Source organism: Scyliorhinus torazame, chromosome 1, assembly GCF_047496885.1.
Source record: "Scyliorhinus torazame isolate Kashiwa2021f chromosome 1, sScyTor2.1, whole genome shotgun sequence".
NCBI lineage: Eukaryota > Metazoa > Chordata > Chondrichthyes > Carcharhiniformes > Scyliorhinidae > Scyliorhinus > Scyliorhinus torazame.
This window is the reverse complement of record NC_092707.1, coordinates 203,736,141-203,880,319: the sequence shown is the minus strand read 5'-3', so window position 1 is coordinate 203,880,319 and position 144,179 is coordinate 203,736,141. Positions and strand designations below refer to the sequence as shown.

Genomic DNA, 144,179 nt, shown 5'->3' with positions numbered 1-144,179 from the left:
CCTTTTCACCTCGGTTTCCTGAGTTACCATCCTGTCGCTCTGGTCCGAGGCAGCCCTCTCCAACTCCTGAATAGTTTTCTCCTGCACCTCCACCTTCCTTTCCAGGCCGTTGATGGTTCGCTGCATTTTTTCTGTTGTCTCCGCCAGCATCTCCTTCATCATTGTGTGGAGCTCCGTCCTAAGTGCCTCCCTCATGGCGTTTATCTCCGTTTTTATCTTCTCCTTTATGGCGTTTATTTCAGTTTTCAGCACGCTTCTCCATTCCTCCCCCTGTGCGGGTGGGGGGGGGGGGGGGGGGGGGGGGGCGGGGATGGTCGCCGCGTCCTGTTCCTGCTCCGCTGCTTAGCTCGCCAGCTTTTCTGCTTCCTGATTCGCCTGAACCTCCGACTCGCCCCGTGGGGTTGTCTGCCTGCGCGGCCGCAGCTCCTGCTTTTTTCCTTCGCCTTCGCTGCTGTTCCTTCTGACATCTCACCGTCCCCCCAATTTATTATTTGGAGGCATATTTCTGTCTGTGCCTTTCTCTTTTTTTCCTTGGTTTTGGTGCGAAAAAGAAATTCTTTTTGGTTCTTTTTTAAATCCTTTAAAAAAAAAGTTTTTTTGTCCCTTTAAAAGTTTTTCTTCTTAAAAAAAAATTTGCAGGAGAGGAACAAGGATGGTTGAATTAAAAAATTCTTAGTTTGTCCTTGTGATCCTCTCCGTGCTCCGACTTTCAGGACGTTTCTGAGCGATCACCACTCCTCCTCCACGTGCAGCTCACCGGGACCAGTCTCTCCTTTTTTTTTCTCTCCCTCTCCAGCTCCGTGGATCGGAGCTTTGGCGCCTGGGCAAGGCCGAATTCGCGGGGCCTAAAGAATTTTTGTTGTTGTTGAAAATTCCCTGGGAAACCACCCCAAAAAAGCCGTGATTTTGTGGCTCTTGCTGCGGCAGCTCCATTCGCGATCGCCACCGTAAGTCGACCGGGACCTTGGATTCATGTCGCATTACATTCATCCACCACCATCTGGCCTGCGAAATCCTACCAACTGTCCTGGCTTGACACAATTCACACCTCTTTAACCTGGGGTTACCCCATCTCTGGATCTGTAGACTTAATTACCTGCAAATGCTCGCATTCAAGGCATTGTCTTGCATCTTTGACTTTGTCTATATAAATGTTTCTGGAACATACCACTTCATTCACCTGAGGAAGGAGCAATGCTCCGAAAGCTAGTGATTTGAAACAAACCTGTTGGATTTTAACCTAGTGTTGTAAGATTTCTTACTGTGCCCTTAAGAAGGTGGTGCTGAGTTGCCTTCTTGAATCACTGTACTCCATGTGGTGTAGGTACAGCCCCAGTGCGTTGAGTTCCAGGATTTTGACAGTGAAAGAATGGTGATATAATTCCAAGTCAGGATCATGTGTTGCTTGGAGGGAAACTTGCAGGTGGTAGTTTTCCCATGTGGCAGTCGCCCTTATTTTCCAGATGCGAGTGGTGTGGGTTTGGAGGGTGCTGTCAAAAGAGGCTTGGCAAGTTCCTACATTGCATCTGTCACTGTGCGTCAGTAGTGTAGGGAGTGAATGTTTGTGCTTGGGGTGCCAATCAGGCAGGTTGCTTTGTTCTGGATGGAGCTGAGCTTCTTGAATGTTGTTGGAGCTGCACTCATCCAGGCAAGTGAAGAGTATTCCAGCACACTCCTGACTTGTGCCTTGTAGATGGTGGGCAGGCTTTAAGGAGATGAGTTACTCACTACAGGATTGTGAATCTCTGACCTGTTCTTGTAGCCACAGTATTTACGTGGCTAGTTTGGTTCAGTTTCTGGTCAATGGTAACGCCCAGGATGATGATAGTGGGGAATTCAGCAAAGGCAATGCCTTTAAATGTTATGGGGCAATGGTTTGATTCTCTCTTGTTGGAGATAATCATTGCCTGGCACTTTTGTGGCATGACTGTTACATGCCACTTCTCATTCTGAGCGTGGATATTGGCCAGGATTGCTGCATTTGGACAGGGACTGCTTCAGTATCTGAAAAGTCGCAGATGGTGCTGAACATTGTGCAGTCACGAGTTAACATCCCCACCTATACCATCCACAAGATGGTACACAGAGATGCAATGTAGGAACTTGTCAAGCCTCTTTTGACAGCACCCTCCAAACCCACACCACTCGCTTCTGGAAAATAAGGGCGACTGCCACATGGGAAAACCACCACATGCAAGTTTCCCTCCAAGCCACACATAGACCATATGATGGAAGACACACACAACCCTAATAGTTTGATAGTGCTGATGATGACTCCTTCTGTCATTTTAGTGATTGAGAGTAGATTGATGGGGCGGTAACTGGCCTGGTTAGATTTGTCCTGCTTTTCATGCACAGGACACATCCGGGCAGTTTTCCACATTGCCGTGTAGATGCCAGTGTTGCAGCTGTACTGGAACAGCTTGGCATGTAGTGCGGCAAGTTCTGGAGCACAAGTCTTCAATACTATTGAACATAGAGTGCAGGAGGAAACATAGAGTGCAGAAGGAGGCAATTCGGCCCAAGTCTGCACCGACCCACTTAAGCCCTCACTTCCACCCTATCCCCGTAACCCAATAACTCCTAACCTTTTTCGACACTAAGGGCAATTTAGCATGGCCAATCCACTTAACCACGTCTTTGGACTGTGGGAGGAAACCAGAGCACCCGGAGGAAACCCACGCAGACACGGGGAAAATGTGCAGACTCCACACAGACAGTAACCCAGCGGGGAATCGAACCTCGGACCCTGGAGCTGAGAAGCAACAGTGCTATCCACTTGTGCTACCCCTATTGCCGAAATGTTATCAAGGCCCATAGCCTTTGGAGTATGCAGTGCTTTCAGCTGTTTCTTGATATCAGCTGGAGTGGATCAAAATGGCTGAAGACTAATGCTGGGTACATCCACAAAAATTGGTGTTGTAAATAGTGAGGAGGAAAGCCTTAGATGACAGGACGATATAGGTTAGGAGGCTGGTTAGGAGGACCGAACAATGGCAAACAGAATTTGCCCCTGAAAAGCTTGAGGTGATGCATTTTGCGAGCACTAACAAGGCAAGGGAATGTTCAATGAATGGTAGGACCTTAGAAGTACAGAGGGACCTCGGGGTGCATGTCCAAAGATCCCTGAAGGTAGCAAGACAGGTAGGTAAGGTGGTTAAGATGGCATATGGGATATTTGCCAAGGCATGGAATATAAAAGGGAGGTTATAATGGAGCTCTACAAAACACTGGTTAGGCCACAACTAGAGTACTCATCAACCCCCAATTCTAATCCCATGTTCCAGCACTTGGCCTGTAGCTTTGCATGCTATGGCATTTCAAGTGCTTATCTAAATACTTAAATGTTGTGAAGGCTACTGCCTCTACCACTCTTTCGGCCAGTGAGTTACATATTCCCAACACCCTCTGGGTTACAACATTTTCCTCATAACTCCTCTAAATCTCCTGCCCCTTAAATCAATGCCCCCTGGTTATTGACCCCTCTACTAAGGGGACATGCCCCTCAATTTTATACACCTCAGCCTTATCTGCTCCAAGGAAACCAATCCAAGTCTAAGCCCCCAGAGGTGACCGGGCCATAGGTCCTTGAGGCAGAAGCTGAGAGCAGGGGAGCCGCTGCGGGCAGTGATTGTGCAGATGCACAGGTTTCTAAACAAAGATCCTGAGGTGGGCCAGGGAAAAACGGGTCTATGAATGGGAGGGGAATTGAAGCTGGATATATCACGACATTGGAGCGGATATGGCCCAGGATGCGAGCGGGTTCAACAAGGCCAAGGCAGTGCTGTACCGGCGACAGATTCGATTCGGGGGGTGTACCCAGATCGACTTAGGGTAACCCGTGATGGCCAGGAATACTACTTTGTGATGCTGGCGGTGGTGAGTGGCTTTATCAAAGACCATAAGCTGGGGGAGAGCTGAATGGTAATTTTGGATGGAGGAGTTACGTATGCGAAAGTTGGGAGTAGTTATTGTTCTTGTTTACCGATATGGGGGGGAAATGTAAGAGGTTGTAAACATGTAAGGGGATGGAGCAATCTCCTGTTTTTTTCACGTCTTTTGTGCTTGTGATTTTCTTTGCGATGGTTGTACGTTTGGGACTTTTTTGGGATGTGTTGATGTCTTTGACACTTTTTATGGTAATCAGCTGCCACTTGAGCAAGTTAGGGTGGGTTGTGCGGGGGAAGGGATGGTGAGCATTTGATGGGGCCTTCGGGCAGGGGTTGCCACACTAGCGAGCAAAGCTAATAAACAGGGGTGCAGTGAGGAGGGGAGACAGACTGTGACGTCAAGCCAGTGGGGTTTGGGGAGGGAGGAATGCGATGTGGCAGGTATGAAGGATGTGTGGTCAGGGGCAGAGGGCCACCTTGGATGGGCCCTGTTTAGAGTGGGAATGGGTGTGGCGGAGCCTAAGGTTGGTGAAGGCAGACACGAGAGGGGGGTGGAGGCGTAAGCCTCCGGTGAGAATCGTGACATGGAATATCCGCGGGCTGAATGGGCCGGTCAAGAGGTCGCGGGTTTTCGCGCACCAGAAGAGCTGGAGAGTGGAGGCGGTATGTGATAGTGAGTGGGATGTTAAGGTGGTTTTGATAAATGTGTACACACCTGGGAGCAATTCTGGTGGGAGCAATTCTGGAACTAGACTCTCACCATTGATTAAGGATGCGGGATTTTAATTGTGTAATGGAACCGAGGGTGGATCGGTCGAGCCCAAAGTCGATGGGAAGTCAAGAATGGCGAAAGAGCTGGGAGGCTACATGGAAAGGATGGGGATAGTGAATCAGTGGAAGTTCGGGAACTCGGGAGGGAGTATTCCTTCTTCTCGCATGTGTATAGGATGTTTCCCAGGATTTTATTTGTGGTGAACCAGGCGGTGCTGATGGGGATGGTAGGGGTAGAATATGCAGCGATTGTGATCTCAGACCATGCGCTGCACTGGTTAGATGTGGTGTTTTGTTCGGGACAGGTGCACAGTGGGGCTGGAGGTTGGACTTGGGACTTTTGGCTGGTAAGGAGTTTTGTGGGAAGGTGAGAGTTTAATCAGAAGGGTGATGTATCAGCAGCTACCTTTTGCAAGACCTTGAAGGCGATGGTCCGAGGCAAAATTATTTTGTTCAAGGCCCATAGGGCTAGGAGGAGGGAGGAGCACCGGCGGTTATTGGATGAGATAGTTGAGGTGGGCAGGAGATACTCAAAGGCCCCCATGAGGGAGCTGTTTGCAAAGGAAGTTGTTGCAGGGGCAGTTTGACCAGTTGGCAACGGATAAGGCTACAGTTGCAGCTGCTGAAGGTGAGGGGAGCGGGGAGGGTGCAGTGAGTATGGGGAGAAGGCGAGTCGTATGTTGGCCCACCAGTTGCGGTGTCAGGCAGCGTCCAGGGAAATTTTGCAGGCGAGGGCAGTGAAGGGGGAGGTGAAATGAAATGAGGTGGAGTCGGAGAGGATAAATGAGGTGTTTAAGGCTAAGAGGGGTTGTATAGTGCTGAGCAGGTGGGGGAGGCGTTGATATGTGGCAGTTTCTGGGTGGTTTGGAGTTCCCTCCATACCCAGGACCATCCTAGTAAAGCTCCTCTGTACTGTTTCCAATAATAATATATCTTTCCTTAAATAAGGGGACCAACACTGGACAAAGTTTTCTAAATATGGCCTTTTACAGTTGCAGCAACACCCCTTTACTTTTATACTCCAGCCCCTTGAAATAAAAGTCAGCATTGCATTTATCTCGCCTATTACCTTCTACGCCTTTATGCTAGCTTCTGGGTTTCATGAATAAGGACCCCCCTAGTCTCTTTGTGCTGTAGCTTTCTGCAGTTTCTCTCCATTTTAATAATCCGCCTTTTCATTTTCTTCCAAAATGAGCACTCTCACATTTTCCCATGTTGAATTCCATATTCCAATTCTCTGCCCATTCTTAACCTGTCAATATCTTTGGAAACGATTTATATCCTCCTTACAACCTGCCTTCTCTTCCCCCTTTGTATCATTTGCAAATCCAGCCACCGCGCACACTATTCCTTTCTCCAAATCAGGAATACATATTGTGAAGAGCTGAGGTTCCCGCACTGATCCCTGTGGCCCTCCAACCTGAGGAAGGCCACCTTATCGCTACTTCCTGTTAGTTAGCCAATCCTATATCCATATTACTGCCAACACAGTGAGCTCCTGTCTTGTGTAGTAGTTGTGGCACCTTATATGTCTTTTGAAATTCCAAATATACCGCATCCACTGGTTCTCTTCTATCTACTCTGGCTGATACCTCCTCATAGAACTCTAGTAAATTTGTCAGACATGATTTTTCCTTCATGAAACCCTTCGTGAAACGATAAACTTTAAAAGAATTCAATACAAATCAGCTTTCTTCTGCCATTCATTCTAATTACCAAGGCCTGATTGGATAGCAGCCAGAGACTGTACTCACTATTCCTATCTGCTATTGTCAGTGGTCAGTGTTTGATTCTCACAGGATCCCGGCAGATAGAAACCAGGTGTATGACAGTGCTGACTAACGTTTAGATGCTTTAGGAAATTAACTCACTTATTAGGAGGCAGCAAAGATATACACGGTAAATGTGAGAGATAGAACTTCATTTATATATCACATTGTCCCACTTCAGATACCCCAAAATGTTTCTGTAGTGGAACGCAGCACTTGCTACCCACACAGCAAGACCCCAAGATGAAAACATGTTGATGCTGCTGATAGAACCACTACTTTGTGTCCTTCCGATATTGCCAAGAGGGCTACCTGTCCACACAAACCAGATAGTACTGTAGTTTAGTTTTTCCAAGGACAGCACCTGTAACAATGCAGTTCTCTCTGGTCTGGAATACAAGCTGACATACTGTCAGTGACACTCTTGCTTTCCAATTGTGAGGTAAGGATTCGGCCAAGTGAGCCAATGTGGTGGTGCAGCTTGTTATGATCAGTGGTCATGCACACCAAGTCACCTGGATTCCACGTTGACTGACCAGGCCTCACGTTCCCCTGCCCAAATACCCCCCTCCCCAAATACTACCCGGACCCAAATTCACCATCCCAACCCCATCCACTTGTGATACTTCCACCAACCTCCAACCCATACCCCGGCCTGATACACCCCTTCTCCATCCAGAATCCCCCCACCCCCATCCGGTTACCTCCCCACCACCCATCCAGTTCAGATACCTCCCCAACACCACCCAATCCTGATATATTCTTCTCCATTCCCCAAATCCAGCACCCAGTTCTAATGCTATGTCTCTAGGATCATCCCATTGCTATTTTCTGGAGGGAAATTCTCTCCTCCCTCGGTCTTTTCCCCCAAAGTTGCGTACTCGGTGGATTTTCTGCAGTTGACTCTGGATGGTTTCAATGATATCGATCTCGTCTGGGATGTGAACATAACGTACGTTTCTGCCAGTCACAAAGAAGTTATCCAGCTGCGACACTCTGCCCCACCTGTCAGTGTACGTCACCTCGGATAGTCGGATATTCATGAAGGCATCAACGTTAACAAAGCATCCCATCACAGAGCTCTCATCCCGGAGGTCCACAGTGGTGACGTGGCCATGCACCCCCTGGAGAAGGATGATGAGGCTGTTCTCTGCAATTGTCCGCTCTTTAATAGAGTGACTCAACGACATGATGCTCACTCGCAGCCTCTGTGCAAACAACTGGTAGGAGGATGAGAATCAATAACAACTCAAACTCGTCAGCTGATAGAACTGCAACAGCATCTGAAAGGAGAAAGAAATAGATTATGTGGAGAGTGTTCGCCTGATTGCCTGGGCTCCTTGATGTTATACTCGGCCAAATTCTGTCTTAAAGTTGAATGCAGGTACTCTGTCCACAGCTCGTGAATTCAGCTCTATCATCCATGTTCGGAATGACGCTGTAAAGGAGACAGGAGCCTGATGGTGCTGGTGGAGCCAAAACTGAATTTTGTAGATGGTCAGAGTCAAGTCACATGCTGCCTGTACGATGTGCAGTGACCGGTCACACCCTGTGTATGATATAGTGAGCGGATCAAACGTCTTCCCCTGAGAAGAACAGTGAGTGGACAGTGTCTTGTGTCTCCCCTTGGGGTGGACAGTGAGTGGACAGAGTGTCTCCCCACCCCCCCGAGGATGAGGGCAGTGTTTCCACCTACTCCCCCCCCCCCAGGATGTGGACAGAGTGTCTCCCCCACCCCCCTCAGGGATAAGGACAGTGTCCAGAGGATGTGGACAGAGTGTCTCCCCCCACTCGGATTTGTGGACAGAGTCCCTCTCTCCCCACCCACCCGGACTTGTGGAGTCTCTCCCCCCCGACCCAGGGTTGAGGACAGAGTGACTCCCCCCACCGCCCCCCCCGGTTTTGGGGACAGAGTCTCTCTTCCCCCCCCCTGGTTTTGTGGACAGAGTGTCTCTCCCTCCCCCCCCGGATTTGTGGATAATGGCTCTCCCCCCCCACCCGGGGTTGTGGGCCGTGTCCCTCCCCACGCCCCCCACCCCCCCCGGGGTTGTGGGCAGAGTCCCTCCCGTCCCACCCCGGGGTTGTGGGCAGTGTCACCCTCCCCCGGGGTTGTGGGAATTCCCCCCCCCCCCCCCCCGGTACACGGGCAGCGTCACCCCCCCCCCCCCCCGGGGTTGTGGGCAGTGTCACCCACCCCCCAGGGTTGTGGGCAGTGTCCCCCCATCCTCCCGGGAGTTATGGGCAGTGTCCTTCCCCCCCCCCCCCGGGGTTGTGGGAATTTTCTCCCCCGCCCGACCACCCCCCCCCCCCCCCCCCCCCGGGTTTGTGGGCAGTGTCACCACCCCCCCCCCCCCCCCGGAGTTGTGGGCAGTGTCACCCACCCCCCGGGGTTGTGGGCAGTGTCCCTCCACCCCCCGGGGTTGTGGGCAGTGTCGTGTCCTCCCTCGGGGTTGTGGGCAGTGCCCCACTGGGGTGGTGGGCAGTGTCCCCCCCTCCCTGGGTTGTGGGTAGTGTCCCGTCCCGTTCCACCCGGGGTTGTGGGCATTGATCCCCACGCCCTGCCGCCCCCCCCCACTGTGGTTGTGGGCAGTGATCCACCCCCACCCCCCCCCCGGGGTTGTGGGCAGTGTCTCCGCCCCCCCCCTCCCCGGGGGTTGTGGGCAGTGTCGTCACCCCCCCCCCTGTGGTTGTGGGCAGTGCTCCCCCCCCCCCCCCCCGGGTTTGTGGGCAGTGTCGTCGTCCCCCAGGGGCTTTGGGCAGTGTCCCCTCTCCCCCCCGGGGTTGTGAGTAGTGTCCCGTCACATTCCCCCCGGGTTTGTGGACATTGATCCCCACCCACCCCCGTCCCCCCCTGTGGTTGTGGGCAGTGATCCCCCCTCCCCCCGAAGTCGTGGGCAGTGACCCCCCCCCCCCCCGTGGTTGTGGGCAGTGTCTCCCACGCCCGCCCCCGGGGTTGTGGGCAGTGTCCCCCCCAGGATTGTGGACAGTGTCCTCCCCCCCCCCCCCCCCCCTGGGGTTGTGGGCAGTGTGCCTCGCCCCGGGGTTGTGAGCAGTGTGCCTCCCCCCGGGGTTGTGGGCAGTGTCTCCCCCGTCCCCCCAAGTGGTTGTGGGCAGTGCCCCCCCCCGGGGTTGTGGGCAGTGTCGTCCCCCCCCCCGGGGTTGTGGGCATTGATCTCCACCCACCCCCGTCCCCCCCTGTGGTTGTGGGCAGTGATCCCCCCCCCCCCCCCCCCGGGGTTGTGGGCAATGACCCCCCCCCCCCCCCCCCCCGGGGTTGTGGGCAATGACCCCCCCCCCCCCTGTGGTTGTGGGCAGCATCTCCCCCCCCCCCCGGGGTTGTGGGCAGTGTCGTCAACCCCCCCCCCCCCCCTCCCCGGGGTTTTGGGCAGTGCCCCCCTCCCCGTTCGGTTGTGGGCAGTGTCGTCGTCGTCCCCCCCCCCGGGATTGTGGGCAGTGTCCCGCCACCCCCCTCTCGGGTTGTGGGAAGCGTCCTGCGCCCCCCCCGGGGTTGTGGGCAGTGATCCCCTCCCCCCCCCGGGGTTGTGGGCAGAGTGTCTCCCTCCGCTCCCGGGGATGAACAGAGTGGTTCCCCCGGGCCTAGCTCACTTACCGCCGATTAATACAGTTCCCGCCAGTCAGCCAGTTGGAGGAGGCCCTATCACCATGGTGACGGCCACTTCCACCTGCGCCGCAAACAACGTGTCTCCGGTCAGCCCCGCCCCTCCGGGTGACGCAATACGTTTCCCACCCGGAAGTGAGTTCAGCACGAGGTTCTGAGCATCAGTCACTCACTGAGGCTGCTGGGCTCAGTTTGGGAACTGAATGTCATCACCCTGAGTGAGAGAGGGAAGACAACCTCACTCTGGTCCCTTACTGATGGATGAATAATCTTCATCTGTGCTCTCCTGCCTCTGTGACATTCTTCACTGGTTCAATGTGAAATTTCACCTCCCTGAATTAATGAGAAATAAATGATTTTGTTTTGATCATTGGCCCACATCCAGCAGGAATTGGCTTCAGACTGTTTTGTTACCAAATAAACTTTACCATTCTATTAGTGCTGGTAAATGGGATAAGTACAGATTGGTATTTGATGGTCAGCATAGACATAATGGGCTGAAGGGCCTGCTTCTGCGCTTCATGAGTCAATGACTGTAAAACCATACAGGTGCAGAGAAAATAGTCTGCGCTCAATTCAAATGGGCATGAGTCAATGACTGTAAAACCATACAGGTGCAGAGAAAATAGTCTGCGCTCAATTCAAATGGGCAAAGGAATGGTAATAGGCTTCAAACCCTCTGCTCCTGCTGCAGGTTGATGTCTCTTGAGAGTGCATGCTGATTTATTTTCCTTCTTTGTTACTTGGCATCCAGCCAATTACAAAATAGTTTTCAATGTTGTTATCAGAGTAATTATTGATCAAGTGAGTGAGCAAAGAGCTGGCAAATGGAGTAAATGTGGAGAAAATATGAAATTGTCCATTTCGGCAAGAGGAATAAAAAATAAGATCTATTAATGGTGAGAGATTGTTGAGCTCTGAGATTCAGAGGGATCTGAGCGTCCTAGTGCATGAATCAGAGAAGGTTTGTATGCAGATACAGCGAGCGATTAGGAAAGCTAATAGAATATTTAGTTTGGGTGGCACAGTGGTTAGTGTCATGATATTCAAACACACATCACAACACACACATCATGATAGACAGACCAACAGACCAATCAGCACACATAACACGACAGCCAATCACAGACAAAAGCAGACACAGTATAAGACAAGAAACACGACACCTGCTGGCCAGTCCATCTGGAGAGAGGACAAGGCCAGGACCTCATTAACAAGACACTTACACAGTCACCACGTGCTGAGTACCAAGTCAGATGTGTAAATAACTAGTTGGAATAAAACTGCATTGTACCAATCGCAACCGTGTTGGTTCGGCTGTACCTCAGAGCACCCAACACCACAGCTAGCACTGCTCCCTACGGCGCTGAGGACCCAGGTTCTATCCCGGCCCTGCGTCACTGTCCGTATGGAGTTTACACATTCTCCCCATGTCTGCATGGGTTTCACTCCCACAACCCAAAGATGTGCAGGCTATGTAGAATGGCCACGCTAAATTGCCCCTTAATTGGAAAAAAATTATTTTAACTCTAAATTTATAAAAGAAAAGATTATAGTTCATTGGGAGGGGAAGTGAACACAAAAGTAGGGAAGTTATGCTTCAGTTATACAGAGGCAAGTGTGGTGAAGTATGGCGAAACCATATTTGGAGTACTGTGTTCGAATTTAAGGAAAGATGCAAATGCATTGTAAATGTTCAGAAAAGGTTTACAAGAGAATTCTTTTCTCTGAGGGTCATGACCCTTTGGAGCTCTCTTCCTCAAAAGACAGTTGAAGCAGATTCTTTGCTTAATTTGAAGGCAGAGGTAGATTGATTCTTGATAAGCAAGGGGGTGATAGGTTATCGGGGTTCGGCAGGAATATGGGGTTGAGGTTACAATCAGATCAGAAATGATCTTATTGAATGGCGGAGCAGGTTCGAGGGGCCGAGTAGCCGACTCCTACTCTCAGTTCATATGATCTTAATGACAATAACCTCATAATCCCATATCCGTTCCATCACAAAGACTTCTTACAATCGCTCTCCATCCCTGCCTTAGCTCATCGACTGCTGAAATCCTCATCTGTTCTATCGTTTTCTCCAAATTTGACTATTCCAATGTTTTCGCTATGTAATCTTTTGCCAATGCGTGACCATGCTGCCCATGTGCCAGCTCACCCATGGCACAAGTCCTTATTGACTTACATTGGCTCCCAAACCCCTGACTTTAAACTTCTCATTCTAAAAGGTTTCTCCTGTTGCAATCCTGAAAGCGATCCAGCAGAGGGCAGTAGAGCGGAGATGCTGATTGGCTGTTGCCGGGGAAATTTGCATACGTCCGTGTGCTCACCCTAACTTGAAGATGTACTTCAGCAAGAGACCCTAGCTGTTCAAGTGAAGACAAGCATCCAGCAGAGGGCAGTAGAGCGGAGCTGCTGATTGGCTGTTGCCAGGGAAATTGCATACGTCCGTGTGCTCACCCTAACTTGAAGGTGTACTTCAGCAAGAGACCCTAGCTGTTCAAGTGAAGACAAGCATCCAGCAGAGGGCAGTAGAGCGGAGCTGCTGATTGGCTGTTGCCAGGGAAATTTGCATAAGTCCGTGTGCTCACCCTAACTTGAAGGTGGTTTGTGGAGGAGCTGTTGTCAAGTGCCACTTAAACCTGAAACACTTCTTCAGTGTTTCCCTCCCTACCCCCTCCTCTAACCAAAAAAAACCCCAACCCCTGTAAGGATCCCAGACGAGAGGAAGGCTCGAGGGCCGGTAGAAGTCGAAAGACGTTGAACCGTGACGTCACAACCTGCAGATAAGGGACTGGCTGGTGATGAGTAAGTTGTTTTTCTTTTATTTTCTCTCAGGTGTTATCGTGCGGGGCGCAGAGGTTGCTGCGTGAGTGCTTGCTGAGAAGGTGAGTGAATAACAGGTAAGCTCTTTCTTTCTTTTTCTTTTTTATCTAGAGGGAATGGCAGGGAAGGTAGTGCAATGTTCCTCCTGCAGAATGTTTGAGGTGAGGGACGCCGTCAGTGTCCCTGCTGATTTCATCTGTGGGAAGTGCACCCATCTCCAGCTCCGCAGAAACTGCGTTGGGGAGCTGGAGCTGGATGAACTTCGGATCATTCGGGAGGCAGAGGTGGTCATAGATAGAAGCTTCAGGGATGTAGTTACTCCGAAGAATCAAGATAGATGGGTGACGGTGAGAGGGTCTGGGAGGAAGCAGTAAGTACAGGGATCCCCCTTAGTAACAAGTATACCGCTTTGGATACTGTTGGGGGGCGGGGGGAGGGACTTACCATGGGTAAGCCATGGGGTACAGGTCTCTAGCACAGATAGGAGATTCTGTGGGAACGAGAGAGACTCGCGGTTGGTGTGTTGCCTCCCAGGTGCCAGGGTGCGTGATGTCTCGGATCGTGTTTTCGTGATCCTTAAGGGGGAGGGGGAGCAGCCCCAAGTCGTGGTCCACATAGGTACCAACGACATAGGTAGGAAAAGGGATAGGGATGTAAGGCAGGAATTCAGGGAGCTCGGGTGGAAACTTAGATCTAGGACAAACAGAGTTATCATCTCTGGGTTGTTACCCGTGCCATGTGATAGCGAGACGAGGAATAGGGAGAGAGAGTTGAGCACGTGGCTACAGGGATGGTGCAGGAGGGAGGGTTTCAGATTTCTTGATAATTGGGGCTCATTCTGGGGTCGGTGGGACCTCTGCAAATGGGATGGTCTACACCTGGACCAGAGGGGTACCAATATCCTGGGGGGGGGGGGGGGGGGGGATTTGCTAATGCTCTTCGGAAGGGATTAAACTAGTTCAGCAGGGGCTTGGGAACCTGAATTGTAGCTCCAATATACAGGAGGTTGAGAGTAGTGAGGTCATGAGTAAGGTTTCAAAGTTGCAGGAGTGTACCTGCAGGCAGGAAGGTGGTTTAAAGTGTGTCTTCTTCAATGCCAGGAGCATCCAGAATAAGATGGCCATTTCGGAGACATGGATAGAGCAGGGACAGGAATGGTTGTTGCAGGTGCTGGGGTTTAGATATTTCAGTAAGCTCAGGGAAGGTGGTAAAAGAGGGGGAGGGGTGGCATTGTTAGTCAAGGACAGTATTACGGTGGCAGAAAGGACGTTTGATGAGGACTCGTCTACTGAGGTAGTATGGGCTGAGGTTAGAAACAAGAAAGGAGAGGTCACCCTGTTAGGGGTTTTCTATAGGCCTCTGAATAGTTCCAGAGATGTAGAGGAAAGGATTGCAAAGATGATTCTGGATAGGAGCGAAAGCAACAGGGTAGTTGTTATGGGGGACTTTAACTTTCCAAATATTGACTGGAAACGCTATAGTTTGAGTACTTTAGATGGGTCTGTTTTTGTCCAATGTGTGCAGGAGCGTTTCCTGACACAGTATGTAGATAGGCCAACAAGAGGCAAGGCCATATTGGATTTGGTACTGGGTAATGAACCAGGACAGGTGTTAGATTTGGAGGTAGGTCAGCACTTTGGTGATAGTGACCACAATTCGATTAAGTTTACTTTAGTGATGGAAAGGGATAGGTATATACCGCACGGCAAGAGCTATATCTGGGGGGAAAGGCAATTATGATGCAATGAGGCAAGACTTAGGATGCATCGGATGGAGAGGAAAACTGCAGGGGATGGGCACAATGGAAATGTGGAGCTTGTTCAAGGAACATCTACTGCGTGTCCTTGATAAGTATGTACCTGTCAGGCAGGGAGGAAGTGGTCGAGCAAGGGAACCGTGGTTTACTAAAGCAGTCGAAACACTTGTGAAATGAAATGAAATGAAAATCGCTTATTGTCACAAGTAGGCTTCAAATGAAGTTACTGTGAAAAGCCCCTAGTCGCCACATTCCGGCGCCTGTTCGGGGAGGCTGGTACGGGAACTTGTGAAGAGGAAGAAGGAGGCTTATGTAAAGATGAGACATGAAGGTTCAGTTAGGGCGCTCGAGAGTTACAAGTTAGCTATGAAGGACCTAAAGAGAGAGCTAAGAAGAGCCAGGAGGGGACATGAGAAGTCTTTGGCAGGTAGGATCAACGATAACCCTAAAGCTTTCTATAGATATGTCAGGAATAGACGAATGACTAGGGTAAGAGTAGGGCCAGTCAAGGACAGTAGTGGGAAGTTGTGCTTGGAGTCCGAGGAGATTGGAGAGGTGCTAAATGAATATTTTTCGTCAGTATTCACACAGGAAAAAGACAATGTTGTTGAGGAGAATACTGAGATTCAGGCTACTAGACTAGAAGGGCTTGAGGTTCATGAGGAGGAGGTGTAGGAATTCTGGAAAGTGTGAAAATAGATAAGTCCCCTGGGCCGGATGGGATTTATCCTTTGATTCTCTGGGAAGCTAGGGAGGAGATTGCAGAGCCTTTGGCTTTGATCTTTAAGTCATCTTTGTCTACAGGAATAGTGCCAGAAGACTGGAGGATAGCAAATGTTGTCCCCTTGTTCAAGAGGGGAGTAGAGACAACCCCGGTAACTATAGACCAGTGAGCCTTACTTCTGTTGTGGGCAAAATCTTGGAAAGGTTTATAAGAGATAGGATATATAATCATCTGGAAAGGAATAATTTGATTAGAGATAGTCAACACGGTTTTGTGAAGGGTAGGTCGTGCCTCACAAACCTTATTGAGTTCCTTGAGAAGGTGACCAAACAGGTGGATGAGGGTAAAGCAGTTGATGTGGTGTATATGGATTTCAGTGAAGCGTTTGATAAGGTTCCCCATGGTAGGCTACTGCAGAAAATACGGATGCATGGGATTCAGGGTGATTTAGCAGTTTGGATCAGAAATTGGCTAGCTGGAAGAAGACAAAGGGTGGTGGTTGATGGGAAATGTTCAGACTGGAGTCCAGTTATTAGTGGTGTACCACAAGGATCTGTTTTGAGGCCACTGCTGTTTGTCATTTTTATAAATGACCTGGCGGAGGGCGTAGAAGGATGGGTGAGTAAATTTGCAGATGACACTAAAGTCGGTGGAGTTGTGGACAGTGCGGACGGATGTTACAAGTTACAGAGGGACATAGATAAGCTGTAGAGCTGGGCTGAGAAGTGGCAAATGGAGTTTAATGCAGAAAAGTGTGAGGTGATTCATTTTGGAAGGAATAACAGGAAGACAGAGTACTGGGCTAATGGTAAGATTCTTGGCAGTGTGGATGAGCAGAGAGATCTCGGTGTCCATGTACATAGATCCCTGAAGGTTGCCACCCAGGTTGAGAGGGTTGTTAAGAAGGTGTACGGTGTGTTAGCTTTTATTGGTAGAGGGATTGAGTTTCGGAGACATGAGGTCATGTTGCAGCTGTACAAAACTCTGGTGCGGCCGCATTTGGAGTATTGCGTGCAATTCTGGTCGCCGCATTATAGGAAGAATGTGGAAGCATTGGAAAGGGTGCAGAGGAGATTTACCAGAACCGTACGCCTGGTATGGAGGGAAGATCTTATGAGGAAAGGCTGAGGGACTTGAGGCTGTTTTTGTTAGAGAGAAGGTTAAGAGGTGACTTAATTGAGGCATACAAGATGATCGGAGGATTGGATAGGGTGGACATTGAGAGCCTTTTTCCTCGGATAGTGATGTCTAGCACGAGAGGACATAGCTTTAAATTGAGGGGCGATAGATATAGGACAGATGTCAGAGGTAGGTTCTTTACTCACGAGAGTAGTAAGGGCGTGGAATGCCCTGCCTGCAACAGTAGTGGACTCGCCAACAATAAGCGCATTCAAATGGTCATTGGATAGACGTATGGACGATAAGGGAATAGTGTAGATGGGCTTTAGAGTGGTTTCACAGGTCGGCGCAACATCGAGGGCCAAAGGGCCTGTACTGCGCTGTAATGTTCTATATTCTACTGTACGTGTGGAGTAGAACGCATTGACGACGTTGTCGAGGCACTGGAGCATGGCATTCTGCCGTGCACCTGGCGCCGGCCACGATTTTAGTGTCACCACCATTTCTTTGCCCAATCACGTTTTGCGATTTCAGCGTCGGGCGAAGAAGAATCCCACCAATGGTTTGCGTCTCCCAGTTCCGAGACAGAAGAGATTTCTGCCCAAGTCAGCATTTCCTTAAAGTGGTCCATGAGCTAAGGATTTGTGTGTGTGTGGTGTAAGCGTGTGTAGCCACCTTTTAGTTTATGAGTGGTTCAATTTAAAGATAACCCACCAAACAAGCTTTAAACTTAACCAAAATAGATTAGTTTATTAAAGTAAAACAAAAGTGATAATTATTTACCAAAAAAGCATTTAGAAAGATTAACACCCAAAATTTAAAAAAGAGATATTTAAAGATGAGTGGCTGGATTCTCCGTTCCTGAGACTAAATGTTGACGCCAGGCAGGATTCGTGGATTTCTGTGACAGCAAACCTGGCGCTGCTCCTGGACCAATTCAGCGACTGGAGGGGCTAGCACCGGCGCCACATGGAACACAATCAATTCCAATGAGAAACTGCGGGATTTGCTGGGTCCATGATTGACACTGAGGACGCTGACAAGCTGCAGCCATATATACACACTTTACTCCCCACACACTCTCATCCCAACTAACAAGTTGGCACTCGTTGAGCTGGAGCATGCCCATCCCGCTGATGGGTTGGCTGGGGCCAGAGGGCATCTAGAGGGGTCGCCCAGGGGGGACACCTATACGACCTGTGGCCCTAAGTTCACAGTGGCCAGTCAGCGGAGTGTGCAGCTGCATGGCTGCCTTGCAGGATGCAGCAATGGTGCTCCATGCCCGACTACCCCGACCCCACAGCCCACCTCTTGGCCACCACCCGCTACTCCCCCCGGCCAGCGGCATGACTGTCAGCAAACAATGGCGATGTTGGACATTTTCCGTATCCCCTCTCTCTCCCTCAGCAGCCACAACGACGGTTTCATGATTTTTAAAAGCACAGGTGAGCCTTGGCGTCGGGAACTCATCCCATTGGAGGCGGAGCATCGTTGAGGTCCCGGAGAATACCGGTCGGGCCGCTGATGCTGTGCCAACCGTGTTTACTGTACTTGCGTTCTGGAACGCATTGACGCCATTGTCGAGGTGACAGAGAATTGCGATTCGGCGTGAAACCGGTGCCTGCATCAGAACCTATTCTTCGCCCAATCGCATTTCGCGATTCTGCCGTCAATTGACGGGGAATCCCGCCTGAGATTTCAAATCAATCTCTGTGATATATCATTACTGGCCTGTTGCTCGAATTCCTCCTTTCCAAAGTGAAGAGGTTTAAACTTGAGGTTTCATTCAGCAACCGCGATGCCTTCTATACTTGAAGAGTTGGAGTTTACCTTTGTAAGGACTCAACACGTAGGCCCTGAGAATGAGTAAAGGCTCCTGTTTTCACTTTTGCAGGACTGCAAATGCTGGCTGCTCCTGGAAACCTTGCTGTTCTGGGAGGTGGCCTTCTACCTTGGACTTCAGGCAACCTGTAACCTGAACAAGTAGACCTGTTCAGTAGACAGACTGTAGACATACTCTGGTATCTGCTTCACACTTGTTTATTAGTACTCCATCTAAACAGGTTACAGATTAGGAATGTGCTCTGGGGCTTTATTCTGACCTCTTCCTTTCTATCTCGAATCTAGCACATAATTAATTAATGTCAGTATTACACCATCATCTGTAGCCATCTGGGATGGCCACTTCCAGAATACAAAATGTACGCTCACAAAGAATGTAGGGAAATGTGGACAATGCTAGACAACAAGCAGGCACAGAGCCTGAATGTATATTTGGGAAGCAGTTACCAGACGGAATCAAAACTTTGGGTCGATCAGCATATTGATGGCCCATCTCCGAGGAACAAAGGATTAACACTCAGGTAGTTGATACTGTTACAGACATCCCGGCACCAGAAAGACACAAACAAAGCAAGTCCAACGGCCACCGAAGACACGCCCAGCCATCAGGGCACCCACCCCTTTTATTGGTTGAGATCGATAACAATGATCGAGAAGCTGCCCAATTAATTGGGACCAAGTTTAAGGCCCGCCTAAAAGCGCGCGAAGCCCCTCCAAGTAGAAGAAGGAACTGCCACGAGAGATTCGCTCTCTTGGATTTGGCTCTCAGGCGGAGAGACCCATCCACCAGCGTCACCAGAAGCAAGTGAGTTCAAGGTCAACGCTCGCCACCAGGCGGACGACCTTAGCTGTTCAATGTATCTCTTCGAACCCAACAGCCTCAGATCCGAACAACGGCCATTGTTCCTCTAAGTGGGCACCCGAAGTTAAGTATAGGCGTTAGCGTTAGAGATAGTTTAGTTTGTAGTCCTGTTGTGTAAATAAATAGTATTGACTTTGAACTAACTAACTGGTGTATTGGCTCTTTAATCGGTATTCAGGTTGAATCTTGTGGCGGTATCCATAAGACATAGGAGCGGAAGGCCATTCGGCCCATCGAGTCCACTCCAACTTTCAATCATGGCTGATTTCAACTCCGTTTACCCGCTCTCTCTCCATAGTTAGAGATAGTTTAGTTTGTAGTCCTGTTGTGTAAATAAATAGTATTGACTTTGAACTAACTAACTGGTGTATTGGCTCTTTAATCGGTATTCAGGTTGAATCTTGTGGCGGTATCCATAAGACATAGGAGCGGAAGGCCATTCGGCCCATCGAGTCCACTCCAACTTTCAATCATGGCTGATTTCAACTCCATTTACCCGCTCTCTCTCCATAGCCCTTAATTCCTCAAGAAATCAAGAATTCATCAACTTCTGTCTTAAAGACACTCAAAGTCCCGGCCTCCACCACCCTCTGTGGCAATGAATTCCATAGACCCACCACTCTCTGGCTGAAGAAATTTCTCCTCATCTCTGTTCTAAAGTGACTTCCTTATTCTAAGGCTGTGCCCCCGGGACCTAGTCTCCCCTGCTAATGGAAACAACTTCCCTACGTCCACCCTATCTAAGCCATTCATTATCTTGTAAGTTTCTATTAGATCTCCCCTCAACCTCCTAAACTCCAGTGAATATAATCCCAGGATCCTCAGACATTCATCGTATGTTAGGCCTACCATTCCTGGGATCATCCGTGTGAATCTCCGCTGGACCCGCTCCAGTGCCAGTATGTCCTTCCTGAGGTGTGGGGCCCAGAATTGCTCACAGTATTCTAAATGGGGCCTAACTAGTGCTTTATAAAGCTTCAGAAGTACATCCCTGCTTTTATATTCCAAGCCTCTTGAGATAAATGACAACATTGCATTTGCTTTCTTAATTACGGACTCAACCTGCAAGTTTACCTTTAGAGAATCCTGGACTAGGACTCCCAAGTCCCTTTGCACTTCAGCATTATGAATTTTGTCACCGTTTAGAAAATAGTCCATGCCTCTATTCTTTTTTCCAAAGTGCAAGACCTCGCACTTGCCCACGTTAAATTTCATCAGCCATTTCTTGGACCACTCTCCTAAACTGTCTAAATCTTTCTGCAGCCTCCCCACCTCCTCAATACTACCTGTCCCATCACCTATCTTTGTATCATTGGCAAACTTAGCCAGAATGCCCCCAGTCCCGTCATCTAGATCGTTAATATATCAAGAGAACAGCTGTGGCCCCAACACTGAACCCTGCGGGACACCACTCGTCACCGGTTGCCATTCCGAAAAAGAACCTTTTATCCCAACTCTCTGCCTTCTGCCTGACAGTCAATCGTCAATCCATGTTAGTACCTTGCCTCGAATACCATGGGCCCTTATTTTACTCAGCAGTCTCCCGTGAGGCACCTTATCAAAGGCCTTTTGGAAGTCAAGATAGATAACATCCATTGGCTCTCCTTGGTCTAACCTATTTGTTATCTCTTCAAAGAACTCGAACAGGTTTGTCAGGCACGACCTCCCCTTACTAAATCCATGCTGACTTGTCCTAATCCAACCCTGCACTTCCAAGAATTTAGAAATCTCATCCTTAACGATGGATTCCAGGATCTTGCCAACAACCGAGGTTAGGCTAATTGGCCTATAATTTTCCATCTTTTTTCTTGTTCCCTTCTTGAACAGGGGGGGTTACAACAGCGATTTTCCAATCCTCTGCGACTTTCCCTGACTCCAGTGACTTTTGAAAGATCATAACTAACGCCTCCACTATTTCTTCAGCTATCTCCTTTAGAACTCTAGGATGTAGCCCATCTGGGCCCGGAGATTTATCAATTTTGAGACCCCTCAGTTTCTCTAGCACTTTCTCCTTTGTGATGGCTACCATATTCAACTCTGCCCCCTGACTCACCTGAATTGTTGGGATATTACTCATGTCTTCTACTGTGAAGACTGACGCAAAGTACTTATTTAGTTCCTCAGCTATTCCCTTGTTTCCCATCACTAGATTACCAGCGTCCTTTTGGAGCGGCCCAATGTCTACTTTTGCCTTCTGTTTGTTTTTAATGTATTTAAAGAAACTTTTACTATCATTCCTAATGTTACCGGCTAGCCTACCTTCATATTTGATCCTCTCCTTCCTTATTTCTCTCTTTGTTAATATAAACAGAATTAAATAGACCTTGGAAAGTACGTAAGATGAAATACGTCGTACGTATGTTCTTGCCCTTGGCTAAAAACAACTCGAGTATACATTTTGTTATCTTTCGGAGGACAATGTGTTTTCATAATAAGGCTGAAACTAGAATATTAAGCAGTATTTCATTTATGTTACCTGACCTACTCATTTTCATTCAAAAGCAGTGTTGAACTATAGTCAAGCATTTCCCAGCATGCTTCGAAGTTGGTTTATGTTAATTTCCCTCCACACCTTTGTTCGGTGGGTGCCATTGCCCTTGATGCATAGGCAACCAGTGCCCAGGATAAGGTGTCCTCGCGTAGCAGCAGGACCGCACCGATGCCATCCTGGCTCACATCTGTCGAGATTTTCGTTTCCCTGTCTGGGTCGAATAATGCCAATACGGGTGCAGTGGTGAGCTTGGCTTTCAGTTCCAATCACTCTGCCTGATGGGCCGCCTTCCACTTGAAGGCAGTGGACCTCTTCACTAGGTTTCGTAGGACCGTGGTGTGTGAGGCCATGTTTGGGATGAACTTGTCCAGAAAATTGACCATGCCCAGGAAGCGCAATACTGCCTTCTGGTCTTCCGGGACCTTCATGGCTGCGATGGCCTTGACCTTGTCTGTGTCAGAGCACACGCCCTGCTGAGAGAGCTGGTCTCCTAGGAACTTGAGTGTCGTCATGCCAAAGCAACATTTGGCCCTGTTCAGCTTCAGGCCATTGGCGTGGACACGGCGGAATACCTGCTGGAGATGGGAAACATGCTCCTCAGGGGTCATGGACCATATGATGACGTCGTCCATGTACACACGAACCCTTTCGATGCCCTCCATCATCTGCAGCATGATGTGATGAAATATCTCCGATGCCGAGATGATGCCGTACGGCATACGGTTATAGCAGTACCTGCCAAACGGTGTGTTGAAGGTGCAGAGCCTTCTGCTGGACTCATCCAGCTGGATTTGCCAGAATCCATGTGACGCATCTAACTTCGTGAAAATCCTTGCATGTGCCATCTCACTGGTGAGTTCCTCCCGCTTCGGGATGGGGTAGTGTTCACGCATTATATTCTGGTTGAGATCCTTGGGATCAATGCAGATGCGCAGGTCTCCAGACGGATTTTTAACCACCACCATCGAGCTGACCCAGTCAGTCAATTCGGTTACCCTGGAAATGATCGCCTGCTGCTGCAGCTCCTTGAGCTGTTCCTTCAGGCGCTCCTTAAGCGGAGCCGGGACCCGGGTGCATGGATCACTGGCTTGGCATCAGGTCGCAGTAGGATCTTGTACCGATATGGCAAAGTGCCCATCCCATCAAACATCTGGATACTGAGCGAGGATGTTGTCAATGCCAGCTTGAAGATCCACGTTGGAGGATGTTGTTGAATAAACCTGCTGTATCAGGTTTAGCTTTTTGCAGGCATGCACACCCAGTAGGGATGCCCTGTCCGGCTTGGCAATTTCAAACCTTAGCCGTGCATGTGTACTCCGGTTGGAGATGAGTAGATGGCAGGACCCCAGTGCCGTGATAGCATTACCGTTATATTCCAGGAGCTGGCAGGCTGCTGGAAGGACCTTGGGGGGCTTCTTGATGTGTTTGAAGTCTGCCTGTGAGAGGAAGTTGGCAGAAGCACCTGTGTCCAGCTTGAACTGGATGGAGCAGCGGATGACCTGCATCACCGCACGCCATTCGTCCTCCGAATCCACAGCGAGGGTGGACTGAATGCGAGATGAGTTAGGTGTGGCATGTTCACGTATGGTAATGATGCCCACTCGGTAGGCGGACTCCGGGCACTCGTCCTCTGGATCAGTTGTACTGCCAGGATCAGAATCCTGTAATCGTCGTTGCACATTCTGTACGCGTCGTCATCGGAATTGGGAGCACTGGCCTCTGACTGGTGGTGCAGACCTGCACAAGGCTGCATAGTGTCTAGGCTTTGCGCAGTTTAAACATCGCCTGCCTCTTGCAGGGCAGTGCCCCTTTAAGTGGGCGTTGCCACAGTTTGGGCACGTCATGACGTCAGCGTCGTGATGTGGTGTACGACGTCGCACATGCGCAATGCGGTCGTCAGACGTCTGCACCTGCGCAGTGTGGGTGTCGGCCGCTTCGTTATCCCGTTCGCATCGCGCATGTGTGGGGCTCCGGGAAAAGCGCGGGCGATGTCCGCTGTCTTCAATGCTGAGGCACTGCATCCGGGAGATGGCCTGCACACTCACTGCCTCGTGGGAGGCAAGTTTCTCATTTTCAGCCAATTTGTATTGGGAATACCGATTTTTTGCGTGCTCATGCACTGTACATGTTTCAATCGCGACTGGCAGGGTCATATGCTTGATTTTTAAGAGCTGCTCTCTCAGAGGATCAGAGTGAACTCCAAACACGATTTGGTCTCTCATCATGGAGTCAGCAATATCACCAAAGTTGCAGGACAGCGCTAGCAGGCGAAGGCTAGTTAAGAAGGCATTGAAAGATTCATCTTTACCTTGAAGACGTTGTTTGAATATGTAGCGCTCGAAGATTTCATTGGTGTCCACTTCACAGTGACTATCGAACTTGTCCAGGATGGTCTGAAACTTTATCTTGTGCTGGCCTTCGGTGAAGTTAAACGAGTTGAAGAGTTTGGTGGCTTGATCACCCGCTGTCGAGAGGAGAAGCGCGATCTTTCATGCATCAGACACACCCTCGAGGTCCGAGGCTTCGATGTACAGCAGAAACCTTTGGCTTGAATATCCGCCTGTTGGCACTGAGATTGCCGGAGGTCCTGAGCTGGTGAGGAGCCTGAATCTTTTCCATAGTGCCGGGATACATTTGCTGGTCGTCACGCAACGGACTGAGGTAAGCCACCTTAAATTAGTAGTATCCTGGTATCATGTCATGTTAGGTACACTGGTCTAACACTGGCTGCAACTGGATGCAGCTTAGATCAGAAAGATATTCCAGACCTTGAAGTTAGTTCAATCAGGTTTATTGAACTAATAGCACAGTTAGTACAGTTCTCTGTGAGTTCGACTCTCTGTTAACTTAAGTGTGGTTACTCTGTCTGACTGAACCAGACTAGCTCTTAGCCATGTGGTGGAGGTGTGAGATCGTAACAACACCCTTGACTGACTCTCGAGATGTTCATCAGTGGAAAGAGGCAGAGTGTGTGTGCCTTGTGTCTTTTATAGTCAGATCCCACCCCTGAGTGTCCTGCCTGCTTATTGGTGATGTCCTGTTCTCTGTGTCCATTAGCTGCTTGCCTGTATATCATTATGTGTGTGTGTGTGTGCCTGCATATCATGACAGCAGGGTGTCAACAACCTTGAAGAAGTGGTATGCTGAGACTTCATTTATTCACTCAAATTTAAGGTTTTGTGCGCCAGTAATATATTTTTATGTTTATAAGGTCTCTCTATGTCATCACACCCCAACCCCCTCCACCTCCCATAGCCCCCATCTCTTTCCAACCTCCACAACTCTCCCAGTCCACACACAAATAGCACCCAATTGGTTCTGAAACTGCAGGGATTTCACCTACCATCTTTCAACCAAAGCGCTCTCCTGACAGCTGCCATATCATTTGGCTTTCTTGCGGGCTTTTCAAAGAAAATTGGAGTCGTGCTGCTACCTGGAGGTCGGATGCTGATGCTGCAGTGCAGCAACTTGGTGAAAATGACACTGACAAACTGGCTTTAAAAAGATCATCGGCAGGATTTTCCATTTCAGAGACGCAAGTGTTGATGCCGGGACAGAATCGGTGGACTTCTATGACAGAAAAATTGGCACTGTTCCCAGACCAACTCATCGACTGCGAATGGGCTAACACCGGCACCACTTGGAGCACGACCGACTCCAATGAAAAATGATGTCCGATTCGCCGAAGTCGGGATTGACACTCATGAGGCTGACAAGTTGCAGCCGCATATTATTACTCCAACCCCACACGCACCATCGCAAGATGGCAGCACGGAGAGCGGCACCCCAGTTTCATTGATGCGGATTTGGCGACAGTACTGGATGCAGTGGAGAGGCAGGCCACCCTGTATTCTGGGGTGGAGAGGCAGTTGCAACCTGTTGTGCACCGGGCCTGGGCGCAGGTGGGAGAGATTGTGAGCGCCATGGACAATACTGCCAGGACCGGCCAACAGTGCAAGAAGAAATTGCACAACCTCCTCAGGGCAGCCAGGGTGAGTAGCAGCACTCTGCCCCTGGCACTAGCCCCCAACCAACACTACGGGCACTAACCCCCGTAATCATCGCTTCCCGGAGGGCGAACGAATCCCCGCCCTGCACCACCTGCTAGCACCCATATCGGCCACGATGGTTGGGTGCTCTGGCTTCAAAGGCCACCAGCTACCCACCCTCGCTGCTCCATGCGTCCGACTGTCTACCACTGTGCAGTTTCTGTCTCTCCGCCCCCCCCCCACACACACACAGATGTCAGCCCACAGCTGCTAGGAGAGGGAAAAGACCGGAAGGGGACCGCCGGACCTGTGGCCCCTCACCGCAGCAGAGTAGCTTGCACTGGACCTGATCGGTGGGCCCGGGGAGAGGGCAGTCACTGAGGCAGAGGTGAGCATCAGGCGAGCAAGTAAGACCCCGCTGAGTTGCGGTTCCCCATGGCATGTGTGTCACCACCCACAGCCACAACACACCCCCACACACCATACCCTCCACCACTACCCAGCCTCCACCCCTACCCCCACGACCCTCCACCACTAACCACCCCCACACCCCCTCCCCACTACCCACCCCCACACACCCTCCCCACTACCCAGCCTTCACCCCCCCACACCCTCCCCCACTACACAGCCTTCACCCCCACTACCACCCCAACCTCACCCCCATAAACCCCCTCCACCCCCACCCCCTCTACCCAGCCTTCACCCCCACCCCCTCTACCCAGCCTTCACCCCCACCCCCTCTACCCAGCCTTCGCCCCCACATCCACCCCCACTACCATCCCAACCTCACCCCCATAACCCCCTCCACCCCCACCACTACCCAGCCTTCACCCCCACCCACCCCCTCACCCCCATAAAGCCCCTCCACCCCCACTACCCAGCCTTCACCCCCACCCCCTCTACCCAGCCTTCACCCCCACCCCCTCTACCCAGCCTTCGCCCCCACATCCACCCCCACTACCATCCCAACCTCACCCCCATAAACCCCCTCCACCCCCACCACCACCCAGCCTTCACCCCCTCCACCCCCACCCCTCCCCACTACACAGCCTTCAGCCCCACCACCACCCCAACCTCACCCCCATAAACCCCCTCTACCCCCACACCCTCCACCACTACCCAGCCTCCACCCCCACACCGTCCCTCACTACCCAGCCTTCACCCCCACCCCCACTACCACCCACCTCACCCCCACTACCACCCCAACCTCACCCCCATAAACCCCCTCCACCACTACCCAGCCTTCACCCCCACCCCCACTACCACCCCACCTCACCCCCACTACCACCCCAACCTCACCCCCATAAACCCCCTCCACCACTACCCAGCCTTCGCCCCCACCCCCACTACCACCCTTCACCCCACCCCCACTACCACCCAACCTCACCCCCATAAACCCCCTCCACCACTACCCAGCCGCCACCCCCACACCCTCCACCACTACCCAGCCGCCACCCCCACACCCTCCACCACTACCCAGCCTCCACCCCACACCCTCCCCCACTACCCAGCCTTCACCCCACCTCACCCCCATAAACCCCCTCCACCCCCACACCCTCACCCCCATAAACCCCCTACACCCCCACACCCTCCACCACTACCCAGCCTCCATCCCCACACCCTCCCCCACTACCCAGCCTCCACCCCCACCACCCAGCCTCCACCCCCACCCCCACTACCCAGCCTCCACCTTCACCCCCACCACCCAGCCTTCATCCCCACCCACACCACCACTACCCAGCCTCCACCCCCACACCCTCCCCCACTACCCAGCCTCCACCCCCACAACCCAGCCTCCACCCCCACCACCCAGCCTCCACCTTCACCCCCACCCCCACTACCCAGCCTTCATCCCCACCCCCACCACCACCCCAACCTCACCCCCATAAACCCCCTCCACCACTACCCAGCCTCCACCCCCACCCCACCCCCCACTACCCAGCCTCCACCCCCACACCCTCCCCCACTACCCAGCCTCCACCCCCACCCCCTCCCCCACTACCCAGCCTCCACCCCCACCCCATCCCCCACTACCCAGCCTCCACCCCCACACCCTCCCCCACTACCCAGCCTCCACCCCCACCCCATCCCCCACTACCCAGCCTCCACCCCCACCCCATCCCCCACTACCCAGCCTCCACCCCCACACCCTCCCCCACTACCCAGCCTCCACCCCCACACCCTCCCCCACTACCCAGCCTCCACCCCCACACCCTCCCCCACTACCCAGCCTCCACCCCTACACCCTCCCCCACTACCCAGCCTCCACCCCCACACCCTCCCCCACTACCCAGCCTCCACCCCCACACCCTCCCCCACTACCCAGCCTCCACCCCCACACCCTCCCCCACTACCCAGCCTCCACCCCCACACCCTCCCCCACTACCCAGCCTCCACCCCCACACCCTCCCCCACTACCCAGCCTCCACCCCCACACCCTCCCCCACTACCCAGCCTCCACCCCCACACCCTCCCCCACTACCCAGCCTCCACCCCCACACCCTCCCCCACTACCCAGCCTCCACCCCCACACCCTCCCCCACTACCCAGCCTCCACCCCCACACCCTCCCCCACTACCCAGCCTCCACCCCCACACCCTCCCCCACTACCCAGCCTCCACCCCCACACCCTCCCCCACTACCCAGCCTCCACCCCCACTACCCAGCCTCCACCCCCACACCCTCCCCCACTACCCAGCCTCCACCCCCACACCCTCCCCCACTACCCAGCCTCCACCCCCACACCCTCCCCCACTACCCAGCCTCCACCCCCACACCCTCCCCACTACCCAGCCTTCACCCCACCCCAACCCCACCCCCACCCCCATAAACCCCCTCCCCAACCCAACCCCCACCCCCATAAACCCCCTCCCCAACCCAACCTCACCCCCATAAACCCCCTCCACCCCCACAAACCCCTCCACCCCCACACCCTCCACCACCCCAACCTCACCCCCATAAACTTCCCCAACACCCCCTCACCCCATAAACCCCCCTGAAGCCCCCCCACACTGCCCCCTCCTCAACCACATAAACCCTCTCCACCCCCACACCCTCCACCACCACCACTACCACCCCAACCTCGCCCCCATAAACCCCCCTCCAGCCTCCCCCAGCCCTCCCCCCACACTGCCCCCTCCTCCTCAACCCATGTACCCATGTTCCACCCCTATCGCTCTCTCTCCCTCCCTCCTTCCCCCCCACCCCAGGACACCAACCCCACCTCTGCCACTCCAAGGATTCGGTGGGGCCACGTGATGGAATGGGCAGCTCGCATGCGGATGGTTGAAAGTGCTACTGTGGGCAGAAGTCAAACATTGTCAAGCGATGCACCAGAGCACATTGCAGAGCGGGTTGTCATCATACTCCATCCCATGGACCAGACCCACTGTTATTGCCAACCTCAGGCCTGTGTCACATAGTGAGGCAGGTAGGAATCAGGGAGGGGGTTTCAGGGGGTGAGGAGGTTGGGTTGAGCAGGGAGGGGGATCATGGGAGGGGGCAGTCGACTGGTGGGCGGAGGTTGGAATGGGATGTCTGTGCCACTGGCCAGGCGCCTTAGTCAGTGAACCTGGAGATGATCATAGGATCACGTGCCTGCCGACGCTGGCGCAGACGTTGTGCGGCCTCCCCGTCCCCCCCGGGCCTGGAGGAGGCCTCCTCCCAGCACCAGGACCAGCAGCCCATGGGGTGGGGGTGCCTGACCGGGTCCATGCCATGCCCATCCTCGCCCTTCTCTACATCCTCCTCATCAGATGAGGCCTGACGACCATTCTCCATCTCCAGCACATTGGCCCTCTGCAGACCACCACTATGTGGGATACCCTTCGAGAGCTTATTGGAGGGCCCCTGCAGAACGGGCGAGGCACCTGAACCGGATCTTCAGGATGCTGAAGCAACGCTCGATCACGTCCGTGGTTGCTACATGGGTGTGATCGTGGAGCAGCTCCACACACAGCTCGTACAGCCTCAGTGCATTCCTCAGGGCTGCGGCGACTAGGATGAAGGCCACCATTCCTTGTTGAATTCCAAAGTCCACTTTCTGTACGAGGTGAAAGTCAGACATGGGTTAGCTTGGTGCATATTCCTGTGACGAACCAGGTCCAATGGGCTACACGGTAGCCCAGGTCTGCACAGCAGATGCTGCCCCTCACCCCCCCCCTCATCCTCACACCCACTCCCGGCTGTTTGCCTGCCACCTTGTCCACTGCACCACTGGCACTGGCAGAGCCCGGCACTGTGGGGGTCTCTGGCTGCCAGGGGAACCGGTAGCTGGCGCTACCCAAACCAGTGGTGTGCTCCGCAGCCTATCCTCCTGCAGGGGCTATGGTGGATGTTGCCCTTGGGTGGGCTGCGTGCTGCCTCGCTGGCGGCAAGTCGTGGTACGTATGGGGAGTTGGTGGGGTGGGGGCTGGGGTTCGGGGAGTGGTGGCATCCATATGGCTGGTGGCACTCTGCACAACCATGGTCCATGGTTTGTGGTCAGTGGGGTGCACAACAAGGCGGCTGCCTTGCAGGCCGTGGCAATGGCGGCCTGACCCCACGGCCCATCCTCAGGTCACCACCTGCTCCACCGTCCCCGTCCCCCCCGGGCCTGGAGGAGGCCTCCTCCCAGCACCAGGACCAGCAGCCCATGGTCGTGCCTCTGCATGTCCTACCTCCTCTCTCTTCCTCGTCAGCCATGGCGCCTGTTTTCGATTTTTAAAACCAGAAGTGAAATTTGCCATCCGTAATTCCCCCTGTCCGAGGAGGAGCATCGGGAGGCTCCAGAGAATATCGTGTCAGACCCGCTGATATGCTATGGCGTTTACTGTACATGTGGTGTAGAACATATTGACACTGCTGTTGTGGCACCGGAGCATGGCATTCTGGCACACTTCTGGCGCCCACCATGATTTTGGAATCATGACCGAATCTCCGCCCAATTGCGTTTGAGATTTTGGCACGGGCGATGGAGAATCCCGCCCTATGTCTCTCCCATCCTGCGGCTCTGGCTGCTCAGAGTGGATGATCATCTCGCGTGCCACTGAATATCATCTGACGTGCTACCTTTGGCACATGTGCCGTAGGTTCCTGACCCCCTCCTCTATAGTTTCAATAAAACAATGGTTAACGCTTCAAACATAGAATTTAATTTTCAATGGATTATAAAATACATTTGTTGAGTACACCCATTCCCGTTTTATGAGCTCCTCTTCTTCATTTCCCGATCCTTTGGAGCAGGAACAATGGTTTACTTCTATCTGTGGGTCAATTACACATCCAAGCAATGCGCACTCTTCGGCGTTCGCTGATCTTCAAACATGATGGAATTTCTGCTGCTGTTCAAAGTGATTTATTAAGTTTCAAATGTCCTGACAACTTGTTTGAGTGCATTGTATCAAGCAAAAAAATCCCTGGAAATGCAACTTCCCTCTGCCCAACCTTTTAAAAAAATGTTGTTTTGGGGCAATGAGCACTGACAAAGCAGTATTTATTGAGCATTCTTCATTGCCCTTACAATACTAAAAGTCAATTATGTAGTGTGTAATTGGAGTCACATATATGCCAGACTCGATATAGTCTCTCACTGAAGGATATTTGTAAACCAGTTGTTTGTTTAAAAAAACATCAAGGAGCTTTTCATTATTGTTTTCGTTCATCGTAGAATTAAGTTTCATAGTTGAACTCACGACCTCTTAGGTTGTTGATTCAGTACTATACTTGAATACTGTGCCCACATTATTAAAATCACTGGACGAACCCAAAATAAACTTCAAATGCTTGGCCTAATATTCTATAAAAAATTGAGCAATGGGCTGGGAGCAGTGGAACAGTTGCATTTATCAGCCTCAGAAGTTTATGGGCACTGAGGACATGAATATACCCTGTGACAATTTGAGTGGAACTCGTCCCCGCCACTTCTCACTATGGAGCAAATGAGAGTAGAAGGAACGGCTTAAGTAAGCTGCATAGCTCAGCCCACCTCAATGAAGGAGGCTAACTTGTCATCAAGATTCTTGATAGCTACCTATTCTGTAGCATTTACTCTATCTGGCTTAACTACAAGTTTTAAAAATGCTTATGTAAACATTGTGGATGTGTTTTCTAATCATTGGCGAAAAGAAAGACATGTTGTTGAAGCTTTTACACATTAGACTCATTAGGGCAAATCCAACAATACTACATTTCAAGCAATCACAATCATCTATATTTCAGGACAAAAGAGGACTTTCTTTCCATTTAAATAATATTTTACTTTGTTATTCTTGCCAAAGACAAGCTCACATTCCACACATTATAAATTATGTGCCAAATTTTTGCCCACTTCCTTAATTAAAAAATTTTCTTTCCCAATTAGGGGGTAATTTAGCGCGGCCAATCCGCCGACCCTGCACATCTTTGGGTTGTGAGGTGAGAACCACACAGACATGGGGAGAATGTACAAACTCCACACAGTGACCTGGGGCCGGGATCGAACCCAGGTCCTCGGCAACCACCGTGCCACCCCATTTCCTTAATCTAAATTTTTCTGTAAACTCTTGAGTTCTCCTCACCCTATCCACATGTTCATCTGCATATTTAGCTGCCTTCATCCAAGTCACTAATGCAGATTGTAAATAGTTGTGAACCCAGCAATGATCCTTGTGGCGCTCCACTGGTCACAATTTGCCAACCCGAAAAGGACTCATTTATACCGACTTTCTATTTGCTGTTAGCTAACCAATCCTCTGTTCATGCTAAATATGCTACACCCAACACCACACGGTAGCAACCTTTTATGTGGCAGCTTAGCAAATGCCTTTTAGAAATCCAACTCTACAGGTTCACCGTTGCCCACTCTTCTCATTAGTTTTTCAAAGAGCTCTACTAAATTAGTCAAACACAATTTCCCTTTCATAAGCTATATTGATTCTGCTTGACTGTGTTATAATTTCTGAATGCCCACCTATTACCGCCTCAATAATGGATTCTAGCAATTTCCCAATGATAGTTGTCAGGCCAACTGTCCCATAGTTTCCTGCTTTCTGTCCCCGTCCTTTCTTGAAGAGAGGTGTCACAGTTGTGATTTTCTAAACCACCAGGACCTTTCCAGAATCTATGGCATTTTGGAAGATCCATAATGCAGATTTTCACAGTAACTTCATTGCAGTGTTAATGTATGCCTACTTGTGACACTATTAAAGATTATTATCCACTATCTCTGCAATCACCTCTTTTAAGAACGTGGCAGCCTTTAATCCCACTACTTTTTCTCTGACGTTAGCAATTGTCTTGAAGGTCCCCCCTTCCTTCTTTTTCCTCTCTTGACTTTCAATTAATCTTGGGATTTTTTTTGTGTCTTCTACAGTAAAGTCTGATGGAAAATGGCAGTTCAATGTTTCTGCCGTTTCCTAATTTTCCATTAATTCCTAGGGGACCAACACTCACTTCAGTTACTCTTTTTCTTTCTATATACTTGTAGAAACTCACTGTTCTTTTTATATTTCTACCTGGTTTTATTTCATATTCTAATTTTGATCTTTATTTTAGTTTTTCTTTGATTGTTTCTAAAATTTACCATTTCTGACATACCATTAATCTTTGCAGTATTGCACACATTTTCTTTTAATTTGATACCATTCTTAACTTCCTTAGCCACAGATGGTGCATCCTTCATATAGTCTTTAATAGAATATAACCTTATTGAGAGTGACAACATATCTCATGTCTGCCACTGCTTCTCCACCACCCTATCTTTTAAACTATTTTACCAGCCAACTTTAGCCAACTCTGTCTTCATTCCCTAGTAATTGCCATTCAGTTGAAGATGCTGGTTTTAGACCCACATTTCTCACACTGAAACAAAAGGCAAAATTCTGACATGTTTTGATCATTCTAGAGGATCCTTTACTATGAGGCTATTAATTAATCCTGTCTCATTGCATGTTTAAAATAGCCTGCTCCCTCCGTGGCTCCAGAATGTATTGCTCCAAGAAATTGTCCTAAATATATTTTATGAACTCTTCTTCCAGGCAACCTTTGCTAATTTGATTTGTCTAATCTGCCTTCAACACCATAATTCCAGCCAAACTGATATCCAAACTCCAAAGCCTAGGACTTGGCTCCTCCCTCTGCAACTGGATCCTCGACATCCTGACCCATAGACCACAATCAGTAAGAATAAACAAAAACATCTGCTCCACATAGTCCTCAATACCGGGGTTCTGCAAGACTGCGTACTTAGCCCCCTACTATATGTCCTATACACACACGACTGTGTGGCAAAATTCGGCTCCAACTCCATCTACAAGTTTGATGATGACATGACTGTAGTGGGTCGGATCTCAAACAACGATGAGCCAAAGTACATGAGGGAGTTAGAGAACCTACTGACAACGACAACAATCTCTCCTTCAATGTCAGCAAAACTAAGGAGCTGATCATCGATTTCAGGAAGCAAAGTATTGTACACACCCCTGTTTGCAGAGGTGGACACCAATGGTGCAGAGGTGGAGATGGTGGACAGCTTCAAATTCCTAGGTGTGCACATCATCACCAATCTGTCCTGGTCCACCCACGTTGACGCTACAGCCAAGAAAGCACAACAGTGCCTACACTTCCTCAGGAAATTAAGGAAATTTGGCATTTCCACATTGACTCTTACCAATTTTTAAAGATGCACTATAGAAAGCGTCCTATCTGGCTGCATCATAGTTTAGTATGGCAACTGTTCGGCCCAAGACCGTAAGAAACTACAGAGAGTCGCGAACACAGCCCAGTCCATCACGCGAACCCACTTCCCATCCATTGACTCGGTCTAGAATTATAGAATTCCTTCAGTGCAGAAGGAGGCCATTCAGCCCATCCAGTCTGCAGCCACCCTCTGAAAAGGTCAGGCCCCCAACCTCTCCCCATAACGCAGTAACCCCACCTAACTTATTGAACACTATGGGGCAATTTATCATGGTCAATCCAACTAACCTGCACATCTTTGGACTATGGGAGGAAACCGCAGCACCGGAAGAAACCCACGTAGACACAGGGAGAATGTACAAACTCCACACAGACAGTGACCCAAGGCTGGAATTGGTGCTCAGAGGCAGCAGTGCTAACCACTGCGTCACTGTGCCACCCTAAACCTCCCACTGCCTTGAGAAAGTTGGTAGCATAAACAATACCCTTCCCACCTGGGTTATTTTCTCTTCCAACCTCTTCCATCAGGCAGACACAGATTCAGAAACAGCTTCTTCCCCGCTGTTACCAGACTCCTGAATGGGCCTCATACGGCTGAACTGATCTCTCCAAGCATCTTCTCTACTGTTGTAGCACTATACTCTGTATCCTTCACTCAATGTGTTCACATTGTATATTTATTGTATGTCTATGTTTGTCATGTATGGAATGATCTGCCTGGACTGTACGCAGAACAATATTTTTCACTGTACCTCAGTACACATGACAATAAATCTAAATCCAAATCGAAATAATGAAAAGTAAGATCTTCCACAAGTATTACAGTACCTATGTTACAAGTCCCCATTATTCTTTTCATGTATACTCTGTCGTAGGTGTAGCTACTGTTAGGGGCCTATAAACGATTCCCACCAGTGACTTCTTTCCTTTGCTATTTCTTCTCTCCACCCAAACTGAATCTATATCTTGCTCTTCTAAACCAACATCATTTCTCACTACAGCAATAATCTCATTGTTTAATGACGGAGCCAATTCTTTCTTTTTGTCCTGCTGAAATGCAAAATACTCTTGCATGTTCATATTCCAACCTTGGTCACCTTGCACCCACATCTCTCTAATCGCTATTGTTATGTATGCTGTGTGCATTCAGATACAGAGCATTTAGTTCTGTCCTTTTACCATTCTTCCACACTCTGAAATCATCTGCTGCATCCTTAAATGTTTGCTCTGTCGCTTCCTACTACAGCGTGGTATCATTTCTCATATCACGAGCTACCCTGTTCTTGTTCTTTACCTTATCAATTGTATCCTTACGTGATTCCTCTCTATGATACAGTTATGCCATTCTCCAGGACACTGGTCAAAGGGAGGACGGATGAAGTACTATTGGAGAGTGAATATGAAAAGGAAATATTGAAAAGATTATTAAGACATTAAAATAAATCATTGCAGCAAGTCAATTAAATACAAGGTTAATCCGAGCCATGCCAACATCCAAGAGAACGGTGTGCGATGAAAATATTGTACCTCACAAAAATGTCAAAACAATAAAAGACGAACAAGCTGAAAATAAACAGGATTCAGATATGCTAAAAACAAATTAACTCTGACACTCAGTTTGGTTGTAATATTTTAATAAAGTTGTCAGTGTTTAAAGTTATTTAAGAACATTTAATGGCAATTAATAGTTGATCTTTTAGAAATTCCAGGTGTAGAGGTCCAAATCCTGAGACCAACTCTGCCTTTAACATTAAAAGTGGAACCAAGATTTGTGTCTATTTAATTAGAACAAATCTGAACTGTACAAGATTGGCAGATTTTCATACAATTGCTGACAAGGATTCCATAAGGTGACCCAGTGACCCCACTGCCACACAGATACAATCAAAATTTCATAGCATGACCCAGTGACCCTACTGTTATAGACTGTGACGCCAGCCACACACTGTGACCCAACGATAACCTACACTGACTGGTTTCAGGGGCTGGTTTAGCACAGGGCTGAAGAGCTGGCTTTTAAAGCAGACCAGCAGCACGGTTCAATTCCCGTACCAGCCTCCCCGAACAGGCGCCGGAATGGGGTGACTAGGGGCTTTTCACAGTAACTTCATTTGAAGCCTACTTGTGACAATAAGCGATTATTATTATGACATACTTACCAACTATCCATATAATTTTTACCTACTCCTGCCCGCCAGACCATGGCTAGCTAATCAGCCAGTCTCTTTTAATGTTGCAATTTGATTTTCACCGATGCAAAAAGTACACTAATAAAACACTTGCATTCTGTGCAAATCTGCTTCCAGTTCACAGAATTGCAGAAATTCACAGCTGAGCCAAAGCCTCTCTCCTCCACTTCTGTCTTCCCTGCCCATTTACTTTCCAAACCTCCATCCAGATCTTGACAGTCATAAAGGTTGGTGAATATGATCACAGTCTGGCTGGTTTAATAGGTACTATGTATAGTAAAGGTAATTGGATGAAATTGTGCCTAGGAGCACAAAATTGTACAGAACGGGAGTTCGACTCTTGGTACAGGGACTGAGTGAGTCGATAACAGAAACAACTTGTTCAGAGGACTGAAAACTAGCCACTCAGCCACAAATGTTGTGCCAAGGAAGGTCATGGGGAAAAGACGGTGACCTCACTGTTGACTGGGAACATGTCACAGATCGTCCATCATGGCCAGTAGGTCATCCCCTTTACTACGACTGTGCCTGGGCTGCTCCTGGACATGGAACTCTCCCATTATTCGAGCTAACTCTTCGTGCTGCTGCTGGTCCTGTAGAGAGAGATAACACATGTTAGCTGACCAGTGGTCTTCTGTCTTATAAGTAGATCGATCAGCTGAGTGGGTAAATGCCTGTGTGCGGTGTGATATTGTTTGGAAACTGGGTCCTGAGGCTAGATCCCTGGTTCGATTGCCGAATAGGCTCTTCTCAGCCAAATAGGGAAGCATGACAACTGACGTTGCTGTTGATATAGGTCATAAACCAGCTGGGGTCCCCTTTGGTGCTTTTCAGTCAATGTGCGTGAGCACACAACAGGATTGGGCTTGTATGTAACTACCAACACCCTTTCCACAACACACATGGTTGAATTGGTTCATGTGACCATTTAGCTGAAATAGCAAAAGTCAGCTCGTGCCTACAGCTATTAAAATATTTGAGATTGAGGGGGGGCGGGAATCACAGTTGCGAACATTCATTAAAAGGTAAGGTGCAGGACTTCCGGGTGCGGCGATGACCAGCTAAGTCGCACGTTTCGGCAGCTCCCGGTGGAACGGACTTTTGGGCTCTTAATAAGAGCCCCAATGGCAATTTTAACGGCTAAAAGCACTGTGCGGTAAACCAGAAGGGAATCCCCCCTGGATACGGATGGAAAAAGGAGAGGAAAGTGGCCGGATTGCGGTGGATCCTTTAGAGCAGCGGCAAGGAAGGCAAGCAAAAACCAAGATGGCGTCGGAAGGTGGCAGTTTAATATGGGGCCCTGAACAACACGAGTTTTTGAAACACTGCGTGGAAGAGCTTAAAAAGGAGATGAAGAAGGAGCTGTTGGCCCCGATATTACAGGCGATTGAAGGGCTAAAAGATGAGCAAAAGACCCAGGAGCGGGAGCTTCGGGTCGTGAAGGCAAAGGCTGCCGAGAACGAGGACGATATACAGGGCCTGGTGGTGAAGACGGAGATGCACGAGGCACACCATAAACGATGTGTGGAAAGGCTGGAGGTGCTGGAGAATAATGCGAGGAGGAAGAATTTAAGGATTCTCGGTCTTCCTGAAGGTGCAGAAGGGGCGGACGTCGGGGCATATGTGAGCACGATGCTGCACTCGTTAATGGGAGCGGAGGCCCCGACGGGTCCGTTGGAGGTGGAGGGAGCATACCGAGTGATGGCGCGAGGACCGAGAGCAGGAGAAATTCCCAGAGCCATAGTGGTGAGATTCCTCCGTTTTAAGGACAGAGAGATGGTCCTCAGATGGGCAAAGAAAACTCGGAGCAGTAGGTGGGAGAACGCGGTGATCCGCGTATATCAAGACTGGAGTGCGGAGGTGGCGAGAAGGAGGGCGAGCTTTAATCGGGCCAAGGCGGTGCTTCATAAAAAGAAGATTAAATTTGGAATGCTGTAGCCGGCAAGACTGTGGGGCACATATCAAGGGAAGCACCACTACTTTGAAACGGCGGATGAGGCGTGGACATTTATTGTTGAAGAGAAATTGGAATAAGCGGGTTATTAAAAAAGAACGTTTGAGACAAAGTGGTGGGGCGAATATGGGGGGCGAAGAGGGGGGAAAAAGGGGGGAGAGATGATTTTTATGTTGTTAATCCTGCGACCCGGTAACTTTTCTCTCTTCCACAGGTTGTGGGGGAGGGAGGAAGGGAAGTGGAGGAGCTGGGGGCTTTGGCCATTGGGGGCGGGGCCAAAAGGGAAGCGCAGGCTTTGTTCCCGCGCTATGATAATTATGGCGGGAATAGGGAAGCAGGAAGGAGGGTGCGTCGCACGGTGCAAGCCGAGTTCACGGGGGGAAGCCGAGGTCGGCCAGAGGTTGCTGACTTCTGGGAGCAACATGGGGGGTGTAACTACGCTAGTGGGGGATCTAGCGGGGGGGGGGTGGGAGGGGGGATTTACTGGGGTGCTGCTGCTGGGGAGAAGGGGGAGCTGGTATGGGGTGAGGTGGGCGGGGCGGGAGGGCACCGCCTGGGGGGACACAGCTGCGTGGGAACCGGGTGAGGAGCTGGATAAAAGGGGATGGCTAATCGACAAGGGGGGGGGGGGGGGGTAAAGAGCCCCCCAACCCGGCTGATCACGTGGAATGTGAGAGGGCTGAACGGGCCGATAAAGAGGGCACGGGTACTCGCACACCTTAAGAAACTTAAGGCAGATGTGGTTATGTTACAGGAGACGCATCTGAAACTGATAGACCAGGTTAGACTACGCAAAGGATGGGTGGGGCAGGTGTTTCATTCGGGGCTAGATGCGAAAAACAGGGGGGTGGCTATACTAGTGGGGAAGCGGGTAATGTTTGAGGCAAAGACCATAGTGACGGATAGTGGGGGCAGATACGTGATGGTGAGTGGCAAATTACAGGGAGAGGCGGTGGTCTTAGTGAACGTATATGCCCCGAACTGGGATGATGCCAACTTTATGAGGCGCATGTTAGGACGTATCCCGGACCTAGAGGTGGGGAAGTTGGTAATGGGTGGGGATTTTAACACGGTGCTGGAACCAGGGCTGGACAGATCGAGGTCCAGGACTGGAAGGAGGCCGGCAGCAGTCAAGGTGCTTAAAGACTTTATGGAGCAGATGGGAGGAGTAGACCTATGGAGATTTAGCAGACCTAGGAGTAAGGAGTTTTCGTTTTTCTCCAATGTCCACAAAGTTTATTCGCGAATAGACTTTTTTGTTTTGGGAAGGGCGTTGATCCCGAAGGTGAGGGGGACGGAGTATACGGCTATAGCTATTTCGGATCACGCTCCACACTGGGTGGACTTGGAGATAGGGGAGGAAAAAGAACGGCGTCCACCCTGGAGAATGGACATGGGACTAATAGCGGATGAGGGGGTGTGTCTAAGGGTGAGGGGGTGTATTGAAAAGTACTTGGAACTCAATGATAATGGGGAGGTCCAGGTGGGAGTGGTCTGGGAGGCGCTGAAGGCAGTGGTTAGAGGGGAGCGGATATCAATCAGGGCACATAAAGGAAAGCAGGAGAGGAGGGAACGGGAGCGGTTGCTGCAAGAACTTCTGAGGGTGGACAGGCAATATGCGGAGGCACCGGAGGAGGGACTGTACAGGGAAAGGCAAAGGCTACACGTAGAATTTGATTTGCTGACAACGGGTACTGCAGAGGCACAGTGGAGGAAGGCACAGGGTATACAGTACGAATATGGGGAGAAGGCGAGCAGGTTGCTGGCCCACCAATTGAGGAAAAGGGGAGCAGCGAGGGAAATAGGGGGAGTGAGGGATGAGGAGGGAGAGATGGAGCGGGGAGCGGAGAGAGTGAATGGAGTGTTCAAGGCATTCTATGAAAGATTATATGAAGCTCAGCCCCCGGATGGGAAGGAGAGAATGATGTGTTTTCTGGACCAGCTGGAATTTCCTAAGGTGGAGGAGCAGGAGAGGGTGGGACTGGGAGCACAGATCGAAATGGAGGAAGTAGTGAAAGGAATTAGGAGCATGCAGGCGGGGAAGGCCCCGGGACCGGATGGATTCCCAGTTGAATTTTACAGGAAATATGTGGACTTGCTCGCCCCGCTACTGATGAGAATCTTTAATGAGGCGAGGGAAAGGGGACAGATGCCCCCGACTATGTCAGAGGCAACGATATCGCTTCTCCTAAAGAAGGAAAAAGACCCGCTGCAATGCGGGTCCTATAGGCCTATTTCCCTCCTGAACGTGGACGCTAAGATTCTGGCCAAGGTAATGGCAATGAGGATAGAGGATTGTGTCCCGGGGGTGGTCCACGAGGACCAAACTGGGTTTGTGAAGGGGAGACAGCTGAATACGAATATACGGAGGCTGCTAGGGGTTATGATGATGCCCCCACCAGAGGGGGAAGCGGAGATAGTGGTGGCGATGGATGCAGAGAAAGCATTTGATAGAGTGGAGTGGGATTATTTGTGGGAGGTGTTGAGGAGATTTGGCTTTGGAGATGAGTATATTAGATGGGTACAGCTGCTGTATAGGGTCCCGATGGCGAGCGTGGTCACGAATGGACGGGGGTCTGCGTATTTTCGGCTCCATAGAGGGACGAGGCAGGGATGTCCTCTGTCCCCATTATTGTTTGCACTGGCGATTGAGCCCCTGGCAATAGCATTGAGGGGTTCCAGGAAGTGGAGGGGAGTACTCAGGGGAGGAGAAGAACACCGGGTATCTCTGTATGCGGACGATTTGTTGTTGTATGTGGCGGACCCGGCGGAGGGGATGCCAGAGATAATGCGGATACTTGGGGAGTTTGGAGAATTTTCAGGACATAAACTGAACATGGGGAAAAGTGAGTTGTTTGTGGTGCATCCAGGGGAGCAGAGCAGAGAAATAGAGGACTTACCGCTGAGGAAGGTAACAAGGGACTTTCGCTACTTGGGGATCCAGATAGCCAAGAATAGGTTAAATTTAACGCGGTTGGTGGAACAGATGGAGGAGGACTTCAAGAGATGGGACATGGTATCCCTGTCACTGGCAGGGAGGGTGCAGGTGGTTAAAATGGTGGTCCTCCCGAGATTCCTCTTTGTGTTTCAGTGCCTCCCGGTGGTGATCACAAAGGCTTTTTTCAAAAGGATTGAGAAGAGTATCATGAGTTTTGTGTGGGCCGGGAAGACCCCGAGAGTGAGGAAGGGATTTTTGCAGCGTAGTAGGGATAGGGGGGGGGGCTGGCACTACCGAGTCTAAGTGAGTACTACTGGGCCGCCAATATCTCAATGGTATGTAAGTGGATGGGAGAAGAGGAGGGAGCGGCGTGGAAGAGATTGGAGAGGGCGTCCTGCAGGGGGACTAGCCTACAAGCTATGGTGACGGCGCCGTTGCCGTTCTCACGGAAGAAATACACCACAAGCCCGGTGGTGGTGGCTACTCTGAAAATTTGGGGGCAGTGGAGACGGCATAGGGGAAAGACGGGAGCCTCGGTGTGGTCCCCGATAAGAAATAACCATAGGTTTGCTCCGGGGAGAATGGATGGGGGATTTGGAACATGGCAAAGAGCAGGAGTAACACAATTGAGAGATCTGTTTGTAGATGGGACGTTTGCAAGTCTGGGAGCGCTGACCGAAAAATATGGGTTGCCCCAAGAGAATGCATTCCGGTATATGCAACTGAGGGCTTTTGCGAGGCAACAGGTGAGGGAATTCCCGCAGCTCCCGACGCAGGAGGTGCAGGACAGAGTGATCTCAAAGACATGGGTGGGGGGCGGTAAGGTATCAGACATATATAGGGAAATGAGGGACGAGGGGGAGATTATGGTAGATGAGCTGAAAGGGAAATGGGAAGAAGAGCTGGGGGAGGAGATTGAGGAACTCTCAGGGATGTTAGTGTACAAGTATAATATGTATAGGTTGTTGTTATAGGTAATTGTATACTGGACTGCTGAATTGTATTTTTGGAGAGTATTTATTTGGGACAAGGCAGTGCCATTTAGTTTTGCTTTTTAATTTTGATGTTGTTTATATATTATTTATTTCTTGTTTAAAAAACTGGCCATTGTTATTTATATTGTTATATTACTGTGTAAAAGATACACAATGTACTGTTATGGTTGGCCAAAAATTTTGAATAAAATATATTTTTAAAAAAAAGGTAAGGTGCAGCTGCTCCAAATAGCGATCCAATATCATTCTGCTCACCTGAGAGACCTGTATGTCGATCACTTCATCTGAAAGGTCTGGAGGCCTTATGGCCGCTGCATGACTATAAGACAAAAATAGGTCAAAAGATAACTGGCTGCATCTATAAATAGTCTGCTTCATTCTTTAGAACAGATCAGACTGCAACAAGCAACTCTTCTCGTTTCACATAGAGTCATAGATGTTTACAGCATGGAAACAGGCCCTTCAGCCCAGCTTGTCCATGCCGGCCAGTTTCTATAACTAAGCTAGTCCCACATGCCTGCATTTGGCTCATATCCCTCTATACCCACTCTGCCCATGTAACTGTCTAACTGTTTTTTTTTTTAAAAAGGGAAAAATTGTAGCCGCCTCTACCACTGCCTCTGGCAGCTCGTTCCAGAAGCTCACCACCCTCTGTGTGAAACAATTGCCGCTCTGGTCTATTTTGTACCTCTCCTCTCTCGCCTTAAACCTATGCTCTCTAATTCTAGACTCCTCTATCTTTGGGAAAAGATGTTGACTATCTACCTTATCTATGCTCCTCATTACTGTATAGACCTCTATAAGTTCATCCCTAAGCCTCCTGCACTCCAGGGAAAAAAGACGCAGCCTATCTAGTCTCTCCATATAACTCAGACCATCAAGTCCTGGTAGCATCCTCGTAAATCTCTTCTGCACTCTTTCTAGTTTAACAATATCCTTCCTATAATAGGGTGACCAGAACTGAACACAGTATTCCATGTGTGGTCTTACCAATGTCTTGTACAACTTCAACAAGATGTCCCAACTCCTGTAATCAATATTCTGACCAATAAAACCTAGCATGCTGAATGCCTTTTTCACCATCCTGTCCAACTGCGACTCCACCTTCAAGGAGCTATGAACTTGTACCCCTCAATCTTTTTGTTCTGTAACTCTCCCCAATTCCCTACCATTAACTGAGTAGGTCCTGCCCTGATTTGATCTACCAAAATGCATCACCTCATATTTATCCAAATTAAACTCCATCTGCCAATCGTCGGCCCACTGGCCCAATTGGTCAAGATCCTGTTGCAATCTTATATAACCTTTCTTCACTATCTTATATAACCTTCTTCACATAATGTAGTATAGACCAGGGGCTGGATTCTGCCAAAATGGGGCTATGTCCCCACGGCAGTGTAAAAACGGTTTCACGTCCGCGCATGCACACGGCGGCGGCCTCGCCGAACGCCATGGCGGACTTGGACCGCGGAGACAGCTCCATAAAGTAGGCCCCCCCGCGATCGGACGTGCGCCTCTGCATCGGGCCGGCCCTATCTGTATCCCGGCCGCCCAGAAGGCCCCCCCCTGGTGTTCAATCCCCCCGGCCCCCACCAGGGCGGCCGCGGACTGAGTCCGCAGCCATCAGGCGAGAGTTCCGGTCGGGAGCAGAGGTTCGCTGGACCGGCCTCTGGCAATGGCCCCCCAGCTGCGTGGCGTAGTTCGCGGACACGTAGATATTTGCGGCCCGGAGAACCGCCGGAGCGGTGCCGGGCCCGATTCCTTCGGGAAAGTAGATTCTTTGCCCCCGCGCTAAACGTGATTTCGGCGCGGGGCTGCGGAGAATCCAGCCCCAGGTTTCTGTTTCCGCTGTACCTCGTTAATATTGTTGTGTTATGGTAATGGTCAAGGTCTTGTTGGTAATGATTTATGTTAATACTGTATTACCGCTGTCTCCACTGGACTCAGATCCGAAGGCCTGGTTTAGATGGAGGCCTTGGATTGGGACCTTGCCACATTGTGGCAAACAGCTCAGATTTCCCTCTCTTAAAGAGGCACTGTCCCTGTGATGTTCCTGCAAGGTGTATACCAACACAACAATTCCCGTGTGTGCGTGGAGGATTAAATAATTCCAAGTTTTATTATTTCCGGCCCTAGTTTTGTGTTAACCAAATTAGGCATCATTTCCCTGTTAAGAATATAAATAGCAAAACTGCTCTGGGCCTCTGCAACCTCTTAAGGGTGCCACTAGAATGTGCGACTCCCAATTGTAACTTTCCTTTCCTGCTATTGGGAAATGTCAGAGGCATTGTGAGATGTGAAAATTCTCCAATTCATGTTTGTGAGTATGTGCACGCATATGGGAGAAAGTATATGAATATGGATGTGTATGTGAGGGAGTGTCTGGCTGTGAGTGCATGTACATGGGTGCGTATGGGGGTTTCATCTGTGTGCACACAGGTATCTGTGGAAAGGGACATGTGGATCATAGAATCCATACAGTGCAGAAGGATGCCATTTGGCCCATCGAGTGCACCAACCTTTGGAAAGAGCACCCTACCTAGGCCTACGCCCACACCCTATCCCCATAACCCAGTAACCCCACCTAACCTTTTGGATACTAAAGGACAATTTAGCATGGTCAATCCACCTAACCTGCACATCTTTGGACTGTGGGAGGAAAGCGGAGCACCCAGAGGAAACCCACGCAGACATGGGGAGAACGTGCCGACTCCGCAGTCACCCGAGGCCGGAATTGAACCCAGGTCCCTGGCACTGTGAGTGCTAACCACTGGATGTACATGTGCATATATGTGAATATAAATCTTGTCCCTATGAAAGATACAAATTTTAAAAATACAGCAGTCAACTTACTCTTCCTCCTCATCTGTGCCAAACAGATTCAGCCGAAATCCTGGCTCAGTACCAATAGGCTTCTTGATCTCCAGGCCTCCCATTAACTGTGCCAACAGGTTCAGCTCCTCCTTAGCCAGTGGATTGGGAGCTGCATTCTCCTGGAACGAAGAACAGGAGACAATGACATTTTTTCAAAAGCAAACAGGCAAGAGAATGATGGATTACAGGGAGGAATCTGTCTCAAATTGTCATGACAGCGTCAATAATTCAGTATCAAGCCAAAGTGCTGATATTAAATGGATTGATTTGGATTCATAGCAGAGAGATTATCTGGTACTTACTGGTAATAAGATTGTAAACAGGAATGCAGTGAATGCATTCCAACAATTGTCAAAAATAGAGAAAAGAACAAACTTCTTAAGCACCTTTTTCTGACCTCAGGGCTACCAAAGCACTTCATAGCCAATTAAATACTTTTGAAGTATAGTGAACATCTGTTATAACTTAAGAAATATGCTTAAAATAAACAAGAATAAACAAATATGCTTAAAAGAATAAAAAACAAATTAGATGCTGGAATCTATGGACACAAAATGTTAGTTTTGTTTCTCTCCTGATAGATGCTGGTTGAGATTTTCCAGTGCCCTCAGTGCTGAGGGGCGACCACTGACCAGAAACTGGACTAGCCATATAAATACTGTGGCTGAATAGCAGGTCAGATGCTAGGAATCCAGCAGTGAGTAACTCACCTCCTGACCCCCCAAAGTCAGTCCATCAGTCCAGACAAGGCATAAGTCAAGAGTGTGATGGAATACTCCCCACTTGCCTGGATGAGTGCAGATCCCACAACACTCGAGAAGCTTGACACCAACCAAGACAAAGCAACCCCACTTGATTGACATCTGAATCACCATCTTCAATATTTATTCTCTTCACCACCGACACATAGTCCTCCATCTAAAAGATGCACAGTAGCAACTCACCAAGGATCCTTAATAGCACCTTCCAAACCCACAATCTCTACACAGGAAAATAACCACCAGCGAGCTCCAATCCAAGGCATCCTAACTTGGAACAATATCACCGTTCCTTCACTGTCGCTAGATCCAAATCCTGGAACTCCCTTCATAACAGCACTGTGGACCTTCCTACACCACATGGACTCCAGCAGGTCAAGAAGGCAATTCACCAGTGACTTCTCAAGAACAATTAAAGATGACCAGCAAATGCTGGTCCAGCCAGTGGTGCCCACGCCCCACGACAATCAAAAAAAAAAGTGATGACAGCTGTCGCTAGCCTGAAAAGGGGCTTTGGCCAGATGAAGGGCAGCATGGTGGTACAGTGGTAGGCACTGCGGTCTCACGGCGCCAAGGTCCCAGGTTCGATCTCGGCTCTGGGTCACTGTCCGTGTGGAGTTTGTACATTCTCCCCGTGTTTGCGTGGATTTCGCCCCCACAACCCAAAGATGTGCAGGCTGGGTGCACATCTACATTGCCTCTTAATTGAAAAAAATTAATTGGGCACTCTAAATTTACAAAAAAAATTTTTTTTTAATTGTTAGAGATCAAAATAAGACTGAGACTGTTTTACTGAGAAGAAGGTGCAAGGTATTTTTATTTGGAGTTTCTGAGTTTACAATGAGTAGACCCTGGATCTCCCAAAGTTCGGGAAAGGGGCTGTTGGTATTGGGTTGTAAACAGTGGTTCTATTACCTATCCATTTACTTCGAAGTTGAAAGTGAGTTAGGATCAAAGATAGTTAATAAGCAATTCCACCTGGATATGAGGTTCATGTTGCCAAGGGGAAGAAGGCAGAGGAAGCCATTTTGAGATCAGAATGCAGACCTCCATCCAAATCTACAAGTATCACAGACAAACAGCAATTTATTTTAGGATAGTCAGTGGCCATCTGAGAGGTGGAGAGCAGGACATAGAGGCAAACAGTCCTGCAACTGAAGCAGAGAAAGTGCTGACTCTATTACTCACCAATCAGAATGTGTGTGGGAGAGAGCTCACACTCAGATTGAAGAGGCTGAATTTGTGAGGACTTAAGTTAGGCATGGAAGATCCCCCTAGCTTGGGCTAGAAGGAAGGAGTCTCCAGTCTAACCATCACAGCAAAGGTCAGTGCTAGAAATAGAAGCTACTTGGCTGGTAAAGAAAAACTGAAGCAACCCTTTGGAAGCTGTGAGCGATTGTGAACAGTTGCTATATGAACTGTAATTCTGTGGCTTGTGTTATGTGTGGCAAGTATGAATGGGAAATGTTCTTCTTTGTGGTTTAAAGCATAAGTTGCCTACAAAAAGAAAATTGTATTTAGTCAATTGTGCTTTTAGGGGCAGCACGGTAGCATTGTGGATAGCACAATTGCTTCACAGCTCCAGGGTCCCAGGTTCGATTCCAGCTTGGGTCACTGTCTGTGCGGAGTCTGCACATCCTCCCCGTGTGTGCGTGGGTTTCCTCCGGGTGCTCCGGTTTCCTCCCGCAGTCCAAAGACGTGCAGGTTAGGTGGATTGGCCATGGTAAATTGCCCTTAGTGTCCAAAATTGCCCTTAGTGTTGGGTGGGGTTACTGGGTTATGGGGATAGGGTGGAGGTGTTGACCTTGCGGTAGGGTGTTCTTTCCGAACACCGGTGCAGACTCAATGGGCCGAATGGCCTCCTTCTGCACAGTAAATTCTATGACTCTATGAAAAACATGAAACTTGATTCTTTTAGTTAGTAACTAGAAGCTCAAATCTGTAGATGTTTTTCTTGGAGAAGATAATGTTGAAAGAGTATTTAACAAATGTATTCAAAATCATGAAGGGTCTGGACAGCGGAGGTAGGGAGAAACTTACCATGAGTGGAAGGATTGAAACCCAGAGGACATCGATGTAAGGTGTTGAGCAAAAGAAACAATGGAAATGTGCGGAAAAACATTTCCACACAAGAATGGTTACGATCTGGAATTCATTTGTTGCTTTCAAAAGAGAATTGGATCATTAACTGGAGAGGAAATATTTGCAGGGCTATGGGGAAAAATACAGTGGCACTACTTGAACTGTTCTTGCAGAGGGCGAACACAGACACAATGGGTTCAATGGCCTCTTTCTGCTGTAACCATTCTATGATTCTACAACATGCCAACCAATAATTTAGAATTAGCAGCACTCCCGCAAAATATGCAATGTTATTATGGGAGGTGATCCACAGGTCTGGAGTGTCAATCCAGGTTGATAGTGATTAGTGATCACATTTTACTTGCTAAGTTTTTACAAAACCACAACCAATAATGGGTATTTAACACGCATTCCTCATTTCTCACCACCTTATGTGACCTCGGGCTGAGGAAAGAGGAAACAAAACTCTGAAAAAATGTCAAATGGGTTGTGTGCAGATCACCCCACTCATGGGTCACAAAAAGAATGAATAAATGGTAAAGAATAACATTGAGGGGTGGATCAAGGGAAAATCTTTTCCTATCCTTTCCAATCAAAATTCCAAAATGCCTCCTCTGCTCTGTGATAGTTAGTCTGCTTTGCAAGGTCCTACAATTAGTTCATTTTGTTGCACATTTGAATGCTGTATTTGCAGAGGATAGGATTTCATCAAGATCGAGGTCTCAGAGAAAATTCAGAAAACTCTTGAAATATTGTATAAAACCATCTGAGACAGAACATAATTCAGGAGATTTGGTGTATTAAAATATTGAAAGTCATAGGGAATGGAAAGGTCTTGGTAAGGTAATCGGCCAAGATGGTAAGACAGTACCTGTTATATTGTGTACACTAAGATGTATGCTGCCATCATCAGTATGAGGTGATGTCATCAGTCAGCGCAGGTTTGTTGTTGTAGTCCATGAGGTCTGGTTGAAAGACCTGTTCATTGCTGCTGCCAGATTGTGTACACGCTGCAGTTTATTTTATATTATTGAAGTAAAGGCTATTAAGCATTTAAAACACGTACATCTACCTTGTCAATAGTATCTATCAAACATGGTAATCAAATTCATTTCTTACGATTACTTAGAATTGTCAGACTTGAGCAGCTGATAGGGAGTAAATGAAGCACCTTGTACCTCATATGGTCATAAGTTTTGTGATGAAGATCCTGAGGAACATAATACAGCATATTAAGGGGTTGCATTGTGGTCAAAGGAGTGCATGACACACAGACAGAACTGTCAAATCTGAAGACCAATTATCCCGAGTAGGTTCTCGGGTGACATATATTCTCGAGGAGTCCAGTAAATGGACGGATGTGACAATTATGGGACATGTAGGAAAAGCTCCTGACAAGTTTAAATATTGGCTGTATGTTCCGAGGATGGCCAAGGAGTGAGGTCCATGGATTGGTAGAATGAAATAAAGATGCAGAGTAAGAAAGCACAGCACATGTATTGATAAGTCCATAAGTGATTCTTGCATCAGGAAATTATCACAGACCCTGCAGTAGTGCAAGAAGGTGATCTTACAGTAGGGAGTCTACCAGCTGTAAAGGTAGAGGCCATAGCTTGAATAGATTGCACAATGAAATACAGACCACAGGACAGTTTCTGAACAGAACTGGAAGCAGACATTCTCATGACCGTGAAGATATGCCAATAAACTCAAGGATAAACTAACAAGAGGCAAAAGAAATTGAATTAGATAGTTGGAGAGAGTTTTGAGTTGATTCTGAGGTACCATATAAAAGACAAACTAATTTGTCATATTCATTGAAAAGTGTCCTTGCAGTTGGGACTTGAGGCTAGTGGTCGAGGCTCTTGAGAAGTGACTGGGTGATATAGATGTCAGAGAAAAATAATATTGAAATTCTTTTTAACTCTTCATGGGAGTGTCTATTAAAAGCTGTGTTTCTGCAGGGTGAAACTTTTCAGAGAGTTTCTGAAACCACCGAAAAGAAATGGCAGCAGATGCAGAAGTAAAACTAAGAAAATGTTCCTCAAATGTATCAATCGCCTGAACCGTTGTTTCGAATTATCATTCATTCAGATCTGTTCTGAAAATAGACTGTGTTCAACCAAAAATAGACTACACAATTGTTATGATCCACCAGCCGCGTTGAGCTCTCTCCCTTGAGCGCGGTGAATGCTGAAAGAGCCCTCAAGCGGGCTTCCCAACAGCCTTCACGCCTTGCGGGATTCACCCAAGTCCCACGAGGCGTGAGACCGAATCCCACCCACAAGGGGCAGGACCAAACGGCGTGCGCCGAAGCCAGTTTTAAACTTTTGAACTTACCCAGCATCCACCGGTCATCCTCGATCCTCCGTCCTCCACATTCAGCAATGGTGCACAAAAATATGGACCAGGAGGAACAGCACCCAGCAGGTCTCCCGGGCCATCGGAGACCCCTGGGTGGTCGGGGTAAGTGCAGGGTGGCTCCCTGGCCTGTCCCGGAATATGGGCACCTTGGCACTGTCATCCTGGCACTGCTAAGGTGCCTGGATGGCATTGCCAAGCTGGCAGGAATAATGCCTGTGTGGTAGAGCAAGGGCACACAGGTGCCAGGGTGGTACTGCCAAGTGTCAGGGGCCGAGGAGGGCCATGCCCATGCAAGGAGGTGGAGGGGTGGGGGTGGGGGGGGGGTTGAAGGGGGGGGTTTGAAGGATGGGGATGTGCAGGGCAGGTATGTAGGGGCTTCCGGGATGTTGGGGGGGGGGGGGGGGTGCGGGGTGATGCATGGGATCCCGGCAGAGCCGCTGGGAGACTCCCTGAAAAGCTCGCCACAAATGAACGTAGAGCGTTTTCTGGAGAATCGCGCCCAATGTTTCGTTCAGGCATCTTTAGTGGCACATGTTGTTGGGTGACACTGTGGAGGCTGAGAGATGTGCTATTAAGTTGATTAACAGTAGAATTTTAAATTGGGAGTCAGGGTTTATGAGACTATTAAATTTGTTGATTTGGATTTAGATATAGCAAAGTAGGTCTGCAATAACTTTAAATCAACAATCCTATTTTAGAGAGTGTTATACTGTCGAAGTGGGTTTCCTCGGGCAGAGGCACCTGTGATAAATATTATGTAATTCACATGTATTTCCATATAAAATACATATATTCATATCTAACAGTTTGTCAGGCAACAGGGAACATGGGAATCAAGCCACCCAGCTTGACCACATTCCTTATATGGGCTGTCTCACTCAGATACACACAAAAGCACACGGAGCAGAATGTTGCCCTCAGGGCAGATGTTCTTGTGGAATGTTGACGATGATGATACCAGCCTGTACAAGGTTATGCCTAAGACCCAAGGACGGAAGACAAGTGAGCTGATCACGCAGTCCACTAATGTCTAGTAATCAATTTCATTGGCCCAAAAAGGTCAACATATGTAATCTATAATCATTAGGATTGGATTGTGTCTAGCGGGATAGGCTCAGTAACTGTTTGAAATAGTATAAATATTGATGAATTTCTTTGTTCAGTGGAGAAATATCTGGATCGCCCAGAGACTCGTTCCCTACTGACGTAATTTCAATAAACTGTTTGGTGATTGGAATGGACCCGAGTGTCGAGTGATTCTTTCAGATTCATTCACGCTAACACTCCCATCCCTGATATTCTTAGGATCATCAACAAAACTTCATGCCACATCTAAAGGAACAGGCAGAGCAATTACAAAGATTAATTGCTCAAGTTGAATCGGTTGACTCAGATTAGGTAAGATGGTAGTTTTGACACACTCGTATTAAATACTACAGTGAAATGGAGAATTATTTAAGGGCAAATAACATTATTGCAAATAATTAAATTTGGATTCCGGTGGCGGCCATGGAGTGAGCGGTAGCATATTTGGTAGCTCCTGCTCATGGTGGTCTTTTTGTGGCCTTTACCCCGGTTTGTAGCAGGAATTTTGGAGGAAAAAGGTGTAGAAGTGAGAGCAGAAGGGAGTGACTCCTAGTTTATTGAGCGGCAAACCAGAAGTACTCGGAAAAAAGCAAACCAGTTCGCTGAGGCAGGTGAGGAGCTGGCAATGCACACGGAGATGTCAGATGGGCAGGGGCAGGGGCAGGGTCCGGCCCTGCCGGCCCAGTGGTCGAAGGAGCAGTTGGTGAGCTTCTTAAACAAGAAATTCACCGAGCAAAGGAACGAAAGTTTGGAGGACCTGGCCTGGGCGGTGGACTTGATCAAAGTGGTGGTTGACCGCGTTGAGACGAGACTGGCAGCCAGGAACAGGTGATCCAGAGGTTGGAGGAGCTGGCGCGGGAGCTTGAGGAACAGTCTACCTCGATGGCAGCAGAGATGGGACTGATGCGAGACCAGCGGAAGCGACTGTTGGAGAAAGTGGAGGACCTGGAGAACCGTTCTCGTAGGCACAACATCCAGATCGTGGGCCTGCGGGGGTGGGTGGGTGGGGGGGGGGGGGGGGGGGGGAGCGACCGCAGGAACGGATGCTGGTGCATATGTAGGGAGGATGATGGAGAAGTTGCTTGGGGAAGGTGCGTTTCACCGGCCGTTGGAGGTGATCGAGCCCACAGGGCGCTGATGCGCAAGCCCCAGGGGTACGAGCCGCCGAGGGCGATGGTGGTACAGTTGAATCGGTTCCTGGATAAGGAACGTATCATGAGGTGGGCCAGCGTGACGAGGCGTTGCAACTGGGAAGGTGTCAAGATCCGTGTGTATCAGGACCTGGGGGCAGAGCTGGCGAAGTTAAGGACGAGCTTCAACAGGGTCAAGTCGGCCCTGTACAAGAAGGGAGTAAAGTTCGGACCACTGTACCTGGCTCACCTAAGGGTGACCTATGGGGGCCGGGAGTTGTACTTTGGCTCGCGGAGGAGGCTGTGGACTTAATGAGAGAGAATGGACTGGCAGAAGAAGGAAGACCTTGAACTTTGATGGAGGAGAAGTGGAGTGAATGTACTGTACTGTGAAAAACGTTGTTTTTGGTGTTCGGGTTTCTTTTGTTTTTCTGTTTTTTGGGGTCAGGCTGGGTTGCAGTTCTCTATTAAGCGGTGAGGGGTAGGTCTCTGTGTTCGGACGTTGGGAGGGATTGTTTGTTTTTACTTCTTGCCTTTGTTTTGATTGTTTGCACTAAGAGACGGGGAGGGGAATCTGAAGATCTATGGGGGGGGATATAATACTACTGACTAGGAGGGGACTTTCAAAGTGGAGGTGGAGGAGGGTTGATGATGGTGGTTACCTGGGGGAAGGCCAGGGGAGGTGCGGGACATGGGCCGATGACTGGCCTAGGAGAGACTATGGCTGATCAAACGGGAGAGGGGCGGCGTGCCCCCCAAGCAGACTGGTTACGTGCAACATTCGGGGACTGAATGGGCCAGTCAAAAGGGCCCGTGTGTTCACGCACTTGAGGCAACTGAAGGCGGACGTGGCCATGTTGTAGGAGACACATTTGAAGGTGGGGGATCAGATTAGGTTAAGGAAGGGATGGGTTGGGTAGGTGTTCCATTCAAGGTCAGACTTTAAAACGAGGGGGGTGGCGATCTTGGATAATAAGCAGGTGGCATTCGAGGTGGGGAATGTAGAAACGGACCCAGGGGGTAGATATGTTCTGATTAGTGGGAAACTGGAGGGAATGGCCGTGGTGTTGGGAAATATATATACCCCGAACTGGGATGACGTGGAGTTTGTGAGACGGGTACTGGAGAAGATCCCAGACCTAGATTCACATCGACTGATTATGGGGGGAGATTTCAACACGGTCCTTGATTCAAGGTTGCACCGGTCCAGTTCTAGGTCTTGGGCAGGTTGATTGAGCAGATGAAAAGGGACTTCTGAAGGTGGGACGTGCTCCCACTGTCATTGGCAGGGAGGGTACAGACTGTGAAAATGACAGTCCTCCCGAGATTCCTGTTCATTTTTCAGTGTCTCATAATTTTCATCCCCAAGGGTTTTAGGAAGATGAATGTGGCGATCTCGGGAAAGCCCCGTGGGTGAAGAAGGTCCTAATTAGAGCGGGGGAGCAGGGAGTGAGGCTGGCCCTTCTGAACTTTATCAACTATTAGTGGGCGGCTAATATATCGATGGTTAGGAAGTGGGTAGTGGGGGAATAGTCGGTGTGGAAGTGGGTAGAGGCAGCATCTTGTAAAGGCACAAGTCTGAAGGCATCGTTAACGGCACCTCTGCCGTTCTCGCTGGCTCAGTACTCCACAAGCCCAGTGGTAGTGGCAGCCCTGAGGGTGTGGGGACAATGGAGACACAGCACATGGGACTGGAAGGGGTGACGGTATGGTCTCCGATCTGTGCCAATCACCGGTTCGCTCGGGGAGGGGATTAATGGGAAACTAATTAGTGGGATTAGTGAGGAGGATTTCCTGAGTTTGGAGGAGAACAAAGAAAAATTACAGCACAGGAACAGACCCTTCGGCCCTCCAAGCCTGCGCTGATCCAGATCCTCTATCTAAAACTGTCGCCTATTTTCTAAGGATCTGTATCCCTCTGCTCCCTGCCCATTCATGTATCTGTCTAGATACATCTTAAATGACACTATCGTGCCCGCCTCTACCACCTCCGCCAGCTATGCATTCCAGGCACCCACCACCCTCTGCGTAAAGAACCTTCCACGCATATCTCCCTTAAACCTTTCCCCTCTCACCTTGAACTCGCGACCCCTAGTAATGGAGTCCACCACACTGGGAAAAGCTTCTTGCTATCCATCCTGTCCATACCTCTCATGATTTTGTAGACCTCAATGAGGTCCCCCCTCAACCGCCGTCTTTCTAATGAAAATAATCCTAATCTACTCAACCTCTCTTCATAGCTAGCGCCCTCCATACCAGGCAACATCCTGGTGAACCTCCTCTGCACCCTCGCCAAAGCAGCCACATCCTTTTGGTAATGTGGCGACCAGAACTGTACGCAGTATTCCAAATGTGGCCGAACCAAAGTCCTATACAACTGTAACATGACCTGCCAACTCTTGTACTCAATACCCCTTCCGATGAAGGAAAGCATGCCGTATCGACCTGCGCAGCCACCTTCAGGTACAATGGACCTGAACACCCAGATCTCTCTGGACATCAATTTTCCCCAGGGCTTTTTCATTTACTGTACAGTTCGTTCTTGAATTGGATCTTCCAAAATGCATCACCTCGCATTTGCCCGGATTGAACTCCATCTGCTATTTCTTCGCCCAACTCTCCAATCTATCTATATTCTGCTGTATTCTCTGATAGTCCCCTTCACTATCTGCTACTCCACCAATCTTAGTGTCATCTGCAAACTTGCTAATCAGACCACCTATACCTTCCTCCAGATCATTTATGTATTCACAAACAACAGTGGTCCCAGCACGGATCCCAGTGGAACACCACTGGTCACAGTTCTCCATTTTGAGAAACTCCCTTCCCCGACTACTTCCTGTGTCCTGTTGCCCAGCCAGTTCTTTATCCATCTAGCTAGTACATCCTAGACCCATGAGACTTCACTTTCTCCATCAGCCTACCATGGGGAACCTTATCAAATGCCTTACTGAAGTACATGTACATGACATCTACAGCCCTTTCCTCATCAATCAACTTTGTCACTTCTCAAAGAATTCTATTAAGTTGGTAAGACATGACCTTTCCCTGCACAAAACCATGTTGCCTATCACTGATAAGCCCATTTTCCTCCAAATGGGAATAGATACTAAACTACAGTATGGAGTTTAATGTCGAGAAGTGTGAGGTGATTCACTTTGGAAGGAATAACAGGAATGCGGAATATTTGGCTAATGGTAAAGTTCTTGAAAGTGTGGATGAGCAGAGGGATCTAGGTGTCCATGTACATAGATCCCTGAAAGTTGCCACCCAGGTTGATAGGGTTGTGAAGAAGGCCTATGGAGTGTTGGCCTTTATTGGTAGAGGGATTGAGTTCCGGAGCCGGGAGGTCATGTTGCAGCTGTACAGAACTCTGGTACGGCCGCATTTGGAGTATTGCGTACAGTTCTGGTCACCGCATTATAGGAAGGACGTGGAGGCTTTGGAGCGGGTGCAGAGGAGATTTACCAGGATGTTGCCTGGTATGGAGGGAAAATCTTACGAGGAAAGGCTGATGGACTTGAGGTTGTTTTCGTTGGAGAGAAGAAGGTTAAGAGGAGACTTAATAGAGGCATACAAAATGATCAGGGGGTTGGATAGGGTGGACAGTGAGAGCCTTCTCCCGCGGATGGATATGGCTGGCACGAGGGGACATAACTTTAAACTGAGGGGTAATAGATATAGGACAGAGGTCAGAGGTAGGTTCTTTACGCAAAGAGTAGTGAGGCCGTGGAATGCCCTACCTGCTACAGTAGTGAACTCACCAACATTGAGGGCATTTAAAAGTTTATTGGATAAACATATGGATGATAATGGCATAGTGTAGGTTGGATGGCTTTTGTTTCGGTGCAACATCGTGGGCCGAAGGGCCTGTACTGCGCTGTATTGTTCTATGTTCTATGTTCTATCTTCTCCAGCAGCTTCCCTACCACTGACGTCAGGCTCACCGGTCTATAATTACCTGGATTATCCCTGCTACCCTTCTTAAACAAGGGGACAACACAAGCAATTCTCCAGTCCTCCGGTACGTCACCCGTGTTCAAGGATGCTGCAAAGATATCTGTTAAGGCCCCAGCTATTTCCTCTCTCACTTCCCTCAGTAACCTGGGATAGATTCCATCCGGACCTGGGGACTTGTCCGCCTTAATGGCTTTTAGAATACCCAACACATCTTCCCTCCTTGTGCCGACTTGACCTAGAGTAATCAAACATCTATCCCTAACCTCAACATCCATCATGTCCATCTCCTTGGTGAATACCGATGCAAAGTACTCGTTAAGAATCTCACCCATTTTCTCTGACCCCACGCATAACTTTCCTCCTTTGTCCTTGAGTGGGCCAACCCTTTCTCCAGTTACCCTCTTGCTCCTTATATATGAATAAAAGGCTTTGGGATTTTCCTTAACCCTGTTAGCCAAAGATATTTCATGACCCCTTTTAGCCCTCTTGATTCCTCGTTTTAGATTGGTCCTACATTCCCGATATTCTTCCAAAGCTTTGTCTGTCTTCAGTCGCCTAGACCTTATGTATGCTTCCTTTTTCCTCTTAGCTACGTCTCACAATTTCACCTGTCATCCATCGTTCCCTAATCTTGCCATTTCTATCCCTCATTTTCACAGGGACATGTCTGTCCTGCACTCTAATCAACCTCTCTTTAAAAGCTTCCCACATATCAAACGTGGATTTACCTTCAAACAGTTGCTCCCAATCCACATTCCCCAGCTCCTGCCGAATTTTGGTATAGTTGGCCGTCCCCCAATTTAGCACTCTTCCTTTAGGACCACTCTCGTCTTTGTCCATGAGTATTCTAAAACTTACGGAATTGTGATCACTATTCCCAAAGTAATCCCCTACTGAAACTTCAACCACCTGGCCAGGCTCATCCCCCAACACCAGGTTCAGTATGGCCCCTTCCCGAGTTGGACTATTTACATACTGCTCCAGAAAACCCTCCTGGATGCTCCTTACAAATTCTGCTCCATCTAGACCTCTTGACACTCAGTGTATCCCAGTCAATGTTGGGAAAATTAAAATCTATCACCACCACCCTACTCCTACATCTTTCCATAATCTGTTTACATATTTGTACCTCTATCTCACACTCGCTGTTGTGAGGTCTGTAGTACAGCCCCAACATTGTTACCGCACCCTTCCTGTTTCTGAGCTCTGCCCATATCGCCTCACTGCTCAAGTCCTCCATAGTACCCTCCTTCAGCACAGCTGTGATATCCCCTCTGACCAGTAATGCAACTCCTCCACCCCTTTTACCTCCCTCTCTATCCCGCCTGAAGCATCAATATCCTGGGGATATTTAGTTGCCAATCATGCCCTTCCCTCAACCAAGTCTCAGTAATAACAATAACATCATACTCCCAGGTACTAATCCAAGCCCTAGGTTCAACTGCCTTACGTACTACACTTCTTGCATTAAAACAAATGCACCTCAGACCACCAGTCCCTTTGGTTTCATCATCTGCTCACTGCCTACTCTTCCCCTTAGTCACGCTGACTTCATGATCTAGTTCCTTACAGGCTTTAGTTACTACCTCCTGACTGTCCACTAACCTCCTCATTTGGTTCCCATCCCCCTGCCACATTAGTTTAAACCCTCCCCAACAGCGTTAGCAAAAGCACCCCCAAGGACATTGGTTCCAGTCCGGCCCAGGTGTAGACCGTCCGATTTGTAGTAGTCCCACCTCCCCCAGCACCAGTCCCAATGTCCCAAAAATCTGAACCCCTCCCTCCTGCACCATCTCTCAAGCCACGCATTCAGCCTGCCTATTCTTTCATTTCTACTCTGACTACCACGTGGCACTGGTAGCAATCCTGAGATTACAACCTCGGAGGTCCGACTTTTTAAACTTGGCTCCTAACTCCCTAAATTCTGCTTGTTGGACCTCATCCCGTTTTTTTACCTATATCATTGGTGCCTATATGCACCACGACAACTGGCTGTTCACCCTCCCCCTTCAGAATGTTCTGCAGCCGATCTGAGACATCCCTGACCCACGCACCTGGGAGGCAACATACCATTCGGGAGTCTCATTTTTGACCACAGAACCGCCTATCTACTCCCCTTACAATTGAATCCCCTATGACTATAGCCCTTCCACTCTTTTTCCCGCCCTTCTGTACAGCAGAGCCAGCCACGGTGCCATGAACCTGGCTACTGCTGCCTTCTCCTGGTGAGCCATCTCCCCCAACAGTATCCAAAACGGTATGCCTGTTTTGGAGGGAGATGACCGCAGGGGACACCTGCACTGCCTTCCTGCTTTTTCTCTGCCTTTTGGTTACCCATTCCCTTTCTCCCTCAGCAATCCTAATCTGTGGTGTGACCAATTCACTAAACGTGCTTAGGGAGAAAGAGGGAGGCATGGTAGTGACGAATAAGGGTAGGAAATCTAATGAAGGGAGAACCGTCAGATGGAATAGTTACATGGACCATGATAGTTAGGGTTTATGCTTGGGAGCAGATGGGTATGTTATTGTGAGTTTTTTGGTGTTTGTTGGATCTCTTTGTTTAAAATGTTATTATAAATGCTTTAATAAAATATTTTCTAAAAAAATAATTACATTTAGAGAAGTGCATACTTAGGTTTGTGTATTAGTTGATCCAAAGAATATGAAACTAATAATTTTTAGCAATGCATCATGTACATTCCTTCCTGGTAGCTATTCAGGCGCAGCTGGTTTCAGAACGGCCCAAATCATTCATTAGTATCGCAGAGGGTCCGTCCAACGTTGACTGTGATTTAAACTGACCTCTTACTATTTACGCTGGAGCTTTTGCACTTTTGGGTGCCGGATCCAGCAGGGATGCATGGACAAACACAGTCGAGGGGCAAATTGTCAAGTGTAATTCCAGTGGAGCCGTGCCCCCTTTACAATCTCTCAATTGAATGTTTTTTTTATTCATAAATTTAAAGTACCCAATTCATATTTTTTTCTAATTAAGGGGCAATTCAGCGTGGCCAGTCCACCTACTCTGCACATCTTTGGGTTGTGGGGGTGAGACCCACGCAGGCACGGGGAGAATATGCAAACAACACACAGACAGTGACCTGGGGCCAAGATCGAACCCAGGTCCTCAGTGGCGTGAAGCAGCAGTGCTAGCCACTGCGCCAGCATGCTGCTTGTCCACTGAATAAAATATACCTCCTCGATAAACAGATCCAGAAGTCCAGAAGTATGTCAAGGTCCTCTCCTTCATGGAGGGAAAAATACGAGATTGACACCTCAATTCAGCACAGAGGGAGGGGCTGCATTGCTAGATATGTTGTTCTTTAGATGAGATATTAAATTGAACCATAGAATCCCTACAGTGTAGAAGGAGGCCATTCAGCCCTTCAAGTCTCTACTGACCCTTGGAAAGAGCACTCCACTTTGACCCACTCCCCAACCCTATCCCCATAAACCTGTAACCCCACCTAACCTGCACATCTTTGGACACCAATGGGCAATATATCATGGCCAATCCACCTAACCTGCACATCTTTGGACTGTGGGAGGAAACCGGAGCACCTGGGGAATACCCATGCAGGCACGGGGAGAACGTGCAGACTCCGCACAGTCACCTAAGGCCAGAATCGAACCTGGGTTCCTGCCGCTGTGAGGCAGCAGTGCTAACCACTGTGCTACTGTGCCTTCCATCCTGATGAAGCCTGTAGAGGGTTAATTTATTTTTGTTCAAGGGCACTGCACCACATAGCACAAGATTAAGGGTTCAAATTACATTAACTAATGATGCACGAGCATGTTTCTATAATCTGAATAGAACGTCACCCTTTGAAAACAGGTTTGAAGTAAACAGTAGCATCTCTATTGAGATTAAATCCATTGGTCCGACAGTTCCAAGAGAAGTCACACTTGGAAAGCGAGCATGGGTTGAACAGAGTAGCAACACTCTACTGCCAATTATCTAAGCATTGTTCCCTCTGACCATGGTTACCAGAGTGGGAGCAGACAAGGTGATTTTACCTATTAGTCTCTCTTTCTCTCTGTTGCTCTCCCTCTTACAGAAGGATGAAAAACAATAGTATGTCATATCAATTTTTCCTATTTCTGTATTTTTGTTCCACTCTCCCAATCTTTTTCTCCCTCCTGGTCTGCACTCTCTTCTCTGTCTCTGCTAACTCCCCATTTTTGTTTTGCTCATTCTTGTTCCACTTCTATTTCTATTCTGTCTTTTGCTCTTCCTCCTTTTTTCTCCTCGCTCAGTATCCACGACTAATAATTTCTCTCTCCATGTCCTCACTAATCACTGATTTATATGTTTCTGTTTTCACAGGGTGACGTTCCTTTCCGACTTGGGCAAAATTATTGAAACAGCCCATGCACCTGGAGGGCATATAATTTGAACCCTAACCCTTGCATTCTCTCCTACGTCCCAGATTGCTCCACGCTATATTATTTCCCAGCTAGCTTGTCACTCTCACCTTTCATGGCTAGATTATGTTAGTAACTCCCCATCTGTTCTCTTCCTGTCTCTTACCCTCTTTCTCGTACCACCAACTCCCATTTTGCTCCCCTGGTACCTCTCCTCCTTTAAACATCTCATCATGCGCTCTCTCGCTGGCTTGGTGTCAACTATTGTCTGGTGATCCTCCGGTGAAGCACCTTGAGATGTTTTATTCTGTTAAATTCAAGTGATCATTGTTGTTGTTTAACCTATCTCACCTGTAAATTGCAGACTGGCTGCTATGTATTTTACATAAAATATATTGGAAATAGGATCAGGAGTAAGCCTTTTGGACCCTCCAGCCTGTGTCCCCATTCCATAAGTCTATGGCTAATCTAGTTGTATGGTCTCAACTCCACCTTCCCTTCCCCCCATAACCCTGGACTCCTCTGTCTAACAAAAACATATCTAACTCAGCCTTGAATGAATTTAAAGACCAGGGGCGCGATTCTCCGCCCCTCCACAGGGTCGGAGAATCGCCGGGAGCCAGCGTGAATCCCGCCCCTGCCGTGTCCCGAATTCTCCGCCACCGGAGATTCGGCGGGGGTGGGAATCGCGCAGCGCCGGTCGGCGGAAATCGCACTGGTCGGCGGGCCCACCCCCAAGCGATTCTCCGGTCCGCGATGGGCCGAAGTCCCGCCGCTGTCAACCCACGCCAGCCGGCGTGGATTGAACCACCTTTCGAACGGCGGGACAAGGCGGCACGGGCAGGCTCCGGTGTGCTGGGGGGGCGCAGGGCGATATGGCCCCGGGGGGTGCCCCCACAGTGGCCTGGCCCGCGATCGGGGCGCACCGATCCGCGGGCGGGCCTGTGCTGTGGGGGCACTCTTTTCCTTCTGCCTTCACCATGGTCTTCACTATGGCGGAGGCGGAAGAGACCCCCTCCACTGCGCATGCGCAGGGATGCCGTGAGCAGCCGATGACGCTCCCGCGCATGCGTCGCCCGGCAAAGTCATTTCCGCGCCAGTTGGCGCGGCGGAAATCAGTCCGGCTCGGGCCTAGCCCCTCAAGGTGAGGGCTCGGCCCCTCAAGGTGCGGAGAATTCCGCACCTTTGGGGCGGCGCGATGCCGGACTGATTCGCGCCGTTTTTGACGCCGGTCGGCGGACATCGCGCCGATTGCAGAGAATCCCGCCCCAGGTCTCCAATATCTCTTTGAGAAGAGAATTCAACACTCCAAGGACCGTATGAGAGAAAGGTTTTCCCCTCATCTCCATCTTAATTAGAGGCCTCCAATTCATAAATTATGTCCATGAGTTTGTCGTCTCCCTCGACAGAGGAAACATCCTCCCAGTATCCACTCTATCCAATCCTCTAAAGATCTTTTATGTTTCAATAAGATCACCTCTAAGTTTCTAAACTTCAATGGATATGGGAGTTTCTTCATAAGACAATAATAATAATCTTCATTGTCACAGATAGGCTTACATTAACACTGCAATAAAGTTACTGTGAAAAGCCCCCAGTCGCCACATTCCGGCGCCTATTCAGGTACACAGAGGGAGAATTCAGAACGTCCACTTCACCTAACAGCACATCTTTCGGGACTTGTGGGAAGAAACCGGAACACCCGGAGGATCCCATGCAGGCACGGGGAGAACGTGCAGACTCCGCACAGACAGTGACCCAAGCCGGGAATCGAACCTGGGACCCTGGCGTTGTGAACCACAGCGCTAACCACTGTGCTACCGTGCTGCCCCCAAGGCTTTGGCAGGGTCACTCAGCTCACTAGATCATGCGAAGTGCAGGAAGCAGATTGCAGAACTGCAGTCGTTGCTTTCAGTTCAGAATGGATTCCACAGCACCGTTGGATCCCAGTTAGATACAGAAGACGGCCCGGATTGGGAAGAATTAAATGAGACCGCGCATAGATATGTTCAGGGAACATGTGCGCAAGGAAAGCCCCAGAAGAGAAAAGCGCCAACCCCCCACATCACAGATAGTTCAGGCACCACTGAATCCAGTAACCACCCACCGCACAGTCACATCGGACAGAGATACAGAATTTCTTTATACCACCCCCTTAACCATGACCCAATTACGGGACGCGTGCGAGAAAATCACACCTTTCCTCCCCACCTCAGACCCCCACCACTTCTTTGCGAGAGTAAAGCAGCAGGCGACCATGTACGGCCTGGACGAGCGTGAGCCCGTGAAGCTCACCGTTTTGAGCTTAGACCCTTCGGTCATAGCAGCCCTTCCCGACCCACAGAATGTATGAGGAGGCACCCTTGCGGAAATGCACGCAGCGATCCTAGACGCGATCGGCTACAACAGAGGTGACCCCGTAGAAGGCCTGAATAAGTGCAGGCAGAAAAAGACAGAACACCCCACTGCGTTTGCTGGACGCCTGTGGATTCATTTCACAGCAGTTTTCGGTAATTTAGACCGCGCCCATTTGTCCCAAGCCGGTATGGCTAAATGGACCCGCACCCTTATCTCCCATGCCACAGAGGCAGGAGAAAAAGCCTGTACGAATTATGACCCCTCAGAGGAAGCCCAGAATGAGAAATGGGTTTTAAAAAGACTGTCCCGCGCCTGGGAGCAGTCTGTACAAAACAAACCCGCAGTTAGGAAACCCGAGGAACAGCAGGCAGAAGCAGACATCCAAGCGGTGAAAACACACCAGAACCCCGCATGGGTGAACGAAGGCAGGAACAGCCCCCCACAAAAGCCACAGGAGTGTTACAACTGTGGACAGTTAGGACACTTTGCACGAGAATGCAATGCCCCACGAAAGCCACAGAGAGTCCAGCAGGCAGGCACTCTGAATAAGAATAGGACAGCGCCCATACATAGTGTGAGCACCCGTTCAGACCATACGGACCTGAACGGAACGGACTGACGGTGTTCGGGCTCCCCCAGTTGGGTCTGCGACACCCTTTGGGATAGGTCCGGCCGACCAGTAGTTGCAGCAAAGATACGGGGACAGCCCATCGAATTTATCTGGGACACAGGAGGGTCCCGCACCACAATCAATTCCTCCACCATATTCCAGAAAGACACGTGGCCCACTACAGCCACCATCACCCTCAGCGGCTTCACAGACCACTCACAGCAGGGACACATCACAGCCCTGTACCCATTCAGATTGGCAGTATAACGACAAAGCACCCCATAGTTTTAGTTGATCTACCCCACACAGAACACATTCTGGGAATCGATTTTATGAATTCCCACAACCTGTCCTTTGATCCAGTCAACCAATGTGTTTGGAGAATGGCAAAATCAGCAAGAGCCCCCACAACGCTCACAATAGGTGAGTATGCAAACAAGATTAGCGCAGCCGGCAAATTTTGGTTTGACCCGACCACGATTAGCACAGACAAGCAGGTTAGGGCAGTTCTGCAAAAGCACAGGACAGTATTCGCGACACACAAACACGACTGTGGCCGGATGACTGGTTCCGTTCAAATCACAGGACCTGACCCTAGACCCCAAAAGCAATACGGATTTCCCCAAGAGGCAGAGGGAGAAATCGCAAAAGTGATCGACAGCTTATTAGAGCAGGGTGTACTCAGATCAGTAGCCTCCACTAATAATGCCCCGATTTGGCCAGTGAGAAAGCCCGATGGATCATGGCGACTGACCATCGATTACCGGGAACTCAATAAAGTCACCCCCGCAGCAGCCCCCACGGTAGCCACAAGTCCCGAGACCATGCTCAAACAGGGACTCAACTCACAATATTTTACGGTTTTGGACATCAGTAATGGATTCTGGTCCATTCCATTGGCAAAAGCATGCCAATACAAATTTGCCTTCACTTTTAAAAATCAGCAGTACACGTGGACATGCCTTCCACAACTCCCCCTCCATTTTCCATCGACAGCTGGCAAATGGTTTATAAAAATTTTCTTGCCCCGAATGTCTGGTCCAGTGTGTGGGCGACCTATTACTGCAGACAGACACCAAGGCAGAGCACATCGAGCTTCTGGACGAACTTCTGGAACTCCTACAGAAAATTGGTTGCAAAGTAAACCCCAAAAAGGCCCAGATTTTGGAAAACAAAGTGATATATTTGGGTTCAATTATCACGCATGGTAAACGCGAGATCGAGCACAAAAGAATTGACTCGATTGCTAAATTGCCCCTTCCTCAGAATGTTTCAGTCCTCCAGCCGTTTTTAGGACTGGTTGGCTACTGCCGAAACCACACTGACGGTTTTGCCACCGAGGCAGCACCCCTCTCGGAACTCCTAAAGAAAGGAGCCCCTTGGGAATGGCTTCCACAGCATACGGATGCTGTGGATGCTTTGAAAAGAGCCCTCATTGCAGCCCCCGCACTACAAGTTCCAGACCCGCTTTCCCCCTATGCTATAGAGATAGATAGCACCGACCGCACCCTTTTGGCCGTGCTCCTCCAGGAACAGCACGAACAATTAAGATCCGTGGCTTACGCCTCCAGACTTTTAGATCCTGTGGAGCAGGGATTTTTGGCCTGTGAAAGGCACTTGCTCGCAGTTTTATGGGCAGTTCAGTATTTTTCCTACATAACCGGACTAAGCCCCATCACAATCCTCACAGAACAGCCCCCCCCCCGCTCCCCCCCCCCCCCCCCCCCCCCCCCCCCGCACCCAACTTTTACTGGACGGACGACTTAAGGACGGTACAGTCAGCCAAATTAGAGCAGCTAGATGGACCCTTCTTTTGCAGGGACGGGACATCACTGTTAAAAGGACCAAGACCGACACTTTCTTAGCCGATAATCTTCAGTACCCAGGCACCCCCCATGAATGTGAAATCATCTCACCACACCACAACACAGGCCCCTTTCTTGCAAAAACACCCCCCAGAAAGATAGGTAGCTCACCCCAGAGCCCCCAGCACACAGACACGTGCGCACCTTTAAGGATTTATGTGGACGGTTCTGCCACAGTATTAGACGGAAAGCGCATTGCAGGATGCGGCATTTATGTCGAGGACACGCAGAGACGTGCCCTAGAAGAGATCTCCTTAAAGCTACCAGGCCACTTAGTCGCGCAGGCGGCAGAACTAGCAGCCGTGGTGTACATTGTGGATCACCCAGATTCCTTCCCCAGCCCAGCAGACATATACTCGGACAGCCTCTATGTCTGCAACAGCTTTACAGAATTCCTACCCCCGTGGAAAGCAAGAGGATTTGTTTCCGCAGACGGAAAACCCCTCCCTTCAGCCCCATTGCTCCGCCACATTTTAGAGAAAGCACAGGACAGGACCTTTGGAATTGTTAAAGTTCGAAGTCACCACTGTTCTTCCCCCCCTGGAAATGTAAAAGCCGACGCACTGGCCAAAGCAGGTTCCAGGCATGGCCATTTTTGAACACCCCCCGAAAGCGTGTCAGTGAATGCAGTTCAGGTCTCGCAGACTAATATCTAGAATTTAGTGCAGGCCCAGAAGCAGGATAGCAATCTCAGGGAGATTTTGAAAGGATAATTTCCAGCACCCTACGTTAGGTTTAAAAATGCACTGACCACACATGACGGTGTGGTGTTAAAAGACCCCCTTTATGTGGTTCCTGAACAGGACAGGAATTAACTTATTTGTTTATTCCATGACAGTCATGGACATCAGGGAATTGATCCCACTACAGCCAACCTCAGGCAGCTCTGTTGGTGGCCAAGTTTAAAAGAAGACGTAACGCACTACGTTGAGAATTGCCTTTTCTGTGCCCAGAACAATCCGGACAGATACGCAAAGAAGGCTCAGCTTAGTCACACCCACCCGTTAACGACCCCTGGACTAACCTCCAGATTGATTTTATAGGACCATTGCCCCCTTGCAGGAATGGTTACAAATACGTATTAGTTGTCATAGACACTTTTACGAAATGGGTAGAGGCATTCCCATCCAGACCGAACACAGCAAAGACCACCGCAAAGATCTTAACCCACCACATCTTTATGATTTGGGGAGTCCCCCTCAGCATTGAATCCGACCAAGGTTCCCATTTTACGGGACGTGTCATGAAGAACGTCCTCACGATATCTGGCATTACCCAAAAATTCCACATTGCATACCACCCCCAGTCAAGTGGTATTGTGGAGCGCATGAATCGGACCCTAAAATCAACCCTCAGAAAAATGGTCCAACAAAACAACACCACTTGGGATTCAGTCCTCCCTTTTGCGTTGATGTTTTTGAGAAATACTATCTCAACTTCCACAGGTTACACTCCACACACTCTCATGACCAGACGCCCCATGAAAGGCACTGAATTTTTATTAGATTTGGACTTGACCAGCCCCGAAGTGACGGCCCTCACACACGAGAACGCAGTCAAACAGTTAGTGGAGAATGTAAAAACGGCTCAGCTAGCAGCCGCAGTAAGATTAGGCACACGGAAGAATCAGAGCAAGGCCTGTTTTGACAAGACAGTGCATGCAACTGAGTTTGAGGTAGGACAGCAGGTCATGCTCTCAATTTACAACCCCAGCACATTCCTGTCACCGAAGTATTCGGGTCTGTACTCCATTGCGGACAAAGTAAGCCCCTCAGTCTATAAAATTAAGTACCCCAACGGAAAGACTGCGTGGTTCCATATTAACCAGCTTAAGGCATATGGCCCACATCCAATCACGCACACCACGTCACGCTCGACGCAGCAGACCACACCCCGTCCACAGCCAACGTATCCCCACCCTCCCCCAACACGCCCACCACATCCACGGACACGCCCTCAACTCCACCCCCGACCTCTAGACTCCGCCCCGGCGCGCCCACAGACAGCAGCAGCAGCGACTGTGACTCAGACAATAGCCATAGCATGCCTCCCTACAATCCCCAGGCAACAGGACCCACACCCAGCGAATCTGACCATGATTTGAGTGATCCCTTCCTCATCACATTCCTCACCAAACCCCACCAAACACCACCGCCCTACGATGACGATTCCGTCCCCACAGAACTAGACACCACCTTTTGGCAACGCGATAATTCATTCAGGCTCGTCCAGAATGACGAGATGGACCCCAAATCGCACCATGCAGCCCTATCAGCCCTTATACATTCAAGAGTATGGCATCCGGGAGAAGATGACGACTTTGAGTCTGACTCCCAAAACGGGAACCCCTTTGCGCCCTTTGCGACCCTGTTCGCAACTGATAACTGAGGTGTCCAGATGATGTTTTAAAAAGGAACTGCTTGGGAGAAAATGGTGTCCTTTCTGATGGAACCTGCAGCGTGTTGTTTAATGTTGTTTGTTACTGTTATTGTTATGTGTTGTACGTAAGATCGGAAATTTTTTCCACGTCCCCACGCCATGTTTGTCGGCCAAAACCTATGAAAACTTGCCAGCATGCTCATCGGCAGAAACCGCTGAGAGCTTGCCAGCCCCCGTTCATAACTGCTCTTCTGGTTCGAAGGTAGAACCAATACGGCAACCCCCACGATGACTACATTTTTGCCCGGTCTTGTCGGTGGCTCAGGCAGTGGAGAAACGGCATCGGTCTCCGCCCTGCCTGAGGACTCCCCCCCCCCCCCCCCCTTCCTCTGGTCAGCTACGCTCGGGTAGAGCACACACGGCATTGGTCGCCGTCCTACCCGGGGATTCCATCCAATTCTTACCCGTCGCGGCCTATACGCACCTCATTTCGGCACTTTTGGTTCAAAAAGTTCTGTTTGTTTTCCAGCAACCCTTAGGTTGCCAACCCTATGCTATTTACATCCTCAAACATTTGGATGGTAAATCGCACAGCCTGCGAGACGGCTCACACTGTTTCAGTATTTTTAAGTGTGTGTTGTCCGGAATACTCGGTTTAAAAAAAAATAAAAAATGAGGGAGTCACACATGGTGACAAATTGTAAAGGGAAATTGGCACTAAAGGACAGACATACTAATGCACGAGATATTAACCAAGATAGTAACAGACACTAGACTTGATCCATAGAACCCCAGAAGCTCCAGGAAAAGAGATGCAACGGAAAGGAAGAGAAGAGAAAGAAGAACAATGAGGACATCCTCCATGTTGATCACCACCATTATAATGTGTATTCGGTTGTGCGCGAATGCGAACCCCCTGACCCCAACCACCTCGGCTGTTAATGATTCACTTCCCCATTGCACCCAGAGCCCAGTAACAGGCAACACCACACCATCATGGTGTGATAAGCTCATAACATGGTACTCCCTTTCCTACGAAGTCTAATCCCTATTAGTGTTGGCGATACTCTACAGCATCGTACAGACTATCCGCATGAGGAAATGGCGAAGGAGAGCCTACCGCGCTAGCACCCCGGTATACAGAATGAGATCCCCTATTTTCGGTTTTCACCAGGCCCTCGAACCTCTTGATCTACAATAAAGACCATTTGTGTTGCATCTTTTGTAAATAAAGAAATGGAAATATTGTCCACCCCTGTGCTTGACTGCCAAGCCAGAAAAATGTAAATGCTGCTTTTATTTTGTATTGTTTAGGAAGTTAATATGACTGAATGTTTAGTGAGTGTAGTTTATGGAGGACAGTTAGAGGTACCGTTTTTTAAATTTTGTAATACATGTCCCTGTTTGACATAGCGCCACTTAGAAATTGTTAGTTAAAAAGTTTCATTGCATAGTTATGGTCAGTGTAGAGGCCATGGAAGAGCGCTCGCCGGGTCAGTGAATGAAGACAACGCAGTTAATGTGATCCTTCACGCTTCGCGTTAGGGATCACAAGGAGGGAGTGTAGCCACCTGGGTTGGCCACTTCCTGACTTAAAATGGAGAACCGCAAAGACTGAAGGGAAATTCAGCCAACACAGGCAAAGACTAGCAAGTACAGAAATCATGTGTATTGAAACCTGGAAAAAAACAGGCAGCACTGAAACCAGCAGCCATCTGCATAGTAATGAGCAATTCCAAGGCACAATTGCAACAGTTAAGGTGAATAAAGCCAAGCCAGACTCCTTGGCGCCAGCAGGTGCCAAGACAAAGGAAGGCCAACGGACATTTAGGGACCGCCCAGCGATCAGGGAACAACTCCAGTATTGGAGAAATCGATCCAAATGATCGGAACACAGTCCAATCATTTGGAACCAGGTACGGGGTCCGCCCCGAAGGGTGGGAAGCCCCTGGGGACTATAAAATAAAGCCCCCAAGTTCAAACCGTCCCTCTTTGGCAAGATCACTCAGCAACTTGAATCAACCCATGAGAGTGACCTGTCCAAGCTACCGCATCAACCAAGTAAGTCTCCAGTCAACGCTCGCTACGAGATAGGCGCTCCTAGCTACAAGTCCATATCAGCTTTTGAATCCTGCAGACTCAGGACCTGAACGAAAGGCCATTTGTTCCCCTGACCCGGTGGGCCAATTCCGAAGATAAGTATAGCCCTTTGAGTGATAGGAATAGTCTAGAAAGTAGAGTTTATGCATGAGTAGTGATTTACTGTGTATAATAAATGTGTTTTGATTTGAATCTTACTAATTGGTGTGTTGAGTTATTGATCAGTCCTTGAACTTGAACCGTGTGGCGGTATCATAAAGATACCTGGCGACTCTAGAGCAAAGGTTAAACAAACAGAGCAAATTACAAATTAAGAGCCAACCAAAACTTAGCAACAAGGCTATGGGCAAAATTCTAGAAAATGGAATTAGAATGGTTAGGCGGTTGTTTTTGACCGGCGCAGACACAATGGGCCAAAGGGCCTTTTCTGTGTTGTAGACCTCTATGACTCTCTTTGCCTCCGTCATCACTTGCTATGCCTGCAGCCTAACATTTTATGATTCATGTCCAGGACACCCAGATACCTCTGTACCACAGAGTTATGCAATCTCTCCCCATTTAACTAGTTTACTGCTTTTCTTTCCTTCCAGCCAAAGTGGACAAGATCACATTTACCCATGTTAGACGAACATAAAATATAAAGTAGTTTGGATGTGGAGCAGAGGAGACTGAGGGGAGATATGATTGAGATGTATAAAATGAGGAGGTATATAGATAGAGTAGACATGAAGAAACTTTTCCCCTTGGTGGAGGGTCCAATGACCAGGGGGCATAGATTTAAAGTAAGCAGCAGGAGATTTAGCGGGGATATGAGGAAAATCCTTTTCATCCAGAGGGTGGTAGGGGTCGGGGTTGTGGTAGAGAAATGAAAAGAAAATGTGAATAACCAACAAAAGCTAGAGGAATCTAGAAATAATAATGACTGTTGCGCGTTGGAAAGAGCACTGACCTTTGTGCGTGCAGCCGAGCTCTTCAACGTCCCTGACATGTGTGTTTCTACGGGTCGTGAAACACTGTACCTGTGACCATTGAGACAATGCACGAGTTTTAGTAAAAAGGCAGAAAGTGCAACGTCAACAATTATAAAAAGTCTGGTACCTTTGGCTCAAATGTTCAGAAGGAAAACATATTTAATGAGTTGGCATCACTGGCAGCTCCCCGGAACAATGATCACCCATCTCCGCACCATTTCACTGAAGTGCAGATAGGGCAATGCTCATTCGGTCTTTATTTTCTTAAATATGTAGGAATCAGTAACAAATAGTATGAAATAATTGTTCTGTTAGTCGCACAAAATAGGTCCTATTATTAACTACACTAATAGTAACTGGTGTGGGAGCCTGCCACCAATTTCAATCCATCTATTCCATTAATGCATGCATGATACTTTTAGCGATGTAATTTTTGCATTTGCTGGTTTGAAGAATGAACACTTACGAAGCCATGAACTGATTCATGTTAGTAAACAGAACAGTGACAACATTAGGCATTTCTCTCGCTCTCACTGCTTGTAAAGACTAGGCATCAGTGGCCTCGCTAAACACGCTATGTTTTATACTTTCTCCTTTTTGTTTACAATTTCATGCTTGGGACTATGGTACGACTCTTCCACAATATTCTAGATGTCCTACAGAAATAAATAAGTGGTCACTCTTCATGTGAAAATCTGGGCAGCAGCAAGGTTTCGGCAGGTCATGAGAGGCATCACAGCTGTCTCAGCCAATACACACCTTCCTGTGGGAGTTAATGGATGGCAATCAGGAGGCAGAACCTGGTTAGATTCTCTCCTCTGGCTAGATTCTCTCCTCTGTAGCTAGAGTCAACTGTAATATCCCTGCTTAAATATGACCTGACTCAGCTTACATATAGATGGAGCCAGGGTCTGGTCCGTATGGCTCAATTATATACCAGATAATAGCCTGTTACCTGAATCCCACATTGTGGCTCAATTAAGAACTGTAGGCATTTGGATAAGAGGCGCAATGCAAGTGGCTGCCATGCCTACAAAGGTGACAGACAAACCAGTTGTGGTTCCTGAAGCACAGGCACTATGGCACGGCAGGCAGTGAAAGTGATAATGTGAGAAAGGTGAAATGATTTTGTTGAACTAACAGTCACTGATGTTCCCTGGAGTGAGTGATGATCAATGCAGCTCAGTCACAGGGCTTTCAAATGAATTGTTCAGTTGCTGCTTCCTTCATCCACTAAATGAATCACTACTCCATATATAATTTAAACATACAGCCTTAGTCCAAACATGGACAAAGAGCTGAATTCCAGAGATGAGGTGAGAGCGGCTGTCCTTGATACCAGTGCAGCATTTGACCAAGTGTGGTATCAAGGAGCCCTGGTAAATTGTCAATGGAAATCAGGAGTTAACCTCTCTACTTGTTGTAGTCATATTCAGCACAAAGGAAGATGGTTGAGGTTGTTGGATATCAATCGTCTCAGCCCCAGGGCATCACCACAGAGTTCCTTAAGGCAGTGCCTTAGGCCCAGCCATCTTCAGCTGTTTTATCTTCCCTACAACATAAGATTAGAAGTCGGGATTTTGGCAGATGGATTGCACAATCTTCAATACCATTCACAATCCCTCAGATACAGTCTGTGTCCACAAGTAGCAACAGCATGAGACTTCATAGAATATAGAACATACATAGAATATAGAACATACAGTGCAGAAGGAGGCCATTCGGCCCATCGAGTCTGCACCAACCCACTTAAGCCCTCACTTCCACCCTATCCCCGTAACCCAATAATCCCTCCTAAGCCTTTTGGTCACTAAGGGCAATTTATCATGGCCAATCCACCTAACCTGCATGTCTTTGGACTGTGGGAGGAAACCGGAGCTCCCGGAGGAAACCCACGCAGGCACGGGGAGAACGTGCAGACTCCGCACAGACAGTGACCCAGCGGGGAATCGAACCTGGGACCCTGGCGCTGTGAAGCCACAGTGCTATCCACTTGTGCTACCGTACTTCGGCTGATTGGTGGCAAGTAAATTTTGCACCAGTGCCAGGCAAAGACCATCTCCAACAACAGAGAATCTTTCCATCTCCCCTCGACACTCAATAGCATTGCCATCACGGGTTATGGCTCAACGAATATGGCTCAACGAAGAGTCCTCTCTTCTTGTATAAATTGAACAGTGAGAGTGTTATCACGATATTCACCAGTTGAAGGGTATCACAGTTAAGCATATCCTCACTCAACAGACATACACACAAACATCCAGACAACACTCTTTCTAGTCCCTGCATGCTCAGGCCAACTGTAGTGTTGAGATTAATTAATTGGTGCGTAAGAACACCAGCCATTGTATCAGTGAGGCATACAGCCCAGGGATCAAATTTGCACCTTTTGATGTGCACTACTGAGTGCTAAACCAGCAACAACCGGCATTTATATAGCGTCTTTAACATTAAACTATCCTCCCCAGGTGTTTCAGAGGTATTAGAGAATGAAATATTTCCAAGTCACATAAAATGGTATAAGGGCAGATGACCAAAAGCTTGGTCAAAGAAGTAGGTTTTAAGGATTATCCTTAAGGAGGAAAATAAGGTGGAGAAGCAAGGAGGTTTATGGAGGGAATTCCAGAGCCCAACAACAGAAGACACAGCCACCAATGGTGGAGGGACTGAAATCTGGGATGCTCAACAAACAGGAATTAGCGGAATGCCATTATTTTGCAAGGTTATGGGGCTGCAGGAAATTTCAGAGGTCAGGAGGGATTGAAAAACAAGGATACGAATTTTAAAATCGGTGTTTGTCTAACTGGCAGTCAATGTAGGTCAAGCAGCACAGGCATGATGGGATTTGGTGCAAGTTAGGACACCCACCAAGCAAGAATGCCAAGTGAATCATTTTTAAATTAGCCTTCTTGGTTCTTAGTTCATTCCAGACTGGTCTAGAAGGCAGATGGAGAGAGTTGGTTGAGTTTAAACAGTAGCAGGGTGTTTAGCATCGTTGCTTCACAGCGCCAGGGACCGGGGTTCAATTCCCGGCTTGGGTCACTGTCTTTGCGGAGTCTGCACGTTCTCCCCGTGTCTGCGTGGGTTTCCCCCGGGTGCTCCCACAAGTCCCGAAAGATGTGCTTGTTCGGCGTGCTTGTCAGGTGAATTGGACATTCTGAATTCCCTGTCAGTGTACCTGAACAGGCACCGTAGTGCGGTGACTAGGGGATTTTCGCAGTATCTTTATTGCAGTATTAATGTAAGTGGCACTAATACAGATTATTGTTATTAAACCCTCTGGGACTGATACCCAAGTGATACTTAAGTGATGTGGGTGCCGGGGCCCTTCCTGTTTATTCCCTTATTTCCCCTTTCTTTTATTTTGCTGTCATCATTTTTGGTTCATGGATGGTTAATGGACATGTGTCTTTAGGTCAAGCAGCAGAGAGGAGTGAGGAATTCAGAAGTTACAGGAGAGAACGCTCTGCCAGTTTGTACAGGAGACCTCAGACGTTTAAGCACCAGAGAAAGAGATGCGGTGGAATTTGGTTCGATTAATTGGCTGGTAGCTATGATTTGACCAAATTGCCATATTCCACCCAGTAACAGGTAGTGGTTGGACCTGCCTGAGTGGGATGATTTCAAGAGACCTAAAGAAAGCAGAGTTTGATTCCTGGAAGTACAGGAATAAGGACCTGCTCCCTGACTCTCTCTTTTCTCCCTCCTTCTTCTCTCTTTCTCTTTCCAGAAAGTCTATGAGTTGTTATATTTCTGAACCTACAGAAAACCTGAATGAATTATGTACAGGCTACAAACAGGCCTGGATCATATAGCTAACTTTGAAGAAAGATGTGCTTAAAGACAACCATCTGAAACAAAGACTCTTTTTCCTTTTAACTATTATTTGCATCTCTCTCCTCCCCTCTGTGTCTGTCTGTCTCATGTGTGCGTACATAGAGGGTGGGGGCAATTTAAAGTGGGGGATTAGGAATTATATAATAGTTAACCAGTTGTATTTGCTGCATATTTCATTATAGTTCTTGTTATAAATAAACAGTTGCTGTGTTTAAACTTACAAACTGGTGATTATTGAACAGCCAAGGGCCAAAGACTTTGGGCATTTTTCCAAGAATTATTGGTTAGGTCAATTGTGTTGCGACTCCGGGTCACTTGGGACTGGAATTGACCGCGCACTATCCCAGGATGTGGTAACATGGGATACTTACATATTAGTGCCAAGCTTAATGACTCTGTCGCCAAAAAGGTCAAAGGATCCTTCTGTCAGTACACTGGTGTAACAGCCACTGGCTGCAAAGGTTGCTCGCTTTACCTCTTCTCCATCATTATTAAACATTCTGTAAAAAGAGAAAGACCAGAAGTCAGTATTTCCCTTGTGTAAAAAAGTACAATTAAACGGCACATTACTTCCGAACATTACACTCCTATTCATTTTTATTACTGTGCTCTGAAAGTTACTTGCATCCTTTTGCATTATGGAGGAGGGGTTTTGGGTAGTTGGATGTTCTGTAAAAGCTGGCTTTAAAATTCGTAACATGTACAGCTCATACATTTCCATACATTTATTGCAACAATAAATCTATCTCGGGTACAGATTTATCTGGGGTACAAGACTTTTTAAGCATTGTGGAGATAAAAAAGAAAAAAGCTGCAAATGTTGGAGACACAGGACAGCCAGCATCTAATATTTTGGAGGAACAATCATCATTAATGTTAAATTAATCCAAGCCAAAAGAAAGTTATTTTCCTTGATAGTCGGTTTATTCACAAGACAAAGTTTCCATTGCTTTTGAGGAACAGAGTTCCAAAGACTCATGACCCTCTGAGAAAAATGACTCCTAATTTCTGTCTTAAATGGGAAACCCTTTATTTTTAAACAGTGATTTTCCCACAGAGGAAACATCCTTTCCACATCCACCCTGTCAAGACCAGTCAGTATCTTACATTATATAAGCCTAGCTTGCCCAATCTTTTCTAATAAGACAACCCACCCATTCCAGGTATTAGCCTAGTAAATTCTCTGTGAACTGCTTCCAATGCACTTACATCCTTCCTTAAATAAGGAGACCAATATTGTAGGCAGCACTCCAGATGTGGCTTCACCAAATGCCCTGTGAAGCATAACCCCTATTTTAGTGCTCAATAAATTTATTTGAATAAACAAATTCGATAAACTTCAAAACAAAAATGAAACACTGGATGCTGGAATACTGAAATAGTCTGAAAGGTTGGAAATTAGTTGAGATTAAATGACAAAAGCCAAAGCAAAAGGCAGAAAATAAATGATTCAAAATTCTGCTATTCACACCTCCTCTTGACACGTTTTTATTTATTTTATTGTCCCATTACCACTCACTTTGGCCTTGTACCATTAATTCTTTAATCACTCCAAGCTATCACAGACCTTCCCTTTTGTTCTTCTTCTCATCTTCCTCTCTCACTTGGCTGAAACCAATTCCATCACTAACACTTCCCAGTTCTGATAAACGGTGATTGACCTGAAAAGTTAACACTGGGCGCCATTTTCCTGACAATTAGCAAAGGCCGTTGGCGGGCAGGAAAAGCGGCATTGAGCCTGCCGATGGCTGATGGCTTTTCTTGCTATGCAGTGGGCACATAGCGGCCACGGGATCCATGCTGTATCACTGGTGGGATGGCCTCTGATTCGCCTGCCCTGCCATCACCTCAGCACTGCAATTATCAGAGTGCCACACTTAAAGACCACCTCAGCACACACCAGCCACACTTCACAGGTCGCTGGGAGTGATAACTACCAGGAAATATGCCCTGAAATTCTCCAACGCCCTCTGGAAAGACTTCTTGATGCTGTTGAGTTCCACTGTGACATAATCTACCCACACTCAGGGCAGTAACCTAGCAGCAAGGTTACAAATGCAGCATGGGAGGCAGTGGCAGCGGTCATGAGTACCAACACCGTGCAGCCATCCAGTGGCACAAGAGGATAATGATCTTTCCTGTTCTGCCAGGGTATATCACTCTTCTCATCACTCACAACTCATACACCCATTACACATCCACAGGGATCTCATTCACTGCGAGCTCAAGGGGCATCACCACTTGCTCTCCCACACACATCTTCATCTTTCCTACGGGTCGGGTCCTCATCACCTCGCTGGTCCCACTTTCCACCCACACACACCAGGTATCCGTATCGTGTGCCCTGACATGCATCCTGATAACATTCTCTCCATCTGTTTACATGCAGGAGAAACTGGTGCACATTAAGAGGGAGAGATCCCAGATGGGTGGAAGAATGCCGAAACTCAAGGTCCAAATTGGCTTCAACGATAGCCATCCAGTTGGCTGGGGAGATGTTGACTGCTCCTGTGCTGATGGTGGGATCGGCAGTAATGAACGAAGTGAAGATCTAGCACTGCATCATCCATCAGACAACAAAGCTGTGAATCATGTCTCCTGTTTCTAAAGATCCCTCCCATGCATTAATGACATCTCATTTCTTTCGCAGACACATCTGGGAAACAGCCGAGGTAGTCCGCCATCCAGGTCCTTGACTCCAGCAGCAGAGGAGAGATTCACAAACCCAAAATGGAGGAACTGTCGCAGTGCTCACACACACCCTCCATCAGCACAAAGACATGCACCTTGGCAGGACCGAGTTCTAGAGTAGCCTTGGGTTCAGGTTCACAACCTTGGTGAGCACATCACACTTACAGAGCCACAACAGACGGAGGCAGGGATGTCCCAGGGTGCTGGAGGCCAGGAATCTGTTTAGCCTCAGTCAGATGACGTGCCTCCGGACTCAGTCATTCCCCAGTTGCTGGAGCTCCAAAGGCAAAGCCGGGAATATCAGGAAGGGATGTCAGCAACATTCCTTAGATTGAAAGGGTGCATGTCTAGGCAATCGTGCTGAAACAGCATTCCAATGAGGTCAACACAGCTAGAGTGAAAGCTGCCATGGGGATCTTGGTAAAGACTTGAATCCTGCACTCGCTCAGGTCCATCAATGTCAATGCCAGAGGACGGTGGTGTTCCCGAGCTCACTCCATCTGCCCCTCTATCCCAAGGAGGAAACCAAGGACCTTAGACACCCTTAGGTGGGAGGATCAACTGTTGCACACCCCATGGCCTTCAACCCAGGTGACTCCAGAAGTGTCCCACCCATCTGAATCCCCTCTTCCTTTGACCGCTTCAGCTCCAGCTCCACAGGCCGAGGATGGTGACACTGCCACACAGTAGCACCTGGAAAACGTGTGGGGCCCTCCAGAGGATGCCCACATATGTCATCACAGACAACAGGGTATGGCAGATGGCAGACTGCCTCCAACTCCGCTGTGGAAGTTGGGGATGCCCCAAGACAAGCCGCAGGGTCAGAAAGGTCAAGAGGCTCTAGTTGCACAGTGTGTGTACAGGTGTTAAGCATTTGTACATAATATTCACCTGTGTAAACAAACTCTCATGAATTGCACCCTTTCTGTGGCCCCTTGTTCTGATGAGATGTGTTCCCGAAGTCCCAACCTAAAAACGGGATTCCTGCACCGGAAAAGGCTGGGGCTCAGTTCAGAGGCTCCTGCATTTGCTTTGAACAAGGTTTCCAGTTGCTGGTGTCCCTTCACAGTGACTGAACACATCAGTCATGCCTATATCTCATAGGAAATGAAGATGTTGCCCACAATGTACAGGACTAGTGTCTCTCAATCCAATCATTGCCTTATGTGCTCTCTTCACCTTTTGAGGTGCGGTTGAATCTCCCATTCCATCATCCAGTGACACTGAATGTCAAGGGTATAGCTCACAAACGATACCATAAAATCAGAAGTGAAAAGGTTTTGCACTGCATCGCCATGATATAACCTTAGTCATTGACAGCAAATGAGCTGCCATCAGCCAGACAGGAGTCAGACATTCACAGAAGCTTTGAGTATCAGTGCACTGTCCCCACTGCAAATCATCATCATCCTCCTCGAATTATGGGCAACTGCAGTGGCCCTATGACAGGAGCCTTATCACAGTGTACACTGCCATCACTCAGATCGGACAGCAACGCTCACAGAGGCCATGTGAAGGTAAAGGGATATCTTTACCGGATGTCGTCACCTTCCATGAATCTAGCAGCAATGAGCACGTGCCGTGCTCGTCTGCCTCATCTGGACATCATCATTTGCTCATGGCTGACATGCTCTCCCTCGAGGACCTCCTCAACCTCTTTTCCTTCAATATTCTCCTCTTCCCAGGAAATGTGCCACTCCTCCATCCCCTCCTCAGGCCGATTCTTCTCATGTTGCAGTGGCAGGTTGTGCAGGGCACAGCAAGTGACCACGATGCGTGACTCCGTCTGCGGATTGTATCGCAGTATTCCACCAGACTGGTCTAGACACCAGAACCTCATCTTCAGCATCCCCGAGGTCTGCTCCACCAAAATGCGAGTTGCAGCATGAGCCTCGTTGTACCTTATTTCAATTGCACTTTGTGGCCTCTGCACAGGGGTCATCAGCCACGTCTTCAGCGGGTATCCTTCGTCCCCGAGGAGCCCACCCTGCAACCTCTGTGAACCCTGAAACATGTCAGTGAACCGAGAGCAGCTCAGAATGTAGGCGTCATGCACGCTCCCTGGGAATTGAGCACACATCTGGAGGATCATTTGATGCATTTGCATACCAGCTGAACATTCAAAGAGTGGAAGCCCATACAGTTCACACAGTTCACTATTTGACGCTCCGGAGATCTAAGTGCTACGGCGATGGCACCCTGCACCTGTAGAAAGCCAGAGATTTGTGCAAAACCCATCACTATTGGACCCTGGCTTGCCTGATCCCGGTCATAAAAGACAAAGTTGTGTGCCCTCGTGAAGGTTGCGTCCGTAAATTCCTGGATAAACGTGAATGTGAAGGCTCGTGAAATCCTGCGGAGATCACCTGTGGAGCTCTGGAAGGAGCCACTGATGCAAACAATGAGTGCTGCAGTCACTTACAGCGACACTGGCAGTGGATGTCCTCCAAGACCCATGGTACCAAATTCTGCAGAAGGTGGCAGATGTGGCCAAACAGTTCCCTGGACATGTGTAATCTCCAGCAACATTGATTCTCGGCCATCTGCTGGTATGACAGGCACAGTCTGTAAATTCTGCATCTAGCGAGGTGCCTACTAGTGATGGCTCTCCAGTGTTCATCCTCCGCATGTGGAGCAAGCATTGCCATGCTTTCCTCTTCACACTTCAGCTCCTGTCTTTGGCAAGTCTTCTTTTCTCCTGCCTATGAGCGGGAATAATAACAGTGATATCACCACGTCCATGTTTTATACATTCCCCTCACTGCAGTATCAAAGAAGAGAGGGCTTAATAGAGTATGGGAATTGATAGTTAAAGCTATTGTAAACAGTTTGTTCAACAGTCAAGACAAAGAAATCCTGAACAGGAAGTTGTAAAATATGGAAGCGGGCTTATTTATTAAAGGTGGAAGGGAGGTTTTGTTTGGGAGAGTCATTTTGAAAACCTAGACTGGATTTCAGAATGCAAACAAACCGCTGATGGAAAAAGCATTGTTGTGAAAGAAGATTTTAAAATGTGATTTGTTTTGGGAGTGGAGTTGGAGACTCTCATGTGACAAACATCTGGGGAGATTTTGAGGAGAAGTGCCTCAGATATTCACTTGCGTTCAGAATGGGGAGTGTATTTGGCCACAATAAACCTATGTGTTTAAATGGACTTCTTGTTACTGTAGCTTAAGATATCCTTTGTAATCTGTGTTAACATTAAAATCTGTGTCTATTTATGAAGCTCAGGGAGGAGTAAAGGGGGGAGTATCCTTCTGTTAAATTTTTTTTCTTGATGTGAAAGCTAATTTGTGGTCCTGTGACTCTGCTCCACGTTTAAACGGAAAGTAAAGGTTACTCTTTTTTGAACCAGGGTTTCATTCTGGGATCTACCTGTCCAGGTTGAGTGAATTAACACTCACACGCGTCAGTGGTGCTTGAGTGGGCATAAATGTGTGACTGGTTTAATTCCAGGCATGGCTATTGAGTTGCAGCTGAATTGTCTCAACTGCAATGGGATACTGATCACTAACATGTCTTTTCATTAGTATTGCCGTTGTCAACATCCTGCTGCCAGAACGCCCCTCCCTCCAGATTTGAGTGGAACCATCAGTTCATGATGACTACCAGCCCACCCAGAATCAATCGCACTTTCCCAGGCCTCACTTCGCTCTGTGAGGCTCTTCCAACATGCCCCCCCCAGGCTTACCTTCTCTCTTTGAGGCCCTTCTCAGATCCCGGCAGCAGAAAGCATCCTCAGGAATGGTACTTTTCAGACTTGACAGTTTTCTGTCCCATGTCCCTGGAGTCTTCTGCTCTGTTCCCTGGAGTCTTCTACTCAGTATCCTGAAGTCTCCCCCTTCCGGTACTCTGGAGTCAACACCCGATACTTGCCCCAGTCTCCCTCAAATTATACCCCAGTCACCCCCTAACTGAGACCCTGATCGCCCCACAAGCCAAATGCTGATCGCCTCCCAAGTCAAAGGCTGGCAGACCCCGAGTCAACCCCCTTAATATGCGGAGCCGCTCCGTGAGCTTTGCACTCACCTCTGAGCTCCGCGGCGGTTTATGATTCCGGTGTATGGAACTGATAATGAGATGCAAATGTATTATGTTCCCAACTTTGAAATGCATTTATTATTTTCCTTTTCTTGGGCAGTCCCTCAAGAGTCGAGGGTGATTTTCTTCCACACTAAAATGACTGAGGAGTCCAATGTGTGACCGACAGTCTCTGTCACAGGTGGGGCAGACGGTCATTGAAGGAGTGGGTGGATGAGGTGGCCACATTTCCACACACGCATTTCGCTGCCATCGCTTTACTTCGGCTTGCTCTCGGCAATGAAACTCAAGGTGTTCACTCCTTCCCAAATGCTTTTCCTTCACTTTAGGCGGTCGTGAGTCAAGAAATCCCAGGTAGCAGTGGGAACATTGCACTTTTTCAAGAAGGCTTTAAGGGTGTCCTTGAAGCCTTTCTTCTTCCCTACTGGGGCTTGTTTGCCATGTGAGGCTCCGAATAGAGTGCGTGCTTCTGGAGTCTCATGTCAGGCATGCGGACAATGTGATCCGTCCAGCGGAGCTGATTGTTCGTGTTCAATGCTGGGGATCTTGCAAAGGCAGCGCTGGTGGTACTTCTCCAGGGTTTTTAGGTGCCTTCTAATTATAAGCCATGTTTTTGAGCGATATAGGAGAGTGGGTATCACTACTGCTCTGTAGAACACAAGCTTGGTTCCAGGCCTGAGATCCTAGTCTTCAAACACTCTCTTCAACAGGCGACTGATGCATTAGCAAACTGAAGGCGGTGTTGAACTTTGTCATCATGTCTGCCCTTGATGATAGTAGGCTGCCAAGGTATGGAAAGTGGCAACATTGTCCAACACCTCATTGTGGATTTGGATAACTGGAGAGCAGTGCTGTTTGGCGGAGGCAAGTTGGTAGAGGATCTTTGCCTTACATATGTTTAGTGTAAGGCCCATGCTCTTTTATGCCTCTGTGAAGGTGTTGACGATGGCTTGGAGCTCAGCCTCCGAGTGTGTGCACATTCACAAGCATTGTTTACGTACTGTAGTTCAACAACAAAGTGTGGGACTCCTTTGGATTTGGCCTGCAGGCAGCGGGGGTTGAACATATTCTTGTTTGTTCTGTAGTTTAGCTCCACTCCAGCAGGGAGCTTGCTAAGAGTGAGATGGAGCAGTGTAGCAAGTAAGATCGCGAAGAGCATTGGTGCGATGACAGCCTTCCTTGACCACAGTCTGAATGCGAATTGGGTCTCGAGGGGATTTGTGGGGTAGGATCATGGAGCAGATGAAGGATGGTGAGAAACCTTTGGGGGCAGCTGAAACTGAGAAGGATGCTCCATAATCCCTCGTGGTTGACAGCGTTGAAGGCCTTTGTGAGTTCACAGAAGGCCAGGTACAAGGGTTGGTGCTGTTCCCTGCATTTCTCTTGTAGTTGCCGTGTGGTGAAGATCATATTATTTTGTGCAGCTATTAGGGAGAATTTCACACAAAAAGTGATAAATATTTGGAAATGGTCTTTGGGGTAGGGTAGTGCAAGCAAAAGTCTTGGATTAATTTAAAGGACAACTTGAATGATAGAATTGAGAATTATACTGAAAGGTGACTTAAACAACATTCAACAAGGACCTCGGGTGAAAAATTGCCCCAAAACTGAACAGATCACCTACTTGCCATGGACAGATGTGTGGAATTTGGAGAGAAGTAAGGAATAAGGGATCATAAGCAATTAAAGCAATTAGTTTTCCTTCTACCACAATGAAGGTCAAAGCCAATCTGATGAGAATGTGTATAGGAAATCATGAATGAGAAAAGTTATAATTATTAAGATCCCATATGAGAATCCCAACAATTTGCAATTTGTAAGACTGTGAGGGAAGACTACTAAAGCACAGGAGTGATAACTATTGAACAATAAGTATCTTTTATGGAAAACAAACTTTAATTTAAACAAAGCATTAACCATGTTAACAGCAAAGAAATAGCCTTACAATTAACAGTTAAAACAGTTCTTACAGAAAAGGGGGAAAAAAACAAACTTTAACTCACTATCTATGTCTTCCTTTGCCTATTCCAATTAAACAACCCAATACAGTTCAAATGCCACTAATAAATAATGTTAACAATCAGGGTTACTTGCTTCTTTGTGCAGACCTGTAGACAGAGACCCTTTCAGGAACAACCTGAAAATCCTTCTGTCTTGTCAGATACTTCTCTTCAATTTAAAATAGTATGACAAAACTGCAAAATGTCAGACAGTTCTTACTCCTACCATTAATTACATCATCTGCATCCCAAGCACAAGGTATTCTCCAGTCTCCTCCCACTAAGATGTCCCATGACCTACTTAGCTAGGATTAGAAACAATCCCTCATAAATTAACTACACCCAGGGAAACTCCAAAATCAAAACTATTTTCCATTAACCATCTCTCTGTAAACAAGTAAATGGTTAAAATCAATTATTTCCTCACCTTTACGACCCCTTAATCTCAGCTTTAGCAGAAATATTGTCTATAAGTATTTGAACCCAGGGTTTTTTAATAACATGACATCAAATATAAAATACAATATATCAGGATTTCCACATTCATCACATAATTAGGGACAGTTGTGGGATTGAAACCATCTAACTTACTTAATCAATCCCGGGATCTCTGTTCCCCAAGGAACAGGCCCAGAAATTGGCAGCACGAATCGGCCATTAGAATTCTGAACTTTATCCTTCAGAAAGATGGACACCTGTGGAGATAAATTATGACCCGGTAAATGATGATGATTGCGAAACATTAAATAGTGATAAAATCAGATCTGAAGGCATATACTGCATATAATTACATAAAGATATGTGGCACAGGAACAGGCCATTCGGCCCTACCACATCATTCCGTGTTTATGTTGAACATTTTCCCATCTTAGAATCATAGAATTTACAGTGAAGAAAGATAGATTCTTTGTCTAAATCTATTATTGTAATCATCTATTCCTTTCCCCCTCATTTATCGGTCTAGCCTCCCCATAAATGCATGTGTTATTAATTATAATTAGTACATAATATAATATATAGTACATAATTTCAACATGTAACATATCATATCAACATAAAATCCATGATTGCTGGTCATTAACTCAGCGTCCGTCTTCATCACCATTGTTCCATGGAGTCTCTGACCTATCGATATAGATGCGTAGTAATAGTAATAATCTTTATTGTCACAAGTAGGCTTACACTGCAATGGAGTTACTGTGAAAAGCCCCTCGTCGTCACATTCCAGTGCCTGTTCGGGTACAGAGGGAGAATTCAGAATGTCCAAGTTACCTAACAGAACATCTTTTGGGACCAGTGGGAGGAAACTGGAGCACCCGGAGGAAAGTTTGCTTGATTGACTTGGGCGGGGTGGGCATGAGAGAAGTGGCAGAGCAATTTCACAGAATTTCCCAAAGTTAGTTGCGACATTTTCCTGAAATAAAAGCAAATTATTGTGGATGCTAGAAACTTAAATATAATCAGAAAGTGCTGGAAAAAAACAGCAGTGCTGGGAGTATCTGTGGAGAGAGAAACTGAGTTGATGCTTCGAGTTGAACATGACTCTTCTTCAGAGCGGCTCTGACACTTCCTGTTCATGTTTTAAAATTATACTTGGCTGTATTTATGCCTCTTCCAAACTTCACAGAATTGTCATAGCGCAGAAGGAGGCCATTCAGCCATCGTGCCAGCTCTCCGAATGAGCAACTCATCTTGTCGCATTCTGCCCCTTCGCCCCGTTACCCTGCACATTCTTTTCAGATAATAGTCTTAATTCCCTTTTGAATGCTTCAATTGAACCTGCTTCCACCACATTGGATTGCATTCCAAATCTTAACCACTCACTGTGTGAAAAGGTTTCCCTTCAGGTCTCTTTTGCTTCTTTTACCAATTAGTTGAAATCTGTTCCCTCTTGTTTTTGTTCCTTTCACAAGTGGGAACAGTTTCTCCCTATCTATTCTGTCCAGAGCCCTCATGATTTTGAATATCTCCATCAAATATCCTCTCAGCCTGCTCTCCTCCAAGGTAAACAGCTCCAACTTCACCAATCAATCTTCATTTAGAGATTTAGAGATGTGGATCAGAAATTGGCTAGCTGAAAGAAGACAGAGGGTGGTGGTTGATGGGAAATGTTCAGAATGGAGTACAGTCACAAGTGGAGTACCACAAGGATCTGTTCTGGGGCCGTTGCTGTTTGTCATTTTTATCAATGACCTAGAGGAAGGCGCAGAAGGGTGGGTTCAATATTTTCGTATTTGCAGACGATACTAAAGTCGGTGGTGTTGTCGATAATGTGGAAGGATGTAGCAGGTTACAGAGGGATATAGATAAGCTGCAGAGCTGGGCTGAGAGGTGGCAAATGGAGTTTAATGTAGAGAAGTGTGAGGTGATTCACTTTGGAAGGAATAACAGGAATGCGGAATATTTGGCTAATGGTAAAGTTCTTGAAAGTGTGGATGAGCAGAGGGATCTAGGTGTCCATGTACATAGATCCCTGAAAGTTGCCACCCAGGTTGATAGGGTTGTGAAGAAGGCCTATGGAGTGTTGGCCTTTATTGGTAGAGGGATTGAGTTCCGGAGTCGGGAGGTCATGTTGCAGCTGTACAGAACTCTGGTACGGCCGCATTTGGAGTATTGCGTACAGTTCTGGTCACCGCATTATAGGAAGGACGTGGAGGCTTTGGAGCGGGTGCAGAGGAGATTTACCAGGATGTTGCCTGGTATGGAGGGAAAATCTTATGAGGAAAGGCTGATGGACTTGAGGTTGTTTTCGTTGGAGAGAAGAAGGTTAAGAGGAGACTTAATAGAGGCATACAAAACGATCAGGGGGTTGGATAGGGTGGACAGTGAGAGCCTTCTCCCGCGGATGGATATGGCTGGCACGAGGGGACATAACTTTAAACTGAGGGGTAATAGATATAGGACAGAGGTCAGAGGTAGGTTCTTTACGCAAAGAGTAGTGAGGCCGTGGAATGCCCTACCTGCTACAGTAGTGAACTCGCCAACATTGAGGGCATTTAAAAGTTTATTGGATAAACATATGGATGATAATGGCATAGTGTAGGTTAGATGGCTTTTGTTTCGGTGCAACATCGTGGGCCGAAGGGCCTGTACTGCGCTGTATTGTTCTATGTTCTATAACTAAACTTCCGCAAACCTGGAATAATTCGAGTGAATCCTTTCTGTATCCTTTCATGAATCTCTTCCACGTCAATCAAAAGGAAAAATCATGTGATGTGTTTAAATGAAGGTCAATCGAATACTGCCCATTTTACTTCCTCTATACTGGCATTATGCTCCTACAGGTGCGAAGGTCCAAAAACAAGCACAGGAGTTTCACCTAATCCTTGACTCCACAATAAACGATTCTGCAATACACCTGTTATGTTGCAGACTTAGTAGGTTCCACCCACTTGTGCACGTGGTGTATCACAGAGCAATCTGGAACTCAGTGCACTTACTCGGATATGGAGGTCCTGAAAGAAAACCAGCAGTGTTTGCCTGATGAGCTGAAACTCTCCTGCTGGTAGGCAGCTGTACGTCTGTCAATCAGAGAAAGGCAAAAAGAAAAGCATTATGTTCCAAACTAGCAAAGCAGAAACATATAATCTGTTTCAGTATTAAACACAGTTGACTCTATGTCCCAGCCAGACTAAGGTCCATGTCTGTGATACTGCATACTTCAGGAAAAGGCAGGATGGATTACCTCCTTGGCATTTCTGGCTGAAGATGATTACAAATGCTTCAGTTTTGTCTTTTGCACTGCTGCGCTGGGTTCCCCCATCATTGAGGATAGGAACGATCCAGTTAGTTGTTTAATTGCCCACCGCCAGTCATAACTTGGTGTGGCAGGATTGCAGATCTTTGATCTGATCTGATGTTGAGGGGTCTCTTAGCTCTGTCTATAGCATGCTGCTTCTGCTGTTTAGCATGCATGTAGTCCTGTGCTGTAGCTTCACCAAGTTGGCATCATATTTTGAGTTATGCCAAGGTGTTGGACTCTTCAGTGAACCAGAGTTAATCCGCTGGCTTGATGGAAATGATAGAGTGAGGGATATGCCAGGTCATGTGATTACAGATTGTAGTCGAGTACAATTCTGCTGCTTCTGACAGCCCATAGCACCGGTTTTGAGCTGCTATGTCTGTTTGAAATATATCCCATTTTGCATGGTGGTAGTGCCACGCAATACGATGCTGGATATCCTTTATGTGAAGACAGGACTTTGTCTCCAGAAGGACTGTGCAGTGGTCAATCCTACATAAACTGTGACAGGCAGATTAGTCAGAGTGAGGTCAAGTAGGTTCTTCCCTCTTGGTTCTCTCACCGATCCATCCTTTGCTTTGCCTACCAAGCCAAGCTAAGGTTCCCTCCTTGCCCTAATTCTGGACTTGGATCTGTCTCTAATTACTCTCCTAATTTTCTGTACAGCGTCAGGATCGCATATTGAACCTATTCCCACCAAACGACTGACCAGCCAGCTTGCCTTCCTGGTCCCCTGCTAGCTCATATTGGAAACAGCTGTTATTGTAAGCCGTTCCCCTGTCTCGGATACTGCCTCTCTTCCTTTCTGCCATCATTAGCCATCTGCTCAAAAATTCCACCCTGGCTACTCTTCCCAAACTCTCTCATGTTGTCAAACAAACCTATCCCAGAAACAACAGTCCTTCCCACCATCTATCTCAATTACACATGCTAAGTGGTGCACATAATGATGCCTGCAGACTTGTATTACATGACATTCTTATTCACATGTCTGGTCCAACAGTTGCCTTAGTTACATCAACTTAGTATCAAGTGAAGATAATACCCACCTCGATCAACTGTCGGAATGTCTCATCTACCTGGTTGAGAATGCTTGGGGAGTCACGTATAAATTCCTTAACTGCATCCATATGATTGAACGTGACCAAGAGGATATCTTTAGGCCGTGGGCAGAGCAGCACTTGGTACTTGAATGCCATTGTCATCAGGTCATAGAGCTGGGGATTATAGGGAAACAAATCATGGATACCTAATACAGACTGGTTAAAATAAACAATATTCTTTTCTGCAACCAGGAATCACCTTTCTTCCTGTCAGGTTATGACTCTTGGCTTTGATTATTAATGGCTTCTCCTATATTTTTATCTCTAAGAAGTGAAGCTAGTGCTTGAGCTAAGAGTGTAAATTTTCATTGATTGGACAGTTGAGAGGTTTACAGGTCACTGCTGTTCTTTTCCCCATGGTTCTGTTTACCACTCAAGCAACCAAAAGGGCAGAGCTGTGAAGAATGCCTGTGTTCAACAGCTTGGCTCAGACGAGGACTGTTAAAGGTGAATACAAACCGTTTTTGTATCCATATTTTTTGAATAAAAGTGACCCTGCATTTACCCAATATTTCTGAGAGGATTAAGCATTGCAATTACACTGATCCATTCACCTTGTCCATGCTAGCCTGATTAAGTCTCATAATGGAGGCATGAGCCAGTCGATCAAACACGGTTCTTAGGGCTTTCTTGGAATACAGTTCCTGAGATTTGAACAATTCTTCCATGAACTTCTTATTAAACATAGTACTGATAATGTCATTCATTACTGAAAAAAAGCAGAAAGAATTATATAATTATTTAATAATTAATTTGTACGTATTCCTTATATTGGCGGTTGGATAGAGGCTCTGCCCAGGATAGAACTCAACAACACAGACCTAGCACTAACATCGCAGATTGAATCCCAAAACTGTCCTGTGTTAATTGGGCTGGGCTGGAAGTGACAACTGGGAGAAGATCAATTATAATTAGCCTGATTACAATATTTGACTTGATAGGAAATGTGAATGCTATAAAGTCAAAGGCAGCTATGATGCTCATGTAATCAAAATCCCTGCCAAAACTCCAAATCTCAATGTAAAGAGTGTCCACTGGAAGGGAACTCTCTATCGGCTTGAGAGTCACCACCTTTAACAAAGGAATAAACTGCATGAATATGAATCCAGAAGAAGGTGAAGAAGTGCAGCACGTTGGCTATGAATCTTGGGAGTGCTGTGAGATAGAACCCAGATTCATGCCTATCATTGCTCACCTGTCAATGTACTGAGCAGCTAGCTATCCTTGCAGGCAAGATATATTGCTTAGATATAGATTGTACCTTTTGAATTGCGTTGTTTGATCTAACTAAGTTAATGTTGCTGACTCTATTATGTATTAAAGATGGAGCATGCCAATATAACAAAAGACATACAGCATTAAGGATTCTGATTGAGAACTGAATTGGCCTCTTGAAACAATGATTCTGCTAAAAGGATTTATTGGGTTGTTTTCAAAGGTTCCTTCCAAACTGAATGTCATAACCATTCATAGCGTGCTCTATACTCAGTGTTATCTTTGAGCTGCCCAAGGATGAAGATATAGAGCAGAAGGAAGAAGAAGGGAATGAGATCTGAAGGATGCAGATGAAGAGCATCATCCAGCAGTGGTATGAGTTGCTTGGGCTATAATGCAGGATGTTAGTGAAGAGACATCCTCCTGAACTATTTTTCTCTTTCCTGGAGCACCAATACACTCTCTCCTTTCATTTGATCTACCCCTGACACCACCATGCCAATGTCCTCGAACACTCCAACCCCAATGTGTTTCTGTTACATCACTAAAGTTATGAAGACCAGAACAGCTAATTTTACTTCACTGCTCTAATACTTGACAATGGTTACATGACTAATACTCATCTATAAATCATCCTCATACAAAGTTCTAGTGTCTACTTTGTTTGCTTGCTTAGCTATTCCATTTTTCGTATGAGCTGTTTTCCTAGTGGCTGCAGCCTGGGACGTAGAAGTCTGCCGCAGTTTTGTTGAGGGCACCCAAAATGTCCATATTGAGCAACCACTCACTGGAGCTGATTGCAGACTGCCGGGACTAGGCTTCATACCAAAGACAACATGGATTGATAGGGGAGCAGTCATGCTGTTACCGTGAAAGAGGACAGCAGATGCCTCCAATATTGAATTGTCACTCTCAGGGGCCAGAGAATCAACACTCTAAATGTTCTGTGCGAGACATGCTGGGAGGCTCTCAAAGCCCCAATCAGTGCTTTCCTTCAGGCTTTGTAAACCAGAAGGGATGCAGTGGCTCTGAGTCAAAATGGCAGCAGACCAAACTATGAAGCTCAGAGAGTTATCATCCCAGAGTCCATCACTTGTAGTCGTCATGGGTTTGGACAGTGCTGCTTAAGAAACCTTGGTGAGTTCCTGCAGTGCATATTGTAGATGGTATTCACGGCTGCTACTGTTCATCAGTGGTGGAGGGATTGAATGTTTGTGGAAGGGGGGGGCAATCAATCAGGCTGCTTTGCCCTGGATGGTGTTGAGCTTCTTCAGTGTTGTTGGAGTTGCACTTAGCCAGGCAAGTGGAGAGTATTCCATTACACCCTGTTCTGGTATCCACAGTATTGATATGGATAGCCTAGTTCAGTTTTTAGTCATTGGTGTTGCTCTTTTTAACCTTAGTCTATTTGCTCTGTTTAGGTCACCTTTGCTCATGAGTCGCCAGGTATCTTTATGATACCGCCACGTGGTTCAAGTTCAGGTTATGATTACTAACACAGCACACCGCTTAGTAAGGATTAAAACAACGGTCATTTATTATATACAACAAGCAATATTAATACCCTAATACTACTTTCTATATAACAAACCTATCACTACTGGCCAATACTTAACTTAGGAAGAGCCCACCAGGTCAGGGAAACGAATGGCTTGTCCAATCAAATCTGGCCCGCGGGAATCAAAAGGCTGCTACAGGTCGGTGGCTAGGTGTCTCTACCGGATAGCGATCGTTGGATTTAAACTTACGATACACGGTGGCTGGTCTTGCCAAGGTCTCGAGCAGGTGAAGAGGAGAGAGGCGCTGCTGCAAGGAGGTCACTACAGGCGCCGACAGGTCTGGCCCGGTATTCAATTGCTAATATGTTGCAATTGTTCCCGGGGATAGCCGATTTAACTGTGGATGTCTGAGTAGATTAGGTGCAAACAGTCCTGAATGCAACTGCGGATACCTGGGTTGATGGGCTGTTGATAGCCCTGAGTATCGATCTGGGCTACGTTCCCCGAGCTGAAGCTGCAAACCTGTCTGCAGCTGCCTGCTTGTCTCTTCTTGGCTGCTTTTCCCAGCAGTCTTTCGGGTTAGCCATTTTAAACTGCGTTTTGGCCAGATTAATCGGAACGCAGCCATTTTACATGGCTACAATGGTAATGCCCAAGATGTTGATAATGGAGGATTCAGTGATGGTAATGCTGTTGAGTATCAAGGGGAGATTGTTAGATCCTCTCTTGTAGGAGATGGTCATTGCCTCGCACTTGTACAGCGCAAATGTTACTTGCCACTTGACAGCCCAAGCCTGGATACTGTCCAGGTGTTGTTGCATTTGGACTGCTTCAGTAACTGAGGAGTTGCGAATGGCAATGAACATTATGCAGTCATCAGCGAACATCCCCACTTCTGACCTTATGATGGAAGCAAGGTCCTGGAGCTGAGATGATTTGGCTCCAACCACCACAACCATCTTCCTTTGTGCCAGGTATGTGCCAGGTATGAATCCAGCCATCGGAGGGGTTTCTCTCGATTCTCATTGACTCCAGTTTTGCTAGGGTTCCTTAATGCCACATACTTGGTCAAAAGCTGCCTTGACATCAAGGGCAGTCACTCTCACCTCACCTCTGGCGTTCAGTTCATCTGTCCCTGTTTGAACGAAGGAGGTCAGAACCCAAACTGAGCATCCAGGAGCAGGTTATTGTTGAGTAAGTGCCACTTGATAGTGTTATTGCTGACCCCTTCCATCATTTTACTGATGACTGAGTAAACTGATGGGGCGGTAATTGGCCGGGTTGGGCTTGTTCTGTTTCTTGCGCACAGGATATACCTGGACAATTTTCCACATTGCTAAGTAGATGCTAGTTTCTGGTCAATGGTAACTCCCAGAATGTTGAAAATGGAGATTTCAGCAATGGTAATGCTATAAGACGGTTAGATTTTCCCTTGTTGTAGATGGTCTTGTCTGGCACTTGTGTGGTGCGAATGTTACTTGCCACTTATCAGCCCAAGCCTGAATCTTGCTCAGGTCCTGCTGCATCTGGACATGGACTGCGTCAGTAACCAAGGAGTCGCAATTGGTACTGAACCCTCTGCAAACATCAGAGAACATCCCCACTTCTTTTTTAAAAATAAATTTAGAGTACCAATTATTTATTTTATTTCCAATTAAGGGGCAATTTAGCGTGGCCAATCCACCTACCCTGCACATCTTTGGGTTGTGGGAGTGAAACCTACGTTGACACGGGGAGAATGTGCAAACTCCACACGGATAGTGACCCAGGGCCGGGATTCAAACCCGGGTCCTCATCGCCGCAGTCCCAGTGCTAACCACTGCGCCATATGCTGCCCTGAACATCCCCACTTTTGATCCTACGATGCACGGAAGGCCACTGATGAGGCAGTTGAAGATGTTTGGGCCTAAGACACTACTGTGAGGAACTTCCACAGCACTATCCCTGGGACTAAGACTAGCTTCTTGAAAGTGAATCATGAGTAGCAACAAACATCAGATGCAAAAGTTTGATGTTTGTGGCATGTGCCCAGTAATAGAAATTGATGGCATTGATAACATTAGCCACATTAAAGGGCATTGGTGCTGACCCAGACAATGATTGTCAACAAGGTATTTGACCACTGTGAACAAAGGGTGATCTTGTCCTCACCAAAAGCTCACACACACATACATTTCTACATGCTCTCCAGAACAGTCAGTATCAGGTACCCAGCTTGATATTTTCCCTCCAATCTGACTGACATTGGGGTCGATTGGAGTACTCAAAGCACCTTGGCTAAGATCAACTAACTCAGCACAAACCTGAGACTGGGCAACATGCACACCAACTTCGCTAATGGGGGAAATTCCATTGTGACACGATATTAATCGTATTTAGAATAAAATACTTTTAACAGGAAATATCACTGTTTTCCATTTCTAAAAGGACTTTTTTTTTAAAGGGGCAATTTAGCGTGGCCAATCCACCTACCCTGCATATCTTTAGGTTGTGGGGGCGAAACCCACGCAAACACAGGGAGAATGTGCAAACTCCACACGGACAGTGACCCAAAGCCGGGATCAAACCTGGGACCTTGGTGCCGTGAGGCAGCAATGCTAACCACTGTGCCACCGTGCTTCCCTCATTTAGCAACTTTCATCACCACCGGCCATCTAAAGCATCTGAAGTACTTTTGAAGTGCTTTTCACACAGCAAGATCCCACAAACTGCAATGTAAGACCAGATGATCTTTTTTATTTAAAAAGTGAGGTTGGTTGAGAGGTAAAAATTGGTCAGGGCACCTGGGATACCTCCCCTGTAATTCATTGAAATGGTGCCAATGAATCTTCTCCATCCACCTTAAGAGTGCAGCCGGTTAGATTCTCCCTTGTTATAGATGGTCATTGTCTGGCACTTGTGTGGTGCGAATGTTACTTGCCACTTATCAGCCCAAGCCTGAATCTTGCGTAACCTTGGCTTAAAGGCCGTTAATAACGAGAGTGAGGGCTTCCGGTGGGGTGGGCGAGCAGGGCGGCCGCAAAAAAAAGAGCTCCCGCCGGTGGCCGCGATTCGCGGCGATTTCGGGGAAATCCCCGAGACCTCACGCACTCCCCGACTATCGTCGGCCTTTGGGGCCGCCACGAGCAGCCAGCGGGGCCGGTTTAAAAGCCGGCGAAGAACCCCGCGCGGGTGTCGGGCGGCGGAGGCTGAGGTGCCGGCCCGGCAGGTCAGAGCAGCGGGGCGGAGCTACGGAGAGGCCGTGGCGGCAGGCCCGAGCGCCATGTAGGGAGGGTGCTCCACGTCGGATGGCTCCCACCTAGGAAGAAGAAGGTTGAAGCCTGGTCCCAGGTGAATGTAGAGCAGAAAGAAAGAAGATTCATGGAAGTTTGGTAAAAGTTTTTTTTTCTCAAAAAAGAATGTCAGATTGATGAAGGACAGGAGGGTGAAGGGGGAGAGAGGAGAAAGGAAAGAAGATAAAAAACAATAAGCCGCTAAAAGATGCGAAAAGCAGCGTCAAAGAAAGGAGGAAACGCGGGTTCGCCGCCGAAAGAGAAGACGAGCAAAAGCAAAAGTGTTGACAGGATCGCGGAAGCCGAACTGCAAGGCGGGACCACACTACTTACGGTGGAGAAGATGACCGAGGTGATGGTGGTGGAGCTGGAAAAACGTTTGGTGAGGCACATGGAGATCCTGAGGAAAGAGATGGTGGTCGTGGTGAGGTCATTGTTGGAGGAGGCAACTGGCCCGATCAGGGTGGAGGTGCTAAAGGCATTGGCAGAGGTGAGCGAGCAAGGCGAGAAGATGAAGGAGGTGGAGGAGGCCGTGACACGACACAGCGACCAGGTCACCTCGATGGGGGACGAACTGCGGAGGGTGGTGGAGGTTAACAGAGGGCTCCGAGCAAAGCTGGAAGACTTGGAAAACCGCTCAAGGCGGCACAATTTGAGAATTGTGGGCTTGCCCGAAGGGACAGAGGGCCCAAGGCCAACGCAATACTTCGCGAAGAAGTTGGCGGAGCTGATTGGGGAGGGGGAGAGCCCCACCCTGTACGAGCTAGACCGAGCTCATCGGTCATTAAGGCCGAAGCCCAAAGTGAACGAGCCGCCAAGGACAGTAATTATCTGCTTCCATAAGTTTTGCATGAAGGAGAAAGTATTAAGCTGGGCGAAGCAGAAGCGTGAGGTGCTGTGGGATGGTACTGCGGTTCGGATCTACCAGGACTGGACGGTGGAGTTGGCAAAAAGACGAGCGGCGTTTGGGCGAGTGAAGGCGGCTTTGTACAAGGGGGTGCGATTTGGTGTGGTGTACCCGGCGAAGTTGAGAGTAACATCTAAAGCCAAAGACTTTTATTTTGAGACAGCGGAGGCGGCTGAGGCGTTCGTGAGGGCAGAAAGCTTGGGACAGACATGAAGAGCGGAACTGGAAGAAAGACTGTGGACTGTGTTTGAGCGGCTGGAAAATGTACAAATGTACAAATGTTACAACTTTCTTTTTACTGATTTGTATTGAAATTTACTTCTCTTTGCATTGTTACAGAGTTCAAGTTAATGGCGTTCTGTGTTGCGACGGTTAAATGTTTAAATGTTATGTTAGTGAATTGTAGGGGTTGGATTGTTGGGCTTGTTTTGGTGTTTCTTTCTCTGGGACTGGGCGGAAGGGGGCGACAGGTATTAGCTGGGGGGGGAGCCACCCGCGCTAGCTAACTAGAGTCAGTTAGTGAACGGGGGTGGGGTGAGAGGAGGACTGCGGACATTGGAGCCTGGATAGCAGGCTTCAATGGGCCTACGAGGAGAGCAAGAGTGGGTGGAGGGAGGGATGTTGGGGGATGTTTTTGTAGGGGGGGTTCTTGGGATGGGGGGAAGGGGTTCAATGTTAACAATGGACAGGGGCGGGTCAGGCTTATGGGGCAGGGCCCGGTGGTATGGTAATGGTGGATAAGAAAGGTGGAAGGAGGTGTTTAGGGTAATTTCCAAGGTGGTGCGTGTGAAACTGGACCCGGGTCCCCAGGAGGCCATATTCGGGGTGTCGGACCAGCCAGGGTTGGAAACGGGAGCGGAGGCAGATATCATAGCCTTCGCCTCGTTGATCGCCCGAAGGCGGGTCCTGCTGGGATTGAGAGCAGCCTCCCCACCCAGTGCCCTGGCGTGGCAGGGGGACCTGTGGGAATACTTGACCCTTGAGAAGGTTAAGTTCGAATTGGGGGAAGCTCGGAGGGGTTCTACAAGTCATGGGCACTATTTATTATGCACTTTCAAGAACTGGACAACATCGAACATTAGTTGGGTGGGTGGGTGGGGGGGCGGGGGTGGGGGGGAAGGGGGCTGTGTAGATTAAGGGTGACTATGGGTAATCCCTGATTCCTTTTTGTCATTTGTTTATGTAAACATGCGGGTTGAGGTTTGGGGGTTGGTGGGCGGACGGGATCGTTGTTATTATGGGGATTGACATATCTTGCTGATTATTGTTTATTGTTGATGGGTGTAAATGTGGGAGAAAATGTGAAAAAGGAGAATTAAAAACCTTGGCTTAACATCTTATCCTAAAGACTGCACTTCTGACAATACAACATTCCCTCAGTAATGCACCTAGCACAGCATTGACCTGTGTGCTCACATCCAGGACTGACCTGAACCCAGAACCTACCATTTAAAGCTGGGAGAGATAGATTTTTGGTCTCACAGGGATACAAGGAGCAGGTGAGAATATGGAGTTGAAGCCCAAGATCAGCCATGATCATATTGAACTGCGGCAGGTTCGACGAGCCAAAATGGTCTACTCCTATTTCACGTGTTCTTCTAGCTCAGGGACAAGTGAGCTAACATCTAAGCCATGGTCGACACTGAAAACTTTAATAGTTGTTCTTCCTGTACTGATAGAGACACATCAAAAGATATTCCTACATATGACAAAGCAATCCACTGCTATTTGTCTTATATGCATGTAAAGGATATACGAGTTGGGTTCTCCGCACCTCGACACCAAAATCGGGGCTGGCACCGGTGCGGAGCATCAATTTTGGCACACAAAATTGAAACCGGCGGCGGTTCCCCAATTCTCCAGGCTCTGAAAAGCGGTGTACTCGGAGAGTACGGCGTGCTGCAAAGCACCTACCTGCGGCCATTGCTGGAGGCCCGCCCCGCTATTCTCCGACCCTGACCGGCCGAAGTCCCGATGGCGTGGATCTGATATGGTCCTAGTGGTCTGGAGACTAGTATGGCAGTTGCGGACTCAGTCACCTGCCCCCTGATCGGGGGCGGGCCGATCAGAGGGCAACGGCGGCTTTATACTCAGCCGGGCACTGTTCGGGCGGGCAGACGGGTTCAGGCGCGCGGTCGATCAGGTGGTCTATTTTTAGTGTCCAGCTCCGCGGTTTGAGTCCGCCATGGAGCTCGGCGCAGTCCGCTGGAGGCCGCCGCCGTGCGCATGCGTGGCCTCCGACCCGTGTGGGGGCCCGTATCTGCAACAAAAGCTGATAGATTTACGCCGGGTCCCTGTTGGCCCCCTGCAGGGCTAGGAACGTGTGGCCCTTTCACGCCAGTGTTTCTGGCATGGAAGTCCAGTTTCTACGACGGTGTGGGACATAGTCCCAAAAACAGAGAATTCAGCCCACAATCTCTGGAGTTCAGACGTAGATTTCATTGAAACATACATGATTATGAGAGAGATTAACAATGCAGATGTTGAAAGGATTATCTTGGCAGGAAAGTCAGGAACTAGTCTTAGAAGAAGGGGTTGGTCATTTCACAGAATTCTTTTTCACTCAGTGGAATTTGAATCTTTGGAATTAGGGTCTGTGGATGCTCATTGAGTATATTCAATATTAAGATTGAGAGATTATTGTACTCTAAGGCAATCATAGGACATACAGATTTAAAAAAGTGGAGTTGAGATTGAGAATCAGCCATGATCTTATTAAATGACAGAGCAGGCTGGAAGAGACTGAATGGCCTATACCGGTTTCTTATGTTATGTTCGTGATTCCTGGGATGGAAGGACTGACGTATGAGGAGAGATTGAATTCATTAGGATAGTATTCGCTGGAGTTAAGAAGAATGAGGGGGGGCCTCACAGAAACCTATCAACAGGGCTAGACAGGGTGGCTGGAAGAAGGGTGTTCTCGATGGTGAAGTGTCCAGTACTAGGGGTCACAGAATGAGGATGCGGGGTAGATCATTTAGGACAGAGATGAGGCAAACTTTCTTCACCCAGTGAGTGGTCAGCCTGTGGGATTTGTTATCACAGAAAGTAGTTGAGGCCAAAACATTGTATGTATTCAAGACAGAGCTAGGTATAGCACTTGGGGTAATGGGGATCAAAGGATATGGGGGGGGGAATTATGCTACTGAGTTTGATGATCAGCCACGATCATAATGAATGGCAGAGCAGGCTCGAAGGACAAATGGTGTCAAATAGAATTATTGAAGAAACAAGTTACATTTTGACAGTATTTATACCAGGCAATGGGTCCTGGCAGAGAATCCCCACTCATTCTACAAAGTGGTCAGAATCTTTTGAAGAGATGTGGATTGTGGCCCAGCATTGTCATAACAATATCTGAAAGTGAAATGATCTTGACATGAACTAGTCACATTTGGACAGTGCTGCACTTGATATAATATATCACTCAACCATGATTAAAATGAGTTCTTTCACTATTTGTCCATAAATTATGACATGTCAATTTGACAATATTTGTACACCACACTCTTGGGAGGCAGAAGGAAGAAAGATTCCCTTTTGTCCTCCTGGGAATAAAGACAACCATTATGAAAGTTTCAATTACATAATTCATTATCGTACTTGAAGAAGACTATCAGGAACATATGGAAACAGAACAAAGTGGAGCATGATCTGAAAGTACCAAAATTAAACCAGTCTTCCAAAACATGCTTTGTAGATAAGCATATGAGGAGTAGCTAGCTGTGGTGCTTCAGAACTGCTATCTCCATTCTGGATATTTAGGTTTGAGGCTTAGGCACAGAGGTATAGGAGATTGAAACGGTTTGAAACAAAAAGCAATATTTCCCTCTAATTCTCCGGTAGACTAGATGGGTCAGAAGTCCCAACTCTTTATTTTCCGATCTATAGTTTCAGTATACAGACCTACACAGTCAGCCTTGCCCCTCATCAATAACTCCAAAAAATCTAGTGCACATTGTACATTTGGCTAACGTAACACATTTTTGGTTTTCAATTGGCTCATGCATCAAGAAGCCTGTTTTGCTTCTAAAGATGCAACTTCACCAATTGGGAGGGGCTGATGTTTTGTTTCATGAGTCCATTTCTAGATGATATTGTGGTGTTATGACATAAAATCACTGTGGGACCCTGCGTTGCTTCTTAGGGTCAAGTGGGACCTCGCCAATAACTACATGCATCTCACGCCTGATGGTGGAAAGACAGATGGCTATGGACTTCCTTGTGCAGTAACTCGCTAGCATGATTGGTACATTAGTTCTATTCTACTTTCAAAGCTGAACAGAAAACAGGATGTTTATTCAAGATCATCAGTTCCTCTGAGAAAAAATGGATAAAGTGCAGGGCTGAGGGAGGTGATGGTTTGCTGCGATGCTAGGAGAGGTGAGGTGGGGCAGCACAGTGTGCAACTATGCAGCTAAATGTAACAAAGTACAATACCTCGTTGTCGGTCTCTCTCTGGCCAATCATCTACAAGATGCATAGGAGAAAAATGACAATGATTTTTTTAAGTAATTATGATTATTTACACGCCTGGTGGTTTACATTTCACAGATTACTAACGCAGGAAGCTATGTGCAAATAAACCTTTTTGCAACACATTTGTACGTACGTCAATTGAACTGTGAAAAATACCTTCAGCATAATTATATGTTTTGTCCTTTCAGATTGTAAAGAGCCTAGAAAGAGCCATTTGAGCTGCGTAATATTATGGTGAAGAATTGTTGTTCAAGTCCTCTCTCACTCTATGGCGCAACTGTCCAATACTCTAATCGTCACCAACTACCCAACACCCCAACGACCCCCTCCCCACCCCCATTGCATTGAATTCAAAATCTTAATTTTGGTTTACACATCCCTCCCCATCTTCACGCCACTTAATCTCCTCCAACTGGGTGTCTGAAATTGCATCCTATCTTCCAATTCTGACCTTCTCTACAGACCACTCAATTCCACCCGACAGCTATCTTGACCTTAGACCCTCACTTCATCAGCTGTCACCTTCAAAAGTCTCCTTCAATAATAATAATCTTTATTAGTGTCACAAGTAGGCTTACATTAGCACTGCAATGAAGCTACTGTGAAAATCCCCGGTCGCCACACTCCGGCGCCTGTTCGGGTACATTGAGGGAGAATTCAGAATGTCCAATTCACCTTAATTTAATTAATAATCTTTATTATCGCAAGTAGACTTACATTAACACTACAATGAAGTTACTGTGAAAAACCCCTAGTCGCCACATTCCAGCGCCTACAGCACGTCTTTCGGGACCTGTGGGAGGAAACCGGAGCACCCGGAGGAAACCCACACAGACACAGGAAGAATGTGCAGACTCCATGTAGACAGTGACCCAGGCCGGGTCCCTGGCGCTGTGAAGCAACAGTGCTAATCACTGTGCTACCGTGCCGCCCAAGGCTGTCTCTTCAACTTTGCCTTCCACCAGGTCCCCAACCCCTTTCTAATGCCCTGCAATTCTTAGGTATGTTTATTTCTTAAATCGGCAAAATAAGTACAAGTTGTTGGTGAGAGGTGCCGCAATGTTGGTGTCATACTGGGGGCAATTTATGGGGATGGGTTATAGACTATCGCAACATTAAACTGTACAAGTTGAGGTGTTATTCCATAGGTATTGGTACAGTTACATCCAGCGATACCATTACTTGAAAAACAAAGAAAGAATTGCAGTTTTTGGGTAATCAATGTTTAAAGAGTGCGCTCGAGTTAAATGAATGTGCTTTAAGGAATGAACTAAACCAAATGGTTGGATACTCAGAATAATAGAGAAACCGCAAAGTGATATACTTTGGTCAGACAAACAGACACATCAGCTACACCTTAGAGAATAAGGGGCAAAATTCTCCGGTATCGGCGCGATGTCCGCCGACCGGCGCCAAAAACGACGCAAATCAGTCGGGCATCGCGCCGCCCCAAAGGTGCGGAATCCTTCGCATCTTGGGGGGCCGAGCCCCAACCTTGAGGGGCTAGGCCCGCGCCGGACTGATTTCCGCCCCGCCAGCTGGTGCGGAAGTGACATTGCCGGGCGGCGCATGCGCGGGAGCGTTAGCGGCCGCTCACGGCATCCCCACGCATGCGCTGTGGAGGGAGTCTCTTCCGCCTCCGCCATGGTGGAGACCGTGGCGAAGGCGGAAGGAAAAGAGTGCCCCCACGGCACAGGCCCACCCGCGGATCGGTGGGCCCCGATCACGGGCCAGGCCACCGTGGGGGCACCCCCTGGGGCCAGATCGCCCCGCACCCCCCCAGGACGCCGGAGCCCGCCCGCACCGTCTTGTCCCGCCGGTAAGGTAGGTGGTTTAATCCACGCCGGTGGGACAGGCATTCTAGCAGCGGGACTTCGGCCCATCCGGGCCGGAGAATCGCGGGGGGGGGGGGGGGCGCCAACCGGCGCGGCGCAATTCCCGCCCCCGCCGAATCTCCGGTGCCGGAGAATTCAGCAACCGGCGGGGGCGGGATTCACGCCAGCGCCCGGCGATTCTCCGACCCGGCGGGGGGTCGGAGAATCTCGCCCAAGGAACTGAATGGGGCAGAAGACCAAAGCGATCAAAAAGTACAGGTGACCAAATCATAGCTTCATAGATGTTTACAGCATGGAAACAGGTCCTTCGGCCCAGCTTGTCCATGCCACCCAGTTTCTATCACTAAGCTAGTCCCACTTGCCCGCATTTGGCCCGTATCCCTCTATACCCACCTTGGCCATGTAACTGTCCAACTGCTTTTTAAAAGACAAACTCATACCCGCCTCTACCACCGTCTCTGGCAGCCCATTCCAGATGCTCACCACCCTCTGTGTGAAGAAATTTACCACCATTCGCAGTATCTCATGGAAAAAAAGGACAGCTGCTGTTTGAGACACAGGCACAAAGAAGCTACTGTGTAAAAGCAGGAAAAACTGTTTTCTGTTTATGACATATGTTGAAGTATGCTTTTTATCAGAGAATCAGAGAATCCCTACAGTACAGAAGGAGGCTATTCGGCCCATCGAGTCTGCACAGAGTCATGGAAATAGGCCCATATCCCTCCATACCCACCCCACCCATGTAACTGTCGAACTGCTTTTTAAAAGACAAAATCATACTCGCCTCTACCACTGCCTCTGGCAGCCCATTCCAGATGCTCACCACCCTCTGTGTGAAGAAATTTCCACTCTGGTCTCTTTTGTATCTCTCCTCTCTCATCTTAAAGCTATGCCCTCTAATTCTAGAGTCCTCTACCTTTGGGAAAAGATGTCGACTATCTACCTTATCTATGCTCCTCATTGTTTTATAGACCTCTACAAGTTCATCCCTAAGCCTCCTACCATTAACTGAATAAATCCTGCCTTGATTTGATCTACCAAAATGCATCACCTCACATTTATCCAAATCAAACTTCATCTGCCATTCATGGCCCACTGGCCCAATTGATCAAGATCCTGTTGCAATCTTATATAACCTTCTTCACTATCCGCTATGCCACCAATCTTGGTGTCATCTACAAACCTACTAACCGTGCCTCCTACATTCTCATCCAAATCATTTATATATAACAAATAACAGTGGACACAGCACCGAACCTGTAGGCACACCGCTGGTCACAGGCCTCCAATTTGATAAACAACCTTCCACAACCACCCTTTGGCTTCGGTCACCAAGCCAATTTTGTATCAAATTGGCTACCTAGCCCTAGATTCCGTGAGATTTTACGTTTTGTAACAACCTACCATGCGGTACCTTGTCAAAGACCTTGCTAAAGTCCATGTAGACAATATCGACCGCACTGCCTTCAACTACCTTCTTGGTTACGCCTTCAAAAATCTCAATCAACTTCGTGAGACATGACTTTCCCCTTACAAAGCCATGCCGACTTGCCCTAATTAGCCCTTGCCTGTCAAAAATAACTGACAGGTCAGGAGAAAATCCAAATCTAGGGGCTGTTAATAGAAGATATCTACTAATAAATCCAGTAGTTAAGCAAGGATATAAACAAAGAAATAACTGATGCATGTAGAAATGGTACAGCAGTTATCATGGGGGATTTTAATCTACATGTCGATTGGTTTAACCAGGTCGGTCAAGGCAGCCTTGAGGAGGAGTTTATAGAATGCATCCACGATAGTTTCCTAGAACAGTGTGTAATGGAACTTACGAGGGAACAAGCGGTCCTAGATCTGGTCCTGTGTAATGAGACAGGATTGATTAATGATCCTCTCGGAGGGAGCGATCACAATATAGTGGCATTTAAAATACAGATCGAGGGTGAGAAGGTAAAATCAAACACTAGTGTTTTGTGCTTAAACAAAGGAGATTACAATGGGATGAGAGAAGAGCTAGCTAAGGTAGACTGGGAGCAAAGACTTTATGGTGAAACAGTTGAGGAACAGTGGAGAACCTTCCAAGTGATTTTTCACAGTGTTCAGCAAAGGTTTATACCAACAAAAAGGAAGGACGGTAGAAAGAGGGAAAATCGACCGTGGATATCTAAGGAAATAAGGGATAGAAACAAATTGAAGGAAAAAGCATACAAAGTAGCAAAGATTAGTGGGAGACTAGAGGACTGGGAAATCTTTAGGGGGCAACAGAAAGCTACTAAAAAAGCTGTAACGAAGAGTAAGACAGATTATGAGAGTAAACTTGCTCAGAATATAAAAACAGATAGTAAAAGTTTTTACAAATATATAAAACAACAAAGAGTGGCGAAGGTAAATATTGGTCCTTCAGAGGATGAGAAGGGAGATTTAATAATGGGAGATGAGGAAATAGCTGAGGAACTGAACAGGTTTTTTGGGTCGGTCTTCACAGTGGAAGACACAAATAACATCATATCATCATAGAATTTACAGTGAAGAAGGCCATTCGGCCCATCAAGTCTGCACCGGCTCTTTGAAAGAGCACCCTACCCAAGGTCAACTCCTCCACCCTATCCCCATAACCCAGTAACCTCACCCAACACTAAGGGCAATTTTGGACACTAAGGGCAATTTATCATGGCCAATCCACCTAACCTGCACATCTTTGGACTGTTGGAGGAAACCGGAGCACCCGGAGGAAACCCACGCACACACGGGGAGGATGTGCAGACTCCGCACAGACAGTGACCCAAGCCGGAATCGAACCTGGGACCCTGGAGCTGTGAAGCAATTGTGCTATCCATAATGCTACCGTGCTGCCCAGTACTGGCAGTCACATGCCAGTGCCTGATGGAAATGAGGCTATGACAGGTGAGGACCTCGAGATGATTGTTAGCACTAAGGAGGTAGTAATGGGCAAGTTAATGGGGCTAAAGATGGACAAGTCTCCTGACCCTGATGGAATGAATCCCAGAGTGCTAAAAGACATGGCTCGGGAAATTGCAAATGCACTAGTGATAATTTACCAAAATTCACTAGACTCTGGGGTGGTCCCGGCGGATTGGAAATTAGCAAACGTGACACCACTGTTTAGAAAAGGAGGTAGGCAGAAATCGGATAATTATAGGCCAGTTAGCTTAACTTTGGTAGTAGGGAAGATGCTGGAATCTATCATCAAGGAAGAAATAGCGAGGCATCTGGATGTAAATTGTCCCATTGGGCAGATGCAGCATGGGTTCATAAAGGGCAGGTCGTGCCTAATTAATTTAGTGGAATTGTTTGAGGACATTACCAGTGCGGTAGATAACTGGAAGCCAATGGATGTGGTGTATCTGGATTTCCAGAAAGCTTTTGACAAGGTGCCACACAAAAGGTTGCTGCATAAGATAAAGATGAATGGCAATAAGGGTAAAGTAATAGCATGGATAGAGGATTGGTTAATTAATAGAAAGCAAAGAGTGGGGATTAATGGGTGTTTCTCTGGTTGGCAATCAGTAGCTAGTGGTGTCCCTCAGGGATCAGTGTTGGGCCCACAATTGTTCACAATTTACATAGATGATTTGGAGTTGGGGACCAAGTGCAATGTGTCCAAGTTTGCAGACAACACTAAGATGAGTGGTCAAGCAAAAAAGTGCAGAGGATACCGAAGTCTGCAGAGGGATTTGGATAGGTTAAGTGAATGGGCTAGGGTCTGGCAGATGGAATAAAATGTTGACAAATGTGAGGTTATCCAATTTTTTTTGGGGGGGCTCCTCACCCAGTTCCTCCTCCCGCTTGCCCTTCAGCTCCTCCGCCGAGGACTCCTCCGCCTCCTGCAGCTGCTGGTATATGTCTGATACCTTTCCATCTCCTACCCACATGCCCGAGACCACCTTGTCCTGTATCCTGCGGGCAGGTAACAGCGGAAATTCCACCACCTGCTTCTTCAAGAAAGCGGGGACTTGCAGGTACCTAAAGGGGGCACACCCTGGGGGCAACCTGAATTTCTCCCCCAACGCCCTCAGGTTAGCAAAAGTCCCATCTATAAACAAGTCCCCCATCCTTTTGATACCCGCTCTGTGCCAGCTTAGAAATCCTCCGTCCATTCTACCTGGGACGAACCTGCGGTTGTTTCATATCGGGATCAGACTGAGGCCCCTACCTCCCCCTGTGCCTTCTCCACTGACCCCAGATCCTCAGTGACATCATCACCACCGGGCTCGTGGTGTACCGTGCCAGCGGGAGTGGCAGCGGTGCCGTAATCAGTGCCCCCAAGCTAGTATCCCTGCAAGACGCAGCCTCCAGTCGCTTCCACTCCGCCCCTCCCTCTACTACCCATTTCCAAATCATGGATATGTTCACTGCCCAATAATAGCTGCAGAAGTTTTGGCAGCGCCAGCCCCCCCCTCTCCCCCCACGCTCTAAGAATAGTCTTTTAACTCGCGGGGTCTTGTTTACCCACACAAATCCGCTGATAATCCCGTTCACCCGCTTGAAGAAGGACTTGGTGATGAGGATGGGAAGGCACTGGAAGACGATCAAGAACCTGGGGAGGACCGTCATCTTCACGGACTGCACCCTGCCCGCCAGAGAAAGCGGTAGCATGTCCCACCTCTTAAAGTTTCCCTCCATCTGATCCACAAGCCGCGTTAGGTTGAGCTTGTGCAGGGCATCCCAACTCTTAGCCACCCGTATGCCCAAGTAGCGAAAGCTCCTCTCCACCATCTTGAACGGGAGCTCTCCCAGTCTCTTTTCCTGGCCCCTCGCATGGAACCATATGCTTTCTTAACCAGTGTATGCACAAGCTCTGCTACCTTAAGGGACCGGTTTACATCCAAACCAAGATCCCTCTGATCAATGGTGCTTCCCAGGGCCCTGCCATTTATCATGTATTCCCTTGTCTTATTTTTCCTGCCCAAGTGCATCACCTCACACTTATACGGATTGAATTGCATTTGCCACTGATCAGTCCATCTGACCAATCCATCTATATCCTCCTGTAATCAAAGGCTAGTTACCGGACTTCCAGTTGCGGCGGTGCTCAACTAAGCCGCACGTTTCGGCGGCTCCAGCTCTGACGGACTTTAGGGCTCTTTTTGAGAGCCCCAATGGGGAATTTTCGCGACGAAACCCGGTGTGGGGCGAAGCAACAAGGAGTCCCCCCCCAGTGTGCAAGAAAAAGATCGGCGGCGGTGGCCAGATCACGGAGGATCCTCGAGGGCAGCGGCAGAGGAAAGAAAGAAACAAGATGGCGTCGGGGGGAGCCCAGGCGACATGGGGACCGGACCAGGATGAATTTCTCAGACGGTGTGTGGAGGAGTTAAAAAAGGAGATGCTGGCCCCGATGTTACTGGCAATCGAGGGGCTCAAAGAGACACAAAAGGCCCAGGCGATAGAGCTCCGTGTGGTGGAGCAGAAGGTAACTGAAAACGAGGACGAGATCCTGGGCCTAGCGGTCAAAATGGAGACGCACGAGGCGCTACATAAGAAATGCATCGAAAGAATTGAAGTCCTGGAAAATAGATCAAGGAGAAAGAACCTCCGGATCCTGGGTCTCCCCGAGGGAGTGGAAGGAGCTGACGGCGGGGCTTATGCGAGCACGATGCTACATTCGCTAATGGGAGCGGAGGCCCCCTCGGGCCCCTTGGAAGTGGAAGGGGCTCACCGGGTCCCTGCGAGGAGACCAAAGGCTGGAGAACCACCAAGGGCGATGATGGTCATGAGATTTCACCGCTTCAACGACAGAGAGGTTGCTTTGAGCTGGGCCAAGAAGGTACGAAGTAGCAGATGGGAGAATGCGGTGATACGAGTGTATCAGGACTGGAGCGCGGAGGTGGCGAGAAGGAGGGAGAGTTTCAATCGGGCCAAGGAGGTGCTGCATAAGAAGAAAGTAAAGTTCGGGATGTTGCAGCCGGCGCGATTATGGGTCACGTACCATGATAGACATTACTATTTTGAAACGTCGGAAGAAGCATGGACCTTCATCCAAAAAGAGAAACTCGACCAGAACTGAGGGACTGATGTTGGTGGGGAAACGACAATGTTGATGTATAGAAATGTAAATTGGGGAAAGGGAGGTTCACTGTATCGGGACGGTCTTTGACAGGGGGGGGGACACTGAGAAATGTGAGCGCCGGTGGGGGGGGGGCGGGTGAAAGAGACATAGGCGGGGGATGGGGAATGGGAACGGGGCTGTAGGGGAGCTGTGCCATAGGGGGCGGGACGGTTCTAGGAAAGCACGGGTCTTTTCCCGCGCTAGAGAGATGATGGCGGGAAAATAGGCGCAAGGAGGATGGGAGTTCCACACACGGGGGGGGTCAAGGAGAGAGCGGGAGAAGCCGGGGTCAGTTGAAGTCAGCTGACTTTCGGAAGCAATATGGGGGGAGTAACCATGCTAGATGGGGATCTAGCGGGGGGGGGGGGGGGGGGGATAACTGGGTTGCTGCTGCTGGGATCGAAAGGGAGCTGGTAAGAGAAGAGGTGGTCGGGCCGGAATGCGCCGCCTGGGGGATAGGTGGATGCGCGGGACCTGGACGTGGTGATGGCTAGTCGACAGGGGAGGGGAGCGGGCAGCCCCCCCAGTCCGGCTGATCACGTGGAACGTGAGAGGCCTAAATGGGCCGATTAAGAGGGCCCGAGTGTTCGCGCACTTAAAAGGACTGAAGGCAGACGTGGCCATGCTTCAAGAGACGCATCTGAAGGTGGCGGACCAGGTTAGGTTAAGGAAAGGATGGGTAGGGCAGGTGTTCCACTCAGGGCTGGATGCAAAGAATAGAGGGGTGGCCATATTGGTGGGGAAACGGGTGTCGTTCGAGGCTAGGAACATTGTAGCGGACAACGGTGGCAGATATGTGATGGTGAGTGGCAGACTGCAGGGAATGGAGGTCGTGCTGGTAAATGTATATGCCCCGAACTGGGATGATGCGGGATTTATGAAGCGGATGCTGGGACGTATCCCGGACCTGGAGGTAGGAAACCTGGTAATGGGGGGGGGGGACTTCAATACCGTGCTAGACCCAGGGTTAGATAGATCTAGATCCAGGACCGGAAGAAGGCCGGCAGCGGCCAAGGTGCTTAGGGGGTTTATGGACCAAATGGGGGGAGTGGATCCGTGGAGATTTGCTAGGTCGCTGGCCAAAGAGTTCTCCTTTTTCTCCCATGTCCATAAGGTATACTCCCGGATAGATTTCTTCGTTTCGGGAAGGTCACTGATTTCGAGGGTGGAAGGAACAGAGTACTCGGCCATAGCTGTTTCAGACCATGCCCCGCATTGGGTGGATCTGGAACTAGGAGAGGAGAGGGAACAGCGCCCACTCTGGCGACTAGATGTGGGATTATTGGCAGATGAGGGAGTCTTCGGAAGGGTGCGGGGATGTATCGAAAGGTACCTGGAGGCCAATGATGATGGGGAGGTCCGAGTGGGGGTAGTATGGGAAGCGCTGAAGGCGGTGGTCAGGGGAGAGTTGATCTCCATCAAGGCTCACAAGGGGAAAACAGAGGCCAAAGAGAGAGAGAGATTACTGGGGGAGATTTTGTGTGTGGATAAAAGATATGCGGAGACCCCGGACGAAGGACTATATAGGGAGAGGCGAAGACTCCAGACGGAGTTTGACCTGCTGACCACAGGGAAGGCAGAGGCGCAGTGGAGGAAGGCACAGGGGATGAGATATGAATATGGGTAAAAGGCGAGTCGCCTGTTGGCCCACCAGCTTCGTAAGAGGACAGTGGCGAGGGAAATAGGGAGAGTTAGGGATGAAACGGGAACTACGGTGCGGATAGCAGGGAAGGTAAATGAGGTGTTTAAGACCTTTTATGAGAGGTTATATAGGTCCCAACCCTCGGAGGGAAAAGAGGGGATGCAGCAGTTTCTGGACCAACTAAGGTTCCCGAGGGTGGAGGTGCAGGAGGTGGCAGGCCTGGGGGTGCCAATTGGGGTGGACAAGGTGACCAAAGGGCTGGGGAACATGCAGGCAGGGAAGGCCCCGGGACCCGATGGGTTCCCGGTGGAATTTTACAGGAAATACGTGGACTTGTTGGCCCCGCTGCTGGTAAGAACCTTTAACGAGGCCAGAGAAGGGGGGACTCTACCCCCGACAATGTCGGAGGCGACAATATCACTAATCCTGAAGCGAGATAAAGATCCGCTGCAATGCGGGTCTTTTAGGCCTATCTCACTTCTGAATGTGGACGCCAAGTTGTTGGCAAAAGTGCTGACAATGAGGATAGAGGATTGTGTCCCGGGGGTGGTGCACAAAGATCAGACAGGGTTTGTAAAGGGGAGACAATTGAATGTCAACGTGCGACGGCTATTGGGGGTGATAATGATGCCCCCAGCAGAGGGGGAGGCAGAGATAGTGGCGGCAATGGATGCAGAGAAGGCATTTGATAGGGTAGAGTGGGAGTATTTATGGGAGGTGCTGAGGAGGTTTGGGTTCGGAGAGGGGTTTGTCAGCTGGGTTAAACTCCTCTATGGGGCCCCAATTGCAAGTGTAGTCACAAATCGACAAAGATCGGAGTATTTTCGGTTACATAGGGGAACAAGGCAGGGGTGCCCTCTGTCCCCATTACTGTTCGCGCTGGCAATTGAACCACTGTCCATAGCGCTGAGAGACGCCAGGAAATGGAGAGGGGTGGTTAGAGGGGGAGAGGAACACTTAGTGTCATTCTACGCAGATGACCTACTGCTGTATGTGGCGGATCCAGTGGGGGGGGGGGGGGGGTGACAGAGGTTATGCAGATATCGAGGGAGTTTGGAGATTTCTCGGGATATAGGCTTAACATGGGAAAAAGTGAGCTTTTCGTAATACACCCTGGGGACCAGAGTAGAGGGATAGATGGCCTGCCGCTAAGGAGAGTGGAAAGAAACTTCCGAGATCTGGAGATTCAGATAGCCAGGAGCTGGGGAACCTTACACAAACTCAATCTGACTCGGCTGGTGGAGCAAATGGAAGAGGATTTCAAAAGGTGGGATATGCTGCTGCTGTCACTGGCGGGCAGAGTGCAGGCGATTAAGATGATGGTCCTCCCGAGGTTTCTATTTGTGTTTCAATGTCTCCCCATATTGATCACTAAGGCCTTTTTCAAGAAAATAGATAGGAGCATCATGAGCTTCATGTGGGCAGGGAAGGCCCCGAGGGTAAGGAGGGGGTTCCTGCAATGTAGCACGAACAGAGGGGGACTGGCGTTGCTGAACTTGGGCGACTATTACTGGGCCGCCAATGTGGCGATGATCCGCAAGTGGATGATAGAGGGAGAGGGGGCGGCGTGGAAAAGGCTGGAGATGCCGTCCTGTAAAGGAACGAGCTTAAAAGCGCTGGTGACGGCGCCGCTACCGCTCTCCCCGAAAAGGTTTACCACGAACCCAGTGGTGGCGGCAACATTAAGTATCTGGGGGCAATGGAGGCGACAGAAGGGTGTACTGGGAGCCTCGGTGTGGTCCCCGATCAGGAACAACCATGGGTGTGCCCCAGGAAGGTTGGACGGAGGGTTCCAGAGCTGGCACCGGGCACGAATTAGGAGAATGGGAGACTTATTTATAGATGGGACGTTTGCGAGCTTGGGAGCGCTAGAGGAAAAGTATGAGCTGCCTCCGGGGAATATCTTTAGATATATGCAGGTGAGGGCATTCACGAGACAACAGGTGAGGGAATTTCCGCTGCTCCCGACACAGGGGATCCAGGATAGAGTGCTTTCGGGGGTGGGTGGGTCGGGAAGGGCAAAGTGTCCGAAATATACCGGGAGATGAGAGAAGAGGGGGAGGAGCTGGTAGAAGAGCTGAAAGGAAAATGGGAAGAAGAGCTCGGGGAGGAGATTGAGGAGGGTTTGTGGGCTGATGCCCTAAGTAGGGTAAATTCCTCTTCCTCGTGTGCCAGGCTTAGCCTGATCCAATTTAAGGTGCTACATAGAGCACACATAACGGGAGCTAGGTTGAGCAGGTTCTTCGGAGTGGAGGACAGGTGCGGGAGTGCGGGGGAAGCCCGGCGAACCACACACATATGTTTTGGTCGTGTCCAGCATTGGAGGAGTGCTGGAGGGGAGTGGCAAGAGTGATCTCGAAGGTGGTGAAGGTCCGGGTCACGCCAAGCTGGGGGTTAGCTATATTTGGGGTAGCGGATGAGCCGTGAGTGCAGGAGGCGAAAGAGGCCGATATTGTGGCCTTTGCGTCCCTGATAGCCCGGCGAAGGATTTTACTCATGTGGAAGGAAGCAAAACCACCCGGCGTGGAGGCCTGGAAAAACGACATGGCAGGGTTCATAAAACTGGAACGGATGAAGTTTGCGCTGAGAGGATCGGCTCAGGGGTTCTCCAGGCGGTGGCAACCGTTCCTCGACGATCTAGCGGAATGTTAGGGGGAAAATAGATAGCCAGCAGCAGCCCAGAAAGAGGGGGGGGGGGAGGGGGGGGGTAAAATGTTTTTGTTCTGGATGGGGTGGGCAGCACTATTTCGTGTTACTTTGTTAGTTCACTACTTTATTTAAACAATGTTATCTATTAGTTATCGTGTTACCGTTTTTGTTGATTTGTAAGGAGGAAAAATTGTGTTTGAAAACTTTAATAAAATATATATTTTTTAAAAAGGCTAGTTACCCTTCTCACTATTTACCACCCCACCAATTTTCAGATCATCCGCAGCTGTTCTTGATATCACGTGTGGTGAATTGAATTGGATGAAGACTGACATCTGTGATGCTGGGGACATCTGGAGGAGGCCGACATGGATCATCCATTCGGCATTCTGCTAAAGATTGTTGCAAATGCTTCAGCCTCATCTTTTGCACTGATGTACTGGGCTCCTCCATCATTGAGGATGGGGATATTTGTGGAGCTTCCTCCTCCAGTGAGTTGTCTAATTGTCCAGCACCATTCACAGCCGGATGCGGCATGAATGTTTGGCACATAAGTATGTTTTCATCAGGTTGATCATTTTTAGGTATGCCTGGTGTTGCTCCTGGCATACCCACCTGCACTCTTCATTGAACCATGATTGGTCCCCTGGCTATGTGGTAATGGTAGAGTGGGGATACATCGGGCCATGAGGTTACAGATTGTAGCTGAGTACAATTCTGCTACTGCTGATGACCCACACAATGGAATGTATCCTCAATGTGAAGACATGACTTTGTCTCCACAAGGACTGTGCGGTGGTCACTCCTACTGATGATGTCATGGCCAGATACATCTGCAGCAGGCAGGTCGGTGAGAATGAGGTTACATATGTTTTTCCATCTTGTTGGATCCCTCACTGCCTGCCGTAGTCTCAATCTAGCAGCTATGTCCTTTAGGACCAGGCAAGCTCAGTCTGTGGTGGTACCACAGAGTCATTCTTGGTGATGGACAGTGAAGCCCTCCACCCAGAGTACATTCTGCACCCTCAGTGCTTCCTCCAAATAGTGTTCAACATGGAGGAGTACTGATTCATCAGCTGAGGGGGGACGATCCGTGGCAAGCAGCAGGAAGTTTTCTTGACCATGTTTAACTTGGTGCCAAGAGACTTTGTGGGGTCCAGTGTCGATATTGATGACTCCCGGGAAACTCCCTCCCGGCTATATATCACTGTGCTGCCACCTCTGCTATGTCTGTCCTGCTGGGGAAATAGGGCATACCCAGGGATGGCGATGACTGGGACATTATCTGTAAGGTATGATTCCATGAGTATGACTATGTCAGTTGTTTCTGTGAGAATTTCTGAACAAGCCCCCAAACATTAGTATGGAGAACTTTGCAGGGTCGACAGGGCTGGGTTTGCTGTTGTTGCTTCCAGTGCCCAAGTCAAAGCTGGGTGGCCCACCTGGTTTCATTCCTTTTTGATTTCTTTGTAGTGGTTGGTTAGGCCATTTCATAAGACATTTAAGAGTCAATCACATGGCTGTGGGTCTGGAGGCACATGTAGGCCAGGCCAGATAAGGACGACAGGTTTCCTTCCTTAAAGGACATTCATGAACCAGATGGGCTTTTCTGACAATCGACCATGGTCATCATTAGACTTTTAATTCCAGATGTTTTATTTCCATGGTGGGATTCCAAACCAGGTCCCCAGAACATTACCCTGGGTCTCTGGATTACTAGACCAGCTACAATATCACTGCTCCATTGCCAAACTTTGATAGCTGCAAAGGGGGACATCTTATAAGAAAAGGTTGAACAGGTTGGGCCTGTATCCATTGAAGTTTATCCATTGAAGGTTAGAAGACTGAGAGATGACTGGACTGAAGAATGATATCCTGAGGGGACTTGACAGACTGGATGCTGTAAGAATATTTTCCCTTGTGGGAGAGACTAGAACAAGGGGACATGGTTCAAAAATAAGTGGTCTCCCATTTAAGTTAGAGATGAAGAGAAATCTTTTTTCTCAGAGGGTCAAGAGTCTTTGGTGCTTTCGTCCCCAGTGAGGGGTGGAAGCAGGATCTTTGAATATTTTTAAGGTAGATAGATTCTTGACTAACAAAGAAGTTTAAGGTTAACAGGGGTAGGCAGGAAAGTGGAGTCGAGGCCACAAGCAGATCAGTCATGATCTTATTGAATGGTGAAGCAGGCTCAAGGGACAAATGGTGTACTCCTGCTCCTAATTCATACATTCCTATGTATGCTCAAAAGTATAAACACTAGCACAAAGGGGCTGGGCCAAATGGCCTATCCCTGTGATGTTCATCCCATTTAATTCACTGTGAAGAACAATAACTTGCACTCATAAAGGATCTTTAACATTGTAAAGCGCCCCAGGGGCTTTATAGATGCATCAGCAGACAAATCTGACATTGAGGTACATTAAGGAGATGTCAAAACAAGTGCTTGGTCAAGGAGATGAGCGTGCAGTGAACATCTTAAAAAAGGAGAGATGGTTGGGAAGTGGAGAGGTTTAGAAAGGACTTGGTCCTGTTTCTGTAGTTTTTCCTGCTGTCTGGTGTTCTGAAGACAGGAGTTCATACAAAAAACAAAGAACAATACAGCACAGGCACAGGCCCTTCGGCCCTCCAAGCCTATACCAGTTATGATACCACCCTCTGGCCAAAGCCCGCAGTACTTCCTAGTGCCATATTCCTCTATACCCATCCTACCCATGTATTTGTTGAGATGTCTTTTGAACACCGTTAATGTATCTGCTTCCACAACCGCCCCGGGCAGCGCGTTCCAGGAACTTCGTTGTTAAAAACCTGCCTCGCACATCTCCTCTAAACTTTGCCCCACGGACATTAAACCAATGCCCCTAGTGACTGACCCCTCAAATTTGGAGCAGGTGATGTATCTGCCCTCAAGACAGTGGCTCTATCATGCCCCACGCAAGTGCGCATTTATGATGTGGTTAGGTATTTAACCAGGAGAGGGTGGAGGGCACAGCTCAGCTTCATCCTGCCCTTGAGATATTCACACCTGGAAACTTCCAGTTGGATCAGGTAGTAAGCAGAGCTGCGATATCCCCATGAACTGCATTTTATGACCAGCACAAATATTTCCACAACACAAGGTAGAGAATACTCCCAACTAAATAAATACTATTGCCGAACAGTTTCAGGATCTGCGTTAGACCTAAAGTCAGATGGCTCATTACACAATTTTTCCCACGTTGAACTATTCTGATGTCACTGTCATAGGCAGTTAAGTGAGTGGGCAAGAAAGTGACAGATGAAATATAATGCGACGAAATGCAAAGTTAGCAACTTTGGTAGGTTAAAAAAAAAAGCTGGATAATTAATGATAAGAGACTGGTTATATTAATTTTCAGTGCAATTTGGGTGTCCTTGTCTCCAGAAATCTAACAGGCAGATGCAGCAAACAATTCGGAAATCAAATGTCATGTTAGTTTTTATTACAAAGGCAATAAGAATATAACAGAAGAAAAATCTTACGACAACTGTATAGGGCCTAAGTGTGACACACCTGGAATACTGTAGTAGAAGTTTGTTTCTCCAAGGATATACTTATCTTAGAGGGAGTGGAACAAAAGTTCACTCTTATGAATAGCTGGGATATAGGGATTGCTCAATCAATCATTGAGTAGAAGTTTAGAAGGGTAAGAGGTGACCTCACTGAAACATAAAATCCTTCAAGGGTTTGACAGGGTAAATCTTAAGAGGATGTTCCCCTGGCTAGGAGAGTATACAGCTAAGGGAGTGACAGTATGGAATAAGGAATTTAGGACTGAGATGAGGAGAAATTCCTTCATTCAAATAGTTATGAACCTTTCGAATTCTTCACTGCAGAGAGCTGTGAATGCTCAATCATCAATTATATACAAGCCAGAGAGTGACAGATGTTTTGATACCAAGGGAAGCAAGGGATGTGGGGTAATTGGAGAAGGTGTAGTCTGTAGTTGGCTAGTCATCATCTTACTGAAAGGGAGGGGGCTAAAAAGCCAACTGTGGCTCCAATTTTTGATGTTTTCATATCTTGATTGATAAAGCAAATAAAATGCAAAGACAAAAGACACCATAAAAGGTGTAGTAAATGGAGGTTACTTTCATCCACGGAATGACGCACATTTGCTTGCGATTGTCATGGGTGTACTTCAGTCACAAGTGAACGTGTTACAATACTGCATCCCCTGCTTATTATTTATTCTTTTAATGGTAGACTCCTGTCAATGTTAATGTAAACTTATACGTGGTGGGGTTTTCTTGGCTTTGTGATAATATTCACTCCTGAGTTGGATGCAGTATGAACCGTGGTCTAGATAGTTCAGGTCAGCGATAACCAGAGATCGCAATCACACCTGGTGGATGTGGATACCCTACAATCCTCATCGCATGGACTGTGCAAATCCATACAAGCCTTCCACCATAGAGTTCGAAGTTGAAAGGAATTCTCATCAAATGTCAACCTGCAAATCCTTCACCACGTCACAGGTTTCACCAAGAAATGTGCATGCTAGAAAATAAAGATGACTTACTCAGTGAGGTTAAGGCTAACACATGCAGCCAAGAAGGGCTGGGACAGAGTAAGCTCACAGGTTTCTAACACTGCTGCTATAAAGTAGCCAACATCCTGAACCCTCACTGCTGGATGTTTCTGCTGTTTTTGCCCCAACACAATTATGTGCTACAATTTTAAAGCATCTTCAATCACATTTTAACTCTGAGGTAGCACGTGCTGAGGCTGCATATGCAAGAAACAAAAATAGGGAATGCTAGCAATATTTATGAGGCTGTCCTTCTCCTCATTCAAGACCCACAAAGATGCACTCTCTGCCAGAAATTACTGGATAGCAAATCGGAAATAAAATGGGATGGCATTCCTCTCCCAAGCTCATGAACACCAAAGCCAACTGGTGCAGTCCCACCACCATCAACTAACTCAGCACAGGCAGATCAATCCACAACCTTCATTCACTAAATGAAACACCAGAAAAGGCAGGGAAATCTATTTTCAATTGCTATTTTTAATGGCACCATGTTGGCTAAATGAAGAGTATATAGATTAAAAAAAGCATGAACCATTGCAGAATCTTTCTCCACTGCAAAAACCAATGGAACTCCTGGGTACATTAGTGCACATACCTGTGAAAATTTACACAGCAACACTACCCCTTACACAGAAGGCTCACGCTCCCACTCATCACCAAAATCAACTCAAGCAGTTACCAAAATCACAGCATTGCTGACAATGGAGATATTTTAAGGAAAAATAAAGTGTATGAGGGAGGGGCAAATCCACTGAAACATAGCTGCTCATTGCTTTGGGTAAAGTTTCACAGACTCTCAGAATGAGAGCTGAGACAATATTGTGATGGAAACCCCAGTGAAATAATGAGCAAGGTCATGAAAAATGAAATGAAAATCGCTTATTGTCACAAGTAGACTTCAAATGAAGTTACTGTGAAAATCCCCTAGTCGCCACATTCCGGCACCTGTTCGAGGAGGCTGGTACGGGAATGTTAGATGTTGGATGTTAAAATGGGAAATTGTAAATCTACGGGAGTGAAGAGAGGTGGTTTATATTCCTCAGATGGACTCATGATAAATACAGATGCTGTGAATGGAACACAGCCACACATTGTTTTTTTAAATGTCTTTTCATTTCACATCAGCACTTTTGCAGAAAAACTTCAACAGCAGTTCAAGCCAAAGAATGAAAACCCAGAATTACAGCCGTGGCAATCTGTTAAATAGCTCTGGGAATATAACCTTCTTTACAATAATTGCCATTTACTTTCCCAACTGTGGCATGTTTCCCTCAGTTAAACACAGGGCTAAATAGGTTTCAATTTGCTAAGCCCTTTCTGATCAGAACCAGCCCAAAGGTTCCCACAACTATTAATAGCAATAAAGTAGCCCAATGGCAATTTCAGTGAGATGGTGAAAAGACTGGATGCATATTATAAATGGTTATTCTGGGGGTGGCAGAGCGGGGATGAGGGGCGGAGCAGGGGATCAGGGGGCAGAGCAGGGGGGCAGGTGGCAGAGCGGGGGGGGCAGGTGGCAGAGCGGGGGGGGCAGGTGGCAGAGCGGGGGGGGCAGGTGGCAGAGCGGGGGGGCAGGTGGCAGAGCGGGGGGGGCAGGTGGCAGAGCGGGGGGGCAGGTGGCAGAGCGGGGGGGCAGGTGGCAGAGCGGGGGGGCAGGTGGCAGAGCGGGGGGGCAGGTGGCAGAGCGGGGGGCAGGTGGCAGAGCGGGGGGGCAGAGTGGGGTGCAGGGGGCAGAGTGGGGGGGCAGGGGGCAGAGCGGGGGGGCAGGGGGCAGAGCGGGGGGCAGGGGGCACAGCGGGGGGCAGGGGGCACAGCGGGGGGCAGAGCGGGGGGCAGGGGGCAGAACGGGGGGGCAGGAGTCAGAGCGGGGGGGCAGGGGGCAGAGCGGGGGGGCAGGGGGCAGAGCGGGGGGGCAGGGGGCAGAGCGGGGGGGCAGGGGGCAGAGCGGGGGGGCAGGGGGCAGAGCGGGGGGGCAGGGGGCAGAGCGGGGGGGCAGGGGGCAGAGCGGGGGGGCAGGGGGCAGAGCGGGGGGGCAGGGGGCAGAGCGGGGGGCAGGGGGCAGAGCGGGGGGCAGGGGGCAGAGCGGGGGGCAGGGGGCAGAGCGGGGGGCAGGGGGCAGAGCGGGGGGGCAGGGGGCAGAGCGGGGGGGCAGGGGGCAGAGCGGGGGGGCAGGGGGCAGAGCGGGGGGGCAGGGGGCAGAGCGGGGGGGCAGGGGGCAGAGCGGGGGGGCAGGGGGCAGAGCGGGGGGGCAGGGGGCAGAGCGGAGGGGCAGGGGGCAGAGCGGAGGGGCAGGGGGCAGAGCGGAGGGGCAGGGGGCAGAGCGGAGGGGCAGGGGGCAGAGCGGGGGGCAGGGGGCAGAGCGGGGGGCAGGGGGCAGAGCGGGGGGGCAGGGGGCAGAGCAGGGGGGCAGGGGGCAGAGCGGGGGGCAGGGGGCAGAGCGGGGGGGCAGGGGCAGAGCGGGGGGGCAGGGGCAGAGCGGGGGGGCAGGGGCAGAGCGGGGGGCAGGGGCAGAGCGGGGGGGCAGGGGCAGAGCGGGGGGGCAGGGGCAGAGCGGGGGGGCAGGGGCAGAGCGGGGGGGCAGGGGCAGAGCGGGGGGGCAGGGGCAGAGCGGGGGGGCAGGGGCAGAGCGGGGGGGCAGAGCGGGGGGGCAGGGGCAGAGCGGGGGGGCAGGGGCAGAGCGGGGGGGCAGGGGCAGAGCGGGGGGCAGGGGCAGAGCGGGGGGGCAGGGGCAGAGCGGGAGGCAGGGGCAGAGCGGGAGGCAGGGGCAGAGCGGGGGGCAGGGGCAGAGCGGGGGGCAGGGGCAGAGCGGGGGGCAGGGGCAGAGCGGGGGGCAGGGGCAGAGCGGGGGGCAGGGGCAGAGCGGGGGGCAGGGGCAGAGCGGGGGGCAGGGGCAGAGCGGGGGGCAGGGGCAGAGCGGGGGGCAGGGGCAGAGCGGGGTGGCAGGGGCAGAGCGGGGGGGCAGGGGCAGAGCGGGAGGGCAGGGGCAGAGCGGGGGGGCAGGGGCAGAGCGGGGGGGCAGGGGCAGAGCGGGGGGGCAGGGGCAGAGCGGGGGGGCAGGGGCAGAGCGGGGGGGCAGGGGCAGAGCGGGGGGGCAGGGGCAGAGCGGGGGGGCAGGGGCAGAGCGGGGGGGCAGGGGCAGAGCGGGGGGGCAGGGGCAGAGCGGGGGGGCAGGGGCAGAGCGGGGGGGCAGGGGCAGAGCGGGGGGGCAGGGGCAGAGCGGGGGGGCAGGGGCAGAGCGGGGGGGGCAGGGGCAGAGCGGGGGGGCAGGGGCAGAGCGGGGGGGCAGGGGCAGAGCGGGGGGGCAGGGGCAGAGCGGGGGGGCAGGGGCAGAGCGGGGGGGCAGGGGCAGAGCGGGGGGCAGGGGCAGAGCGGGGGGCAGGGGCAGAGCGGGGGGGCAGGGGCAGAGCGGGGGGGCAGGGGCAGAGCGGGGGGGCAGGGGCAGAGCGGGGGGGCAGGGGCAGAGCGGGGGGCAGGGGCAGAGCGGGGGGCAGGGGCAGAGCGGGGGGGCAGGGGCAGAGCGGGGGGGCAGGGGCAGAGCGGGGGGGCAGGGGCAGAGCGGGGGGGCAGGGGCAGAGCGGGGGGGCAGGGGCAGAGCGGGGGGGCAGGGGCAGAGCGGGGGGGCAGGGGCAGAGCGGGGGGGCAGGGGCAGAGCGGGGGGGCAGGGGCAGAGCGGGGGGGCAGGGGCAGAGCGGGGGGGCAGGGGCAGAGCGGGGGGGCAGGGGCAGAGCGGGGGGGCAGGGGCAGAGCGGGGGGGCAGGGGCAGAGCGGGGGGGCAGGGGCAGAGCGGGGGGGCAGGGGCAGAGCGGGGGGGCAGGGGCAGAGCGGGGCGGCAGGGGCAGAGCGGGGGGCAGGGGCAGAGCGGGGGGGCAGGGGCAGAGCGGGGGGGCAGGGGCAGAGCGGGGGGGCAGGGGCAGAGCGGGGGGGCAGGGGCAGAGCGGGGGGGCAGGGGCAGAGCGGGGGGGCAGGGGCAGAGCGGGGGGGCAGGGGCAGAGCGGGGGGGCAGGGGCAGAGCGGGGGGGCAGGGGCAGAGCGGGGGGGCAGGGGCAGAGCGGGGGGGCAGGGGCAGAGCGGGGGGGCAGGGGCAGAGCGGGGGGGCAGGGGCAGAGCGGGGGGGCAGGGGCAGAGCGGGGGGGCAGGGGCAGAGCGGGGGGGCAGGGGCAGAGCGGGGGGGCAGGGGCAGAGCGGGGGGGCAGGGGCAGAGCGGGGGGGCAGGGGCAGAGCGGGGGGGCAGGGGCAGAGCGGGGGGGCAGGGGCAGAGCGGGGGGGCAGGGGCAGAGCGGGGGGGCAGGGGCAGAGCGGGGGGGCAGGGGCAGAGCGGGGGGGCAGGGGCAGAGCGGGGGGGCAGGGGCAGAGCGGGGGGGCAGGGGCAGAGCGGGGGGGCAGGGGCAGAGCGGGGGGGCAGGGGCAGAGCGGGGGGGCAGGGGCAGAGCGGGGGGGCAGGGGCAGAGCGGGGGGGCAGAGCGGGGGGGCAGGGGCAGAGCGGGGGGCAGGGGCAGAGCGGGGGGGCAGAGCGGGGGGCAGGAGACAGAGCAGGGGGCAGGGGTGCAGAGCAAGGGGGGGCAGAGCCGGGGGGGCAGAGCAAGGGGGGCAGAGCTGGGGGGCAGAGCGGGGGGGGGGGGGGGGGAGAGCGGGGGGGCAGAGCGGGGGGGCAGAGCGGGGGGGGCAGAGCGGGGGGGGCAGAGCGGGGGGGCAGAGCGGGGGGCAGAGCGGGGGGCAGAGCGGGGGCAGAGCGGGGGGCAGAGCGGGGGGCAGAGCGGGGGGCAGAGCGGGGGGCAGAGCGGGGGGCAGAGAGGGGGGCAGAGCGGGGGGCAGAGCGGGGGGCAGAGCGGGGGGGCAGAGCGGGGGGGCAGAGCGGGGGGGCAGAGCGGGGGGGCAGAGCAGGGGGGCAGAGCGGGGGGGCAGAGCGGGGGGGCAGAGCGGGGGGGCAGAGCGGGGGGGCAGAGCGGGGGGGCAGAGCGGGGGGGCAGAGCGGGGGGGCAGAGCGGGGGGGCAGAGCGGGGGGGCAGAGCGGGGGGGCAGAGCGGGGGGGCAGAGCGGGGGGGCAGAGCGGGGGGGCAGAGCGGGGGGGCAGAGCGGGGGGGCAGAGCAGGGGGGCAGAGCGGGGGGGCAGAGCGGGGGGCAGAGCGGGGGGGCAGAGCGGGGGGGCAGAGCGGGGGGGCAGAGCGGGGGGGCAGAGCGGGGGGGCAGAGCGGGGGGCAGAGCGGGGGGGGCAGAGCGGGGTGCAGAGCGGGGTGCAGAGCGGGGGGCAGAGCGGGGGGCAGAGCGGGGGGCAGAGCGGGGGCAGAGCGGGGGCAGAGCGGGGGCAGAGCGGGGGCAGAGCGGGAGGGCAAAGCGGGGGGGCAAAGCGGGGGGGCAGAGCGGGGGGGCAGAGTGGCGGGGTGCAGAGCGGGGTGCAGAGCGGGGGGCAGAGCGGGGGGCAGAGCGGGGGGCAGAGCGGGGGCAGAGCGGGGGCAGAGCGGGGGCAGAGCGGGGGCAGAGCGGGAGGGCAAAGCGGGGGGGCAAAGCGGGGGGGCAGAGCGGGGGGGCAGAGTGGGAGAGCCGAGCGGGAGGGCAGAATGGTGGGGCGGGGTGCAGAGCGAGGGGCGGGGTGCAAAGCGCAGGACAGGGGCAGAGTGCGGGACAGGGGGCAGAGCAGGGGGTGGGGGCACAGCACGGGGGCACAGCGTGGGGGGCACAGTGCAGGGGCACAGCACGAGGGGTATATCACAGGGGGCACAGCACAGATGGGTACAATGTGGGGGGCACAGCACAGAGGTGGCAGCACGGGGGGGGGGGTCACAGCACGGAGGGGGTCACAGCACGGAGGGGGTCACAGCACGGAGGGGGTCACAGCACGGAGGGGGTCACAGCACGGATGGGGTCACAGCACGGAGGGGGTCACAGCACGGAGGGGGGGGGACAGCACGGTGGGGGGGGCACAGCACGGTGGGGGGGGCACAGCACGGTGGGGGGGGCACAGCACGGTGGGGGGGGAACAGCGTGGTGGGGGGGCACAGCGCGGTGGGGGGGGCACAGCGCGGTGGGGGGGCACAGCGCGGTGGGGGGGGAAACCCCAGTGAAATAATGAGCAAGGTCATGAAAAATGAAATGAAAATCGCTTATTGTCACAAGTAGACTTCAAATGAAGTTACTGTGAAAATCCCCTAGTCGCCACATTCCGGCACCTGTTCGAGGAGGCTGGTACGGGAATGTTAGATGTTGGATGTTAAAATGGGAAATTGTAAATCTATGGGAGTGAATAGAGGTGGTTTATATTCCTCAGATGGACTCATGATAAATACAGATGCTGTGAATGGAACACAGCCACACATTGTTTTTTTTAATTTCTTTTCATTTCACATCAGCACTTTTGCAGAAAAACTTCAACAGCAGTTCAAGCCAAAGAATGAAAACCCAGAATTACAGCCGTGGCAATCTGTTAAATAGCTCTGGGAATATAACCTTCTTTACAATAATTGCCATTTACTTTCCCAACTGTGGCATGTTTCCCTCAGTTAAACACAGGGCTAAATAGGTTTCAATTTGCTTAGCCCTTTCTGATCAGAACCAGCCCAAAGGTTCCCACAACTATTAATAGCAATAAAGTAGCCCAATGGCAATTTCAGTGAGATGGTGAAAAGACTGGATGCATATTATAAATGGTTATTCTGGGGGTGGCAGAGCGGGGATGAGGGGCGGAGCAGGGGATCAGGGGGCAGAGCAGGGGGGGCAGGTGGCAGAGCGGGGGGGGCAGGTGGCAGAGCGGGGGGCAGGTGGCAGAGCGGGGGGCAGGTGGCAGAGCGGGGGGCAGGTGGCAGAGCGGGGGGCAGGTGGCAGAGCGGGGGGGCAGGTGGCAGAGCGGGGGGGGCAGGTGGCAGAGCGGGGGGGCAGGTGGCAGAGCGGGGGGGCAGGTGGCAGAGCGGGGGGGCAGGTGGCAGAGCGGGGGGGCAGGTGGCAGAGCGGGGCGGCAGGTGGCAGAGCGGGGCGGCAGGTGGCAGAGCGGGGCGGCAGGTGGCAGAGCGGGGGGGGCAGGTGGCAGAGCGGGGGGGCAGGTGGCAGAGCGGGGCGGCAGGTGGCAGAGCGGGGCGGGCAGGTGGCAGAGCGGGGGGGCAGGTGGCAGAGCGGGGGGGCAGGTGGCAGAGCGGGGGTGGCAGGTGGCAGAGCGGGGGTGGCAGGTGGCAGAGCGGGGGAGCGGGGGGCAGAGCGGGGGGCAGGGGGCAGAGCGGGGGGCAGGGGGCAGAGCGGGGGGCAGGGGGCAGAGCGGGGGGCAGGGGGCAGAGCGGGGGGCAGGGGGCAGAGCGGGGGGCAGGGGGCAGAGCGGGGGGCAGAGCGGGGGGCAGGGGGCAGAGCGGGGGGCAGGGGGCAGAGCGGGGGGCAGGGGGCAGAGCGGGGGGCAGGGGGCAGAGCGGGGGGCAGGGGGCAGAGCGGGGGGCAGGGGGCAGAGCGGGGGGCAGGGGGCAGAGCGGGGGGCAGGGGGCAGAGCGGGGGGCAGGGGGCAGAGCGGGGGGCAGGGGGCAGAGCGGGGGGCAGGGGGCAGAGCGGGGGGCAGGGGGCAGAGCGGGGGGCAGGGGGCAGAGCGGGGGGCAGGGGGCAGAGCGGGGGGCAGGGGGCAGAGCGGGGGGCAGGGGGCAGAGCGGGGGGCAGGGGGCAGAGCGGGGGGCAGGGGGCAGAGCGGGGGGCAGGGGGCAGAGCGGGGGGCAGGGGGCAGAGCGGGGGGCAGGGGGCAGAGCGGGGGGCAGGGGGCAGAGCGGGGGGCAGGGGGCAGAGCGGGGGGCAGGGGGCAGAGCGGGGGGCAGGGGGCAGAGCGGGGGGCAGGGGGCAGAGCGGGGGGCAGGGGGCAGAGCGGGGGGCAGGGGGCAGAGCGGGGGGCAGGGGGCAGAGCGGGGGGCAGGGGGCAGAGCGGGGGGCAGGGGGCAGAGCGGGGGGCAGGGGGCAGAGCGGGGGGCAGGGGGCAGAGCGGGGGGCAGGGGGCAGAGCGGGGGGCAGGGGGCAGAGCGGGGGGCAGGGGGCAGAGCGGGGGGCAGGGGGCAGAGCGGGGGGCAGGGGGCAGAGCGGGGGGCAGGGGGCAGAGCGGGGGGCAGGGGGCAGAGCGGGGGGCAGGGGGCAGAGCGGGGGGCAGGGGGCAGAGCGGGGGGCAGAGCGGGGGGCAGGGGGCAGAGCGGGGGGCAGGGGGCAGAGCGGGGGGCAGGGGGCAGAGCGGGGGGCAGGGGGCAGAGCGGGGGGCAGGGGGCAGAGCGGGGGGCAGGGGGCAGAGCGGGGGGCAGGGGGCAGAGCGGGGGGCAGGGGGCAGAGCGGGGGGCAGGGGGCAGAGCGGGGGGCAGGGGGCAGAGCGGGGGGCAGGGGGCAGAGCGGGGGGCAGGGGGCAGAGCGGGGGGGCAGGGGGCAGAGCGGGGGGGCAGGGGGCAGAGCGGGGGGCAGGGGGCAGAGCGGGGGGCAGGGGGCAGAGCGGGGGGCAGGGGGCAGAGCGGGGGGCAGGGGGCAGAGCGGGGGGCAGGGGGCAGAGCGGGGGGCAGGGGGCAGAGCGGGGGGCAGGGGGCAGAGCGGGGGGGCAGGGGGCAGAGCGGGGGGCAGGGGGCAGAGCGGGGGGCAGGGGGCAGAGCGGGGGGCAGGGGGCAGAGCGGGGGGCAGGGGGCAGAGCGGGGGGCAGGGGGCAGAGCGGGGGGCAGGGGGCAGAGCGGGGGGCAGGGGGCAGAGCGGGGGGCAGGGGGCAGAGCGGGGGGCAGAGCGGGGGGCAGAGCGGGGGGCAGAGCGGGGGGCAGAGCGGGGGGCAGAGCGGGGGGCAGAGCGGGGGGCAGGGGGCAGAGCGGGGGGCAGGGGGCAGAGCGGGGGGCAGGGGGCAGAGCGGGGGGCAGGGGGCAGAGCGGGCGGCAGGGGGCAGAGCGGGGGGGCAGGGGGCAGAGCGGGGGGGCAGGGGGCAGAGCGGGGGGGCAGGGGGCAGAGCGGGGGGGGCAGAGCGGGGGGGGGGCAGAGTGGGAGGGCCGAGCGGGAGGGCAGAATGGTGGGGCGGGGTTCAGAGCGAGGGGCGGAGTGCAAAGCGCAGGACAGTGGCAGAGTGCGGGACAGGGGGCAGAGCAGGGGGTGGGGGCACAGCACAGGGGGCACAGCGTGGGGGTACAGTGCAGGGGCACAGCACGAGGGGTATATCACAGGGGGCACAGCACAGAGGGGTACAATGTGGGGGGCACAGCACAGAGGGGTACAATGTGGGGGGCACAGCACAGAGGTGGCAGCACGGAGGGGTCACAGCACGAAGGGGGCACAGCGCGGTCGGGGGGCACAGCGCAGGGGAGTGATTGGGGCGGGAGGAGGGGGGTGGAGGCTGGGGGCAGTCCACTCCACTGCGCTCAGAGCCCGAATGGCCGGCTCCCTCTCTCGGTACCTTTCTTAGCCTTGTCGCTGGGGATGTTCTGGGCCCGGAGCCGCTGGTCCAGGATGTAGAGCATCTCCCCGCCCAGGTTAATGAAGAGGAGCGGCAGCGTCCGCAACGACATCCTGACCCCCTGTGTGTGTGGGTGTGAGTCACGGTCTCTGTCACTCTGTGTGTGGGTGTGTGTCACGGTCTCTGTCACTCTATATGTCTCTTTGTCTGTCCCGGGCCCGACTCCGCCCGTTGCCTTGACGCTGCGGTTGCCATGTTAGTGACGCAACCCCTCTTCCACCAATCAACATCATTCTTACTGGCAGGTGCGATTAAAGGGATGGGCGGTCTCACTGATTTGTAACCTGACGACCATAAATCTCTCTGCTGCTCGACTCTGAGCAGCCCTGGTGCTCCTGTCAACTCACACCAAGTTCCATCTCCCTCTCATGCCCTGTGCTGGCTGACCTGGAGCTCTCAGTCAAATCATCAGCTTGTTTTCAAAATTCTCACCTTGGTTATAGAATCTCTTCATGGCCTTACCCCAGCCTGTTTCTGTCATCTCCCCCAAGCTCACAACCCTCCTAGATATTTGTATTTGTCGAATTCTGGCCTCTTCTGCATCGCCAATCATAACCGCACCCAGGATGACCAACTATCCAGGGACCATCCCATATCTGAGGTGCTCATCCCACATCATGGATTGTCTGCATTTGGGATGCTGTTTATTCAATATTGCAGATCATTTAATTACCTGTCGACAATCTAATGCTTCCCCACCATTCAGATTTCCTTCCTGTCACAAGACAACCAGCCAGAATCCAATAGAACTCCAGTAGGGGAGGCGGTGGCATAGTACTATTGCTGGACTAGTATTCTAGAGAGGCAGGATAATCTGGGGACCCAGCTTCGAATTCCACCGCAGCACGTGAAAGAATTTAAACTCAATAAAATATCTGCAATTAACAGTCTAATGATGACCATGAAACCATTTTCAATTGTAAAAACCCATCTGATTCACTAATGTCCTTTAGGGAAGGAAATCTGCCAGCCTTCCTGGTCTGGCCTATATGTGACTCCAGACTCGCAATGTGGTTGACTCTTAAATGCCCTCTGAAATAGCCGCAAGCCACTCGGTTGTATTCAACCTCTACGAAAACACAAAAACCAGCATAGAAACAGGCACTGGAATCGACAACGGCAGACCCAGCCCTGTCGACCCTCCAAAGTCCTCCTTACCAACATTTAGGGGCTTGTCCTAAAGTTGGGAGAGCTGTCTCACAAACTAGTTAAGCAATAGCCCTTGTCCCTATCCAACAGGTTTGAGATTCTAGCTCCCTGCATGGACGGGAAAGGGGACTGCAGGGGGGTAGAGCAAACTGACCACAGCACCATGGTACAGTGAACCATTCAAGTGTGGGGAGAGAAAAGAAATATAGTCGTAATTGGGAATAGTTAGTTAGGGGCATTGGCATTGCTCTCTGTGACCAAGATCGAGAATCCCGATGGTTGTGTTGCCTGCCTGGTGCTCGGGTTCGGGATATCTCATCTGAGCTGCAGAGGAACTTGGAGTGGGAGGATAAAGATCCAGTTGTCGTGGTCCACTTAGATACCAATGACATAGGTAGAACAAGGACAGAGTTTCTGCTAATGGGGTATGAACAGCTAGGAGCGAAATGAAAAAGGAGAACCAAGAAGGTAATAATCTCTGGATTACTACCTGAGCCACGAGCTAATTGGCACAGGGTCAATAAGATTAAGTAGGTAAATGTGTGGCTCAAAGATTGGTGTGTGAGAAATGGGTTTAAATTCATAGGACATTGACACCAGTACTGGGGAAGAGGGGACCTGTTCTGATGGGACGGTCTTCATCTGAACCATGCTGGGACCAGAGTCCTGGCGAATCGCATAACTGGGGCTATTGATAGGGCTTGAAACTAAACAGCGAGGTGAGGGTTCAGTTGTGTGGAGAATTCTAAAATCCAAGTTAAAGGAGAAGATAGAAGTACAGGTTAATGATGAGGACTTTAAACTAGTTAAAGGGGATGAGCGCCCAGGAGAGGTTATTAGCGTTTCCAGAACATATAATAGATCAGAGAGTATAGAAGATGGCTTGGGTCACTGTCTCTGCGGAGTCTGAACATTCTCCCCGTGTCTGCGTGGGTTTCCTCCGGGTGCTCCGGTTTCCTCCCACAGTCCAAAGATATGCGGGTTAGGTGGATTAGCTATTCTAAATTGCCCTTAGTGTCCAAAAAGTTTAAGTGGGGTTACAGGGTTACGGGGATAGGGTGGAGGTGTGGGCTTGGGTAGGGCGCTCTTTCCAAGGGCCAGTGCAGACTCGGTGGACCGAAAGGCCTCCTTCAGCACTGCAAATTCTATGATATTCACTTATATACTAATGAGACTCCTAATGGTCAGTCGGTGAATTACAACACAACCATGATATCACTACATCCCCTTACCTTTGAAGAAATAAAATAATACATTATCATCAATATATTTACATGTGATATAATTAGCCTGTGAGTCTAACAATATTAATTTATTTCTTTAAAAAATTTAAAAACTGGTTTAACAAATATAATTGATATATATACACAAGAAAAGCAAGCATGGTATGTACAAATAGTCTAAATCTACAAATTGAGCTGATCAGGTTTTCCTCTCACTCTGGTTGATCTTCTCAAGTTTTGACATTGCTGCTCAGAACTTGTAGATTCAATGTTCTCCATGACATTCTCATGCTCAGGATCTGACACTGCAGCTGACCTTGATTCTGACGTAGATTCATCATCCATCACATTGTTGTGAAAGTCTTCTCTGGTTTTCAAGAATGCGCAATGATTTCTTCTTAAAACCAACCCATCCTCTGTCTGTCCATTGTAGGAATGAGGTGGTACTTCTTCAAGTACAATGGCTTTTCTCAACCAATTGCCTGAATCTTCGACTCTGACAATGCCATCACTACTCAGAGGCGGTAAAGTTCTGGACACTCTTATCATAGAACTGCTTTTGTTTTGCTTTAATGTTTTGCATTTCCTGCAGTACCACTGCATTTTCTTCCTCCTTTTCCAAGTGTGGGAGTGTGGTATGCAACCTTCTATTCATGAGTAACTCAGCTGGTGATCTACCATGTGACAATGGTAACGCTTTGTGACGTCCACAAGACCATAAGACATAGGAGCAGAGTTAGGCCACTCGGCCCATCGAGTCTGCTCCGCCATTCAATCATGGCTGATATTTTCTCATCCCCATTTTCCTGCCTTCTCCCCATAACCACTGATCCCCTTATTAATCAAGAGCCTATCTATCTCTGTCTTAAAGACACTCGGTGATTTGGCCTCCACAGCCTTCTGCGGCAAAGAGTTCCACAGATTCATCACCCTCCGGCTGAAGAAATTCCTCCTCATCTCTGTTTTAAAGGATCGTCCCTTTGGTCTGAGATGATGACCTCTGGTTCTAGTTTCTCTGACAAGTGGAAACATCCTCTCCATGACGACTATATCCAAGCCTTGCAGTATCCTGTAAGTTTCAATAAGATCCCCCTTCATCCTTCTAAACTCCAAAGAGTACAGACCCAGAGTCCACAACCGTTCCTCATACGACAAGTTCTTCATTCCAGGGATCATTCTTGTGAACCTCCTCTGGACCCTTTCCAAGGCCAGCACATCCTCCCTTAGATACGGGGCCCAAAACTGCTCCCAATACTCCAAATGGGGTCTGACCAGAGCCTTATACAGCCTCAGAAGTACCTCCCTGGTCTTGTATTCTAGCCCTCTTGACATGAATGCTAACATTGCATTTGCCTTCTTAACTGCCGACTGACCCTGCACGTTAACCTTAAGGGAATCGTGAACAAGGACTCCCAAGCCCCTTTGTGCTTTTGATTTCCTAAGCATTTCCCCATTTAGAAAATAGTCTATGCCTAAATTCCTCTCAAAAGGCACGGGGGAGGAGCCGGAGATTTAAAAGTGGGAGAGGAGCCGGAGATTTAAAAGCGGGAGAGGAGCCGGAGATTTAAAAGCGGGAGAGGAGATTTTAAAGTGCGGGAGAGGAGCCGGAGATTTAAAAGCGGGAGAGGAGCCGGAGATTTAAAAGCGCGGGAGAGGAGCTACCTCCTCTAACCTGAGGGGTTGAGTGAATATCAGGTAAGCTCTTTCTTTCTTTCTTTTTCTTGTTTTATCCGCAAGTTATCTGGAGGGGATGGCAGGGAAGGCAGTGCAATGTTCCCCCTGCAGAATGTTTGAGGTGAGGGACACTGTGAGAGGGGCTGGGAAGAAGCAATCAGTACAGGGATGCCCTGTGGTCATTTCCCTTAGTAACAAGTATACCGCTTTGGATACTGGTGGAGGGGATGACTTATCAGGAGTAAGCCATGGGGTACAGGTCTCTGGCACAGAGTCTGTCCCTGTTGCTCAGAAGGGAAGGGGGGAGAGGAGTAGAGCTTCAGACATTGGGGACTCCATAGTTAGGGGGACAGATAGGAGATTCTGTGGGAACGAGAGAGACTCGCGGTTGGTGTGTTGCCTCCCGGGTGCCAGGGTCCGTGATGTCTCGGATCGTGTTTTCGGGATCCTTAAGGGGGAGGGGGAGCAGCCCCAAGTCGTGGTCCACATAGGCACCAACGACATAGGTAGGAAAAGGGATGGGGATGTAAGGCAGGTATTCAGGGAGCTAGGGTGGAATCTTAGAGCTAGAACAAACAGAGTTATTATCTCTGGGTTGGTACCCGTGCCACGTGATAGCGAGACGAGGAATAGGGAGAGCGAACAGTTGAACACGTGGCTACAGGGACGGTACAGGAGGGAGGGATTCAGATGCCTGGATAATTGGAGCTCATTCTGGGGTAGGTGGGACCTCTACAAACGGGATGGTCTACACTTGAGCCAGAGGGGTACCAATACCCTGGGGGGGAAATTTGCTAATGCTCTTCGGAAGGGTTTAAACTAATCCAGCAGGGGGATGGGAACCTGAATTGTAGCTCCAGTGTGCAGGAGGTTGGGAGTAGGGCAGTCATGAGTAAGGTTTCAAGGTCGCAGGAGTGTACCGGCAGGCAGGAAGGTGGTTTGAAGTGTGTCTACTTCAATGCCAGGAGCATCCGGAATAAGGTGGGTGAACCTGCAGCATGGGTTGGTACCTGGGACTTCGATGTTGTGGCCATTTCGGAGACATAGATAGAGCAGGGACAGGAATGGTTGTTGCAGGTTCCAAGGTTTAGATGTTTCAGTAAGCTCAGGGAAGGTGGTAAAAGAGGGGGAGGTGTGGCATTGTTAGTCAAGGACAGTATTACGGTGGCAGAAAGGACATCTGATGAGGACTCGTCTACAGAGGTAGTATGGGCTGAGGTTAGAAACAGGAAAGGAGAGGTCACCCTGTTGGGAGTTTTCTATAGGCCTCTGAAAAGTTCCAGAGATGTAGAGGAAAGGGTTGCAAAGACGATTCTGGATAGGAGCGAAAGTAACAGGGTAGTTGTTATGGGGGACGTTATCTTTCCAAATATTGATAGGAAACGCTATAGTTCGAGTACTTTAGATGGGTCAGTTTTTTTCCAATGTGTGCAGGAGGGTTTCCTGACACAGTACGTAGATAGGCCAACGAGAGGCGAAGCCATATTGGATTTGGGACTGGGTAATGAACCAGGCCAGGTGTTAAATTTGGAGGTAGGTGAGCACTTTGGTGATAGTGACCACAATTTGGTTACGTTTACTTTAGCGATGGAAAGGGAGGGGTATATACCGCAGGGCAAGAGTTATAGCTGGGGGAAAGGCAATTATTATGTGATTAGGCAAGACTTAGGATGCATAGGATGGGGAAGGAAACTGCAGGGTATGGGCACAATTGAAATGTGGAGCTTGTTCAAGGAACAGCTACTGCGTGTCCTTGATAAGTATGTACCTGTCAGGCAGGGAGGAAGTGGTCGAGCGAGGGAACCGTGGTTTACTAAAGTATTTGAATCACCTGTCAAGAGGAGGAAGGAGGCTTATGTAAAGATGAGACGTGAAGGTTCAGTTAGGGTGCTTGAGAGTTACAAGTTAGCCAGGAAGGACCTAAAGAGAGAACTAAGAAGAGCCAGGAGGGGGACATGAGAAGGCCTTGGCAGGTAGGATCAAGGAAAACCGTAAAGCTTTCTATAGGTATGTCAGGAATAAAAGAATGACTAAGGTAAGAGTAGGGCCAGTCAAGGACAGTAGTGGGAAGTTGTGCGTGGAGTCCGAGGAGATAGGAGAGGAGCTAAATGAATATTTTTCGTCAGTATTCACACAGGAAAAAGACAATGTTGTTGAGGAAAATACTGAGATACAGGCTACTAGACTAGACGGGTTTGAGGTTCATCAGGAGGAGGTGTTAGCAATTCTGGAAAGTGTGAAAATAGATAAGTCCCCTGGGTCGGATGGGATTTATCCGAGGATTCTCTGGGAAGTTAGGGAGGAGATTGCAGAGCCTTTGGCTTTGATCATTATGTCATCATTGTCTACAGGAATAGTGCCAGAAGACTGGAGGTTGGCAAATATTCTCCCCTTGTTCAAGAAGGGGAGTAGAGACAACCCCGGTAACTATAGACCAGTGAGCCTTACTTCTGTTGTGGGCAAAATCTTGGAAAGGTTTATAAGAGATAGGATGTATAATTATCTGGAAAGGAATAATTTGATTAAAGATAGACAACACAGTTTTGTGAAGGCTAGATCGTGCCTCACAAACCTTATTGAGTTCTCTGAGAAGGTGACCAAACAGGTGGATGAGGGTAAAGCAGTTGAGGTGGTGTATATGGATTTCAGTAAAGCGCTTGATAAGGTTCCCCACGGTAGGCTATTGCAGAAAATACGGAGGCATGGGATTGAGGGTGATTTAGCGGTTTGGATCAGAAATTGGGTAGCTGTAAGAAGACAGAGGGTGGTGGTTGATGGGAAATGTTCAGCCTGGAGTTCAGTTACTAGTGGTGTACCACAAGGATCTGTTTTGGGGCCACTGCTGTTTGTTATTTTTATAAATGACCTGGAGGAGGGCGTAGAAGGATGGTTGAGTAAATTTGCAGATGACTCTAAAGTCGGTGGAGTTGTGGACAGTGCGGAAGGATGTTGCAGGTTACAGAGGGACATAGATAAGCTGTAGAGCTGGGCTGAGAAGTGGCAAATGGAGTTTAATGCAGAAAAGTGTGAGGTGATTCATTTTGGAAGGAGTAACAGGAATACAGAGTACTGGGCTAATGATAAGATTCTTGGTAGTGTGGATGAGCAGAGAGATCTCGGTGCCTGTGTACAGAGATCCCTGAAAGTTGCCACCCAGGTTGATAGGGTTGATAGGGCATACGGTGTGTTAGCTTTTATTGGTAGAGGGATTGAGTTTCGGAGCCATGAGGTCATGTTGCAGCTGTACAAAACTCTGGTGCGGCCGCATTTGGAGTATTGCGTGCAGTTCTGGTCGCCGCATTATGGGAAGGACGTGGAAGCATTGGAGAGGGTGCAGAGTAGATTTATCGGTTGTTGCCTGGTATGGAGGAAAGATCTTATGAGGAAAGGTGGAGGGACTTGAGGCTGTTTTCATTAGAGAGAAGAAGGTTAAGAGGTGACTTAATAGAGGCATACAAGATGATCAGAGGATTAGATAGGGTGGACAGTGAGAGCATTTTTCCTCGGATAGTGATGGCTAGCACGAGGGGACATAGCTTTAAATTGAGGGGAGATAGATATAGGACAGATGTCAGAGGTAGGTTCTTTACTCAGAGAGTAGTAAGGGCATGGAATGCACTGCCTGCAACATTAGTGGACTCGCCAACAGTAAGGGCATTTAAATGGTCATTGGATAAACATATGGATGATAATGGAATAGTGTAGATGGGCTTTAGAGTGGTTTCACAGGTTGGCGCAACATCGAGGGCTGAAGGGCCTGTACTGCGCTGTAATGTTCTAAATTCCAAAGTGCATAACCTCACACTTTTCCACATTGTATTTCATTTGCCACTTCATTGCCCACTCTCCTAGTCTGCCCAAATCCTTCTGCAGCCCCCTTGCTTCCTCAATACTACCTGTCCCTCTACAGATCTTTGTATCATCTGCAAACTTAGCAACAGTGCGTTCAGATCCTTCTTCCAGATCATTAATGTATATTGTGAAAAGTTGTGGTCCCAGCACAGATCCCTGAGGCACACCACTCATCACTGGCTGCCATCCTGAAAAAGACCCCTTTATCCCCACTCTCTGTCTTCTGCCAGTCAGCCAATCCTCTATCCATGCCAGGATCTCACCTTTAACACCATGAGCTTTTGACTTATTTAACAGTCTCCTATGCGGCACCTTGTCAAAGGCCTTCTGGAAATCTAAATAAATCATGTCCACTGGTTCTCCTTTGTCTAACTTCCGTGTTACCTCCTCAAAGAAGTCATGGATCAGATTGGCTGTCCATTGCGTTCTGTAATGATTCTTTTACAATATGTACACTTTTTCATTAAGATCTTTGGGATCCATGCCTATACGAGCATAACCATTTTGTTGTTTCACACATACGATGGAATTTGCCCCATTGGTAGGTTCTTCTATTTTCTTGATTGCTTGTGGTTTTGTATCTGATACAGGTGGCATGGTAAAAATGAGATTGACATGTAGATCTACATCTTCAGCAATTTCACCACTAATAGTTTGTATCAGTGCTTTAGATAATGCATCTTCTTTAAATTGTATCTCATTGGCAAAAGGTCATGCAAATCAGTGAACACATCGCTCAATTTGCTGATAATGTTCTCAGAATCGTTGAAGTACTGATCCAATCATTTGTGGATGCTATACATCAACTGCCCCAGATTTAATTCTTCACAGGACTGATCACCTAATAATGAATCCAAGCCCTCGGATATATTACAGAATGGGACGAAATAAACTGTGTTCTTCACCACCACACTCAGGTCACAAGCACCATAATATTTAATGCTTGAACCATTATAATCTATCAGAGATATTTTGTGATTTCTTCTAATCGGCTGATTTTTCTGATTTTTTAAATCATTCATGCTGATTAAATTGGCTTTGGCACCAGTGTCTAACTTCAATCGGACCACTGTACTGTTGACTTAAAGTGGTAGCAGCCATTTGTCCTCTTTAACCGCATTTATTTTAAATGGAGTATCAGTGCTGGAGAATTCTTTGATGTCTCCAAAAAAATATTCTTCTCTGTTATTACTCCAACAAACAATGATGTTACATAATTGGAGACCGTGTCTTCCACTGTGCTGACTGATCTAGGTTTGAGGTTAGAGTAACAATTCTGAGCAAAGTGATTTTTTTTGTTTGCATCTGGAATGAAATTTGCCAAACAATGGACACGGCCTTAATTTGTGCCTTTGACCACATCTTTTACACCAAAATACTTTGTCCTGATCTTTAACCTGTTGTTGGTGTGCGAGGAGCTGCAGGAACTTGCCCGCCTTTTTTCGGACGTTTCCTGCCTTTTTGGAGAAAGGGCGACAACTAGAGTGCTTTCCTCCAAGAAACGCCGCCATTACTGAGAAACATTTTGGAATGTTGTGCTGCTAGCTTTTGAGCCTCACAAATCTGAACTATTTGTTCCAAAGACAGCTCCGATTCCCTCAGCAACTGTTCCCTCAGCTTATTTTCATTCACACCAAACACAATTTGGTCCTGAATCATGGAAGATTCCACCACAGAAGAATTACAGATTTTAGCTTTTAATTTTAAATCAGTGATGAAATGATCTATGAACTCTTCTGTCTCCTGTAAATGCAATCTAAACACATAGCGTTCATCAATTTCATTCTTTCTTTGAATTACTTCGTCAAAATCTTTTACTATCTTCATCGTTTGAAAATGTAAACGTATTAAACACAGCAATTGCTTGATCTCTTAAATTTACTGCAGTAAGAAACAGATTAAATTGTTATTTAAACACACACCAGTTGCTGTCCAGATTGCCATGAAATCTGAGACTTATTGGTGGCTTCACCGACTCCATGTTGTTAATTCTTGCAGTCTGCAAAATCTTCAAATCTCTGTGGAAGTCGTGGAAGGCTTTTTCAGTGTTTAATACCATCCAACCCTTGTACCATGTAATGTTCTTGTCAAATGACCTGATTTATATTACAAGAACACTTGCAGCTAAAGCTATAAACGATTTATTAACATTAACTGTGCATCAAATATATACAAAACACCAGGTGAAGAACAGTATTAACATGCACAAGCAACCTCTCTCCCAGCTCCCTAGTCAGTCTGAGGTCACCCGACTCTAATTAATAATCTTTATTGTCACAAGTAGGCTTGCAATAACACTGCAATGAAGTTACTATGGAAAGCCCCTCGTCACCACATTCCGGCACCTGTTCGGGTACATGGAAGGAGAATTCAGAATGTCCAAATTACCTAACAGCACGTCTTTCGGGACTTGTGGGAGGAAACCAGAGCACTCCATTCACTTTTATTCTAATTCACGTAAATGCTAATGAGGCTCCTAGTGGCCAGTTGGTGAATTACAACACAACCATGATATCACTACAGGAAGGCACAGTTGTTTGTGACTACCTGCCTGGAGAAGTGTAGCCTGCTACGGCACTGAGTCTTGGTCATCTCTGGATAGTTCTGTATTCAGCCGTAGATCCCCTGAAGAGGATTTGGGCTCGATGTCCTTCCTGCTCCTTGTTTCTCTCTCCTGCCTTCCTGATGCCCGCGGCTCTGCTCTTCCTGCAAAGGGTGCTGCTTTATTGCCACTGGGCCCAAAATCTGAGAGTTGTGCCCTCATTGGCAACTGCTGTCTTGCCTCATTGCTCTTCTTTCACCTAGTCTGCCCCAGAAAGTGCATGCAACCTGTAAGCCCCTGTGAAACTCTCAGCTCCCCCTTCCACCCATGCAACCACCTTAACTGGCCTTAATTGGGATCATTGCCCTTCTAACGCCTACCCTGCTGAACATGCCTGGTATTTCAAAACCAGAACAATGGGCGACACTGGTATTTTCAGAATCCCATCACCTTCATCCCAACCTCAGCGGGCCCTGAAAATTCAACCCCTACATTCCTGGGGATATTGTGGCACAGAAGTAGGCCATTCAGTCCATTGGGTTTGTTTTCAAGTCTGTTTAGTCGGTCCGCTCTAAGCTGGTGAATGTGAAGAGGACCACTCTTGAATTGGTCTGATTTTGATTATGGACACTTGTTGTCAGCTCCTACATTTTCCACGTGGACCCTTGTTGTTCAGGATTTCTGGGTGGGCTTGCCCAAAATTAACAACACTTTGGGAACACCTTCAGCACAGGGACTACAGCAGTTCAAAAAATGTTTTCAAAAATGCAGCTGGCGATGGATAATAAGCGGCAGCTTTGTCAGTGATGCCTACATTCCCAGGATCAGTTAAAAAAACAGGACCTGCCCCTTGTAGAGTGCAAAGCCGAACTGGTCTTCCCAATGGAATAAAGAATATGTGAGGCCAGCATAGGAGCCACGGATGATTTCAACTCTGCTGAATACCCGCTGCGTTTGGGGAAGCAATTCTTCGGGTATTCCAGAGCAAACCAGCTCAGGATGCTGGATGTCATTGTAAAGAAAAGCATTTTCTTCCGGTGGCGGCCATGGAGTTAATGGTCACACATTTGGCAGCTCCCGCTCGAGGCGGTTTTGTCGGACCTTTTCCCCACTTATAGGGTGGATGTTTTGCTGAAAAAAGGTGCAGGTGCGACTGAAGAAAGCGAGACTCCACTGGTGTGACTGGTGGATGGATCCACAGACCAGAAGTGGGGCTGAAAGAAGGGTGCAGTTGGAGCAAGACAATCTTCATGCGCCACAGGTCAAGATGGCGGAGGATCAAGGATCTGTCCTGCCCGCCCAGTGGTCAACGGAGCAACTGGTGGACTTTTAAACGAGAAGTTCTGCCGGCAGAGGAGGGAAGCCCAGGAGGACCTAGTCAAGGGGGTGGAGCGACTAAAAGTGGGAATTGACGTCATGGAGCAGAGGCTGGAGTCCCTGGGCCAGGCTATTCAGAAAGTGGAGGAGATGGTGGGGGAGCACGAGGACCAGCTTGCCTCGTTGGCAGCCGTAATAGGTGTGATGCAGGAGACTCAGAAGTGGTTCAAGGAGAAGATGGAGGACCTGGAGCATCGCTCCTGGAAGCAGAATTTACGAATCGTGGGGATGCCTAAAGGCATCGAGGGAGAGGACACCAGCATGTATGTAGCTGGAGTAGTTGATAGGAGAGGGGACCTATGGCCGGCCCTTAGAGGTCGACTGAGCGCACAGGGCACTGATGAGAAAGACACAAGTGATGGTGATGTGTATCTCCAGCGGTTCCTGGATAAGGAAAAGATATTGAGATGGGCGAGGCAGGCGAGGAGGTGCACCTGGGAATGGAATGAGCTTTGGGTGTACCAGGCCTGGGCGCGGACCTGGCGAAGAGGAGAGCCAGGTTCAATCGGGTGAAGGCTGCCCTCTTTAAGAAGGGGGTGAAGTTCGGGATGCTGTACCCGGCCTGCCTTTGTATGACTTTCAACAGCCGGGAATATAATTTCAAAACACGATGGAATTCGTAAGGAAGAATGGACTGGCAGGAGAAGGAAAACGCTCAACTTTGGAGGAGGTGTGAGGGATGTTTGTTTTTTCTGTCTTTTTGTTTGATGATTGTTGTAGAGCTTTTCTCCTGTGAGATGTTTTGTTGGGTTTGGTGGCAGGATGCTTGGGGAGTGTCGAGGGTGAGTGCACCTTTTTTCTTTATTTTTGTTGTTTGTTCCATGGAGGTATGCGAATATGAGCGGGGGAGAGGAATCAGTGGGGGGGTAGGAGGCTTAGTAGTCTTGGGCGGGGGCCTGGAGGGTCGCATGACACGGGCCGGGGGCTGGCCCAAGAAAGGATATGGTTGATCAGCAGGGGATTGGAGCCCCCCCCGACCAGGCTGGTCACATGGAATGTGAGAGGGTTGAATGGGCCAGGCAAACAGTCACGTGTGTTCACGCACTTGAGGAGCTTGGAGGCAGATGTGGCTTTTTTGCAAGAAACGCATCTGAAGATCGGGGATCAGACAAGGTTGATAAGGTTAAGGAAAGTGTGGGTAGGGCAGGTCTTTCACTCGAGGTGGACATGAAGAGGGGGGTAACGGTGCTGATCAACAAGCGGGTGGATTTGAGGTTGGGAGCACTGTGGCAGATTTGTGATGGTGAGTGAGAAGCTGGAGGGGATGCCGATGGATTTGGTTAATGTTCATGCTCCAAACTGGAACAATGTGGAGTTTATGAGGCAGGTGTTGGGGAAGATCCTGGACTTGGACTCTCACCGGTTGATCATAGGGGGGACTTTAACACGGTCATTGACCGGTTTAGACCGGTCGAACCCGAGGTCAGGGAGGATCGGCGGTGGTGAGGGAGCTGAAGGGTTGGATGAGCGCATGGGGGGGGTGGAGCCCTGGAGGTTTGGGAAGTCAAGGGCGACAGAGTTCCCGTAATTCTCCCATGTCCACTGGATGTATTCTCGGATTGATTTCTTTGTGGTGGACAAGACTTGGCTGGCGGGAGCCGTCGACTCGGGGTACTCGGCGATTGCGGTTTCGAACCATGTGCTGCACTGGTTAGATTTGGGACTTGACCTGGGGGGAGAACAGCGCCTGCAGTGGAGGTTGGATGTAGGGTTACTGGTGGATGAGGAGGTGTGCGAGCGGGTGAGAGCTGCCATCCGGGATATGTGGAACTGAATGATATAGGGGAGGTCTCAGCCACCATGCTATGGGAGATACTCACAGCATTGGTTAGGGGGGAGTTTATCTCGATCCAGGCACATAAGGAAAAGGAGGAATGAGCAGAGATGGCAACGCTAGTGAACGAGGTTCTCCGAGTGGGTAGGAGGTATTCAGACGTACCGGAGGTAGGATTGTGGAAGGAGGGGCAGAAGCACCAGATGGAATTTGGGCTGGTGTGCACGGGGAAGGCAGTAGGGCAGTTGCGGAGGGCCAGGGGACAGTGTACGAGTACGGGGAGTAGGTTAGTAGGATGCTGGCCCATCAACTTAGGAAGCAAGAGGCGGAGAGGGAGATTGGAAGGGTGAAGGACGGGATGGGAGGAGTGGGATAGGTCCTGGTGGGGGGGAATGGGGTAATCGTGGGGGTATTCAGAGGGCTTTATGAATCGAGCCCTCGGCCAGTTGGGGAGGGTATGCGGCAGTTCCTGGATGGGTCAGAGTTCCCCATTGTTTAGGAGGAACAGGTAGAGGGGCTGGGGGCCCCCATTTGACCGGTGGAGGTGATGGAGATGTTGCGCACAGTGTGTCTTTAACCCGTAAGTTGATTTAGTTTTAAATCAATAATCTTAACGTTAATCAATCACACTATCAGTTGTTGCTAATTTTGCCTTAGTTCAATTGCTCTGTTTTATTACCTTTGCTCTCGAGTCGCCAGGTATCTTTATGATACCACCACGAGGTTCAAGTCCGAGTAATGATCAATAATCCAATACACCGATTAGTAAGATTTAAATCAAAGCACATTTATTATACACAGTAATCGCTACTCATGCACAAATTCTACGTCTAAGCTACTTCTACAACTAACAGGCCTATACTTAACTTTGGACTGGCCCACCCGGTCAGGGGAACAAATGGCCTTTCGTTCGGGTTCTGAGCCTGCGGGATTCGAAGTTGGTACGGATTGGTAGCTAGGAGCGCCTATCTCGTAGCGAGCGTTGAATTAAAACTTACGATTTTGATCTTCACTGCTCCGGTCACGGTCAATGTTGGTTCGTTGTTGCTGGGTGACCCGGGCAGGAAGAAGAGCGTGAAGAGAGCGAAGAGGTGAAGAAGAGAGTGCGATTTGAACTTGGGGCTCAATTCTTATAGTCCCCAGGGGCTTCCCGCCTTTCGGGGCGGACCCTGTACCTGGTTCCAAGTGATTGGACTTTGTCCCAATCACTTGGTTCGATTTTCTCCAATGCTGGAGCGGTTCCCTGATCGATGGGCGGTCTTGAGGTGCTCGTTCACCTCCTTTTGTGTAGGCTCCTGCTGGCGCCGGGGAGTCTGGTTTTGCTTTGTGTGTCTAAATGTTGCGCTGGTCAAGAGACACAGCCTGAGTGAGTGAGACACAGACAGAGTGAGAATTTGAAACTTGGTAATTTGGTGAAGTGATGTAACCAGGAAAGGTAAGTGATAAATCTAATTCTGTTGTTTTTCAGTTAAAAGTGTATAAGAACATAAGAACTAGGAACAGGGTAAGCCATCTGGCCCCTCGAGCCTGCTCTACCATTCAATGAGATCATGGCTGATCTTTGTGGACTCAGCTCCACTCTCCGGCCCGTACACCAAATCCCCAAATCCCTTTATTCTTTAGAAAGGTATCTATCTTTTTCTTAAAAACGTTTAAAGAAGGAGCCTCAACTGCTTCACTGGGCAAGGAATTCCAGAGATTCACAACCCTTTGGGTGAGGACGTTCCTCCTAAACTCGGTCCTAAATCTACTTCCCCTTATTTTGAGACCATGCCCCCAGTTCTGCTTTCCCCGACCAGTGGAAACAACCTGCCCACATCTATCCTATCTATTCCCTTCATAATTTTATATGTTTCAATAAGATCCCCCCGCATCCTTCTAAACGCCAATGAGTACAGTCCCAGTCTACTCAACCTCTCGTCATAATCTAATCCCCTTAACTCTAGGATCAACCTAGTGAAGCTCCTCTGCACTCCCTCCAGTGCCAATATGTCCTTTCTCAGGTAAGGAGACCAAAACTGAACACAATACTCCAGATGTGGCCTCACCAACACCTTCTACAATTGCAGCATAACCTCCCTAGTCTTGAACTCCATCCCTCTAGCAATGAAAGACAAAACTCGATTAGCCTTCTTAATCACCTGTTGCACCTGCACACCAACTTTTTGCGACTAATTAGATTAGTATCTGATTGGCTGAAGCTGCCCCCTAATTGCTGAGAGGCAGTTATCTGGCAGTCACCTGAGGCCTGTTTAGGGGCACAAGGGTACACATTGTATTCTTCTCTTTGAAGTTTAAGTAGTGTGAGCCATCCTAAAGTCTGTATAAAAGACAGACAGAAAGCGCACTTAGTAAGCCTTGCGCTGGTCAAGAGACACAGCCTGAGTGAGTGAGACACAGACAGAGTGAGAATTTGAAACTTAGTAATTTGGTGCAGTGAGGTAATTCGGTGAAGAGTGGGAGAAGGTGCTTTTTCCGTACTGTTTTGTTCTCTCTCTTTCTTCTGGCCAGTAACTTTTAATCAGCAGGGAGAGAACCTGAGAACATCTGAGACCCTCAGAAGGTAAGTAAGTGATTTTTACTTTATTACCTTTTCAAATTGTGTGTGTGGGGGTGCAGGCGGGGGGGGGGGGACGACTGAAGTGACAACACAGAAAAGCTGTGACCTGAGTGGCTGGTTGGGAATCTACACTAAATTAAACAAATTAAGCATTGGTAACTAATTAAACATAATTACTTAATTATAATTTAGAGGGGTATCTAAGCCAGAGATTGGAGAGTACTATATTTAGCTTTCACATTTACAGTAGAAATCTAGTGCTAGGAAACAGATAGTTAACAGTAACAATTTTTAAAAAATGTTACCTTTTAACTTTAATTTACTAATTAATTGACGCAATGCCAGTTAGAGGGGTGCAGTGCTCTGACTGTGAGATGTGGCAGGTCCGGGAGGCTTCCAGCTTCCCGGATGGCTTCATCTGCAGAAAGTACACCCAACTGGAGCTCCTCACAGACCGCATGGTTTGGTTGGAGCAGCAATTGGATGCACTTAGGAGCATGCAGGTGGCGGAAAGCATCATAGATAGCAGTTATATAAATGTGGTCACACCCAAAACATAGAACATAGATCATAGAAAATACAGCACAGAACAGGCCCACGGTGTTATGCCGAACCTTTGTCCTAGATTAATCATAGATTATCATTGAATTTACAGTGCAGAAGGAGGCCATTCGGCCCTTTGAGTCTGCACCAGCTCTTGGAAAGAGCACCCTACCCAAACTCAACACCTCCACCCAACACCAAGGGCAATTTTGGACACTAAGGGCAATTTATCATGGCCAATCCCAAGGTGCAGGCAGAGAAATGGGTGACCACCAGAAAGGGCAGGCAGTCAGTGCAGGAATCCCCTGTGGTTGTCCCCCTCTCGAACAGGTATACCCCTTTGGATACTGTCGGGGGTATAGCCTATCAGGGGAAAACAGCAGCAGCCAGAGCATTGGCACCACGGCTGGCTCTGATGTTCAGAAGGGAGGGTCAAAGCGCAGAAGAGCAATAGTAATAGGCGACTCTATAGTCAGGGGCACAGATAGGCGCTTCTGTGGGCGTGAAAGAGACTCCAGGATGGTATGTTGCTTCCCTGGTGCCAGGGTCCAGGATGTCTCCGAACGGGTAGAGGGCATCCTGAAGGGGGAGGGCAAACAGGCAGAGGTCGTTATACATATTGGTACTAACGACATAGGCAGGAAGGGGCATGAGGTACTGCAGCAGGAGTTCAGGGAGCTAGGCAGAAAGTTAAAAGACAGGACCTCGAGGGTTGTAATCTCGGGATTACTCCCTGTGCCACGTGCCAGTGAGGCTAGAAATAGGAAGATAGAGCAGCTAAACACATGGCTAAACAGCTGGTGTAGGAGGGAGGGTTTCCTTTATCTGGACCCCTGGGAGCTCTTCAGGGGCAGGTGTGACCTATATAAGAAGGACGGGTTGCATCTAAACTGGAGAGGCATAAATATCCTGGCCGCGAGGTTTGCTAGTGTCACACGGTAGGGGTTAAACTAGTATGGCAGGGGGGTGGGCACGGGAGCAATAGGTCAGAAGGTGAGAGCATTGAGGGAGAACTAGGGAATAGGGACATTGTGTCTCTGAGACAGAGCAGACAGTGAGAAGTTGCTGAACACAGCGGGTCTGGTGGCCTGAAGTGCATATGTTTTAATGCAAGAAGTATTATGGGAAAGGCAGATGAACTTAAGAGCTTGGATTAGTACTTGGAACTATTATAGAATTTACATTGCAGAAGGAGGCCATTCGGACCATCGAGTCTGCACCGGCTCTTGGAAAGAGCACCCTACCCAAGG

At 49.7% G+C, this 144,179-nt stretch overlaps 2 protein-coding genes across 3 annotated transcripts; both read right to left on the bottom strand.

Moving 5' to 3' along the window:
- Nucleotides 1–7,129: 7,129 nt before the first annotated feature.
- Nucleotides 7,130–10,149, bottom strand: LOC140418596 (U7 snRNA-associated Sm-like protein LSm10). The gene is made up of 2 exons (XM_072502119.1): nucleotides 10,041–10,149; nucleotides 7,130–7,713 (listed from the first exon to the last, which is right to left on the bottom strand). The coding sequence occupies exon 2, from the start codon at nucleotides 7,618–7,620 to the stop codon at nucleotides 7,255–7,257; it is 366 nt and encodes a 121-aa protein (XP_072358220.1). The 5' UTR covers nucleotides 7,621–7,713; nucleotides 10,041–10,149; the 3' UTR covers nucleotides 7,130–7,254.
- A 25,781-nt stretch (nucleotides 10,150–35,930) lies between these two features.
- On the bottom strand, nucleotides 35,931–126,440 carry oscp1b (organic solute carrier partner 1b). Of its 2 annotated transcripts, XM_072502109.1 has the most exons (11): nucleotides 126,348–126,431; nucleotides 126,176–126,313; nucleotides 89,260–89,414; nucleotides 88,652–88,819; nucleotides 87,301–87,381; nucleotides 84,452–84,555; nucleotides 75,500–75,628; nucleotides 71,270–71,339; nucleotides 45,243–45,382; nucleotides 42,645–42,708; nucleotides 35,931–37,095 (listed from the first exon to the last, which is right to left on the bottom strand). In XM_072502109.1, the coding sequence occupies exons 2-11, from the start codon at nucleotides 126,285–126,287 to the stop codon at nucleotides 36,979–36,981; spliced, it is 1,140 nt and encodes a 379-aa protein (XP_072358210.1). In that variant the 5' UTR covers nucleotides 126,288–126,313; nucleotides 126,348–126,431; the 3' UTR covers nucleotides 35,931–36,978. The 2 variants fall into 2 exon arrangements, with proteins under 2 accessions (XP_072358210.1, XP_072358205.1); XM_072502104.1 differs by having other exon boundaries at nucleotides 126,176–126,440.
- Between the last annotated feature and the right edge of the window lie 17,739 nt (nucleotides 126,441–144,179).

Excerpts from the sequence above, each read along its gene's own strand:
- LOC140418596 (XM_072502119.1), bottom strand. The coding sequence starts at position 7,620 with ATGTCGTTGAGTCACTCTATTAAAGAGCGGACAATTGCAGAGAACAGC.
- oscp1b (XM_072502104.1), bottom strand. The coding sequence starts at position 126,287 with ATGTCGTTGCGGACGCTGCCGCTCCTCTTCATTAACCTGGGCGGGGAG. Across the intron at positions 84,556-87,300 it reads TTCAGGACCTCCATATCCGA|GTGTCCATCTTTCTGAAGGA; the intron begins GTAAGTGCACTG and ends TTATCTCCACAG. Across the intron at positions 45,383-71,269 it reads GCTCGGCTGCACGCACAAAG|GAGAATGCAGCTCCCAATCC; the intron begins GTCAGTGCTCTT and ends TCTTCGTTCCAG.